General features: G+C 42.0%; 1 protein-coding gene and 1 long non-coding RNA gene across 2 annotated transcripts in view; both read left to right on the top strand.

Moving 5' to 3' along the window:
- The first annotated feature begins 23,587 nt into the window (after positions 1 to 23,587).
- On the top strand, positions 23,588 to 67,002 carry LOC142069792 (uncharacterized). Its single transcript, XR_012665769.1, has 3 exons — positions 23,588 to 23,742; positions 43,585 to 43,756; positions 66,494 to 67,002. It is a non-coding gene; the product is annotated as an uncharacterized LOC142069792 (long non-coding RNA).
- Positions 67,003 to 79,205: 12,203 nt separating this feature from the next.
- The window catches only part of TGDS (TDP-glucose 4,6-dehydratase), a 1,159,807-nt gene continuing 1,135,980 nt past the window's right edge, over positions 79,206 to 103,032 (top strand). The window contains exon 1 of the transcript XR_012668860.1: positions 79,206 to 80,222. The gene's annotated coding sequence lies outside the window, so the exon portion shown is untranslated. The remainder of the gene's footprint in view (positions 80,223 to 103,032) is intronic.

Below are 103,032 nucleotides of genomic sequence, written 5' to 3'. Positions count from 1 at the left end.
TTAGTCAGGCATGACTTGCCCATCCACCTTGTCTCTATATTAAAGTAAATGGCTGAATTTGCATTGACTTTAATGGGGAAGGATCAAGCCCTCAATGCAGATTCTTCCCCCTTACCCCGCCCCCAAAAATGATATGCAGGAATGTAATGCTCCTAAGGGCCTAACAGCACAGTCCAATGTAAGCAATAATACAAGCAGATATTGTTCAAGCTTCATCATTCAACAATCCCAAAGTATTTCAGTCCTGATCTTAGGAGAAATAGCAAAGGAGTTACACAAGACACTGCTAATTATGCCAGGGCATTTGCAGGTAGATAAATATCTGTTTGGGATAAAAATAAAACCACCATCATTTTTACTTGTCACCTAAATTGAATTTGAACTCAGCTTTCTAGAGAAACAATTAGAGTGCGTAAACTGACTGCAGCAATTAATATCATCCTTGATCCTATTTGCTGGCCAGAGTGTGTGTTCATGTGTTTGCAGACTGTTTTTACATCCAGGAGAGTCAAAATGTAAACATAAGGGGTCAGATTTTGTAATCTTCATCGGTATAAATCCACAATAACATCATTGTCAGAACTGCAGGTACTCTGGATTTACATCAGTGAGAATAAAAGATAGCAAAAATTGGCTCAAGAATGAAACGATGACATCAATCTCTTTTATTAGTCCTAGAATCTTATTTTACAGAGGTAAATACAAAAATGAATTGACTGTGTCATGTTAACTTAAATACATAAGGATTTCATTACATGAGAATGTTTAATGTAACCAATATATTGGTATGGTGTGGGTTTTCTAAGACGGGCTATGTAATTCAGAGGTAGCCATTGTCTGAAGTAATATGATAGTGGTAGCTTATGGGATGGCAGTAGATACCCCATAGTTAAAGATTAAATCAGCTCATTGCTATGACCCTAGTTTTCAACCCCCAATTCTTATATCCCTAAAATAAACTGATCTTCCTGAAATTTTGCATGCTGCATCTCATCCAGGAAAAATATTTTTCTAAGAAGTTTGGTTAAAAAATCAAAGACTTAAAGTTACAGGGTGAAGTCCTGTCTAAATTGAAACCACTGGCAAAACTCCCATTGACTTCAGCGGAGCCAGGATTTCACCCATCCATGGTGTTTTGAAAATTTAGTTGTATCTTATTTAAAAAATACTCTGGTATTTTGGCTCATCCTGTCTCTAAAGTGATTTGTCCTAGATGCTCATATTTGTTTTGTTTTGCTTATCCTGCAAGGCAGAAGTTCTTTTAGTATTTCTGAGAGTGTGTGTGTGTGTGTGTGTGTGGAGGGTGGTGGTGGGGGATAGGCTGAAAAATTACAAAAAGCTTTGTTTAAGACTATATAGATATATAGCATACATGTTTATACATATAAATTGGCATTCTTCTGGGCAGAGTCAGAGGTAAGTTGGGTAGGGGGACTGGGGCAAAGCAGGAGTCTAGGAATGGATCTAGAGGGGAACAACAAAAATGGGCAGGGGACCAGAAGGAACTTGGTTTGCAGGTAGGGCATTATGAGTGTGTATGGAGCATGGCATGGAGTTGTGCTTCCTGCTCTCAGACTGGTGTGGACACTCTTGGGGAGGAGGGTAAGGGGGCATAACACTGACAGGGCATGGAAGGATGTGGGTGAAGGAAAGTAGGGGGTCCCAGGAATACAGAGGAGTGGGGTATGTAGATATGAAATGGGGCAGAAGAGAGAAGTAAGGAACTGGGGGAGCCAACTGGGGTTTGTGTGCAGGGGTCTGGGGAGGCAAAAAGGGGACAGGGAAAAACAGTGCTGAAGGGATTCCATGTGGATATTCTCTTTCTCTTCCTTCATGCCCTCCCCCACTCACTACTCCCTTATGCCATAGAAGTATAATTCATGTCACCAAACACACCTCCAGTGGACTTGCTGACATCTGGATGACAGAAGCCCCAGTCTTCAAGGCCTCAGATGCTGTTGGAGCAGGACTCTACTCCTGCAGACTTTATTTGCCATCCCACTCTGGTGCTCATTAAAAAGAAAATCAGGGAAATTCATAAGCATAAACTTAATTAAAAAATGAAGTTGAAAGTGTGTTTGAAGGGAGCCCAGCTAACACTCAAAACCAACATGACACTTTCTTTACCAACCTTTAAAAAAAACCAAACACTTCAGCTTGAATTAGAAATTCTGGAAATCAATTGTTAAGGGATCCAGCCAATTCCCAGCTACCACATGGACCTCCCTCCATCACTGACCAAGCAAACATAATGTGGCCTCCTAATAAAATTTACAAAAATATACACAAATGTAAAATTATCAGATCACTAGATTATAAAATCCCTTTTCTTATTCAAGGGCTCAGTCTCCAATCATCTCCATGTAACTTACTGTTTTGACCTTTGCATGTATTTCTTTCAGTTTTATCACATGGCTACCATGTCCTCATCATATATAAAATTACATATTAAAAACTGTTAAAACAATATTAGAATTGCAAAGTCAAGCACTCAGAAGTTAGTAAATGCCAGAGTTAAAGATACCCGTGTGATCTTAATTCAGTTCCATTATTTATTTGCTTTATGATGTAGCCTTGCCCAACAACAAACCTGGGGCTGGCCAGGAATAGAACCCAACTTATTGGTCTGTGACCTTAAACACAAACAACCTCTTTTGTCTTGCACTTATCTGTCATTTTTGCTGTCTATCCTATGAACTGAATGAGGCAGGGGTCTTGTAGAATCATAGGATGTAGGACCGGAAGGGACCTCAAGAGGTCATCTAGTCCAGTCCCCTGCATTCAAGGCAGGACTACATAATAACTAGACCATTCCTGACAAGTGTTTGTCTAACCTGTTCTTAAAAACCTCCAATGATGGAGATTACACCACCTACCAGTGCTTAACCACCCTGACAGTTAGGTTTTTTCCTAATGTCCAATCTAAACCTTCCTTGCTGCAGTGTAAGCCCATTGCTTCTTGTCCTATCCTCAGAGGTTAACTAAAGCAAATTTCCTCCCTCCTCCTTGTGACAACCTTTTATGCACTTGAAAGCTGTTATCATGTCTCCCCTCAGTCTTCTCTTCTCCAGGTTAAACAAACCCATTTTTTTCAATCTTTCTTTATAGGTCATGTTTTCTAGAACTTTAATAATTTTTGTAGCTTTCCTCTGGACTTTCTCCAATTTGTCTACATCTTTCCTGAAATGTGGCACCTAGAACTAGACACAGCACTCCAGCTGAAGCCTTATCAGTGTGGAGTAGAGTGGAAGAATTACATCTCGTGTCTTGCTTACAATAGTGTTACACTGTTGAATCATATTCAGCTTGTGATCCACTATAACCCTCAGATCCTTTTCCACAGTACTCCTTCCTAGGCACTCATTTCCCATTTTGTATGTGTGCAACTGATAGTTCTTTTCTAAGTGAAGTGGAGTACTTTGCATCTGTTCTTATTTAATTTCATCCTATTTACTTCAGACCATTTCTCCAGTTTGTCCAGATCATTTTGAATTTTAATCCTATCCTCCAAAGCACTTGTAAACACTCCAAGCTTCGTATCATCTGCAAACTTTATAAGTGTACTCTCTATGCCCTTATCTAAACAGTGATGAAGATATTGAATAGAAGCACACAGTCAACCTGTGGAACTCCTTGCCAGAGGGTGTTGTGAAGGCCAAGACTATAACAGGGTTCAAAAAAGAACTAGATAAGTTCATGGAGGATAGGTCCATCAATGGCTATTAGCCAGAATGGACAGGGATGGTATCCCTCACCTCTGTTTGCCAGAAGCTGGGAATGCGTGAGAGAGGATGGATCACTTGATGATTACGTGTTCTGTTCATTCCCTCTGGGGCACCTGGCATTGGCCACTGTCGGAAGACAGGATGTTGGGCTAGATGGACCTTTGGTCTAACCTAGTATGGCCATTCTTATGTTCTTATATTCTTATGACCCAGGACTGATCCCTAAAGGACCCCACTCAATACACTCTTCTAGCTTGACTGTGAACGACTGATAACTACTCTCCAGGAACCGTTTTCCAACCAGTTATGCACCCACCTTATAGTAGCTCTATCTAGGTTGTATTTTCCTAGTTTGTTATGAGAAGGTCATGCGAGACGTATCAAAAGCCTTACTAAAGTCAAGATATACCACATGTACCACTTCCCACCATCCAGAAGGCTTGTTACCTTGTCAAACAAAGCTATTGGATTAGTTTGACACCATTTGTTCTTAACAAATCCATGCTGACTGTTACTTATCACCGTATTATCTTCTAGGTGTTTGCAAATTGATTGCTTGATTATTTGCTCCACTATCTTTCTGGATACTGAAGTTAAGCTGAGTGGCCTGTAATTTCCTGGGTTGTCCTTATTTCCCTTTTTATAGATTGGCACTATATTTGTCCTCTTTCAGTCCTCTAGAATATCTCCTGTCTTCCAAGAGTTTTCAAAGATAATTGCTAGTGGCTCATATCGCCTCAGTTAGTTCCTTGAGTATTCTAGCATGTATTTCAGCAGGCCCGGTGACTTGAAGACATCTAACGTGTCTAAAGTCAGTAACGTGCTCCTTCCCTATTTTAGCCTCAGATCCTACCTCAATTTTATTGGCGTTCGATATGTTAGCTGTCCAGTTGCTACTAAACTTTTTGGTAAAAACTGAAACAAAAAAGACATTTAGCATTTCTGTCATTTTTCACATTTTCTGTTATTGTTTCCCCACCACACTAAGTAACAGATCTACCCAGTCCTTGGTCTTCCTCTTGCTTCTAATGTATTTGTACAATGTTTTCTTGTTACAATAGTATATATTCATGTAATTAGAGTGTATCATAATGCATATGCACAAGGGGGTTCAAGGTGTGTAGATGCATTTGGAAATCACACTAGATAGCTATCAGCATCTTTAGGCACCTAAATACCCTTTTAAAATCTGCCCCCTGGCCCTCTGTATCCCATTACCAGTTTGCTGAGCCACCTAGCTCCTCTGCAACATTTAGCCCATTCAGCTTCCTTTTAAAAGCATTACAGAATGGTTCGCAGTCCACTGAATCCAAAGCTACAGCTCTTTGATGAACTGTTGACATTGCTAATGTGTATGGATAAGAAAATGTTACTTTCATGCAAATTAAACTTAATTACTGCTATAGGATAATAATTATTTTTCATTAATAGAGCCCTAAATCTTTAAAAGCCTTAAATACTGTATATCTCATTATGTTACACAGTACAAAAATGATGAAAACCTTTCATTAATGATTAGTTGGAAAAGCAATGTAACAGATTATTATACATGCTATCAAGTACTATTAGTATACTGAAATACACAGTTTAATTTAGAACTTTAATATTAGAGTTTTAGTTCTTTGACCATGGAAATTGAATAGAAAATAACTATGAAGATAAATGCTCATTTAATTTTTTCCCAACCCACATTTTCCACTGTGTACTCTCTTCCCCCCCAAATCAAAACAATAAGAAATACATTTTACAGAAAATCTTTAGTATTGAAATAAAAATGAAAATGAAAAAAATGAAGAAAAAGTGTGTAATATGGAGGATTGTGTGGTGTTTAAACTGTGTGGCTGCCCCGGAAGCTAATGGACTCACTTCAACAGTGACATACCATAAACATCAGGTGAAAGTAGTCAATTCATTAATTTGCATCACTGTCTACATCCCCGCTGAATCTGGCCCAGCGACATCTATATGAGTTGCACTCCCTGCCTTGGGTTTTCCCCCTTCTCTCCCTTGCCTGGTGTCTTGGTCTATATTAAATACAGAGCTCATCAAAACTTAGAATTTCCATTCCTTGGGAAATGCCAACATTTTGAAATGTCCCTTTGTCTCAAATCAGAATGAAAAGTCCAAATTTTGAAATTTGGTAAAATGAAATTTCTAAAAAAAATTGTTTGGGAAATATTGAAATGATCTTATGGAAACATTTAGTTTCAATAAGATGAAAGTGCATTGTTTTGATTTTGATCATTTAGACTATTATATTTTATGTAATTATATATAATAATGAATAGTCAGAAGAAAGCACTTTCACCTTAATGAAACTTTCTGATCATTTTCCACCAAAAATTTTGACAAAATCGATATACTATTGCAAAATGTTTCAGATTAGTTGACCCTCCATTTTCCCATAGAAAATGGTGGGTCAATTAAATTGAAACATTTTAGAAAATGGTTCAGTCAGAAAATTTTCAACAAGCTCTATGCATAAGGTTGTGTTGCACAGCCAATTTCACATGTTGTAGTGAGTTGCACGGAAAAAAATCACGTAAATGACAAAACGGCCTTTCTCCTAAGTGTGTGCAATTGTAGGCCCAACCACGATATGATGTAAAGTGTATTGCTTTAATTGCCTGAGTCTATTTTTTGAGGAACAGTAATATATGGTACAAAATTATAAGGGGTCTACACCAGTGTATGCGTGTGGAGGAAGGAAGAAATATGCACTCAAACCAGGAGTTGATATTACCACAGCTTGGGGAAACTAATCTTAGGCTCCAGTTAAGCACAATGGCAGAAAAGAGTGAGGACATCCTTGATAGATCAGCAAGGCTCTGGGGGTGGTTTTACTTGCACTGTACATCCTTAGAATACACAGAAGATGTCAGTTTCCTTGCCATTTTATAAAGCTTTCTCCACAGGGATATATTTAATACACTAAAATAAAATAAAATCCCTAGAAAGGAACCAGTTCCTGTCATCTGTGTTGATTTTTCACTTAGTAGACTTCTTTATGGATTAAAACAACTTTCTTCTTCTTCTTGTAAAGCACTGTTCATTGAACCTTGGCCAATAGATGGTATCATCCTTTCCAGAGTCTATGTTATGGGAGGCCTATGGAAGCATATCTGCTCAAGGCATTCATGCAAATTATTACTTACTGCCCTATATACTCATAAATTAATAGCTTCTCTGTGGATGAAAAACAGAAATTAGACAACCATTAAGGTTGAACAATGTATAAAGAATATTAAATATTAATATATGAAATGAAAAAATATTGCAAGAGATATGAATAGATATGCCAAGAGCATAACAAGCCAAACCCAAGAATGTAAATAATAAAAACATGTTTTGAGCTAGATATTCTGGATGGTTTATTATTCAAATTAAAGTTTGTTTTCCCCATTCAATAAAAACAAAACAAAAAGTATTTACTGTCATTGTCCTATTTGCATGAAAGTTCATTTTCATCCTGTGAACAAAAACATATTGAAGCTGGAGAAAATCAGAATGTCAAGGCCACTTTTTTGTTTGTGTTTTTAAAGAGTATTTCTGTGCAGTACCAGCTGCAGTAACTGTATATTTGAGAAAGAAAATACTTTTTACTAGTTTAAGTAATTGTCAGAATAAGTGTTCTTTGACTGAATAATTGTGTAGCGAGCTTGTGCATTTTAATTCCTTGTTTCGGCATTTGCTATAAAATTGAAATGGAAATTGGATGAAGAGTTTACTTAATAATAGGATAAAGTTGCTAATGCTACATCTATACTGGTTCACTGCATTTGGCACTCGCCTTTGCCAGTGATGAGTCTGGTTAGAACCCCTTCATAACGACAGGGCGTATAATTTCATATGGAACAGCAGCTGTAAACGACAAAGTTAAAAAGAGCTGGACCCAAGTCCACTTTACAAAACCATTGCACTCTGGTCCACTTCACCAGAGTGCAAAAATTTATATTAGCTCTGAATCGAGCACTATGGTTGAGAATTATTGTGAGGAATAGGTACTGTATAGTTTGACCTGGAACGTGGACTTTTTCAGACCAAAATAATGCTTGATGTAGTCAGATTCCCATTATATACATCAAGATAACATGTATGACGTATAAATACATTTAGGGACACGTTGTCCAAATCTGGCCTTCGTTTCTTTAGGCTCAACTTTATGCACTATCATTGAATGACAATTTAGTTATGCTTGCAAGGCTTTATGAACTGGATTGAAAACCCATTGAAATCATTTAATCTTTTGTGCATAGGAGGGTGAGCACAGTAAACAGAAACCTGCTACATTTGAAGGAAGCCAAAATTGTTTCTCAGGACCATGCAAAAGTACTATGGCCATCCCTGGTGTTTGGGGCGTTCAGAGCCAGGATTTTTGTTTCTCTCTCTATATTATATAATAATAATAATAATAATACCCAGCTCTTATAGAGCACTTTTCATCAGTGGAACTCCAGGCACTTTACAAAGGAGATAAGCATCAGTATCTCCCCTTTTACAGAAGTATGTATGTTCACACACATACACACACACACACACACAGAAGAAGGCCCCGCAGAGAGCAAAATATAGCCACAAGGTTGATTCATTAGTGATCACTGGATACCACAAGCAAAACCAAAACTACTCCTGAACAAGAAATGGTCCTGGCTGTATGTGCAATTTGAAAACATGCTTATTGTCTAAGATATACGCTCAGTATTCTCAAAATCAGAAATATAACTGGTGTGGGGAAAAAAACGAAGACCAAACTTAACCATGTAGCCATGACCACTGTATTTTTCCAGTGAATAATAACAAGCACCAAAACAAAATATTTATCCTCATGTACCAATATTAAAACAAAATCTAAGCTGTAAAAGTGGTCAGGTTTGTATCCAAAGCTGAGAATAGCCAAAGTGAAGTTGTGTGAATGTACTATCAGATATAGGATACATTAAGCTCAGATCCTTCATTTTAAGGAAGGTAGCATCTGGTACCTAACTCATGTTTTAGTAAGTAATCTGCCTTTAATATGACAAATGAAAACACAGATATGAATTAATGGAAGAAGAAAAGCCCCAATTGTCCATTTGTGTTGCATTGCAAACTGCTAAGTAAAAGCAGCCCAGCATGGTTTAATCATCCTGTTTTCCCTTTCCTTTTCCACTCATTACATTCATTATTGGTCACAAAAGACTGCTCACAAAACAGCTAGTGATTTTAATTTAATGCATCCTTTCTAAAACCTGCAGGGAAATTAAAGGAGGGAGCAACCTGGAGAGGGCTGGGAAATGGGAGGGGGAAAATGGGGCTTGGCACATCTGAGGCTTTATATGCTAATAGTCAAACATTTCCCAAATAGATCGGAGCTGACCCTAAACACATTGGGAGGGCTTTACTCATTAGTTTGCAAATTGAATCAAATTGACACAAGGAGTTTCCTAGCGCTGCCTTTAAATCTCACTGATCAAGGCTGGTGAGTGACCTCTCAATCTGACAGGCCTACAGTTGCCAAACCATTGAACTATAAGAAAAACCAATAAAACAAAAACATCCAGTGAGATCATGAGTGGCTGGTTTATTTCCTTATTTTGTAACATTTTACTGTCTCCACCTACATGTGCACTTGCTGGAATTAGTGGTTTATGACAGATAATTAACTAAGACTGTAGTAACCAAAAATCTAATCAGAATATGCTGTCGGATCTGGGAAACAAGATAAAATATGGTTAGGGTCAAGAAGATCACAGCAAAAGGGAAGCCCACATGGGCTGTTGGTCTAGCAAAAAGGCACACTTACACTGTTACAAGTTAACATAAACCCATCCTGCAGGCCTAGCACTTGATTCAAAGCTCCTTGAAATTAGTGTCAAGGCTCCCACTGGCCTCGGATCAGGCCTCTACTGGGGGCATAGAGAAATATGCTGCCATGAGGAAAACCCAGATTCAGTGTGGAGACAGGAGGATGGCTTGGGGTCTCTTGCTTCTTGGGGCAGCAAGGAGTGATGTGCATGATGAATGCTGAAGCAGAGGGGATGGGAATGGCTCTCAGTGCTTTGCTCAGCCGGCATCCCGATGGCAGCCATTTCCCTTAGCTCCATGGTGTTGAAAAGGTGCGGCTCTGGCAGGATCCTATGACTGATTGGATGCCAAGAGGCCATGCAGGGCAAAGAAAATGGTGCTCTCGAAATGAACACAGAGGGGGAAACTCCCTGGCTTTGTTAAGAACCGTCTGTGGGAAATGAGCAGCATTCAAATCTATTGTGTGCGTGGGGGGGGAGGGGGGCTTCCTACAATGACACATGTAGAGTGTATCACAACCAAAGTGATGTTGTATTAATTACATTTTAAAAAATTATAGAGTGAATTGGAAAAAAAATCAAATAGTAAACGTTTGAAAAGAATGTTTGAGCTTGTTTTCTTTTTAAATTAAAAATATAATAATGGCCAGCTTGTTTGAAATGTTGGGAGTACAATCACCTGAGAAACATAACAACACTGCAGGATCGAGGGAGGCCAGCTGAGTCAATCCATACAGTGTTTGTGCACTGGAGTGTACTTTTCCTTTTAGGGCCTGATCCAAAGCCCATTGAAATAAATGGAAAGACTCCCATTGAAGGCAGTGGGTTGGCTGTGACCCTTAGTGTTTGTCTTGCTCTTTTTTGTAACAAAGATGTGCTGCTGCTATTTCATCTAAGGGATCTCACAGAAGATTTCATCCTTAGCCTCTTATAACCCCCCTGGGCCAGAAATGCGTATGTAGCAGAGGGGCTGGGACAGACTGATCCGTCTAGTCAAATGTATCACATTTTGAGCAACAATAATGTTTTCTCATAACCATAATCAAGGAAAAAAACAAATACCATAGGAAGCCAATTTATATGTGCAATATGTTCAATCCCTGGTCTAAAATACAATCTGTTGCTGTCATGAAAATGCTCTTCAGAACTCAACCTCAAACACGTTTCTTAGCATCCAGCTTTTCTATACTGCTCAGAATGTTATACATTGTACACTCAACCTCTCTCTCTTAGTCTCCTCTTTTCTAACAAATTCAAAGCTAATTTTCCTAACCTCTCCATGTTGCTGTAACATCTGAGACCAGGTCTTATCCTTGCTGCTCTCGACTATCCCTTTTCTAATTCTCCAGTGTCGTTCATGTAAAATAGCACCTGGGATTATGCATAGTGTTTCAGGTGTGGTCTGTTGGGTTTCCAACTGCTCTCAGATAAAAACTTCATTTCCAAGTTCAAAGCTATTCAGTTGGTAGACGTGGACCAGGTGCTGCACTGTAGTGGACTCTCCTGGAGTCTCATCCTGGCCTACTGTGTGGCCTTACGGGTAAACTCAAGGGACAGTTTTCCAGTATCTGAGAACATGACCAATCACCACTTCACTTGCATGCTGTCCTCCTTCCACAGACTTTGTTTGTCTGTCTTTTTAGATCGTTAGGGCTTGACAATAGGAACTATGTATCCTGTATGTCTGTAACAGCATTGAGTGCATTATAGGGGCTGTTGTGATACACAATAATAATAATAATAAATAATATATCATCTGCTGAAGGCACGAGCTAGAAGAAGTGCCTTATTACTGTGGCTCAGAGAGACGCATTCTTAATACATCAAAACCCACCTCGCAGTACGAACCAAGTGGGAGCTGCACTAACAATATTTTGTATCAGCTTTTAAAATTTCAGACCTCTCCAGGGCCCAGTCCTGGTGTCCTTACTGAAGTAAAACTCCCATTGACTTTAGCTCTGTTTGGGCCTGGATCAGTGCCACACAACCAAACCCATATCCAGGTGTCAATCTGAGTTTACACTTTGAACATCCGTTTGTAATAGAATGAACCCAAACACTGAAGCTGACCACCCCAACCAGTAGGAACGATTTTATTTGGCTCCTGTTGTTGGAATCCTGAAGTTTGGGAGAATTCAGTTGCAGGATTTGATTTTTTGCCTATTAGAGAACTGAGAGCTTCACATTTACACCCAGAGGATGGATCAGGGGTTTTGGTTCATGCCCATCTTTAATTTAATTGAGTTACGCTTGAGTAAAGATTGCAGGATTGGGCTACATGTGGGTGCAGTTTTCTTTGTACTTGTTTAACAGCACTGTGTCTCAGAGAACAGAGCAGAGTGAAAATTGCTGACACAAAACAGAGGAGGAGGGGGTTCAATGTTTTGTGATTTTTGGCAGGTATTTAAAATTAAACATCATTTTAAAGAGTAACTACCTGTTTAACATCCTTTATCGCCTTTCTAATCCTGGAAATCCCTTAATTGAGTCCAATTGTTTAAATAGTTATCAATTTCTTTTGGGGGGGGGGGGGTGGCATTCATTTCAATCACAACTCTATGGCAAATATATGATAATACAGTATATATGTGGCATATTATCAAGAATAAAAACTCTAATACCAAAATAAAGATTTCAGATATGATTGCAGGGGCTAGGGGATTAGAAATTAGATTTAAATGGGACCAAGAGGCAAATTCAAAGACTTTAAACATCTTTTTAAAAACAGAGGCAGTTGTTATTGTTTTTTTTTTATTTAAAAAAAAATGAATTTGCAGTGAGCTCTCCTCCAGAAAAACTATCACTTCATCAGGCTTATTTATTTATTTAAACTGCCTTTGAAGCTTTTTTTATTAAAACAATTATTGATTTCAGTTGCATATATTACACGGGCAAAATAAACACATATGTTAAAGAACAAAATTTCTTCTTTATTGTATTAAAGATAGGCATTTCCCCAAAGCTGCATTTAAGTTTTGTATTAAAATGAACCCCGAGCTCAACCTTTTTACAAGGAATTAAGTGCTTGGTAGTGACACATTCTATTAATCTGGAGACAATACTGAGTAACTGTTTTATCCCTTGGGCCCCTTTAATGCTTACTTCCTTAGGCCGTGGATCAGCAAGGTGCTTAAGCATGTGTCTAGTCCCACTGAACTCAGAGGGACTTCTCATGTGCTTAAAATTAGACACATGCTTACAAGCACCAAGCTGAATCAGGGCCCAGCGGCGTGTTCCAAAACTCATGGAAATCAGCGGGAGTCTTTCTGTTGACTTCAGTGGCCTTTGAATCAGGCTGTAAAGCCCCAGTGCAGGATCTACTGCTTGAGAAATACTGGTGAACACAAATGGGCACACAATGTATCAGTCATCTATATAAGTTTTAACACACATTTAAATATAATTTAGAATTCTATTTTACAACAGCAAACCCAGTCTTTGCTGCAGTGTGCTGTGTTCTGAATGGAAAAAGACTGGAGTGTCATTGACTCTAAGGGTTCCTTTTTTAATATTTTGATTGACAGAAGACTTTAAAAAACTATAATAAGAAAAAGAGTTTATGGTTTTCATTCCTGCTCTGTGCATCTTCCTCTATCTAAAAATAAACTCAACAGAGGTGACTTGGGCACCTAAAAACTTCACAGGCAAAGTTTAAGCAGCAGTTGGATTCAAAAGAGTTCTGTGTTGTCATCTAGAAGAGTAAAAATGTTATCATCTATTTAAGCACTGCTGACTGATGTGTATGCAAAAGCAAATCAACACAGTCTCACCTACTCTTCAAGCATCAAGGAAACCAGATGAGACCAGTGTCTCAGAGATATGGTGTCAATAGATTTTTTTAGAAGGGGGATAGAAGGAGAGAATCACATTAAAATGTAATGTTTGTCAATGGCAGTGATAAAAAAAAAGAAAACTTCCCCGGCCATTGCAGGCTACGGCATCCAGCAATCTGAATATATTGGTAATGTGGGGGACTGATTAGTCCTGTAAGGCTGCCTACAGGTTAGCAGGCCTCATTTCAAATCTCTGACAGCAATATGTGTCGTTTCATGCTTCATCCTCATTCCCCATGTTCAACACAAACCGGGGTCACTCTATATATGGAAATCACTGTCTTCAGGGCAAAAAAATTAAAAAAGGTGAGATTGCCGCTTTAACCTCACTGGCCTCAGAAAATATGTTTTAGTCTGATACATTATACTAGTAGGAATTATTTATCAAGAGATACAAGCTTGATATTTCAGAAATAATGAGATGTTCTGGTTTTGCAGCTGAAATTTTATGGTCCAGAGAACATCAGCTATGAATCCAGAGGAATGAAGTAAACTTGCAATGAATGATATACACTCTGCAGCCAAAGTAGAATGGCTGTGCAAAGGGTAATATGAAAATTATAACACAGTACAAAGCTCTCTGGGGCTAAAGTGCCTTTGTTGCCAAAAATAAGAGCAAGGTAGTTTGAAGAAGGTCCAGTCTTGAGATGCTTGGAACACCTACTTATGGAGGTTTTGCTTGCGGAAGGTATTTCATGATGAGAAACCGTAGTCGCTAATCCTTACATGCCATTGTTTATGAAAAATATTCCCAAATTCATAGTAAATTAACTTGACAGCAGAAATATAACATTCACGTCTTAGTTGGGGAGAGATACTAGTCACTCTTCAGTGAAGGTTGAAGCTTCACTTCCACATGGTAGAATTTTGTCTAGAAAGTTTGAGGTGAATTGGATAAGATGTTTAAAGATATATTAGGGTTGAAATAACTCAGGTTTGAACATATTTATCAATTTTTTTGTTTTGGGTTGTCATAACTAGTTTGATCAAGGAACTCCAGTCTTCATTTGTTGGTCTTTTGTTCGCTTTTGGGTGGAGGTTGGCAGCATTATTTAGATAATAGAAGTGGCTGTGGTTTCTGGATTCATTATGCATTCCATGGTGTTTATGCATTGTGGATGGCCCTGTTGAGGAGTTTATAAACACATGCTCTTTTGAGCAGCAGCAAAGTGTGTCTCGTCATGCATCCACTAAGCCTACTCTCTTGAACCCGGTCCTACTTATCAGGATTCCTACGCCAAAGGGCACACAACAGTATCCCTGCTTTTCTTCATTACACAGACCAGGACAGTATCTGACTGTGATGCTGGCAGACCAGGTGCCAGCTCATGCCACAGTCACCATGCCTCAATTGAATACTGACAAATACTGAGCTAGAATCAGTCTGACTCACCTGTGTTTTAGTATTATTTACATTGATAATAAAAATGTGTTCAGGGTTTAGACTTTATGGAATGCTTGTGAGTTGCTGCATGCATTAATCTCACTTGTAATATCTTTATCTCACATTGTAAAGTAATATTTGAGCAGTTGTAGTGTGAGACACTGTGACTGTGTAAATCACCAGACAGGAGAGAGACATTAACTAGTGTGAAGTGCTGATCTCCAACAGAAGGTGTTACCATCCTGCCCAACAGGAAAGGTCCATCTACACCAGATGGACTACTGTGGGATGATAAAGAGGACAAAAAGATGTTTGTTGTTTTGCCCTCCCCCGCCTCCTCTGTGAAGATAAGTCATGCAAATGGATTCCTCCTGTCAGCTGAGCTTGCAGCTCAGAGCACAAGGGAGGGGAATAAACCTCCCTAATGAGAAAGAATTGTATCTTTATGCTGCTAGGACTATGGGAGGCAAGGATTACTAGGCATAAGCAAGAGATCCCCAGTGCTTAGCCTCGTTTAGCCCTTCAGGTCATATAGCGCTTGCTTATTATAGAAACTTCTATTACTTTTTGAAACTTGAGATTGTATCTTATTTGTGCATATGTTTACCTGCTTTAACCTTGTAAGTAACACTCTAGTTTCCTTTTCCAGCTTAATAAATCTTGATATAATTTATTATAGGATTGGCTACAAGCATTGTCTTTGGGGTAAGAGCTAAGATGCAATTGACCTGGGGTGAGACTGGTCCTTTGGGAATGGGAGTAACCTAAATATTGCTATGATTCTTGGTATAAGAGACCATCTATCACAAAGGTACGCTCACCTGGGTGGCAAGATAGATCGGAGTACCTAAGGGGACTTTCTGTGACTTCATGTTAAAGCTGTTATAATGCCTGAGGAGTTTATATCTGATAATTGGTTGGTGAAATCTAAGGATAGAACTCACAACCAGTTTGGAGTTTACGCCCTGGTTCCTAACAGTCTGTCCTGAGGTTAGAAATGCTATTGAATCACTGCAGACAGCTTTACACCTATATCAATATTATGGAACAGATCCATTGACTTCAATGGAGCTACATTAATTTACAGTAGCTGAGGATCTAGGTAACAGTTAATTTCAGAACTTAAAAAATGCCTAGAATGCATAATCATTTTTGAAACATGTCTAAGTGATGTGTTCAAATCAGCCTCCTTGCACACCTTCTGGTAGGCAGGAATTTTCCCATTGACAGCCATCAGGACGAAACAAGGGTTGCTGTAGTAGGGAAGAACTTCACCACAAAAATGTTTCTTTGGAGGCAAGGGATAGAGGAAGGAGACAAGAAGCCTGAAACACAAGTCTGCTGTCAGCCGTGGTGCAAATAGAATTAGTTTCTTACCGGTACATTGCCCTCATGGGAGGGACACAAGGGGGGGAGCACCAGTTAAAAGGGGGGCACGTGACCTCCCCACGTGACTCCGCCCCACCCCCAGCCCAGGGCCCCCACGCTCTCCCTGTCCCCTCCCCATGATCCATCCCACATTACCTGTAGGGGGAGGCCTCTGTCCTCCTCCTGCTGCCCCAGAGACTTCTGAACAGCAGGGCTCTCTAGAACCACAGCGGTGAAATGAGCAGAACGTGGGGCCATGGGGAGGTCCCACACTAGCAGCTCCTCTGGTGCAGCTGTACCACCCCCAGCCCCGCCCCCAGCCCTGTCCTCTGGCAGGGCTGCTGTACACACCCCAGAGAAGAGATGCAGCTGCTTGGAAGGGAAGCGGGCGGGGCTGGGGGAGGTACAGCCATGCCAGAGGAGCTGACAGCGTGGGGCTGCCTGGCAGCCCCACGTTCTGCTCCTCCTGTGTCTTTCTGGTATGGAGTACCGGCTATAAATATCTTACTGGTACGGCGTACTGGACCGTACAGCCATACTTGCATCACTGGCTGTCAGGTGACACAAGTTAAAGGGGCAAATTCATGCCCCATACAGCAGGACTCGGTGCTGGCTGCCAGTCACTGAGCAGTTCATGGCACTGCAGAGGAGGTTTGGGAGGGAAGAGCAGGGCCGTGATTATTGGGCTTATGAACTACATGGCTCCATTTGCCACAACCCCGATCTGCAGCCCCTCCCAGAACGTAAAGCTGTGCCTCAAAGGTTTCAATTGATTTTGAGCCACCACCATTTTCTGACATAAAATTCAAGGGTTTCATATCTGTTTAAAAGAAATAAAGCACAGCTCACTGAAACGGGAAGAAAAAAGGAATAAAAATAAAATCAGTATTTTTAAATTGACTTTGAAATTGTTTAAAAAGTAGTTTGAGCCCCAATGTGTCTCTTAAACAAGGGCAGAATAAACCCAAAGTAATATTTATGTATCTTCTGTCTGTCAATCTAATCTATTCACATCTAGGTATTTATAGTAGAGGGGAGAAACTGTCTCATTAGATCTCATCAAAACATTTTTTATTTTACAAAAAGGCTTTTTGTCCAAAATTAATTGTTTGTGTACATTTGGTGGGAATTTATTGCTTTTTTTTAATGAAAAAAAAATGAAAATTTTTCAGTACAGGTTTTAATTTTTTTGTTTGGTTACTGGTCAAAGTGTTCAGGTGTTTCTTTCCAAAACAAAAAACATGTACAGATACCTCAACATCTCTAGGGAATGTTTCTGAAAACTGAAAAACTGGGTGAGCTGGGCCAGTTGGTTTCATTTTTTTGATGAAAAAAAATATATATATTCACAGACAATTCAGTGTAAACCAGCAATTCCCTCCCCCCGCCCTAAAATATTTTTACCTGACAAATAATTAGCAGTTCAGCCTCTGATTTCCACAGATCACTGTATTCTGACAGCAGCTCTGGGGCTCCCTAGCCCAACCCAGCTCCATGGCAGCACTACTTTAGACCCAGGGTATCTCCATTTTGTTACCTCTGTGAATGTATTTCCAGTAAGCAGAAGTGGAAATCTTAGCTGACTGCTGGAATTTTAATTAAATCTCAGATAAGTGAAGGACTTGCTTTTGGATACAATTAAAAAAAAAGAACATTCACAAACGTAATATTCAATGGCTACAACTAGTATAAATTAATTAGCTGTATAAATGAATTAACTGAATAGTAGGCCAATAGTATTCAACATGGAGTAATTTGTCTTAGAGGACAAGCCAGTGCACACTGCTGATTCTGTACAATGTACAGACTTTTTCATCAGCTGTTCGAGCTGCAGTAAAAAGGTTGTGTTACGGCTCTGACTTTCGCACTAATGAGTCGTATGAGACTTGTTCATTCTGCTCAGAGAAGGGCTTACCTAAATATCAGGTACTGTCAGCTATTTAGTTAGGCCCGAAAGACCAAATGAAAAGTAGCCTATTGCAAGTCAGTGACTACACAGAAAATACTTTCAGGAACAAGCCCAATTTCTGACTTGTTATTAATAAAGTAAAAAGAACGAGGAGTACTTGTGGCACCTTAGAGACTAACAAATTTGTTAGTCTCTAAGGTGCCACAAGTACTCCTCGTTCTTTTTGCTGATACAGACTAACACGGCTACCACTCTGAAACCTATTAATAAAGTGTATCCCCAATGCAGAGATGGTTTTATTTCCTGATTCAACAGTCACTAGGTGCACTGGATACCCAATTCTGTCCTCCACTATCTCCCTGCTACTCCATTTCTGCCATCTGGTTTGCTGGAATGTAAATGAAGGGCAGGATTTGACATGGGTATTTAAAATAGATCTCTCTTTCTATGCTAACAATGGCCTTGACCCTGCATCATTAACTTAAATGGGAGAAGAGTCAGGCCCACTGTGGTTATCTTGCCTGAGTAGTCTATTCATTGTTCAACGTGAAAGGCACTTCTGTGAGCAGAGCCCCGGTACATATTTCCAACAGGAGATGAGTATAGCACTTCTCCTTTTATAAAAATAGGCTTTTTCCAATGGTAAAATCCCAGTCCTATTGAAATCAGTGGCAGCCCTCCTATTGACATCACTCTTTCACTCAGACAAGCAAAAGAAGTGTTGCAAAACCTGATGTAAAATTGAAATGTAAAATAAAGAAATGGCAAAAATGCAAGAAGAGAAGAGTTAATGTGAGGATGTGTTTGGATGCAGTTTCCGCGTGGCTCCCTGGCTCAGATCTGTGCTTTAGCATTATATGATTTTTTTGGCATTTTCTTCTCATTTTGCGCACTGAGTCTATGCAACGTTTCTGCAGGAAAAAAATGCATTTGTGATTACGGGCAACGTCTTTCTGATTTTTTCAGAATTTGTCCTTCACTCCAGAGCTTTTGAGACTCCCTTGAGCAGCAGTTCTGAGAGGAAAAAGAAAAGGGGGAAAAATCCTCACGCAACAAAAACAGTATTTTCAGAATTCTACTCTGCTGCTTTCAGAGTATTTCCATCAACCCTCTTATTCATTTTGATTTATTTCCATCCATAAGCAGAGCAGACTAACGCTTTTCTATGCTTTTATTGTTCTTCAAGAATAGGCCTTCTATTGGAGAAAAATAATGTCTCTATGACCACCACTTTGCTCAATGCAGATCTTCATTAATCTGCAGCCACAGTACAGGCTTTTAGCAGCAAGCACTTTTGATGGGAATTGAATTTGATACTGCATTATGGTTGTAGGGCTTCTCACAATAGACTGTGTTCTTTTCTGTGTCTGTGCACAATCAGAGAGACCCAATTAAATAATTTGGTGCAATAATGGAGAACAAAAGAGTATGAGGGCTTAAAGTGAGGGCTTCAGCATTTGTATTCTCCCTTTTCTGTATCATGTTAATTAATTTGCCTCAAAACCAAAAGAAAGAACATAATGTGAAACAGCATAGCTCATCTACAACACGGAGACACTTTAAATGCAGATACCATACCAAATCAACCTTGAACAAAAGGACAGTCTTTGCATTTCCATAAGGGGAAAAAAAGTTGCCAGTAATGTTAACGTTGAATGATCCTGGTACTGGTCATTGGGGATAGCTACTGTTGTTTGGAAGAAGGGTGGGTAGCATGGGAGAATATTTCACACCTGTGTGATAGCATCTCAAGATAAATAATGTAGTTTTGAAGCCAAATTGGTGACTATAAAACAACTAGGCTCAACAGCCCAAGAGATCACAGACTGCTCCTCCCCCCGCAGGCTGGATTGAGTGTAAAATAGCTCAAAGCATACACCCCTAGAGAGCTCCATCATCACTCCTCTGTTTGATTTGGAAACACCAACAGTATCTCACCGGGCAATAGGGTAATCTGTGCTCCACTATCCCTCAAGTTTGTGACTGTTTATCATGTGGAAATTATCAGTTTCCCCAAAAATGGCTGCTGTGGACTCTAGGAGCAGTCTGTGTACAGTCCTTACTCAGGGAAGTCTCTCACGGAAGCCAGGTGTTTCTGGAAGCTGAAGTCAGCCAGCTTATTTGCAGCCTGAACTATAGGAACTCTATTGCACGCTGCATGAGTTTTCTCCTGTAGTCTCCGTGTAAAGTGAGTGTTCTAAATGTAACCACCAAGTCCCATAGTCATTTTTTTCTGTAATAAACAATTTTAACCTTTAAGTGCTTGCATTCCTGAAAGATGCAAACCCAGTGGTTAGTCTGTTGCCTCTGGTATTAGCAAGTGGAAAATGAGCATTCATGGTGAAGGGGAATGGATACCTTCATTATAATTATTACCTGTTAAGTAGTATTTTAGGGTTATTATGGAGATCAATTTATCTAAAGGTTATAAATCTTATTTCATAACATATTAATAGAAGCACCCATGAAAATGTGGTCACAAATATTAACTTCCACATGTCTTAGAAAGTTATGCAATTACACTTTTAAAAAAAAAAAATAGCAGTAGATACATTTTATCTTCAAAGGCAGTTTCCCCTGCAAAGAAAACCAACAGTGCAGTCTTGTCTTTGAACTCTTCAGCAGCGTCATGACTGCAGTTTTCAGGCTACATGCATATCACATCACACTATATGTTCCTGAAATCATTCCCAAATCACCGCTCACCAAGGTATATTACATACCTTTATTGCTAAGTCTCCATACTTCCCAAGTAGATATGTCCATTTCTATCAGCATTCCTCTTAAAGGCATGTCCTCCTGAATCTTATTTGTGTTGACAAGTTTCTAGAATAAAACTAGGGTGGGAGGAACTATGAGTATCACATATGGCTGAGATATTTGTGGTTTTTAATTATTGAGATTATCTAGGATGAAGTTCCAGCCTGGAATCTGTTCCCCTGCCTCCCTTTACTCATTCCCTTTATTACTGCAATAGTCTGTTTTTGTTGATGCCAATGCATTCTTTGCTACATTGGTATATATTGGTAAACATCCCCACCAGCAACCTGCATTAACCACAGCATGGAAGATTGCAGCCACACTTATCAGCCCATTTGGTAGTGTTTGCAAGCTATCATGGTAGGTGGGGTCCATTTTGGTAGGTCTTCAGCCTATAATTGAAATAAATGAGGCATAGAATTGTTACATTTCTGCTTTTCTCATGGGGATATGAAAACAGAATGGCGTCCTTGGGACTTATATGTCTATACCCAGTTCTGATAAAAAAGAGAGAGCGAGAGAATATGTATATCTTCATATTCTCAGTTAATTCAGTCTAAAAGTATCACACTTATTCAGCAGCAGTTAAAATAGGCTGTGATGAGAGCATGACAATTTCCAGCTAAACTAGAGGATAATTAGAAATGCCCCATAGCAGGCAAGTCAGTGCTTCAATTTATTTGCTGTTTATTACCAAGTCTCTGCCCCTTGGGTGTAATGACTGTATAGCAGCACCTGCAGCTTCCCAGTGTTTGATTTAGTGCTGTAAATGGTGCTCAGAGAGTAGATTAAGCTGGAATGTGATCAAACCTTATTTGCAATCCGATTATACAAACTGCTCCTTGCACTGACCAGATTGAAGTAATTTCCCTATAGAAACGTTACACTCACTTTGGTGTAAAAATGATTAACATTTGCTGACTGTAGGTCAGCCTTTCACTTCCAGTGTAATTCTTTATCAGGCAATGTGCCCATCTTTTTCTTATGTTTGCCACATTTGTGTACTGTGCAGTATTTAACCAGTGGATATAATCAGCCCATTTTTTCCCCAGGTCTTGTTGATGAATGATTATAATAAATAAATACTCCAGCATAAGCAGATTAAACCATTTCCCCGTTTGATTGTTCAGCAGTATTGACATGCTTAATGATCTAACAGAGAACAGCTACAGAATGAGGGAATTTCCATATTTTACTGAAAAGGGCTACTGAGGTATTTATAAACAAGCAGTCAGTATACATGTGTTGCTTTACCTTCAGCATTTGTCATGATTTATGGGCACCAGCATCAATCACAGAGCTAACTAGCGTTTCTTTCAAAAAGTGCCTAAATACCCACTGCCACTACTAATCCTTTCACTCTGAAATAATCAGCAACATAAGGCTTCTAGGTTCCCAGTAGTCATTTTTTTGCACCATATCAGGAATTCTGGATGTGCAAACAGTTTCTCAGACAATTAGCCTGTGGTAATGAAATGCAACCAAATGTATTCTGAACACTGAAAGCAAACACTTGGCTCTCCACATATTTCTGTGACAATCAAAGAAATATTTTAGCCTGAACTTCATTATCAAGCCTGACTCAAATACCCGCAATAACATGTTTTATTGTATAACATTTTTAAGCTGATTTTCTGCAGACATTTTAGTTGTAACCCTTTAAAGACTGTGTGCACACGTGCACACACACACCCCCATTCAGCTACTCATTTTCCTCAGCAGCTTTACAGTCTGAAAAATACTACTGCTACATGGGTTAATAGTCTTTCGAAGAGATTTCTTAAACTGTTTGAAATATGTATGACACACTATAGAGCAAATGTCCTTTGAAGGTATCTTCCAAAATTCCTTGCATATTGATATTCCATACAGTCTTTTGTTGTAAAATAGCCATGTGTCCAAATGGTTAGTTACAGTGATCAACTGATTCATCACTCAGTCAAATCTCCTAGTGTTGTTCGTGAAGATTTTTGCCGCAGCACAGACGGCTGGTTTGGGCCCCAAAAGTCCACATGGAGATTTGTCTGACGTATTCCATTTGCAGATGTTTGTGTTATACTGACAGTTGCATTGGAATTAGTCAGTGTCATAAAAGAGCAGGGCAATAAAACCATTCCCTTTAACTTTAACATGTTTGTTTGAACTTGCAATGCAGTGATTGTTCAGTAAATGGACACCCAGTGGGCTGAATTCTGGTTTCATTTACATCCCTGCAATCTGACACCAGTTAACGGGGGTAAATGATGCAAATTTTGTTCTGCCATGTCTATTATCTGTATGGGCTCAAACCAAATCCCACTGAAGTCAGAGGGAATCCTTCCATTGACTTCGGGAAGCATTGGATCAGGCCTTATCACTGCAATCACAAGGCTTGCACTTCCTTTTGTTGTTTCCAAGAGAGCATCTTTTAGGTTTTATTAACAGATTAAATGAACAGCCAAGTAGCACAGCATTTAAGCGGAAAATCACATCTTTTCCACAAGAGCAGTTGGAGGGCTTATAGAGTATGTCAAAACAAATTCATTCTAAGAAAACTCCTAATTATTTTGCTTTATGGCAACAATTCATTTACATGTGGATAGAGCTAGGATGCTGCTGGCAGACATACAAAGAACCAGCAGTGAGCATTTAGTTCATAAAGGTAGCTCCGTATTATAAAGCCGGAGAGAGAGGCGGTTGAAAACAAATATGCAGCCGAACACTTCATGAATGAAACAAGTTCTGCCTGTGCCATGTTTGCAAAAGAAACTGTGATATTTGCTTTTGAATCTTTACAAAAAGAAAATCACCTGGAAGATTGCGACCGCAAATTTGTGTTACAACTACACCTAGATTCCCAAAGCTTTCTACCTAATGGGCGAACAAAGGCCTCTTTTGTTTCCTATAACGATATATTCTGCTTTGCAGTTAGGACTGGAGTACCAGATTGCTTTGTGAATCTAGTCCAGTGGCAAGAAGAAATGTATCTGAAAAGCAAAAGGTGAGTTTATAGAGCCACTCTCTTCCTGAGAATAATTTTAGGTTGGTTGGCCCCTGGCCATGCTTTTTGCTGGTTCCTTTATCGCAGTTCTTTCCCTGCTCTTTTTTGTTTGTTTATTTGTGCAGTAAAATTGGCTTACCTATATTGCTGTTATTTTTGATCACAGTTATTTCTTCGCCATTATATATGTACAGTACTGAGTTAATTCCACAGGTGCTGTGTGGCTAAATCTCTTGGTCAGCTTTGAAAATTTTAATCTGTGAACATGGCTTGTACTAATGGCAATGAGAATTATGTAATTGTGCAGGGGGAAGTGAGAAATCTCCAAAGGACCTATTCAACATATTCATAAATGATCTGGAGAAAGGGGTAAACAGTGAGGTGGCAAAGTTTGCAGATGATACTAAACTGCTCAAGGTAGTTAAGACCAACGCAGACTGTGAAGAACTTCAAAAAGATCTCAGAAACTAAGTGATTGGGCAACAAAATGGCAAATGAAATTTAATGTGGATAAATGTAAAGTAATGCACATTGGAAAAAATAACCCCAACTATACATACAATATGTTGGGGGCTAATTTAGCTACAACTAATCAGGAGAAAGATCTTGGAGTCGTCGTGGATAGTTCTATGAAGACGTCCATACAGTGTGCAGTGATAGTGAAAAAAGCAAACAGGATGTTAGGAATCATTAAAAAGGGATAGAGAATAAGACGGAGAATATCTTATTGCCCTTGTATAAATCCATGGTACGCCCACATCTTGAATACTGCGTACAGATCTCAAAAAAGATATACTGGCATTAAAAAAGGTTTAGAAAAGGGCAACTAAAATGATTAGGGGTTTGGAACGGATCCCATATGAGGAGAGATTAAAGAGGCTAGGACTTTTCAGCTTGGAAAAGAGGAGACTAAGGGGGTATATGATAGAGGTCTATAAAATCATGAGTGGTGTGGAGAAAGTGAATAAGGAAAAGTTATTTACTTGTTCCCATAATATAAGAACTAGGGGCCACCAAATAAAATTAATGGGCAGCAGGTTTAAAACAAATAAAAGGAAGTTCTTCTTCACTCAGCACAAAGTCAACTTGTGGAACTCCTTGCTTGAGGAGGTTGTGAAGGCTAGGACTATAACAGGGTTTAAAAGAGAACTGGATAAATTCATGGAGATTAAGTCCATTAATGGCTATTAGCCAGGATGGGTAAGGAATGGTGTCCCTAGCCTCTGTTTGTCAGAGGGTGGAGATGGATGGCAGGAGAGATCACTTGATCATTACCTGTTAGGTTCACTCCCTCTGGGGCACCTGGCATTGGCCACTGTCCGTAGACAGGATACTGGGCTGGATGGACCTTTGGTCTGCCCCAGTATGGCCATTCTTATGTTCTTATGTTCTTAAGACCTGATCTTGAAGACCTTACTCAGGCAAAATGGAATCCAATTTCAGTGGGAGCTTTCCCAGAAAAAGGACTTCAGAATCAGACCCTTACTCTGGGAAGTTATTAAACTTGGCTGTTTGGGTTGGATGGCTCTTATTTGGGAACAATAGTTTTTCTGTGTTTTAAATAAACATTTATTCTAAACAAAATCTTCTTTTGTATGGTGTAGCTTAGAAAGTCTGACTGCCATGGTGGATTTTTCCCAGATGAGGGGTTTTTTTTCTGTTCTGGAGGCAGGATTGTTTCTTGGCATTCTGCAATTGTGGATTCTGTGGGTGTGCTGCATCTTTCTTTTCACTTCGGCTTGTGAAGATGGTGTAGACAGGCTCTTTCAGGGTGAAAGGGTTTTTCTGGAAGTGGGACTTAACCAAAGAAAAAGACTGGCTCTACTTTGTACCCAAACATATAATTGGGATCTCCAAAGCCTATGAAACTTGTGTCCTTCAGAGGGTACTGCTTTACCCAGAACACATCCTCCTCCATTACTGTCTTGATGTGAGAACTAGATCTGAGTAAAAAAGTAATGGTCTGCCCCACCCCAAATTAGTGGCATGCTCCCCCTCTTGCTCAATTCCCCACTTCCCCTTTTCAGCCAACAGCACTAAGAAATGAAGGTACAGCGTAACAAGCTATGAATGGTTTGAAATGCAGTGTACAGTACATACAGTACTATTTATTTTGTAATATGCTGTAAACATATCTCTACTAGAATATTTACTTGTACAGTGGACACCATTAAAATTGCAAATGTTACTGCACCACTGCATTTACTTTACCCACAGTATTTGACGTTTACTTTGTACTTGGAGAGGTACTGGGTCCAGTGCTGGGCCTCACAATTTCGGAAGGCTGTGAGCAAACGGGAAAGGGTCCAGAGGAGAACAACAAACATGATAAAAGCTTTAGAGAACCTGACCTATGAGGAAACGCTGAAAAAAACTGGGCCGAACATGTTTAGCCTTGAAAAAGAAAGACTGGGGGGTGACCTGATCAGTCTTCCAATATGTTAGGCCGGGGCTGTTATAAAGAGGACGGGATCAATTGTTCTCCATGTCCACTGACAGTAGGACAAAAAATAATGGACTTACGTTAGCTATTAAGAAAAGCTTTCTAACTATAAGAGTAGTTAAGCACCTGAATAAGTTAAGCAGGATTGGAAGGAAGGTTGTGGAGTCCCCATAATTGGAAGCTTTTCAAAACAAGTTGAACAAACACCTTCTCAGGGATGTTCTAGGTTTACTTGGTCCTGCCACAGTGCAGAGAGCTGGACTTCATGACTTCTCGAGTTCCCTTCCAGCTCTACATTTTTATGATTCTATGAAATTTAAGGTTTCAGAGTAACAGCCATGTTAGTCTGTATTTGCAAAAAGAAAAGGAGTACTTGTGGCACCTTAGAGACTAACCAATTTATTTGAGCATAAGCTTTCGTGAGCTACAGCTCAAAATTAGTTAGTCTCTAAGGTGCCACAAGTACTCCTTTTCTTTATGAAATTTAACTACTGGAAGCATGGGCAGCAGGCAATGGAGGCTGGGGGAAGCTAAGCCTCCCCAAACCTCTGCTAATGCTCAGGGCTCAGCCTCGGATGGCTGGCCAGGACTTGGGGCTCCTCCAGGCTGCTGTGGGCACCAGTGGGCCAGCCAGGGTTTGGGGCTGCTCTGGGTGCCGGCAGGACAGCTGGGGTTCAGGGCTGTCTCAGGTGCCAGCTCGCGAGAGTGGGGGTGGTTGGAAAGGGAAGAGTGGGGGTGGGGCCACGGAAGGAAGGAGCAGGGCCTCGGGTGGAGGAGGTGGGGCAGTGAGCTAACCTCCTTGAGCAGGGGGTGCATGCACCACTCATGACTGGAAGCAAAAAATATCAGTGCCAAGGTTTTCAAAAGTGACTCGCAATTTCAGGTGCCTCGATTTTTGCATGAACTGAGACATCTAAAAGAGGCTTGATTTTCAGAAAGTACTAAGTTCCCCCCTCTGAAAGTCAGGTCTGATTAAGGCTTCTCAACTCAGACACCTGAAAATTTGACGCACACAAAATCACTAGTCACTTGGAGCGAGATTATAGCAGAACTTGGTGTAGGATTCTGCGGGTGGTGAATTACATTATTTTGTTTTTTCTCTCGTTATTTTTGTGCGTGACCCTGCTACTAATGGACACGATGAAATGATAGCCCTGACTTTTGTGAAGTATACAGGCAAAAAGTGTATTGCTTATACATATAGCTTGGTCAAGCCTGGCCTACTAAATCCATGCTATTTCAGTCGTGGGTAAGTAAGTAAAATCCATTTATTCATGGCTGAATCTAGGTGACACCATAGCAGAGTCTTTGGAAGCCTTCTTGATCCCTTGCCAGCTTTGAGCGCTGAGCAGTTCACCTCCCAGCACTCTGCCACACACAATCTCTCTATCACCTCATGATCATCTCTGGCTATGAAGACCTGCCACTATTCCTTCCATGAAAACTTTTTTTAGGTTATTTCCATCTCTGTGCCTGTTGTGACCAAATTACATAAGTTTGCGCCTGTTAATTTCTGACAGCAGGGTCTGCTTCTCTCCAATAGTATTTCTAACATAAGCATTCTTTTCAATCCAGGAGACATACAAGAGTCTTCAGCAACACCACATCTCAAACACTTCAGTTGTCTTCTCATCAGCAGCATTGATTCGCCATGATTCACATCTCTTAAATGGAGGGTGCCAGTTGCCAAAATGGGTGGTAGGTTTTTTTAGTAGTTCTTTGCGGTGAAAACACTAGGCCGACAGGGCCAGAGCCACAAAAGGGTTTAGGCATCTGGTTCCCAGTCTTAGGTACCTCTGTGTTCCCTAAATCCCCTGCTTGGCTGCTGCCTATCCCTGTAGGCACCTAAACTCACTCAGTGCCTAAATAGTCACTGTTAAAGTTCCCTATGTGCCTAAGTTATGGCCTCTGAGTATAGGCGCTGACATCCAGGGCTGGAGCACCCACAGAAAAAAAATAGTGGGTGCTTAGCACCCACTGGAGCCCCACGGATCAGCTCCTCCCCCACAGCGCCTCCCACCCTCCGGTGGACCCCCCGATCAGCTCCTCTCCCTCCCTCTCCCGCCTGCCAGAGATCAGCTGTTCAGCAGCGTGCAGAAGGTGCTGCTGGGGAAGGGGGAGAAGCAGGGGCAGGAAGAGGCGGGGAGTGGCGGAGCAGGGGTGGGAAGAGGCAGAGTGGGTGAGGCTTGGGGGAAGGGGTGGAATAGGGGCATGCACCTCCCCCCCCCCGGCCCCAGGAACTTAGGAAGTCGGCACCTCTGCCTCTGAGCATACATGCTGCTGCCTCACTCTAGGTATCCAGATGCCCATTTCACACCTAAGCCCTAGCATGATCCACAAACTGAGGGGAAGGTCTATCTTCCATGCTGGGCCTGATCTATTAGGCATGCTCGGAGCATTCCTAACTTAGCACAAAATGGCAGGAGGAGGAGGCAGCCTCCTTTATACCCTTTTGCCCGGTGGTTAGGGTACTCATTCAGAACGTGTGAGACCCTGGGTCAATTCCCCTCTCTACCTGATGAGGGAGAGGAATTTGAACAGGGGTCCCTCACATCTCAGGCCTTCTCCTGCTGCCACCATTATCATTGTTTTCTATTGAGTCAGGCTGCTGCCTAATTCATGTTCACAACAAATGGTTTAGACACCTAAGTCACCTGACTCTAAAAGAGGAATTCCCAGCTGTAGGTCCCAAGCAGAGATAGCGCCTCCCTCCACCCATTCCAGTGATTTTCTCGGTGCCTAAAAGTTGGTGTTGCAACACTGAGCACTGAACACCTAAATCCCTTTGTGGATCCAGGCCATGCTGCCTAATTCATTTTTGCTTTTCGCTTAAGACCCAGTTTGGATCCAGATTGTGACAGAATACACCCTTGTGTTCACACCCTACACATTATTGTACTAATCTTTGTGCAAGGTATGCCTTGTAAGGTATCATTTGAAATATGCATAATTAGTATTGTCCTACTAAAATATGTGTGGCAACATTGTCTATGAAGTTAATAAATTTCCCTGTCTGATGTTAAGAGTGCATATTCAAAACTCACGTGGCACCACACTGGTCAAAGAGAACTGTGTTGAACAAAGGAGTATATCTTTGCCTTAATTTGTATTTAAGCAGTAAACAGAGTCATCAAGCAACAAAGGAAAACGAGGGTAGCTCAAACAGGTGAAAAAGAAACAGCAGGGAGCATCCTTCCACACAGATGTCTCCTAGTTCCCAGCTGGAAATGTTTTTTTCAAGAGGGAGATTGAAACTATAAAAAGAATGGGCAAATGCTGGAAGACACCCCCTCTCTCTCCCACTGTCTGTTTCTGGTATCATATTTAAAGGAAAACAGCTCTTGGACTTTGGGGGAAAAGGTCCTAGCCTGAAGAATTTTGTCAGTAACCTTGTTGGAAGCATATGGTGAGAAATTTTGCTTGAATCTAATATAGTTTGTCAGATTAGGCACTAGTCAGTGTTTTATCTTTGGTTTATTTTTCTTGTAACCATTTCTGACTTTGATGCCTCATTACCTGTACTCACTTAAAGTCTCTCTTTTTGTAGTTAATAAATGTGTTTTACTGTTTTATCTAATCCAGTGCATTTAAACTGAAGTGTCTGGGTAACTTGATTTAAGGTAATAAACTGGCATATTATTCCCTTAAAGGAATAACGTGCTTAATATGTTTGGCCTGTGCAGGAGAGGGCTGGGCCGTATAGAATATACATTTCTGGGGGGTAATCTGGGACTAAGGTGTGTTGGGGACGCCCTGCAGTATAACCAAAGCTGGTGAGAACCAGGGTGTAACTGGCAGGCTGCAGTTACACTCAGGGTGTGGCTTGCATGCTGGAAGGCTGCTTATGAGCAGCCCAGGTGGGAGCTACTTCAGCAAAGCATTGTAAGTTACCCAACGTTACAAGACAGGTGTGAGAGAGCCCCTCACTGCTCTGGATTGCGCCCTGGTATGTCACACAGATTTCAAGAGCTTTTTACAAAAATAAAAATGCATATGTATATACAGACTATGCAATATATGGGTATGAAAGTATTACACTGTCCAGGGGGCAAAGTCCATTGGCTGAGAGGGTCACTTGCTATAGATTAACACTAGTGATTCACCTACTAACTGGCCGATAGTTTTGGGTGCCAAAAAACTGCTGAATGGATAGCCATGGCAGGCATATAGTCACATGACCTGGTGACAAAATGAGACACTCTTAGCACAGCGTGGCTTGATGTTAATCCTTTAGAACAGAAATACTCTGGGTCAGATTCTGACCCTTGCACTGTCCCTTTGTGTCACTTTGGTGACAGTTTTGTACCAGCGCTCTTCATAGCCCCTAGTGTAAGCGGGGGAGGCACATGCAAAGGGGTTGTGGCTGGAGTGCTGCAGTGTTTTGGTGATCATCAGTTGGTGGTAAAGACCCTACTCTGTGGATGCTGGTGATCTGCAGCAAAGAGAAGCTCCAGTCTGTGGAGGCAGCCATGTTTTCATGGAAGGTCAGTGCTCAACACCGCTCTTCCTGTGCTGATTCCCTTCTCCCTACCAGTGAACTGTGGGTCACCCATGCTGTGCAGTGACTGAGCAAAGTTAAGGCTGCATCAGAGTCTCATGGAAGAAGAATTATCTCAAGTTTGGTTAACCCCATGGATAGCTGCTGCTTTTTGGAGGAGAACGTGCTGCAAAGAGTGGGTGCTTCACAGGTTGTTTCTTTCCTTCCCGTGTTCCCCAAAACATGCAAAGCCCCAATGTATAATCGCAGGAGTCTGAAGGTCCCTCTTATTGTAAGGTAGTATCCTAAGGTGTTCCACTTCCGGGCAGCACAGCAGCTGATCCCTTGCCGAGGACAGATGAAATATAATAATCCCCACTTGTCACTTGTTCCCCTGTTAAATAAAGCAATCAATCCTCCTTTTGCAGAAGGAGCCTGGCATGCCCTACACACAGGAAGGGACATGATGGCACAACACTGCAACAAATGCCAGCAGCAGTGAAGTGAGAGCTCTGGGCAGCAGATGCACTTGGCCAGAAAACGAGGTAGGCATAGTGTGGTCCTGGCCACTTCGTTACACAGACACTGCTGTGGACACTGGGTGACAACTATGAGGCAGGCATCGCAACAGCAAAAGCACACCAGCGTAAGCACAGACATCGAGAAGACATAGTGCAGACCATCAGGCACCTGGGATGAAATATCCCCCATTTAACACGGTGTCACACAAAGCAACATCCAGGCCTGATACTGCAGGTAGGCTGGCTGGCCAAGCACACAGCAGTATCATCACAGAAGCAGGCAAAAACAGAGAACTGAGTTGCCTTTTCTTTTGTCTTGTATTATTAAGGGTCTCCAGTCGGGTAGTTGCTGAGGGCAGTGACTGAAAGAGGTAGGCAGGGGTGATATGGGAATAATAGTTACAGACTGAACAGCAACAGAATTAATATTTGATATCTTACAAATTACTGGGGAGATCCTTAAACCAAGGCAGACACTTATAAACTCTGAGCTTTATTGATGTCTGTGTTATAGGGATAGTCACACAGTACTAACTCCCAAACTCCTGTCCCAGAATGCACTGGGCTACACACCAATGTTGGAAAGATTGTCTGGGAACAGTCATTTCTTTAGTGGTTCCAAAGTCCTGTTGAGCTGTCGGGGTGCAGTGCCAAGGCCATTACAATATTTAAAGTAGGGCTGTCATATGATTTGAACAAGGGAATGAAGTGCTGTGCTCACCAAGTAAGAGAGATTACTGTAATAGCTGCATTTTGGAGGGCCTGGAAGGGGGTCAGGGGGATTGTTGTGTACAGGAGGAGGTTACTGTAATCAGCCTGAGATATGGCTAAGTTGTGGACAAGTATTGTAGTTGCTTGTCCAGAAAAAAGGATTGAATCTTCAATGTGTTGTGGAGGAAGAAGTAGTAAGACTTGGTGACAGCCTGGATATGTTGGGAGATGGAGAAGTCAAGGATGACTCCATGGTGGTGGGCCTGCATAATAAGGCAGAGATAGTGGTATTGTCAACAATCATGGAGGAAAAGTTTTACGTCAAAAAATAAGAAGCGCAGTTTTGGCCATATTAATTATGAGCTGTTGGTGAGCAATATACAATGATATATCAATGAGATAATGAGCTGGGTGGGACTGAACTGAGGGAGACATCTTTGTTGGAGAGGTAGATTTCTGTATTATTGCTAATAGCTGAATGTGACGGAGTGTGTACTCCATACAGAATGTGAATGTGGCCTGAGAGAAATGCACATTCAAAATTTGTGCAGAAAAAATCAGAGTCCAAATTGAGACTGGCTGAGTTGTGCATTTCTATCTCTAACCCATATGATTTTGTTATATAAAATCAATTGTAATTTATGTCTTTCAAATTTTGAAATTCATAACAGAATTTAATATAATTATAAGTAAGGCTGTCAATTAATCACAGTTAACTCACATGGTTAACTCAAAAAAATTAAGCACAATTTAAAAAATTAAAGGCAATCTCACGTATAACAATAGAATACCAATTGAAATTTATTAAATATTTTGGATGTTTTTCTACATTTTCACTATTGATTTCAATTACAACACAGAATACAAAGTGCACAGTGCTCAGTTTACATTATTATTTCTGATTACAGATATATGCACTGTAAAAATGATAAACAAAAGAAATAGTATTTTTCAGTTCACCTCATACAAGTACTGTAGTGCAATCTCTTTATCGTGAAAATGTAACTTACAAATGCAGATTTATTTTGCTTACATAACTGCACTCAAAAACAAACAGTGTAAAATTTTGGAGCCTACAAGTCCACTCTGTCCTACTACTTATTCTGCCAATCGCTAAGACAAGTTTGTTTACATTGATGGGAGATACTGCTGTTTGCTTCTTATTTACAATGTCACCTGAAAGTGAAAACAGGCATTCGCATGGCACTTTTGTAGCTGGCATTGCAAGGTATTTACATGCCAGATATGCTAAACATTTGTGTGCCCCTTCCATGTTTCAGCCACCATTCCAGAGGACATGCATCCATGCTGATGATGCTCGTTCAAAAATAATGTGTTAATTAAATTTATGACTGTACTCTTTGGGAGGAGAATTGTATGTCTCCTGCTCTGTTTGACCTGCATTCTGCATATGTTTTGTGTTATAGCAGTCTCAGATGATGACCCAGCACATGTTCGTTTTAAGAACATTTTCACAGCAGATTTGACAAAATGCAAAGAAGGTACAGATGTGAGATTTCTAAAAATAGCTACAGCACTCGACCCAAGGTTTAAGAATCTGAAGTGCTGTCCAAAATCTGAGAGGGACGAGGTGTGGAGCATGGTTTCAAAAGTCTGATGCGGAAACTACAGAACCCAAATCACCAAAAAAGAAAATCAACCTTCTGTTGGTGGCATCAGACTCAGATGATGAAAATGAACATGCGTCCGTTCGCACTGCTTTGGATCATTATCAAGCAGAAGCAGAACCCATCATCAGCACGGAAGCATGTCCTCTGGAATGGTAGTTGAAGCATGAAGGGACATATGAATCTTTACGTAAGTATCTTGCAACGTCAGCAGAACAGTGCCATGTGAACTCCTGGTGACATTGTAAACAAGAAGCAGTCAAATGATAACCAAACTTGTTTGTCTGAATGATTGGCTGACCAAGAAGTAGCACTGAGTGGACTTGTAGGCTCTAAAGTTTTACATTTGTTTTATTTTTGAATGCAGTTTTTTGTACATAATTCTATATTTGCAAATTCAACTTTCATGATAAAGAGACTGCACTACAGTACTTGTACGCTGCAGATATTTGTAATAAAAAATAAAGTGAGCAATGTATACTTTGTATTCTATATTGTAATTGAAATTACTATATTTTCAAATATATTAAACATCCAAAAATATTTAAAATAAACGGTATTCTATTGTTTAACAGCACGATTAATCGTGATTAATTTTTTTAATCGCTTGACAGCCCTAATTATAAGACCTTTGACATGTATACATAGCGGCGATGTTACGTGTTGCTGTCTGATTGTTCTTTGGAGACCTGTACAGAAAGACTTAGATCAACAATTCAAACTTCTAGTGGATGGGTGTCCTCATCTGAAAACCATCATCTCAACAGACTTTAGCTGGCAACCTTATCGGTAGAGTGGACAACTTTTTCACCTCTTAATCCCTTCTTGTGCGAGTATTCAGGCTAACTGATTAGACCTCCCAGTCGCAGACTTCCGTTCAGTCACTTGCCCTCACATATCACAGAGGCCTCAGCATCAGAGACGGGCCTTCCATCCCCTAATCCTACGTAACAGCACAGAGGTACCAGAGCTCCTGAGTTGCCTATTTGTCTCCCTGTCACAGACAACAGAAGAAAGAAGTCCCTGCAATGCCCTGCACTGATTGAACAGCTATTATAAAGCAGGGGAACGACTGGAAGAGCAAAACAGAGCAACCAATATTACTCCAACAAAAACACACTGAATAACTCGTCAACTCTCGGCCTAACTAATAAGCTAGCTCTGCTGGAGCTCTGGGTCATAGTCAGTGGTGAGAGACACGACAGATGTGAGAGAAGGAAATGTGACCTAACAGGAAAAATGTGCAGGTTGTAGCATAAATAATACTGAGCTCCTTATGCGAGGCTTTTCATCAGTAGATCTCAAAGTACTTCTCAAAAGAGGTCACTAGCACTGTCCTCATTTTATGAATGTGGCACAGAGGCTGGCCTATTGAAGTCAAGGGCAAAATTTCCGCTGTGTGTTCTAACACAATATTCCCTAGTGTAAATAAGGCCATTGACCTCAGAGCAAGCTGTATTGGGCTGGTTTTGAGATGGCATCATGGACACTTTCAGGTTCTAACACCAAGAATAGAGAATTGAACATAGGACGGGCACACAAAATTAGTGGCCTTCCTTCCAACCCTCCTGCATCTGGGGTTTGCACAGTCATAATCAGATTTCATAATTTCCGAAGTGGCTGGAAGAAAAGGAGACATTGGTTTCTGGCACGCACACAAACTCTGCTCTGTTAGCATAAGGTATGAGTGTTTTTTAATGCTTTTTTTTTTTTTTTGGTTAGTTTTTGTAGTTGGTTAGTTTTTATAGTCGATTTCCCTTTACATGTAGTGTCACAGACCCCGTGCAAAGGGGCATTATGCTAAGGTTGGAGTCTTTATGGTTTGGCTTTATGACTCCTTTGTGGCTCTTTTTTTTTTTTTTTGGTGGTTTACTTTTTGTCGCCTTTCTTCCTCCTGTGTGCCTTCATTACTCAAGGTCAGATGGAGGGCTCACAATAAGTAGAAAGAAGGTGCAGTGCGAACCAGCAGGCCCCATTGAAATGAGGGGTAGCCTATTAGTGCAGCAGAAAAATATTTTGAAATGTATAAGCCACGCCTACTCTATGTTCTGTTCATAAAACTATACAGTTCACTGGGTTACTTTGTGGATGTAAAAATAACGAAAGAAAAGGCAGTATCTTATTTAATATCTTTAAAAGGTCAGAAAATATCTATATTCTGCATGTACTATAAAGGTTTTTTCTCACACTGTATTTTGAGTTCAGATTATTAAATATAAAAGAATTGGTGCCAGCACTTAAACTGGTATAAATCAGCATAGCCCCACCAACATTAATGGCGCAACATCAAAGTAACCAGCTAAAGGCCGAGCTACCCCTTCATGTAAACTTGAAAATGTTGACTACTCATAGCCAGAAAATGGATATCTGGTCCACTCAAAGCAGCCAATAAAGAACACGATTATGCCAGGATATGCTATATGTATGTCATCTTACTACTTCTCAGTAGCAGCATGTTGAATGTGAGAGAGATAAATAACTCTGATAAAAGACAAAGTATTAACAGCTCAGCAAAAAAGAGTGGTACAACTGTTTTAATAAGAAACACACCATATAGCTATTGAGCTTTCAAAATTTAAAAAGGATTGGATGGGTTATGTGTGAGGACCCCTTCATGCCAAATGGCAGAGGGCACAGGGGGTGTATAGGGATCTACAGGGATCCCCTGGATCAGATATCTGCATAATAATTCACCAAAGGGCAGTGCTGAGCTGCCAAAATCTTAACTGGTTCCCTCCTCACCCCACAAGTGGGTCGTTGTCCACCCCCGCCCCCCGGGACCCCTGCCCCATCCAACCCCCCGCGTTCCTTGATGCTCCCTCCCCCAGGACCCCTGCCCCATCCACCCCACTCCCCTGTCCCCTGACTGCCCCCAGAACCGGGCAGCAGGGTCTTGTGGGCCACTGTAGTGGGTGCCCACCCCACCCCTAAGGGCCAGAGGGACCTGCCGGAGGGCGAGGTGGGGAGTCCCGGAGGTGCTTACCTGGAGCAGCTCCCAGGAAGCATCCAGCAGGTCTCTCTGGCTCCTAGGGGCGGGGGAGCGTAGCTAGTGGGGGACCAGGGGGAGCGGCCGCTCCTGACACTGATCACATCAAAAGTGTCACCTTAGGTGCCGACTCCGTGGGTGCTCCGGGGCTGGAGCACCCAAGGGGAAAATTTGGTGGGTGCAGAGCACCCACCGGCAGCTCCCCGCCCCACCCCACCCCCAGCCCCAGCTCACCTCTTCTCCGCCTCCTCCCCTGAATGCGCCGCCCCGCTCTGCTTCTCCACCCCGCCCCAGGCTTCCCGTGAATCAGCTGTTCGCGTGGGAGGCCCGGGCGGGCTGAGAAGCAGGTGGCGGCTTCGCACTCAGGCCCAGGGAGGCGGAGGTGAGCTGGGGCGAGGGAGCGTGAGGAGGGCCGCCCGCACCGCAGCAGGTAACCTGGGGGAGGGGGCGTGCAGGGGAACCGCTCCTCACCACAGCTCACCTCCGCCTCCCTGGGCCTGAGCGGGAAGCTGCCGCCTGCTTCTCAGCCCTCCCAGGCTTCCCGCCAAACAGCTGATTCATGGGAAGCCGGGCGGGGAGGGCACAGAGAAGCAGAGTGGGGCGGTGCGTTCAGGGGCGGATGTGGAGGCAGAGCGGAGGTGAGCTGGGGCCGGGCGCAGGGCAGGGAGCTGCCGGTGGGTGCTCTGCACGGAGTTGGCGCCTAAGGTGCCACTTTTGATGTGATCAGTGTCGGGAGCGGCCGCTCCCCCTGCTTCCCCACTAGCTACTCTCCCCCGCCCCTAGGAGCCAGAGGGACCTGCCGGATGCTTCCTGGGAGCTGCCCCAGGTAAGCACGTCCGGGACTCCCCACCTTGCCCCCCGGCAGGTCCCTCTGGCTCTTAGGGGTGGGGTGGGCACACACTACGGTGGCCCACGAGACCCTCCTGCCCGATTCTGGGGGCAGTCAGCCCTGGAGCACCCATGGAGTCGGCGCCTAAGGCGCCACTTTTGGTCAGTTAAATTTAGAAGCCCTCTTAGAACCGGTTGTCCCTCGCGAAACAACCAGTTCTAAAAGGGCTTCTAAATTTAACAACTGGTTCTAGCGAACCGGTGGGAACCGGCTCCAGCTCACCACTGCCAAAGGGTAACATGTAAGCTCTCTACCAAGAGCCAGTAGCCCATTCATTGACATCATCGTTATGAAATGTGTGTGCAGATAGTATTTAAGGAATTAAGTATCTGCACTGAAAATTATATTCTTAAGGTCTTGGAGTTAAGGCAGATCACCAGGAGGTGACGTTCCTCAGAGATGTTCCTTTCAGGCAGGAGGTAACAGACACCTATCTCCCTGTCTGACTATTTGTGTGTTGTACGCCTCTTTGCATACTGAGCCACAGGCAACAGAAGAGATTCTTTCATCTTGTAGATTTCACAGACAGCAGCGGGTGACCTGTTCATGAATAAAGACAAAGGTTGGAACTGGTATATCTTGGAGGGGAGAAGGAGGTGGGGGGCAAGAAACACATGCAGTCCTTCACCTAGAAGGCAGGCAGACACTGTCTCTGTCTCATGAAAGGAGGAAAATGCTGCAAGAGTTTTGGGTGAGCAATATTCTACAGGACATGAGAGTATCTTGTTAACTAAATCTAGGCTCTAGAATGCGAGTTGTAATTTTGTTTTTTATGTAACCATTTGTTTCCAGTACTTCTACTTGCTGCTACTTGAATCTCTAGGCTTTGTTAAATAACCCTATACCTGATTTCACTACAAACATATTTAAAAGCTGTGTGTTAAGTGAAATGGCGATCTGAGGTGGAACTGGTAAGCTAGAGTGTACTGCTTCTTTGGAAGCAGCGAATCTGTGAATACTGCCAGTGCCCCGTAGACTTGGGGCTGGACAGTCCAGGGGTTGGAGTATGCCTATCACTAACTTGTGGCATAACAGCAGGGCCTATGAGGCCTAGCAGGGAAACTAACTTCCCAGAACTGCATGTGTTTCTGATGAAGAATAAAAAATTGGCAAAGAAACTGATTGTAATAGCCTGCTGGAAGCTTAAAACTAAAAACAGTGAGTAATTATTTTTTAAAAATGTAGTAAGAACACCTTGACTTTGTCCTTCTAATAGTATTAATAACTTTCTCTTCCTAAATTTTGCCATCACGTATAACCTCAGGAATGTAGGAAATCTGGGTAAAGATAGGAATTGCTAGACTGGATCAGATTCAAAAAGCTATGGAAGTATCCTGTCTCTTATAGTTGCAGCATCAGATGAAGGTGTAAAAACCCTACAGTTGACGGGGAGGGAGGAGATTGTCTCACACATTAAGTCTCATCCTGGTCTGTAAGCATGCTGTTTAATACCTTCTCCATGTTTTTATTGTAATTATGATAATTATGGATATTTTTTATGTCCGTTTTATAAATGTCCAACCAAAGCCCATCAAAGAGTCTCTCCATTGCCTTTAGTGGGCTTTGGATAAAGCTGCATGTCATTGTACATACAGAGAACAGGCCAAGAATATGTCCAGAATGGAAATGAGAGATAACTGTCATATACAATCTGTGTGCATGTGCGTCTGTGAGAGAGGGGAAAATATGTGTTTCTTAATTGATAACTAACTTTTTTAGGATGCATAAATGATAGAAAAGGGGAAATGCCCAAACTTGCACATCTACAAAATCCTTCCTTCAATTACATGCATAACCAAATGAGACTGGAGAATGCATACAGTATCATGCATGTATGCAAGGCATATACTCTGTATTTACGGGAGCCATTTATAGTTATAAGCTTTTTTTCTTTGAAAAACTTTCATTTAATAACACACAATATCCTTAGTAACCTTCATACCCACTGTTCTTATTGAACTAAAGCCTTCTATTTCTTTCTGAATAGAAACCACTACTGCCCAGACCTTGTGCAGCTAGGGATTTGAGTGCAATAGACAATTTCAAAGGCTGCTCTTTCTATTTAACAATCAGTGTATTAGGCTAAAATATTCACACAAATGTGCTAGCATTTGAAAGGATTTGCGGTGTATTGACAAGGTCCTTCTTTTACCTGGAACTATAGAATGATGAATGAACATTAGTGGAATATTCTTTTGGCCTTTAGGTTTACCCTGATCTTCTCACAGAATGCAAATTGACATTATACCCACATTTCTATAGTATTTATTACTGTGGTCATGATGTGAGGGCTTTTTTCAATATGAATAGTGTAAAAGAGGAAACATATTACTGCAAAGAGGCATTATTGTGCTGGGAATGTATAAACAGCTGAGAAGAATAGAGCGACATGCTCATAATGGAAACTGAAAGCTCTTCATTTTGTCCTGATTGTCTCCCCTTCCTTTTTAAACAACCTTCCTTTTTTCTAGCTATCAATACAAAGTTCTTTTTCGTAAAATGAAGTGCATTCATGCTGCCTGAAAGAAGCTTTTAAAGTTGATCTGTGCCCACACAAAAGGGAGGCAGAGCTGAAGCACATCAAGTTGAGGAAGGAAACTTGGACAATGTTCATTACTAAATGATATGGAGGTTCAGAGTGTCGAGCCATGAGTAAAGGATCAGATAAACTTTCCTCCTGATAAACAACTGAAATAATTTTTCTTAGCTGTCAGGTCCTTTTCTCCCATTTCTAGCCTGTTCTCACACTCTTCCCAGCTCGTAAAAGCAACTGAGCACAGCTCTTTGGACTGATAAATGGGCTCCTTTCAATTGGTGGCAGGCTTCAGGAAAAAGAGATAATCCTGGATAATGTGGACACAGTTTTCATTTCATGTCACCCAATTAAACTGCAATTATCCGGAGTGCAACAGCAGAAAAACTGGAAAGAATGGCTGGAGAATGAGGAGCTGTGGCTCCCTGGGACTCTTTATACTACACACATTAGCCTAGACTTGTTCTATTCTGATAATAAAGTGCCAGTCTAAGCACTTAGCAGCACACAGCAAGAGACAGACCAGCTGCAACCTGTAACTTAGACAGAAATACCATTACATGTACTATGGCAAATATCTGCTTGATCCACAGTAACTTTTCATAGATCATTTGCATCAGGAATCCAGGATCTGTGCTGCAGTTAACTAAATCCATAGCAATATGGTCATGCTGTGTTCTGATAAATCTTCTAAGATTCAGATGGCAGGTAAAATAAAGCCAAAGAACTTTTTTAGCATGACCACAGTGACACTGAATGCCTGAATAAAGCAGGAACCAACAATTTTCTTATAAAGGCAACCTGCAATACTGTATCTTATTTATTTGCATTTTGGCTGAGATCTGCAATAGGATCAATGTAATATCTTACATGGCCTATTGAGCTACTGCTCTTGCTGTGGAATACTCTGGATGATCTAATACGTCTTTTCTATCTCTGTCATAATCTTGCTAAATTGCAGTTCAACAGATAGTTTTTAAATCTTGGACTTCATAAAACCTGACTGATGCATAAGGATCATTTTAGTCATGTAAAGGCTTTAATTTGCGTTTATTCTTTCATTTTATTTACAGAGTGTTGTAACTGTGTTCAGCTCTATCTGACATGTAAAATGTGTCATACAAATAAAATTTAGCTTCCGTATTTTCTATTAGCAAATTATAAAACTATCAGAGGCAAGTAGAAAGGTCACAGGGCTGTGGGAAAGACCCTCCCCCCCCCAAAAATAGGAAACTCAATGGTGATGGACAGCAGGGTAAGAAATATGAGTCTCACTACTTTAATGTAGGTGATATGCATTTTCATGTTGGTACTTTCGTGGTTCCAGAATACCCAAATCTTCATTTTATCTGAAATTTGTATCTGGTTCTGTGTACAAATTGTGTACCACAACTGAACAGTGCTTTTACAAAATCCTGGCTGCACAAAGGTGATAGATCTCCCAGAGGTGTCAGTAAAATTAGAATTTACCTGTTTTCAAAACAGTAATTTTTCCCCAGCCCCTTTGTTAATTTGATTCTTCCCATTGTACTGTAGATTCTCACGGGCAGGGCGCTACTTTGAAAATTGCTTTTCTGTTTAAAAGGTTAAATCAGAAGCTATCACATTCTTGATTTAGCCTTTTTAACACCAAAATACTCATAGAATATCAGGGTTGGAAGGGACTTCAGGAGGTCATCTAGTCTAACCTCCTGCTCAAAGCAGGACCAATCCCCAATTTTTGCCCCACATCCCTAAATGGCCCCCTCAAGGATTGAACTCACAACCCTGGGTTTAGGAGGCCAATGCTCAAACCACTGAGCTATCCCTCCCCCACAGTTGCTTTCAGGGACTAAAGGATATGGCAAAAAAGGAAGCTGATCTTTGGACAGGAGATGAACAGCCAGATTCATAGCTGATGTAAATTGGGGTCGCTCCATTAAAGTCTATGGAGCTATGCCAGTTTACCCCATCTGAGGAGTGGGCCCTTTGAATGGCTACTTCTTCCTGCCCACTTCTACAATAGGACTTCCTGGGAGTCTTTTTAAATGGCTCCTAAGCAGCTATTCTAAGAGAAAGGAAAAGTTAAAATGTAGCCTTGGCTTACAAAGAGATAGCAGTGGGATGTGACATCAAAAACTGCAAACTAACATTCCCTTTTGAAACTCTCCCCCAGTTGCTGCACTTTTTGGTGTCTAGGTAACTTTCATTAGTGACTTACTGTTATAAGAAGCTGAACTGAGAGCTGTTGTGCTTTTTCCGAATAAACCTTAATATTTCAAAGGTGACAGCAACTGGGGAAGAGGAAAGAATCTACAGCATTTAGCTGCAAATATTACCAAAGCTTGCAATGTATGTGAACATATATGATTAAGTGAAAAGATTTTTACTTTTCCATTTTATATGTGCGCATAGCTCGGCATTGTGTAAATTAAATGATGTGATGGTAAATGAAATCATTTCGTAAGCGCATAAGAACGGCCATACTGGGTCAGACCAATGGTCTATCTAGCTCAGCATCCTGGCTTCTGATAGTGGCCAGTGCCAGATGCTTCAGAGGGAATGAACACAACAGGGCAGTTATTCAGTGATCCATCCTTTGTCATCAGTCCCAGCTTCTGGCAGTCAGATGTTTAGGGACACCCAAAGCACAGGTTGCATCCCTGATCATCTTGGCAAATAGCCATTGATGAACCTATTGTCCATGCACTTATCTAATTCTTTTTTTAACCAAATTATATTTTTGGCCTTCACAACATCATCTGCCAACAAATTCCGCAGGTTGACTGTGCATTGTGTGAAGAAGTACTTCCTTTTGTTGGCTTTAAACCTGCTGCCTACCAATTTCACTGGGTGAGTCCTGGGTCATGTGTTATGTTAATGGGTAAATAACTCTTCTCTATTCACTCTTTACACACCAGTCATGATGTTATAGACCTCTCTCATATTCCCCATCAGTCGTCTCTTTTCTAAACTGAACAGTCCCAGACTTTTTAGTCTCCTCATATGGAAGCTGTTCCATATGCCTAAGCATTTTTGTAGCCCGTCTATGTACTTTTTCCAGTTTGAATGCATCTTTTTCTGAGATGGGGTGACCAGAACGACTGCATGCAGCATTCAAGATGTGGGCGTACCATGGATGTATATAGAGGCAATATGATATTTTCTGTCTTATTATCTATCCCTTTCTTAATGATTCCCAACATTCTGGTTGCTTTTTTGACTGCCGCTGCACACTGAGTGGAAGTTTTCAGAGAACTATCCACAATGACTCCAAGATCTCTTTCTTGAGAGTTAACAGCTAATTTAGATCCCATCAATTTATATGTACAGTTAGGATTATGTTTTCCAATGTGCATTACTTTGCATTTATCAACATTGAATTTCATCTGCCATTTTGTTGTCCAGTCACCCAGTTTTGTGAGATCCCTTTGTAACTCTTGAGAGTCAACTTTGGACTTTACTACCTTGAGTAATTTGTGAAAATTAAATGTAAAGTAATTTGGTATTGTCTGCAAATTTTGCCACCTCGCTGTTTACCTCTTTTTCCACATCATTTATGAATATGTTGAACATCACTGGTCCCAGTAAAGATCCTTGGGGAACCCTGCTATTTGCTTCTCTCCATTGTGAAAACTGACCATTTTTTCCTACCCTTTGTTTCCTATCTTTTAGCCAGTTACTGATCCGTGAGAGGACCTGCCCTCTTATCCCATCACATTTTACTTTGCTTCAGAGTCTTTGGTGAGGAACCTTGTGAAGGCTTTCTGAAAGTCCAAGTACACTATATCCACTGGATCACGCTTGTGCATGTTTGATGAAATCCTCAAAGAATTCTTAAAGATTGGTGAGGCATGATTTCCTTTTCCTTTTATAAAAGCCATGTTGATTCTTCCCCAACATATCATGTTCATCTATGTGTCTGATAATTCTGTTCTTTATTATAGTTTCAACCAGTTTGCCCGGTACTGAAGTTAGGCTTACTGGTAATTGCCAGGATCACCTCTGGAGCTTTTTTAAAAAACCGGTGTTACATTAGCTGTCCCCAAGTCATCTGGTACAGAGGCTGATTTCCATATGTATGCCTCTGACATCATTTAAAATGCCCAACTGATGAGTCTGAATATGGCTTTGGGCAATCGGTGTCCAGCACCATATTATAATTAGGCAATAAAACTAGACAGACAAGGGGTTTCTGCGTTAATCTCATACAGTATTGCAAGGGAGAGGGCCACGTGCTTGAGTGGTTTTAACCACCTGAGATGTACAATAGTTGTAGTGAAATGCGCTGTGTCCTTGCTCTTATTAAATGACATTTCCTTCTTTAAAAAATAGGAAAAACGTAATGCAATAAAGAATTCTTTATTAGTTATTTGTATTACAGTAACATCTAGAAACATCAAAATGAGTGCCCCATTGTGCCAGGCACTGTACACATAGTAAGAGATGGTCTCTGCCCCCAAAGAACTTACAATATAAATAGACAAAGAATGGGAAGGGAAAGAAAAGCACAAGCAGTTTAGTGACTTTCCCAAAGCTACATAACAGCCAGCATTTGAGCCAGATGTAGAACCCAGGTCTCCTGATTCCATGCCCTGTCTGTTGGACCACACACTGCATTAACTAGACATATCTTTCACAACATTAACAGTCAATCTGAAAATTCTATTTGATTATCAGTTTTATTATCTTAAAAATATAGAAATAATTGAGGTAGATTTAGCCAGACTCTGATCTCATTTGCACTGGGATAAAGTCAGTGTCAGCCCTTTGTAATGCTTCTGTTTCTCCATTTGTTCAATGAATATACAGCTACTTACTGGCCTTAAAGAGATATCACTAGATAATATTTGTAAATCTCTATGAAGACTGAATATTATGCAACTGTTAACATTACTATTATTTAATCTTCTAATAAATGTACCGGGCTGGCTTCTAATTTAGTTTACACTGAAGTAAAGCCAGAATCACTCTACTGTAGAAAGTGGGATTTTTAAAGAGTCCCAATTTTAACTTTCTTGTGACCTTCACTCCACATCTACTTGTCCTGAACTTGTCTGGAAGAGAAGGAAATAACTCAGGGAAGTTTTCAATTTACATCATAGCTCTACCAATCCCTGTTTAATTTGATGGGGGAGGAGAGCTAATAACCTATGAATGTCCAGATTTACCATCAGCACCAAATGTATCTGTACCTTTACCAGTTAGCTAAAGCCAGACTAGGGTGAGTTTCATCAGCTGGAGGTTTTCACATGGCTACTAATAGTCATAATTTCTCATCGGAAGAGAGCAATGTTACACAACACCGTTCCTTGCTTTTTATTTGGTTGCAAAGTATCCCGGAGCAGGAATTAGAGACAAGCTGAGGCCAGCCACACTGAGTGGAGCAGCTCTATCTGTATCTTATGCTAATGAGATCAGGAGAGGAAGAAATGATAAACTCCAACCCTTCCCTGCCAGCTTGTCTGCATGTCTGCAAACTTGAATAAGTATAACACACTTGTCTAAGCAATTGCACAGGTGCTTTCTCCTTCTCTGGATAATGTCTTATGTTTCCAAGAATGCAGGAAAGAACTGGAGAAAATAATTCTGACAAAGTGGTAGCTGTACACTTTGGCGACATGCTGAAGCTCTTTTAGTGATTTATATACTGTCCCATAGGTGGGTCTGACATTAGCCCATAGGGGACCTGTCAATCATTGTTCCTTTGGAATAACTTCTATCCTGCACCATTTGTTACTTTAAGTAACACATTTGTTTTTATAATATTTTTCTCCTACCAGGGAGTCAATGTGACCTAAACAGATACTCAATAGTTTGGGGAATGTCTCAGTAGATAGACAGAAAGATCATTTCATTAATTTACTTCATTCTGAGATGTAATAAGGAAAGTAAACAATATAGTGAGCTCGCTCTTCAGCTGGTATAAATGGTGTAGCACCATATTAATGCAGCCAGACTGATCTACATCTGAGAATCTGGCCATAGATTCTTTTGTGTTGAAATGAAGGTTGTCTTCTATTCAGTCTTCTTCTTGCTCTGGCAGTGGAGACATAACTTGCTCGAGCCAGCAAGGTGAGTGATAAGATTTCAGAACACTACACATGGATAATGAAAAGAGTATGCAGACAACACACTCTTCTTCATAAAATTCTATCAGTTAGCCGGATGTACAAAAGCTGAAAAGCTTTTTGGTTATCAGACAAATAAAAGCAAATTTGAAGCCTTTGTCTAAGAATGAAGAGAGAGTTGTGAAATACATGCAAGACATTTACCTCCTTAGATAGGCTAACATCATATTAGATATTTGTGGATCAACAGTATTAGGAACCCGCAGGAACATATAACTGTTTTAGTTACAGGCCAACCATTGCTGCAATAAATGAGGGACTGAACAGTCTTTGAGCCAAATTCTGCCCTCGTATACCTACGTATTCCATTATGAGATCATAGAATATTAGGGTTGGAAGGGACCTCAGGAGGTCATCTAGTCCAACCCCCTGCTCAAAGCAGGACCAATCCCCAACTAAATCATCCCAGCCAGGGCTTTGTCAAGCCTGACCTTAAAAACCTCTAAGGAAGGAGATTCCACCACCTCCCTAGGTAACCCATTCCAGTGTTTCGCCACCCTCCTAGTGAAAAAGTTTTTCCTAATATCCAACCTAAACCTCCCCCACTGCAACTTGAGACCATTACTCCTTGTTCTGTCATCTGGTACCACTGAGAACAGTCTAGATCCATTCTCTTTGGAACCCCTCTTCAGGTAATTGAAAGCAGCTATCAAATCCCCCCTCATTCTTCTCTTCTGCAGACTAAATAAGCCCAGTTTCCTCAGCCTCTCCTCATAACTCATGTGCTCCAGACCCCTAATCATTTTTATTGCCCTCCACTGAACTCTTTCCAATTTTTCCACATCCTTCTTGTAGTGTGGGGCCCAAAACTGGACACAGTACTCCAGATGAGACCTCACCAATGCCGAATAGAGGGGAACGATCACATCCCTAGATCTGCTGGCAATACAGCCCCAAATGCCATCAGCCTTCTTGGCAACAAGGGCACACTGTTGACTCATATCCAGCTTCTTGTCCACTGTAACCCCTAGATCCTTTTCTGCCAGAGGTGAAAGTAAGCCGGTATGCCCCAGTATGGCGTACTGGCAAGAGCCGGTGCACCGTACTGGGGCAGCCCAGCTTCCCCAGGGGGCAATTTAAAGGGCCTGGGGCTCCCAGCAATGGTTGGAGCCCCAGGTCCTTTAAATTGCCTCCAGAGCCCTGCAGGAGCCCATTACAGTGGGCCAAAGAAGGTTGGGTCCGGATTGTCTAGTACACCGCAGGAGGAAAGGAAATAAGGAAAGGATGATCATAGGTCCATTCCAGTATGCTCTCTGTCCCAAGGAACGATTATTTTTGGCAACAAAAATGATTAGGGGTCTGGAACACATGACTTATGAGGAGACGCTGAGGGAACTGGGATTGTTTAGTCTGCAGAAGAGAAGAATGAGGGGGGATTTGATAGCTGCTTTCAACTACCTGAGAGGTGGTTCCAGAGAGGATGGTTCTAGGCTATTCTCAGTGGTGGAAGAGGACAGGACAAGGAGTAATGGTCTCAAGTTGTAGTGGGGGAGGTTTAGGTTGGATATTAGGAAAAACCTTTTCACTAGGAGGGTGGTGAAACACTGGAATGCGTTGCCTAGGGAGGTGGTGGAATCTCCTTCCTTAGAAGTTTTTAAGGTCAGGCTTGACAAAGCCCTGGCTGGGATGATTTAATTGGGGATTGGTCCTGCTTTTGAGCAGGGGGTTGGACTAGATGACCTCCTGAGGTCCCTTCCAACCCTGATATTCTATGATTCTATGATCCCCATGTTTGATATTATTATCTGATATGAACTACGCATCTTTTCTTTCATTTATTTCGTTAAATTGCACTGCTGTATATCCATAAAACAGAGCACTGAGAAAGTCAATATTTCTGTTCTGAAGAATTTTTCATGAAAATGTTACCATTTCATTACACACAATTTCACTCCAAGTTTTTTCCTGTAAAATTTCAATGAAATGACTATTTTCACATTTTAAAAAAAAATATGCAAATGTCCCTGAGTCCAATGCAAAAACTACCATTGCATTGCTTAAAAAATTCATTTGCCAAAGCAAATTTATTTGCCAAAATGGGCTCACATTTGTATTTGTAACAAAAACTAAACACAAATAAACAAAAACCCCAAACCAACAACAACAAAAAAAAAAACAACCACCACAAAACCCAACAATATTCAAACGGTTTTGCATTTTGTTATGAATATTTTGAACCACCTATCAATGTAAATGCATAGAAACTGAACTGGTGGCCAGAGTGTAGCTAGAATATTTATTGTTCTGAGCCTATTAAGAATAAGTAGAATGGGCAGTAATTGGCATACTCCACCTGCTGATTAGCATTTAGTTCATAATCTTGCAGTCAAAAGTGTCCAAACTGTTTATCATATGCATGAGGCCGTGGCACCTCCACTGATTTCCTCTACCAAAGTGTTATTTTAGCAATTCATTATAGGCCTTTGGGAGGCTAGTCATTGCTTTTCAGCTTGGCCTCTTGTGTAGTCATGGAGGCTGGGGGAAGTTTGCCTGTTTGGGGAAATTTTGGGGGAATACAGCAATTTATGGCTTTGTCCAGACCAAATGATGGTATTTTAGGCTGTTGCAGGCTTTGTCCATTTGGCGCTGGAAAAGGAAAGTGTTTCAAGGTGGATAGACGGCAGTGCCCCATATCCTTTCCCTTTAAGAAATGGAGACAGCATAAATCTGGCTGCAGATGTGCCTAGTGTAAGGGAACTCACTGCTGGGTGCAAGTGTGCCAGCTCTACTTCACTTCTGCCTGCCTCCAATCCCAGTGCAGGGGATGCGTTCGTGGAGGGAGGGGGCATGTCAAACGTAGAAAGGGGACGTAGCAAAGCCCTGTTCCACCGCACCTATCCTTTGCTGGCATAGGGTCCATTAAGGACCCTGTATCATTGGCAGATCTTAGAACTGACTGTCAGCAGCTTTATGGTTTCACTGGGGCCACTCCTGGCCCTGACAATCAAGGAACCATGCTGCCCTCCCCTCTCTCCTGTCCCCAGCAGAGTTCTGGCACAGAAAAGAGTCTTGTCCATTATCTGTACCTGGTGAGTCTGAGGAACAGCACTGTCTAAGGATATGTTGGCATGTTTGTGGTATCTATGGAAATGAATGGTGAATATAGGTTTTGCTATTTATTTATTTGGGCTAGGTGGCAGACTTTTTGCTGGTCTTTTCGTTTCCTGAATTAGATTGATGTAATACTAAGCTTGGAAGGTTTGTTTGGAAGGATCATTCAAGTACAGCTGTGTGTGAAACCCCTCTTACTCCTTTCCCTCAGTTTCAGCTCTCTTGATTTCAACAAAACCAAACCAGAGATTATGTTTTCTGATCCTGATTTTCTCTTGGATTTTCAGGGTCTTCCAAAAACTGAAATTTCAAACAACTCCGTTAAACCCTGAAAACGATGCTTGTTTTACAGTAAAACTGATGAGTTTTCTCCTACTTCCCAAAAGCCCTCAATCTCACTCCCTATCACAGTGACCTCCATCTTAGACTCCTCCAGATGTCTTCAGGGACTTGTCCCAGGCAGCTGGCTAGCCCATTCCTCCTCCTATCTGAGGAGCTGTCATGAGATAAGAGGGAAGGTCCTCTCATGGATTGCTAACTGGTTAAAGACAGGAAACAAAGGGTAGGAATAAATGGTCAGTTTTCAAATTGGAAAGTGGTAAATAGTGGTGTCCCCCAGGGGTCTATACTGGGCCCAGTCCTATTCAACAGATTCATAAATTATCTAGAAAAGGGGGTAAATGATGAGGTAGCAAAACTTGCAGATGATACAAAACTACTGAAGATAGTTAATCATAGAATAGAACCATAGAATATCAGGGTTGGAAGGGACCTCAGGAGGTCATCTAGTCCAACCCCCTGCTCAAAGCAGAACCAATCCCCAATTATATCATCCCAGCCAGGGCTTTGTCAAGCCTGACCTTAAAAACTTCTAAGGAAGGAGATTCCACCACCTCCCTACTTAACGCATTCCAGTGTTTCACCACCCTCCTAGTGAAAAAGTTCTTCCTAATATCCAACCTAAATCTCCCCCACTGCAACTTGAGATCGTTACTCCTTGTTCTGTCATCTGCTACCACTGAGAATAGTCTAGATCCATCCTCTTTGGAACCACCTTTCAGGTAATTGAAAGCAGCTATCAAATCTCCCCTCATTCTTCTCTTCTGTAGACTAAACAATCCCAGTTCCCTCAGCCTCTCCTCATAAGTCATGTGTTCCAGTCCCCTAATCATTTTTGTTGCCCTCCACTGGACTCGCTCCAATTTTTCCACATCCTTCTTGTAGTGTGGGGCCCAAAACTGGACACAGTACTCCAGATGAGGCCTCACCAATGTCGAATAGAGGGGAACGATCACGTCCCTCGATCTGCTGGCAATGCCCCTACTTATACATCCCAAAATGCCATTGGCCTTCTTGGCTACAAGGGCACACTGTTGACTCATATTCAGCTTCTCGTCCACTGTCACCCCTAGGTCCTTTTCTGCAGAACTGCTGCCTAGCCATTCGGTCCCTAGTCTGTAGCGGTGCATGGGATTCTTTCGTCCTAAGTGCAGGACTCTGCACTTGTCCTTGTTGAACCTCATCAGATTTCTTTTGGCCCAATCCTCCAATTTGTCTAAGTCCCTCTGTATCCTATCCCTACCCTCCAGTGTATCTACCGCTCCTCCCAGTTTAGTGTTGTCTGCAAACTTGCTGAGGGTGCAATCCACACCATCCTCCAGATCATTAATGAAGATATTGAACAAGACCGGCCCCACGACCGACCCTTGGGGCACTTCGCTTGATACTGGCTGCCAACTAGACATGGAACCATTTATCACTACCCGTTGATCCCGACAATCTAGCCAATTTTCTATCCACCTTATAGTGCGTTCATCCAGCCCATACTTCTTTAACTTGCTGGCAAGAATACTGTGGGAGACAGTGTCAAAAGCTTTGCTAAAGTCAAGGAACACCATGTCCACTGCTTTCCCTTCATCCACAGAACCAGTTATCTCGTCATAGAAGGCAATTAGATTAGTCAGGCATGACTTGCCCTTGGTGTATCCATGCTGACTGTTCCTGATCACTTTCCTCTCGTCTAAGTGCTTCAGAATTGATTCCTTGAGGACCTGCTCCATGATTTTTCCAGGGACTGAGGTGAGGCTGACTGGCCTGTAGTTCCCAGGATCCTCCTTCTTCCTTTTTTTAAAGATGGGCACTACATTAGTCTTTTTCCAGTCGTCCAGGACTTCCCCGGATCGCCATGAATTTTCAAAGATAATGGACAATGGCTCTGCAATCACAGCCGCCAACTCCTTTAGCACTCTCGGATGCAACGCATCCGGCCCCATGGACTTGTGCACGTCCAGCTTTTGTAAATAGTCCCAAACCACTTCTTTCTCCACAGAGGACTGGTCACCTCCTCCCCATGCTGCGCTGCCCAGTGCAGTCTGGGAGCTGACCTTGTTCATGAAGACAGAGGCAAAAAAAAAGCATTGAGTACATTAGCTTTTTTCCACATCTTCTGTCACTAGGTTGCCTCCCTCATTCAGTAAGGGGCCCACACTTTCCTTGACTTTCTTCTTGTTGCCAACATACCTGAAGAAACCCTTCTTGTTACTCTTAACATCTCTTGCTAGCTACAACTCCAGGTGTGATTTGGCCTTCCTGATTTCACTCCTGCATGCCCGAGCAATATTTTTATACTCATCCCTGGTCATTTGTCCAATCTTCCACTTCTTGTAAGCTTCTTTTTTGTGTTCAAGATCAGCAAGGATTTTACTGTTAAGCCAAGCTGGCCACCTGCCATATTTACTATTCTTTCTACACATCGGGATGGTTTGCCCCTGTAACGTCAATAAGGATTCTTTAAAATACAGCCAGCTCTCCTGGATTCCTTTCCCCCTCGTGTTATTCTCCCAGGGGATCTTGCCCATCAGTTCCCTGAGGGAGTCAAAGTCTGCTTTTCTGAAGTCCAGGAATCGTATTCTGCTGCTTTCCTTTCCTCCTTGTGTCAGGATCCTGAACTCGACCATCTCATGGTCACTGCCTCCCAGATTCCCATCCACTTTTGCTTCCCCTACTAATTCTTCCTGGTTTGTGAGCAGCAGGTCAAGAAGAGCTCTGCCCCTAGTTGGTTCCTCCAGCACTTGCACCAGGAAATTGTCCCCTGCAGTTTCCAAAAACTTCCTGGATTGTCTGTGCACTGCTGTATTGCTCTCCCAGCAGATATCAGGGTGATTGAAGTCTCCCATGAGAACCAGGGTGTGCGATGTGGTAGCTTCTGCGAGTTGCCGGAAGAAAGCCTCGTCCACCTCATCCCCCTGGTCCAGTGGTCTATAGCAGACTCCCACCACGACATCACCCTTGGTGCTCACACTTCTAAACTTAATCCAGAGACTCTTAGGTTTTTCTGCAGTTTCATACCGGAGCTCTGAGCAGTCATACTGCTCCCTTACATACAGTGCAACTCCCCCACCGTTTCTGCCCCGTCTGTCCTTCCTGAACAGCTTATATCCATCCATGACAGTACTCCAGTCATGGGAGTTATCCCACCAAGTCTCTGTTATTCCAATCACATCATAATTCCTTGACTTTGCCAGGACTTCCAGTTCTCCCTGCTTGTTTCCCAGGTTTTGTGCATTTGTGTATAGGCACTTGAGATAACCCGCTGATCGCCCCTCTTTCTCAGTATGAGGCAGGAGCCCTCCCCTCTCACACGCTCCTGCTCGTGCTTCCTCCCGGTATCCCACTTCTCCACTTACCTCAGGGCTTTGGTCCTTCCCCTGGTGAACCTAGTTTAAAGCCCTCCTCACTAGGTTAGCCAGCCTGCTTGCGAAGATGCTCTTCCCTCTCTTTGTTAGGTGGAGACCGTCTCTGCCTGGCACTCCTCCTTCTTGGAGCACCACCCCGTGGTCAAAAAATCCAAAGCCTTCTCTCCAACACCACCTGCATAGCCATTTGTTGACTTCCACGATTTGACGATCTCTACCCTGGCCTTTTCCTTCCACGGGGAGGATGGACGAGAACACCACTTGTGCCTCAAACTCCTTTATTCTTCTTCCCAGAGCCACGTAGTCTGCAGTGATCCGTTCAAGGTCATTCTTGGCAGTATCATTGGTGCCCACGTGGAGAAGCAGAAAGGGGTAGCGATCCAAGGGCTTGATGAGTCTCGGCAGTCTCTCTGTCACATCGCGAATCTTAGCTCCTGGCAAGCAGCAGACTTCTCGGTTTTCCCGGTTGGGGTGGCAGATAGATGACTCAGTCCCCCTGAGGAGAGAGTCCCCGACCACCACCACCCGCCTCCTTCTCTTGGGAGTGGTGGTCGTGGAACCCCCAACCCTAGGAGAGTGCATCTCATGCCTTCCAACTGGCAGAGTCTCCTTCTGCTCCCTTCCCTCAGACGTATCATCTGGTCCACTCTCCGCACTGGTACCTGTGGAGACAACATGAAAACGGTTACTTACCTGTATCTGCGTCGCTGGTACATGGACGTTCCCCTTTCTTCTTCTGGAGGTCACATGATGCCAAATTTCTTCGCTGGCCTCCTGTCCCCACTGTGCAGCCTGCTCTGAATCTGCAGAATGTTGTGTCCGTAGAAGCATATCCTGACGTCTGTCCAGGAAATCTTCAGTTTCTCTTATGCAATGCAGAGTCGATACCTGTTGCTCCAGACCTTGAACCTTCTCTTCCAACATGGAGACCAGTTCGCACTTTGTACAGACAAAGTCGCTTCTGTCCTGTGGAAGAAAGACAAACATAGCTCATCCAGTGCAGGTCACAACAGCTGAACACCCCCCATCCATAATCTTCCTTCTACTAGCTTCCTCAGGAGATGCAGTAACTACTCAGAGAAGCCAGCAAGATGTAAGCCTCAGTGGGCTCTCCCCAGGCGAACTCCCAGGCAAACTCCTGCTGTTAGCTGGTTCCCTGCCGACTGGCTTTTTATACAGTCAGGCTCACCTGGAACAAAGCACTCCCAATTCCTGCCCTTTTCAACCAACCAATCAAACACCTTGTCAAACTGTCCTCACAACAAACACTCAGATCCAACACTCAGATCCTCACAACAAACACACACTCAGATACTCACCAACACAGATCCCAGGCAATAAGTCCCAATCAGACTACAAAGAGCTACAAAAGGATCTCACAAAACTTGGTGACTGGGCAACAAAATGGCAGATGAAGGGATAAATGCAAATTAATGCCCATTGGAAACATAATCCCAACTATACATATAAAATGATGGGGTCTACATTAGCTGTTACCACTCAAGAAAGAGATCTTGGAGTCATTATGGATAGTTCTCTGAAAACATCGACTCAATGGGCAGTGGCAGTCAAAAAAGCTACCAGAATGTTGGGAATCATTAAGAAAGGGATAGATAATAAGACAGAAAATATCATATTGCCTCTATATAAATCCATGGTACACCCACATCTTGAATACTGCGTGCAGATGGGGTTGCCCCATCTCAAAAAAGATATATTGGAATTGGAAAAGGTTCAGAAAAGGGAAACACAAATGATATGGGGTATGGAACAGCGAGGAGAGATTAATAAGACTGGGACATTTCAGTTTGGAAAAGAGACTACTAAGGCGGGGATATGACAGAGGTCTATAAAATCATGACTGGTGTGGAGAAAGTAAATAAGGAAGTGTTATTTTACTCCTTCTGATAACACAAGAACTAGGGGTCACCAAATGAAATTAATAGGCAGGAGGTTTAAAACAAACAAAAGGAAGTATTTTTGCACACAACACAGTCAACCTGTGGAACTCCTTGCCAGAGGATGTTGTGAAGGCCAAGACTATAACACGGTTCAAGAAAGAACTAGATAAGTTCATGGAAGATAGGTCCATCAATGGCTATTAACCATGATGGGCAGGGATGTCCTCTGCCAGAAGCTGGGAATGGGTGACAGGGGATGGATCACTGATGATTACCTGTTCTGTTCATTCCCCTTCTCTCGTATGGGCATACCACACCTATTCCAATTTGTGTTCCAGACTTCCCATTACAGTGGGCCCGAGAATGTTGGGTCCAGGTTGTCTAGTACACTGCAGGGGGGGATGGGTCCTACTACATTACTTATAGGTTATCTCCATATGCAACACAACACAAGTACAGTTAACAATACAAAATCCACAGCAACACCGAGTCCTGACCACTGCAGTATGGTCCAACATCCGAGACACCCCCAAAACACTGCCTCTCTTCCTTCAACAGGGTCACGATCTTATGTGTCCAGTTGCTGGCAGTTGCAACAAGCTGCCTCTGCAGGTTTTGCATGCTTTGTCCCTATCATAAGTCCATTGAATGTTCACAGAGAAAAGGGTTATTGTCCAGACCAGCTTAACTACTTGGTATGGAATCAGGCAGTATGCCCTGGTTTGATTATTCACAGCAATAAGATTCACAGATCCATTTGTGCACCAAAGTCCAGATAGCAGCGTATAGATGGGTGTAGTTTGGTTATGGGCTGGTGTAATTGTGCCCCCAGTAATATGTACATTCCCAGCAAAACACCTTATACACAGTACACCCAATTGTCTACACCTTGCATAGGTCATTGATTCTGCTCCTCCATAGTCATAGGAGGAGGGCACATCCAAACATCTTCTGTTGATTTACACTATTTTACACACCCCTCCATTGATTCCCAGTGAGCTCCTCCCCTTCTCATTATTTCCATAGGGCTTGTGGGGAACCACCTTAGTTGCCATTCCATTTCCAGGTACCATGGTAGCTATTACACAGGTGCTAGCCTCCTTGTTGAACATTTTGTATTCTCATACACATCTCCCCCCAAGGTCAGTCTTTTGAAGCCATCCCCCACCCACATCATGAGATTTTCTGTTCATTAAAACACAACAATGCTAGCAACAAGACAAACACCACAAACAAACACAAAACACAGATCCATGGTATTGTGGGTTATTTTTCCACTGGCGCCAGCTTGCTTGTAGAGTGTCTGAAAAACAAAAGAAACAATTTCCACCCACCTGGTGGGGACAGATTACTGCTTATTAATAATAATAATAATAATACCACTTTATTTTACAAATTTCCTTGCTAATTGCAGGAAAAACAGAAGAATTACCTCCAGACTGTCCTTATTTTGTTCTATAGTCAGGCTAGTGAATTACCCCACTCACTGGTCATTTATGAAATTCATGAGGTGGTGTACCTCAGTTTCCCCTCTTGTACAACAGACCACGTTTGCAATAGTTTCTCTGCTGTACCAAGCTTTAAGTTTATTCTCAGGTAATAGCTGAGACACAGCTTCAGATTTTAGCACTGTACACACACACACACACACACACACACACACCCACCCACCCCTTAAGGTTAACCTGTCCCCCTTATTTTCAGGCTTGACTTGTTTTTTTCACCTCCCTTTTCTGGAGGGCCATAATCTGAGTCTTCTAGTAGCTTGTTTGCTGACCAGATGTATTCGTTATTTGCAGCTCCTTTGTGCCCATCAGCTAGGTAATTTGCATTTACACAGAGGTTACTAGCTTGCTTTTAGAGTCGCAGCCCTGTTAGTCTGTATTGGCAAAAAGAAAAGGAGTACTAGTGGCACAGTCTTCTAAGTGCCACTAGTACTCCTTTTCTTTTAGCTTGCTTTTGGATCCAAAGCTGTTAGCAGCTCAGAGACTGTCTTAAAAAGGAAACATTTTACTTCCACCAGAGTTCTGATTACTTTCCAGTTTCATCTCCTGCTCCAAATCACACAGAGATCTGAAAAAGAAAGCACAACCTATTGTGGCCCCTTTTGGAACCCTAAGAGGATTTTAATTCAGTACCATGTTTTGTTTGCATTTCTTTTACCCCTTCTCCAATATACACTGCACACGTCCTGTGAAAATGCACATTCCTTCCATATAGTTTAACCTCCATATATTATATTAGCCATATTAATTTTACACAAGGTGTAACTGCCTCCCCCATGCCCACAGAGTTTTCATGCACACCCACCAAAGCAACAATCTGATCCCCCAGAGCCACCCCAAGGCTCAGTGTTCCAATCATTCCTTGCCTTTTCTTTTTCCTGTGCACACACACAAAATTCTCTTTTGCCTAACATCCCTTGCACTGTGATTACTCTTTTTTACACAACTGTACCCCAATTACACTTTCATCTTGTACAACTAGACACAATCGGGGCAGCCAAGTTAAGTTCCAATAGAAACCCCTTACATCCTTTAGTGATTTTGATTACATTACCCAATAGTCAAATAATTTTGATCAGATTCTCTCTCCGCCTGCAGCAGTCCCTTATAGACCATTTCTGTGGGAAAACAGCCCATTTTCCCTCAGAATAGCTGTAAAGTCTTCTGGGGACAGAAGCTTAGTGGTGGTAGTAGCCACTCGACCTGACCCCCTTGGATAATTTAATTACCAAGCTTCCATCCAATGTGACTGCACAGAGTTGCACATACAGTTACATTTATATAACCGGGTTTTATCATTAAACAAAAACTTCCTTCTCGTAACACCACAACTGTTACTCTTTTAACATCTTCACAACAGTTACCTTTTACCATTTCCACAACTCCCAAATGTTTACTTTCCTGCAAACCCTGTATTATCAATTTTTGCAAAAGCTAGTTGTAACTTTTCACTCCCTTCTTTAAATCACTTACTCCTACATTTAGTTCTCTAAGGTAGTTCAATTTGTCTGTAACAACTTAGCCACCAAGTACAATTATTGCCACACAACTGCCTTAACTTGTGTTGTCTTTACCTTGAGACTGTTCAAAGAGGCAGTAAAACATTTGTCTCCATGGATGCCCATGGATCTTTTACTCCAAAAATTCTAGTCGAATACAGCAGACCTCCATCATACTTTGTCCAAAATAACCAAAAACATCTCACATAAGTCTCCAAAGTATCCTCCATTAAAACTTCAGAAAAACAAAAGTGTGGAAAGGCAGGGGGAGAGGTGGAAAGAAACCAATTAAGCCTGTCAGGTCAGTTTAAAGTATAGGCTACCAGCAGCAAATTAAGTAAACCAAGAAAAAGAAGAAGGAAAAGAAGAAAAGGACATAGTTAGCTCTGAGCCAAGAGTAGGCTCCCTGGGTTGAAACAGCTGGGAACCCTTATCCCTAGGTTCTCAGTCTGGCTCTGGGAGAAGAGTGGGGGGTTGTTACCTGCTCCTGCAAACCCTGCCATTTTGCACTTTGAAACCTTTTTTTTCCCCCTTCCTTTCTCTCTCTCCACTCCCCCGTCCCAGCTCCAGGCTCTAAACGTAGTCTGTTAATGCTGCTTTTGACTTTAAACCCTGTTGTGCCAAATCATCTTTAACTACCCCTAACTAATTTACAACCCTTGCAGCCCTTGCTGAAGCAGCACCAAACTTGAAAGATTACTGGCAGCTTCCCATAATGCTGCCCTTACTTCAAACCTCTCACAAGCAGACTGAAGTGCCTCCTTTCCCTGGAAGGCATTCAGTCCCCATGGGCAGGGACCTTCTTCTACTACCCATATACCAAGGACCTCAGCCACCCGCCATCCCTCTGGGTCCCCTAACACTTCCTCCATTTCCTTTTTAATCTCATCCCAGGTTGACCCCTGCACCTGGCATGGGCCCTGGTTCTTCCTTATCCAAAAAATCCTTTACCCTGGCTTGCCAGAACCCGCAACTACCATCACGAGAGTTCACTATACCCCCTCCAAGCAGCTGCACGGACTGTTGGCGAAGGGAACTTACAGGCTGCCACTCACCTATCCGATGTGATGCATCCGAGTCACAGCACCAAGATGTTAGGGGGCTTATTCCTTCACCCACTTACTTCCCTGGTCCTTCTCACATGAACAGAGAGCAACAATAGCCAAAGTCCAAAGGTGCAAACAATTCGATGTTTATTGGGGTGAACTTCCAGCAAGCCTGATTCCAGTTTCCTTCCTTAGTGTCCCCCTTCCCAACTCTGACACCACAGAGCCTTACACCTGTGTCCCTGTTCCCATTCCTGCCCTTAGCCAAACATGATTCCAATTTCCCCATCCCCATTCCCTGTTCCCATTTCCACCCCCCTTCCTGATTGACTGCAGACTATACAGTAAAACTTGAGTTCTGCTTAGCTATACCTTAACCAATCTTTTTCCTGAAATTTAACTAACCAATCCTAACATATTGTAACATGATTATTTAACCAATTATATCACACCACCTTAATTAGTTTACACCCAGCAAAATTAATTATATAGCAGACAGGAACAATCACAGAACCAGACAGAGATTATACAGACAAACAATAAGGAAAGGGGGACTACAGTGATAGAACAACACAGAAATGAGGATTTCACATCCCAGCTATTGATAAGTGAGTTCTTGCCAGACAGGATGCTATCAAACTAAGTTTCCTTTTACATTTTCTAGGCACTTCCCTTTCTCTGGAGGTTATAGGCATTATCAGGACAGGATTGTATTCCTAACAGCCCAATAGCACCTTATTTCAATGTGACTAGTTTGGAATGTGAGGATGTGACCGTTCGCTTCCCAGCTTATGGCTGCCTCTGCTGCTTAGCCAAAGGCCTTAGCCTAAGAACAGGGCCTCAGACTGTCACAGTAAGAGAAGACCCTTACATCAGCAGACAGTGATTTTGATTCTTTCTTTTATACCTCTATAACTAGCTAAGTGATAAGAATTCACCTAAATTTTTAGAGTATAGGCTTTTATAGACAGGCCTGAATATCTATATCCTAACAGCTGCTGTTGGCCTAGCAAGATTAAAAGGATTCCTTGCCTCGTCATTAACCCACCATGATGCTGAGCTAGGTGGCCCTTCTGTGAGAGCCTTTAATTAAAGTTCTCTGCTTTAATAAAATATTTGCACATGTATAAGTGGAACTCTGACTGGGGCCGGTTCTAGGATTTTTGCCTCCCCAAGCAAAAAAATTTTTGGCAGCCCCCACTTTTTTTCGTGCCCCCCCACCCCTGGCTCCGCCCCAACTCCACTCCTTCCCAACCCCTTCCGCAAATCCCCGGCCCCGCCTCTTGCCCTGGGCATGCCACATTCCCCCCCCCCACACATTGCTTCCTGCGGCTCCCCCCCGCAGCCCCCTGCCCTAGCTTATCTCTGCTCCGCCTGCTCCCCTGACAGGCGGCGATGGTGAAGCGGAGGTGAGCGAGGGGGGAGGGGGGAGCGCAGGAAGTTACGGGGGGCGGGGGAGAGGAACTGCTCCCCGCCCCAGCTCACCTCCGCTCCACCACCGCTGCCTCCCCCGAGCGCACTGCCGCTCAGCTTCTCCTGCCTCCCTCCCAGGCTTTCCGTGTGCCAAACAGCTGTTTGGTGTGCAGCAAGCCTGGGAGGGAGGGGGGAGAAGCCGAGCGGCAGCGGTGCGCTCAGGGGAGCAGGCGGAGGTGGAGCGGAGGCGAGTTGGGGCGGTGGGGGCACATTTCTAGGGGCGGCATGGCCGGCGCTGGAATGCCGCCCCTAGAAATGTGCCGCCCTAAGCACCTGCTTGTTTTGCTGGTACCTAGAGCCGGCCCTGACTCTGACCCTTAGGGCAAGTCTACATTGCAATAAAACACCTGCAGCTGGCCTGGTCAGCTGACTTGGGCTTGTGGAGCTTGGACTGAGGGGCTGTAAAACTGCAGTGTGAACATCTGAGCACAAGCTGGAGCTGGGGTCTGGGACCCTCCCCGCTTGCAGGATCCCAGGGCCTTGGCTCCAGTCTATCCTGAACACCTCCATTGCAATTTTATAGCCCTGCAGCCTGATCCCCGTGAGCTGAAGTCAGCTAACCCAGGCCAAATACAGGTGTTTTATTGCAGTGTAGACATACCCTTAGCGAACTTATGCATTCAGGGTGCCACGGTTTTCAGTATTTGTGGTAAGAGCAAACAAAGTAGTATGCTATGGTATTTCCTTTGGAGCTTCAAGTGCTTTTTCAGTTTAAAAAACAAACAAAAAAAAACCTATTGTGCTTTATCTGCACTAAAAGTGGCTATATTTGCTGTAGAATGCCCTTCACAGAAACTCAAAAATCATTGGTATAAGTAATGGAGTGTACTGGCCCTTTAAGCCTAAGGGCCAGAAGACCCCTTTCCAGGGATGTTGACGTGAACACAGGCTTACAAACCAGCCAAAGCCAGAAGCGAAGAGCTAGTCCCAGGAATTAGCAGTGGGATGGGGAGATGCTGGTATCAGGAGCTTTGTGGTGTATGGTGAGGCAGGGCTTCCCTCTCTCCCAGCCAATCTGGGGAAGCTTTCAGAAGTAAGGTAGTATATATGCCACCTTCCCTCTCAGAACAGAGAGCATGTCAATTGAGGATGGAAGTCTGAGCCAGAAGGCTAGGCTTCTGCTGTGCAGAATAAGGTCTTCATGGATGATAAGAACTTTGGAGAGGCGCTGAACTTTGGGGTTACTGTGGTGGACCTAGTGTTTGTGGCATGGGACTATTTTGAGTTACTTTGGGCTGCTGGACCAGTTTCAAGGTAGGGCTGGTGACAGACCTGAGAGAGACTATGCAGGGCTCCCCAGGGTCCCTACAGAGATGGAGCAGATGGAGGACTCTGTGAAAAGACCTCTTGCTTCTGCGGGTGCCCATCAAATGGGAACTTTGCTATAGCATACTTCAGTATATCTTTAGAAACTATCATTTTGGGAAGCTAAAATGGTGCTAAGTGTTGCTGCCTGCCAGACACAATACAAGCCTTACCAGCCATCCAATTTCTAAATCTGTCTTAATTTTAGATTAACAGTAAAATTTTCAAAAGCACCCAAGTCCTATTTCCAAAAGTTATCTGGCACTTATGCCCAGATCCTTGAAGGTATTTAGGCTCCTAACTTCCATTGAAATCAGTGGAAGTTAGCAGCCTAAAAACCTTTGAGGTTTTTGGGCCAAAGGCCCAGTTTTTTCAAGATATTTAGGTGTCGCTGAGCTGTTGCAACACCTAACTGTTTTAGGAGTCTAAATATAATTTTCAAATGGGATTTAGGCACCTAGAAGTCTAGAGCCCATTGACTGTCAATGGGATTTAGAGTTAGACTCGTGTCTAAATCCCTTTTGAAAATGAGATGTCAGCTCCTAAATCAGTTAGGTGTTGCACCACTGAACACAGCAATGCTTAAATAGCTTTAAAAATCTGGTACAGAGTGCCTGAATCACTTTTGAACTTTGGATCCTAAGTCGATTTAGCACTTTCTAAAATTTTGCCCAAATAACTAATTTAGGACCAAATCCAATGCCCCTTGAAGTCAGTGAAAGTCTTAGTAGCCACACTGATACATGAAACAAAAATGAATGTATCTCCCTAAGTTCAGAGATACTTGTAGCATACTTCTGAATATGAATTGAATTATGCTGCATCTTACCACAAAGTATCGTTTAAACCATCATTATCTAAACAAAAGTGAGACTGCTCAATTTTACATGATCTGGTCCTACAGTTTTCTAATATAACACCACCAAATATCAGCACAGATCTGCCATTGTTTGTTCTGTGTGTGTGCTCTGTATGGGGTGTGCTTTGCAGATGGAGTTTCTCTGGGAGATTAATGATGTGTTGAACAGAGTGTTGTAGTTGATACCCTCCTGAACTCGGACACCCGACACTGGACACCTTTACACTGTAAAATCAAGCATTAAGCAAGTAAGTGAATTTTTTATAGATGCTGAAGCTCCAGGAATATTTGTAAATATTACAGTTCTGTTATATATAATGGTTCCTGTTATAAGTGGATTTGTTTTCTCCACTTTTCCACATAAATACAAGTGAAACAGCAACTTATACAATGATGCAGTTCTTACAGAAGGAATTTTGGAAAGAGACAATCTATGTGTCTGGACAATTTCTGTTAGCGATATGAAGAGAGCCAGATGGTTAAATGGTTTGTATAAGTGTTGCAAAATAGTTTGACAATAGATAGACAAAGGCACCAGTGCCAGTTTATCTTTTTAGCCAGGGCTACAGCCATCAAAGTGTCAACTGTCCTGTCTAAAGACATGCTGTTAAAGTGACGAGCAGTCAGTTGGCACCTTAAAGACTAACACTTATTTGGGCATAAGCTTGCATGGGTAAAAACCCCACTTCTTCAGATGGGTTTTTTACCCACGAAAGCTTGTGCTCAAATAAATCTGTTAGTCTTAAAGGTGCCACCAGGCTCCTCGTTGTTTTTCTGGATACGGACTAACACGGCTACCCCTGTGATGCTGTTAAAGTGGTTATCAACTCCCCAAGGCAGAGAGACCCTGTTCAAGTGGCATCATGTGCTTTCACTCTCTCTACCCCGCACCCTATTTGTCAGCCTGTTGCCCTTTTGTGACACAAACCCTGCGGTTTGCAAGGCAGTGGGTATTGTTAGTGCTACTCCATACAGTAGATTGGCAGCAAGGAGCACTGAAGAATGACAGGTTCTATAATACACCCTCATCTTGAAGATGGAGAGCGTCACCTCTAACATTTCCAGCTTTCATTAGCTTCAATGCAATTGTCTAGGTTTAATATTTGGAGTGTTTGCAGTTTTTCCAGCAAATCACAGTGTCCCCATTATATCACCATAGTCAAAGAGAGGAAAGATAAAGGCATTGTGCAAAGTTTCTGTGGCTTTGCTGACAAGGTTTTATGTACTGGAGAACTCTCGTCTGGCAGTCAATTTACCTTTGTCTTTCAAAGCGGTGGAAATATCAAGGGAGTATGCCCAAGAGTTCTGTTTGCCATTTGCCAGATTACTGAAGGCATCTTTAGACCTGTGGCAAACAAAAAGGGTTTCAGAAATGATTCTGAAAGTTCTGCTTAGGGGACAAAATCCTTAAAATGTTGCACTTGGAACAGCTAGAGGGATGTGCAGATGAGGAGGAGGAGGACTTGAGACTGGGATTTCATAAGCTTTCCTTGTGTCCATCATCATACATACATACATACATCAGGCATACATCAGGTCACTACAGCTATCTATGCTACAGGTTCAACCATGCTAGCTGGAACAGTTCTTGCTGAAAAGTGGTAGTCCCTGGCTAAAATATATAGGTGTGAATTGGGCAAATAAATAAGAGACCCATAACTAGACTCATTCATAGTTCTGGTAAACTCAACTAGCAAGGAATAGTCTAGCTAATACAGTTTGTTCGGTCTAGCATTCTTCCCTCACCCCTAATATATGATTCTGGCTAGCTGGGCTAAAATTCTAGTGAAGGCACAGCCTGACAGAATGGTTTTTATTGTCTAAAAGCAGGACTAAATGGTGTTCATCCAATGTTCCTGAAGAAGCATAAGAATGGAGTGACTGAGCTGCTTACAAAAATATGTAATTTAGCATTAAAATCAGCTACCATACCAGAGGGCTGGAAGGTATCCAATGTTATAAGTATCTTTAATAAAGGTTCTGTGGATGATCCTGGGATTTACAGAGCAGTGAACATTACTGCCAAGTAAATTAGTTGAAATGACAGAATTATGAAACATATCGCTTAATATGCTATGGCAGGGACAAATCAGCATTGAATCAGTAAAGGAAAATTGTGCCTCCCCAATCTAATAGGACTCTTGGAGGGAGTCAGACAAGAGGGGACAAAGACAACTAGTTGATATAATTTTTTTGCAAGTTCTAAAAGTCTTTGAAAGAATCCTTCCCAAGAGGGAATTAAGGAAATAAATAGGCATAGAGCAAGAAGTAAAGGTGTGTTTTGAATTCAAGGTAGAAAACAAAGAATAGGGCTTAATGGCCAATTTTCAGCAGGGAAGAATGTTAGTTGTGGAGAACACCAAGGATGCAAACTAGGTGCAGAGTTGTTTGAACCAATTTAGTTATTCAGATTTACAAAAACTGAGGCCTTGGCCCTGTAGTATTTCTACTGAATCAGGTGAGAGGCTTATCAAAAGAGACTGGCAAATATGCTCAGATTATGAACTGTCTGGAAACCTTGCCAGTGCCTGAAATGAGTCTTTTTGAAGTTCCAAAAAGTTTGGTTGGTTTTTTTTTTCCATCTATCATGTGCCCGTGTACATTCTGATTTCAAACAAGTGTCAGGGAGTAGCCATGTTAGTCTGTATCCACAAAAACAACGAGGAGTCCGGTGGCACCTTAAAGATCAGTGGTTCCCAAACTTTAACTGCCCATGAACCCCTTTCACTAACTTGTAAAATCTCGTGAACCCCCTCCTAAAAACGAATATTTCCAGGGATTTAAGTTTACTTTTCCTCCGCACTCCGTGGGGCTCCTGCTGCTGGACCCCATTGACCGCCCCAGTCAACTGAGCTCCTCTGAGCTTGGGCTGCATGTCCCACTGACTGCCAGGGCTCTGGCTGCCAGCCCCAACTGCCTGGCCCTGCTTTCCCTGGGGCTTCGGCTGCCAGCCCCGCACGGAGTGCTGGGGTTCAGGCGGCCGGCTCCCCGGCTCACGGGGGCAGGGCTTGGGCTGCCAGCCCCAACTTCTCTGCCCCACTCTCCCTGGGGCTCAGGTTGTCTGCCCTGCAACTGGGTCTCATCTGCTGCCTCCAATGCCCAGGGTCCTCTGGCCGCCATTAGTGAAATTTTTCTGGCGAACCCCCTGTAATGTTCTGTGAACTCCCAGGGGTTTGTGAACCCCAGTTTGGGAACCACTGTTAAAGACTAACAGATTTATTTGGGCATAAGCTTTTGTGGGTAAAAACCCCACTTCTTCAGAAGCATGGAGTGAAAATTACAGATACAGGCATACATATACTGGCACATGGCTCTTGTCAACACTGGTTCTCCACTTGTAAGGTAACTCCCTTCTCTTCATGTGCCAGTATGTCTATGCCTGTATCTGTAATTTTCACTCCATGCATCTGAAGTGGGTTTTTTACCCACAAAAGCTTATGCCCAGATAACTCTGTTAGTCTTTAAGATGCCACCGGATTCCTCGTTGGTTTCAGACAAAATACTCTGAGCACGGCCATTCCTACAGTATTTCTAACCTTGCCAAAATCAGGGGTTGCTGGATATCTCCCAAGAAATCTTATTTCTCATGGAATTCTGAGCCTAATTTTCTGCTGTATTTTCAGCCTCTCATTTCAGGGAAAGGCTGAAGGGTTTATTTTCCGGATGTTGGTAGGTGGTATTTAGGCTGCCAAGTTAGTGTCTGCCCGAACTGCTTAGGTAGCCTAAGGCCCCATTTCATTGTATATTAAACTATGATAACTGAATCTGTTCTAAATAAAATTTTAAACAGTTTCCCATGGGCCAAATTCACCTTCCCTTAGTGCAGGGAATGCACATTGTACCTTCCTGTACCAGCAGGGCCTGAGGTGCCCTCTTTAAGAAATTCAACGCGGAGGAGGGCAGCCAATGCTTCTGCAGCTGTCCTCTTTTAGAAGTTACATCAAGGGAGGCCGGCTTTAAAATCCACTGATGGTCTCCATGTGAGTCATACAGGCAGAAGTTATAATGACAATATACTGAAGTACACAGTCCTCCATTCCTTGTAGGCATTCTCTCCCTGGTTGGCATTGCCCACTTTACAAGCTGTCCTGTCTTCTTATCACCCTTTTTCCCTTGTAGGAAAGGCTTCTCACCACCAGGGACGCTCCCCCTTGATCATTCAGCTATGGTACTTCAGCTGGATCAGTACGAGAATCACTGCGACTGTTACCCCAACGAGTGTAATATGAGCAGGAGCTTCAGGAGAGAAAAGCCGGGGGGTTGGGAGGGACAAAGAAAGGAAGGTCTTATGCACAAAGGACTGGACTGGAACTCAGAAGATCTGGGATCAATCTGTGATAGATGTCCTGGATTAAATTCTAACATGTGAAGTTGGTCAAATAAGGAACAAGGATGAACCGATATATTTGTAACCAAATCATTCTCACTCAATTTGCTGTTATTCATGGGGTCATGTTCATGGAAACACTTGCAAGTCCCAAGAGTTTCAAAAATCTTCATTATAAGTGTGTTATTTTTTTCTTAGTTATTTGCTAAATGTTTAGATTGTAAACTCTTTAGGGCAGGCACTCTCTTTTAATTACTATTTATGTTTATGGTGTCTAGCCTAATGAGGCCGTGTTCCCTGATTGGGGCCCCATGGTGTTACTGACAAACAAATAATAAATAATACTTTGCTATTATTTGCTTTTCATTATTCTCCTGATAAGAAATGACAGGAGGTTGAACCTCCAAAACTGGCTCTTCCTATGAGATCTGTGTAGATTTTTGGGGAGTCACTGAAGACTTGGGTCATCTGGGCTGAGACCCTGCCCTTGCACCCCTATTAGTTCCTTGGCAGCATAGCTGGCTCCCCCAGCTGCTATGGTTCAACTACCCTTGAGGTATGATGGAAATTTACACTGCATAATGGGAACCCCTGCATATTAATGCTGGCTCAGTCAGCATTAGTTGTGCTGGTTTGCCCCATGGGTTTCAAACAGAGCACAGGCTGGATTATGGCTAACTCCCAGCAGGCCGTAACTGCTCCTCCCTGTGGGGCATCCACAGCAGGAAGGGGTAGCATGCTGCGGAGCTGGCAATCCCAACTTCAACACCCAGCAGCTGGGATCTGCAGTTTCTCGCTGCACTCTGATTGCATAAGTGGAAGGGAGCACAGGGCTCTATACAAACAGGACTCACTCCAAAGAGGTGTTGCCACCTCTGGGGTAGAAATGGGCAGCTGTTCAAAAGCTCACAGCATATTAATCTCCTCTACATGGAGACCTCTGTAATGAGTGGCAAAGGGCCAGAATTCACAGTGGTCATATTTTTGCCATGAAGTTCTACAGTTGAAAATGATGTATGTTTTGGGTTGGTTTGTAACTTCACAATGTGCTGTGAGTAAAGATCGGTGCATAGCTGCACGATCCCAGGACCAGAGAACAAATTGTGGCTCAGAGAGTGATCATTCCTCCCCTGTTCTGGATGGGGCAGGGCAGTAAATTACTTCTTCTTTTTTCATGCACCAGTTTACTCTCCCCATGCACCTAGCCAGGTGGCGGGTGCATAGAGGGTGGAGCCACAGCTCCTTCCACTCTCCCATAGCTCTCTGCCCCCACCCTTGCATGCAAGGGAGAGCATTGGGTATGCACCTCCTTCCGCTGGAGAAACAGCCCTTACTCACTGAAAGGGGAACAAGGGGCAATGACCTTTTCTCTCCTGTGATTTCTTTCCACCAATAAATGTGCAGTAGCAGCAGGGCCACCCTTAACAACATCCCAGTTTTCCCTTTGCGGTGCTCACCAGGCAAAAACGGAAGAACGAGCAGCTGCCCAAACCCCTAAAAGTTCTGCCTTCGAGGAGAACGAAGAAGAAAGTGCTACCACCTGGCCTCTTCTTCCTCGGCGGGAAATACGGGGCTGTTAGCCAGACTGGAAAGTTCAGGGACTGGTTTGGGCTCATTTCAGAAAACCAGTAATTGGATCAGTTGTTCTTCAGATGCGGACTTTGCTCTAATATAATACATAATTTATATCCAGCATATTAGCAATAACGTGGTGAGAAGAGTGCTATACCTGCAGTAAAGGACTGTTCAGTGCTGGCGAACCGCTCAGCTTTGCCGTTGGCATTTACCCTACTTTGCACCCAGCCATTTACTGCGTGGCAGACTATTTCAACCATGCTTTGACTTCTTAATTAAAAGCACTCCTTTTAAAAGAGCAGTAGGTTCAGTTTTAGTAACTGCCATAATAATCTCTACACTTCAATATGAAGTGCTAAGAGGTGGTAAAAATTTATGACACCCATTCAGACTCAGTAAAATATTAGTTAAAAATGCGTGACACAGCATGTCATTTTGTGGCAGGATGCACGTAATACCATTCAGAGCTTTTGGGGAAAAAAAAACCCACCAGACTTTATGAGCCAATATTCCATGCCAATTCAAACTAATTATCTGGCACGCTTTTTTTTTTTTTTTTTTTTTTTCAAGTGGGTGGGAGGACTGTGAAACCTTTTCATGCTGCTCCTGAACTGGTGAACACTCTAAGTTTCATGCTATCTGAATTTCTCCTAAGGGTGTGGTAAACATGAAATGTTTGGAAACCGAATAACAGGCCCAATGAATTCTCACATTTGTCTCACAAAGGATATCTCAGGTAATCACCTCAAGACAATCTTCTCAAACCTCATTTGTTGCCAAAGTTAACATAAATGTTCACAATAATAACAAGCAATTAACACTTCTACCAGGTAGCTCTTTGCATACATAGATCTTTCAGCACTTTCCAAAAGCGAGAAAGGGTTACAATCTTGCAGTTTACAAATGGGGAAACTAAGGCACATAAAGTCAAACCTAAAAATTTCAAACATGGGTTTTTAAAGTTAGGTACCCAAATGTTTATTCAGGCCCCCGATTATCAGACAGGCCGAGTACCTGCAGCTTCCATTGGCTTCTGTCAGTGATTGTGGGTTATGGGTAATTCTGAAAACCAGGATATTTTTATTCTGGTGCTTAAGTATAGATTTAGATGACTAATTTAGGCAGCAACACTTATAAATATTACCCTAAGTGACTTGCCCAAGGTTGCACTGCAAATCTGTGGCATAGCTGAGAAGATAGCCCAAGTATTCTGACTCAGAGCCCAGGAAATAAATATGGGGAGAGTGTATTAAAGATTTTTTTAAATGACAGCACCTTTACTCGAGCAGTTTTAAATGCAAGGCCTGCCTGGCTTCTCCCCTAATCAATACCTCTTTCTCAGGTAAAGCAACAAAAGCAGTTCAACAGAGAGCAGCTATGGGGGGTTTGCAAACATATTTCCCCCACAGAATGCCCTCTATGAATAATGGGGTGAGCAGACAGCTCTGGACCCGTCTCTCTACAATAGTGGTGGTAATAATACTTGAAACATTTTGTCTCCAAAGCACTTTACAAACATTAACTAATGCAGCAGACAATTAGGAAGCTATACATGGCCCATGCTACCAGAATCCCATTGCTTCTGTCAGCTTTCCTTTCACTGCTGACTCCTGAATTAGCAATGAAGTACTAGTCATGATAAATTATGCTAACATGTATTAGCAAAGAAGAATGTAATCTTTTCAACCATGCATTTATAGCTTTGGCAAGGAAAGATGTGGTCTTGTGGCTAAGCACTGAGCTGGAACTCAGGAGATCTCTGTTTAAATCTTTGGCTCTACCTGTGTGACTTTTGGTAAGTCAGTTTTTGTGCCTCAGATCCCAACCTATCAAACTAGCCTAATCATCTTCCTTTCTCCCATCATTTATTGTTCAGATACCACAACAGTGTTGGACATGGCACAAGAGTTACAAAGGGCAGGTAGGGCTTTGACTTTCAGTGAGAGATTTTTAGATACACTGTTAAAAATCTCCCACTTAGATTGTAAATTCCTTGGGGCAGGATATGCGTTTGTACAGAATTTAGCACAGTAGAGACCTCTACATGTTACTGTATGTGACTGAGGAACTCCTGGGTGCCAATGGCACGCATAGGGTTTTACCTGGATCCCCTGGGTTGGATAACTGCATAATAGTTCACTGAAATGTGGCATGAGAGATCTCTACTGAGAGGCAGGAGCCCACTGGTCGACATAGTCATTTCACAATGTATGTATGTATGGGTAATATTTAAGGAGATATGTAACTATCCTGAAAATTATGTTCTTAAGTTCTTGGAGTTAAGGCAGGTCACCAGTAGGTGACATACGTCAGAAATGTACCTTTCACACAGGAGGTATCAGACACCTATCTCCCATTTGTGTATTGTATGCACTGTCCATTTGTGTATTGTATGCCTCACACTGTATGCCTAGCTGCATACTGAGCCAGGTGTGAAATGAGAGTGTGAAATCTCCAACAAAAGAAATCTATAAAATGGAACAAACAGCAGGGAATGTCCTCTTTATGAATAAAGACAAAGGATGGAGGTGGTATATTTTGGGGGGTATGGGGGGCAGCAAAGAAACACATATGGAATCCTTCACCTATGGGGCAAGTGTAAGCCCACTCAAAGGTTACACGAGCAGACTGTACATCTGTCTCATGAAAGGAGGGTCACATCCAACCTGGCTGTAAAGCATTACAAGGATTTTGGGTGAGCAATACTTTACAAGGTGTGAGAGTATCTAATTTTGTCTAGGCTTTGGAATGCGTGTTTTGGTTTTATTTCATTTCTAACTATTTGTTTCCAGTACTTTTACTTGTTACTGCTTGAAAGTCTAGGCTTTGTTAAACCAGCTTATACTTGATTTTACTATAAACCTACCTAAGTGCTGTGTATTAAGGTGACCTGAGGTAGAACTAGCAAGCTGAGGGATAGTGCTTCTTTGGAAGCAGCAAATCCGTGACTACTGCCAGTGCCCAGTGGACCACAGTCTAGACACTCCACCGAGATGCTTGGAGGGCTCGAGGGCTGGGGTTTGTCAATTGCTAACCTGCAGAGTGACACCAGGGTCTGTGTAGGCCTAGAGGGGAGTGCTGGTGTTGCTCGTGGCCGGTGGTGTTCAGGAGCTGACCCATGGCAGGCACAGAGAAGGTTTCCTCATGCAAAGGGCAGGAGCTAGTGAGGTGTCTCACAACCCTGGGTACCCCCAGTAAACATCACACCATAATACAAACAATTTAAAATAGAGCTGTCGATTAATCACAGTTAACTCATGCGATTAACTAAAAACCCTTAACTGTGATTTAAAAAATTAATGGCGATTAATTGCACTATTAAACAATAGAATACCAATTGAAATTTATTAAATATTTTGGATGTTTTTCTACATTTTCAAATATATTGATTTCTATTTCAACAAAGAATACAAAGTGCACAGTGCTCACTTTATATTATTTTTTATTACAAATATTTGCACTGTAAAAATGATAAACAAAAGAAATAGTATTTTTCAGTGCCCCTCATACAAGACTGTAGTGCAGTCTCTTTATCGTGAAAGTGCAATTTACAAATGTAGATTTTTTTTTTGGTTACATAACTGCAGTCAAAAACAAACAGTGTAAAACTTCAGCACCTACAAGTGCATTCAGGCCTACTTCTTGTTCAGCCAATCGCTAAGACAAACACATTTGTTTACATTTATGGGAAATACTGCTCCCTGTTTCTTATTTACAATGTCACCTGAAAGTGAGAACAGGTGTTCGCATGGCACTTTTGTTGCCGGTGTTGCCGGTATTTACATCCCAGATATGCTAAACATTCATATGCCCCTCCATGCTTTGGCCACCATTCCAGAGGACATACTTCCATGCTGATGATGTATGTTAAAAAAATAATGTGTTAATTAAATTTGTGACTGAACTCCTTGGGGAGAATTGTATGTCCCCTGCTCTGTTTAACCTGCATTCTGCTATATATTTCATGTTATGGCAGTCTCGGATGATGACCCAGCACATGTTGTTTGATTTACAAACACTTTCACTGCAGATTTGACAAAATGCAAAGAAGGTACCAATGTGAGATTTCTAAAAATAGCTACAGCACTTGACCCAAGGTTTAAGAATCTGAAGTGCCTTCCAAAATCTGAGAGGGATGAGGTGTGGGGCATGCTTTCTGAAGTCTTAGAAGAGCAACACTCAGATGCAGAAACTACAGAACCCGAACCACCAAAAAAGAAAATCAACCTTCTGCTGGTGGCGTCTGACTCAGATGATGAAAATGAACATGCATCGGTTCGCACTGCTTTGGATCATTATCGAGCAGAACCCGTCATCAGCATGGACGCATGTCCTCTGGAATGGTGGTTGAAGGGACATATGAATCTTCAGTGCATCTGGCACATAAATATCTTATGACGCTGGTTACAACAGTGCCATGCAAATGCCTGTTCTCACTTTCAGGTGACATTGCAAACAAGAAGCGGGCAGCATTAGCTCCGGCAAATGTAACCAAACATGTTTGTCTAAGCGATTGCCTGAAGTAGGCCTGATTGGACTTGTAGGATCTAAAGTTTTACATTGTTTTATTTTTTAATACAGTTTTTTTTTATACATAATTCGACATTTGTAAATTCAACTTTCATGATACAGAGATTGCACTACAGTACTTGTATGAGGTGAATTGAAAATACTATTTCTTTTGTTTTTTTACAGTGCAGATATTTCTAATAAAAATAAATATAAAGTGAGCACTGTGCACTTTGTATTCCGTGTTGTAATTGAAATCAATATATTTGAAAATGTAGAAAACATCCAAAAATATTTAACTAAATGGTAATCTATTATTGTTTAACAGTGCAATTAATCGTGCTATTAATTGCAATTCATTTTTTAAATCACTTGACAGCCCTAATTTCAAACCAAGAACTACATCTCATATTACTATAATCTACTCTGTATTTTCCTTTTTCCTGGGAGTTTTAATACATAATTTTTATTTATCTTTTGAAAAAATATTTTTCTGAGCGCAAGCTAAAAATGACATCAATCCTAAAGCAAAATAATCAATTTAAAACATCAAGGGATCAGTCAAAAGGGTCAGAGCCAATAATGAGTGTTTGCACAGTCATATGTTTAATATAGCATACTCATGTTTTCCCATTCATTTTGTACATTCATCAGCAGGGGAATTATTTCTCAAATGTGCATCTTGATTTTCTGGTATTTTGACACACTGGGCCTGAGAGTCATTGCACAGCACATGAAATTTATGTCAGAATGCTTAAATTGAATGATCCAAATGTTAGCATCACAGAGCAATATAAGCAAGAATGTCACACAAATGCAAGTCCCTCACTTTAGGCTTCTAGTGAATGTGGATATGTGGTTTTATCAAGGTGTCTCTTGGCAGTCTTGTTTCTGGACGTTTTGAAATTTTTCTGTTTCATCTCAGTGCCCAACAGTGACCTCAGTGTTTTCAAGAAGAACAGAACAAATAGCTGATAGAAAAGGGAGTTAAAGTAGCCACACTGAACAAATAAATTGGCAAGTGTATCTAATAATTGCATGGGTTCAGCATTTTTCTGCGATAAATGAGTAAACTTTAAATGTATCTCTGAGATGTACTATCACAGGCATTGCCACGGGCAAGTTTTATCCAATGATGAAACAGCAAGGCCTAGTGAGATAAAGATGATAGAAGGGGTACTATCAGGTGGCAGCTGGGTAATTACAACTCTCTATTTGGGTTCTGTAGTGATGCTGCATGTGATAAGTGGAGAATAATGAAGAAAAAGGAGTAGTGATAACGCAGGAGCTAAATGGTAGAAAATAGCCTATCAGTCCACAGTCCTCTGAGTGCCTATGGGGACTTTGAACTATCTTCTTCAGTTTTCAGCCATAGAAAAAATACTCTCTCTCTTTCTTCTTCTTTTGCTAAATTTATGTCTGGTGGGACAAAAGGAAAAACTGAAAGGAAATCAAGGGTATGTGAAGAGAATATGACCTTTTCAAATAACTCTGAAGGTCACTGTGTAATTATTCTAAAATAAAAGTATCCTGTAATCTTTTCTGTACCCACAAAAGATGCACATACATTTTTTAATACAATTCTGCACAATGTTGTTGGGGATCATATTCTATGAAAGGTCAACTAAAGTATTTGTAATTATATCTTGTTGAGTTCTTCCTCAGAAGAACACAAATGTCATGTGTTACTACACAGCCAGACTGTGATTAAAGCGAAAGACAGGCCAAAGACAAATTCATTGCATGTAAACAAAAATATTGTTTTCTCACCAAGGATTTCATTTTGCAGCTGCTGAGCAAAATATAGGAGGGGAAAAAACCAGAACTTGTTATTGCAACTTTAACCCTGGTTCTTTTTCTACAAATAGTGGTATGCTTTACAACTTACAATTAGTGTGGGGCCAAGCAGTGTTTGCATATTTCCTTAGAGCTCAGCTGCCCCACTCCAATTAATAACACAAATAAAAGGATAATGCTGATATACTACTTCCAATTAGGAGTGCTGACTTGTGAGTGTCAGAGACATTGGATGAGGCTATCATGTGTGTGTGAGAGAGAGAGAGCGCTATAACTGCCACTTAAAGATGAGTTGAAAAGAATTTTGACAATTTCCCCTCAAAGTTAGCTGAATAGTCAGCCTAAAAGTGACACTACACACTCTATTCCTTTAAAGTTCATTTTTATTTTTCTCCTTAGGACCTTTAACATCCAGCCTTGCTCAGATTGCTGTGCACCAACCTAATGGAATGCCCTGGTTCACAGTATGTGTGTGATGTCACATCAATGGCAGTACCCTGCTGGGGCATGGAGCCAGTCTACTGGGAACAGAAAGATTCCATCAGGGATAATAGTTGATATATTTCCATTGGGGTAGACATCACTAGTCCAAGGATGAGAAAAGGGAATTTTATATAATGCCTGGGTTTTGGAGACTTAAATGCTGAAATTGCTCATACTGCTATGTTGAGGGAAAACTGACAAAAGCATTTCCTAGCCAATTGTAGGCAGAGAATTTTTAACTGATCTGCTTCAGTGCCCAAAGTGACATGATGTCATAAATATAAAGGGAAGGGTAAACCCCTTTGAAATCCCTCCTGGCCAAGGGAAAGCTCCTCTCACCTGTAAAGGGTTAAGAAGCTAAAGGTAACCTCGCTGGCACCTGACCAAAATGACCAATGAGGAGACAAGATACTTTCAAAAGCTGGGAGGAGGGAGAGAAACAAAGGGTCTGTGTTTCTGTCTATATGCTGGTCTTTGTCGGGGATAGACCAGGAATGGAGTCTTAGAACTTTTAGTAAGTAATCTAGCTAGGTATGTGTTAGATTATGATTTCTTTAAATGGCTGAGAAAAGAATTGTGCTGAATAGAATAACTATTTCTGTCTGTGTATCTTTTTTGTAACTTAAGGTTTTGCCTAGAGGGGTTCTCTATGTTTTTGAAGCTAATTACCCTGTAAGATATCTACCATCCTGATTTTACAGGGGGGATTTCTTAATTACTATTTACTTCTACTTTTATTAAAAGTCTTCTTGTAAGAAACTGAATGCTGGGAATTTTAACTGGGAATTGGTCCTGCTTTGAGCAGGGGGTTGGACTAGATGACCTTCTGGGGTCCCTTCCAACCCTTATATTCTATGATTCTATGATTCTATGCTTTTTCATTGTTCTTAGATCCAAGGGTTTGGGTCTGTGGTCACCTATGCAAATTGGTGAGGCTTTTTATCCAACATTTCCCAGGAAAGGGGGGGTGCAAGTGTTGGGAGGATTGTTCCTTGTTCTTAAGATCCAAGGGTATGGTTCTGTAGTCACCTAGGCAAATTGGTGAGGCTTTTTACCAAACCTTGTCCAGGAAGTGGGGTGCAAGGTTTTGGGAAGTATTTTGGAGGGAAGGACGCGTCCAAACAGCTCTTCCCCAGTAACCAGTATTAGTTTGGTGGTGGTAGCGGCCAGTCCAAGGACAACGGGTGTAATATTTTGTACCTTGGGGAAGTTTTGACCTAAGCTGGTAAAGATAAGCTTAGGAGGTTTTTCATGCAGGTCCCCACATCTGTACCCTAGAGTTCAGAGTAGGGGAGGAACCTTGACATGGTGGCAGTGGTGGGATTAACCTGAAATCATTTTGAGATCCAGTTGAAATTTTCTGAACTAGAAATACAGATTTTAAAAAGGAATTTTTTTTTTCCTTTGGAAAGGAAGTCCAGAAAGCAGCTGAAACTAAAAGCAGCTTGTTTTTTCTCTGCTTTGTGGCCAAGCAGAGACAAAAGGGGATTATCCTTGTGAATTGCAGGTTTTCTTTGCCTGGAGGCAGGGTACATAACTCCTGCAGGGAAATTCACAGTCTTCCAACCCAGAGGTTTTTTTTTTTCTTCCTAAAAGTAAATAGGGGGGGGGTGTTCTATCCATTTGCTTTTTCTTTGGGCTGGGTAAGCAGGTTTCCAAGTAGTTGGAGGTTTTTTGCTTTAATTTGGGCCCAGAGCAGAGACAAGGGAATTGTCTTTTTCTGTAGGCTGACAATCACTATCAGAGAATAGGTATTCTATTCCAGCACAGCAAAATTTTACAGCCAAGTTTTGTTTGTTTATTTCTAAACCTCGGGTGTAAAGTTAGTTAAAAACAGAGAGGTTAGAATGGCAAAATCCGTGGCTCGACTACAGCTCGATATAGCCAAATTTCAGGCTGAGGAAAGACAAAGGGAACATGAAAGACAGATAGAACTCATGCGGCTGAAGAAGGAACAAGAAAGGGAGGCAGCGAGAGAAGCAGAACAACACCAAGCGGCTGCTCACAGGAGAGCTATGGAAGCAAGGGACAAAGAACTGGAGGAGAAGGAAAAAGAGAGGAAGTATGTGGAGGAGATGGAGAAGATAAAGGCTCAGCAGAATATCCCAACAAACCCTAGTAATCCTTCTCCAAGTACCACTTCCCATCCCAGAAAGTTCCCCACCTACAAGGCAGGTGATGATACTGAGGCCTTCTTAGAAAACTTCGAAAGGGCCTGCCTTGGGTACAACATCTCTACTGACCAATACATGGTAGAGCTGAGGCCGCAGCTCAGTGGACCCTTAGCTGAGGTGGCAGCTGAAATGCCTAAAGAACACATGAACAAGTATGAACTGTTTAAATCCAAGGCGAGAGTCAGAATGGGGATAACACCCAAGCAGTCTCGTCGGAGGTTCAGAGCCCTAAGGTGGAAACCAGACGTGTCATTTACCCGACATGCCTACCACATTGTGAAACATTGGGATGCCTGGATATCAGGAGCAAGTGTTGAATCTCCAGAAAATTTGCCCTTCCTAATGCAAATGGAACAATTCTTAGACGGTGTTCCTGAGGAAATGGAAAGATACATCCTAGATGGGAAACCCAAAACTGTAATCGAGGCAGGAGAGATTGGAGCCAGATGGGTGGAGGTGGCAGAGAAGAAGAAAACTGGTCGCAGTTGGAGCGGAGACCAGAAGGGACCACCCCAGACCACACCCTATTACTGGGGGCCGCCCAAGGCCCCACCTACTTCCCAAAGAACCCTCCAGACCCCTTATCATCCCACCACCCCATTCTCCAGCAACCCACCTCGCCCCAGTGACCCGTCAGCTGGATGATGTTTTAAATGTAACGAGCTGGGGCATGTAAAGGCCAACTGCCCCAAGAACCCCAACAGATTACAGTTCATTGCACCGGAATCACCCCAGAGGTCTGCAGGCCCAGATACCTCCCAGATACCCTTGGAGCGGAGGGAAACTGTGAATGTGGGTGGGAAGAAGGTCACCGCGTGGAGGGACACCAGAGCACAAGTGTCAGCTATCCATGCTTCCTTAGTGGACCCCAATTTAATCAACCCAGAGATCCAAGTGACGATTCAACCCTTCAAGTCCAACTCTTTCAATTTGCCTACAGCCAAGTTGCCTGTCCAGTACAAGGGCTGGTCAGGAACATGGACTTTTGCAGTCTATGATGATTATCCCATCCCCATGCTGTTGGGGGAAGACTTGGCCAATCATGTGAAGCAGGCCAAGAGGGTGGGAACGGTCACCCGCAGCCAGGCTAAACAAGCCGTGAGGCCTAGCTCTGTTCCGGAAACTTCTATCAGGACCCGGTCAGAGGTGATGGACCCGGACCCCAGGCCAATGTCTGCAACAGCAGTAGTGGATCCAGTTCCAGAGACCCAGACGGAACCAGTCCCAGAACCGGAACCAGCCGAACAACCAACACCAGACCCAGTGTCAGCACTGAATCCAATACTTGCAACCTCAACACCAGAGGGCCCCACCGACCCTGAACTGGCAGCAGCCGATAACCCTGCACAAGAGGCTCAGCCGGAGCCTGAATCCCAACATAGTGCACCAGCGGAGAGCGGTTCACAGTCAACAGAAACAGCTCCATCCCCTATATCGCTTCCAGAGGGACCAAGCCTCGGTCCACAATCCAATGAGGAACTGATATCTCCAGCATCAAGGGAACAGTTCCAGACCGAACAGGAAGCAGATGAAAGCCTCCAGAGAGCTTGGACGGCGGCACGGAGCAACCCACCGCCTCTCAGCTCTTCTAATCGATCCAGGTTTGTTGTAGAAAGAGGACTTTTATACAAGGAAACTCTTTCTGGGGGACACCAGGAAGACTGGCATCCTCAGAGACAGTTGGTAGTTCCAACTAAATACCGGGCCAAGCTCTTGAGCTTAGCCCATGATCACCCTAGTGGCCATGCTGGGGTGAACAGGACCAAAGACCGTTTGGGGGGGTCATTCCACTGGGAGGGAATGGGCAAGGATGTTTCTACCTATGTCCAGTCTTGTGAGGTGTGCCAAAGAGTGGGAAAACCCCAAGACCAGGTCAAAGCCCCTCTCCAGCCACTCCCCATCATTGAAGTTCCATTTCAGCGAGTAGTTGTGGATATTCTGGGTCCTTTTCCGAAAAAGACAGCCAGAGGAAAGCAGTACATACTGACTTTCATGGATTTTGCCACCCGATGGCCGGAAGCAGTAGCTCTAAGCAACACCAGGGCTAAAAGTGTATGCCAGGCACTAGCAGACATTTTTGCCAGGGTAGGTTGGCCCTCCGACATCCTCACAGATGCAGGGACTAATTTCCTGGCAGGAACTATGAAAAAACTTTGGGAAGCTCATGGGGTAAATCACTTGGTTGCCACTCCTTACCACCATCAAACAAATGGCATGGTGGAGAAGTTTAATGGAACTTTGGGGGCCATGATACGTAAATTCGTAAATGAGCACTCCAATGATTGGGACCTAGTGTTGCAGCAGTTGCTCTTTGCCTACAGAGCTGTACCACATCCCAGTTTAGGGTTTTCCCCATTTGAACTTGTATATGGCCGTGAGGTTAAGGGGCCATTGCAGTTGGTGAAGCAGCAATGGGAGGGATTTACACCGTCTCCAGGAACTAACATTCTGGACTTTGTAACCAACCTACAAAACACCCTCCGAACCTCTTTAGCCCTTGCTAGAGAAAACTTACAGGATGCTCAAAAAGAGCAAAAAGCCTGGTATGATAAACATGCCAGAGAGCATTCCTTCAAAGTAGGAGACCAGGTCATGGTCTTAAAGGCGCTCCAGGCCCATAAAATGGAAGCATCGTGGGAAGGGCCATTCACGGTCCAGGAGCGTCTGGGAGCTGTTAATTATCTCATAGCATTCCCCACCTCCAACCGAAAGCCTAAGGTGTACCATATTAATTCTCTAAAGCCCTTTTATTCCAGAGAATTAAAGGTTTGTCAGTTTACAGCCCACGGAGGAGACGACGCTGAGTGGCCTGAAGGTGTCTACTACGAAGGGAAATGTGGTGGTGGTGTGGAAGAGGTGAACCTCTCCATGACCCTTGGGCGTATGCAGCGACAGCAGATCCAGGAGCTGTGCACTAGCTATGCGCCAACGTTCTCAGCCACCCCAGGACTGACTGAACGGGCCTACCACTCCATTGACACAGGTAATGCTCACCCAATTAGGGTCCAACCTTACCGGGTGTCTCCTCAAGCTAAAACTGCTATAGAACGGGAGATCCAGGATATGTTACAGATGGGTGTAATCCGCCCCTCTGAAAGTGCATGGGCATCTCCAGTGGTTCTAGTTCCCAAACCAGATGGGGAAATACGTTTTTGTGTGGACTATCGTAAGCTAAATGCTGTAACTCGCCCAGACAACTATCCAATGCCACGCACAGATGAACTATTAGAGAAACTGGGATGGGTCCAGTTCACCTCTACCTTGGACTTAACCAAGGGGTACTGGCAGGTACCGCTAGATGAATCTGCCAAGGAAAGGTCAGCCTTCACCACACATCTCGGGCTGTATGAATTTAATGTACTCCCTTTCGGGCTGCGAAATGCACCCGCCACTTTCCAAAGATTTGTAGATGGTCTCCTAGCGGGATTAGGAGAATATGCAGTCGCCTACCTTGACGATGTGGCCATATTTTCGGATTCCTGGGCAGACCACCTGGAACATCTACAAAAAGTCCTTGAGCGCATAAGGGAAGCAGGACTAACTGTTAAGGCTAAGAAGTGTCAAATAGGCCTAAACAGAGTGACTTACCTTGGACACCAGGTGGGTCAAGGAACTATCAGCCCCTTACAGGCCAAAGTGGATGCTATCCAAAAGTGGCCTGTCCCAAAGTCAAAGAAACAGGTTCAATCCTTCTTAGGCTTGGCCGGTTATTACAGACGATTTGTACCGCACTACAGCCAAATCGCTGCCCCACTGACAGACCTAACCAAAAAGAAACAGCCAAATGCTGTTCAGTGGACCGAAAAGTGTCAGAAGGCCTTTAACAAGCTTAAAGCGACACTCATGTCTGACCCTGTATTAAGGGCCCCAGACTTTGACAAACCATTCCTAGTAACCACAGATGCGTCCGAGCGTGGTGTGGGAGCAGTTTTAATGCAGAAAGGACCTGATCAAGAATTCCACCCTGTAGTGTTTCTCAGCAAAAAACTGTCTGAGAGGGAAAGCAACTGGTCAGTCACTGAAAAAGAATGTTACGCCATTGTCTACGCTCTGGAAAAGCTACACCCATATGTTTGGGGACGGCGTTTCCACCTGCAAACCAACCATGCTGCACTGAAGTGGCTTCACACCGTCAAGGAAACTAACAAAAAACTTCTTCGGTGGAGTTTAGCTCTCCAAGATTTTGATTTCGACATCCAACACATCTCAGGAGCTTCTAACAAAGTGGCTGATGCACTCTCCCATGAAAGTTTCCCAGAATCAACTGGTTAAAATCGTCCTTGAGATGTGGAAAATATTGTTAGTCTTTATGTACTTGGTATTATATTTAGAGATGCATGTGTCTTATTAACTCTGTTTTTCCTAGAGCTCCAGGAAGAAATCCCAGCCAGTGTTTCACCCTAGCTGAGATTTGGGGGGCGTGTCATAAATATAAAGGGAAGGGTAAACCCCTTTGAAATCCCTCCTGGCCAGGGGAAGCTCCTCTCACCTGTAAAGGGTTAAGAAGCTAAAGGTAACCTCGCTGGCACCTGACCAAAATGACCAATGAGGAGACAAGATACTTTCAAAAGCTGGGAGGAGGGAGAGAAACAAAGGGTCTGTGTGTCTGTCTATATGCTGGTCTTTGTCGGGGATAGACCAGGAATGGAGTCTTAGAACTTTTAGTAAGTAATCTAGCTAGGTATGTGTTAGATTATGATTTCTTTAAATGGCTGAGAAAAGAATTGTGCTGAATAGAATAACTATTTCTGTCTGTGTATCTTTTTTGTAACTTAAGGTTTTGCCTAGAGGGGTTCTCTATGTTTTTGAAGCTAATTACCCTGTAAGATATCTACCATCCTGATTTTACAGGGGGGATTTCTTAATTTCTATTTACTTCTATTTTTATTAAAAGTCTTCTTGTAAGAAACTGAATGCTTTTTCATTGTTCTTAGATCCAAGGGTTTGGGTCTGTGGTCACCTATGCAAATTGGTGAGGCTTTTTATCCAACATTTCCCAGGAAAGGGGGGGTGCAAGTGTTGGGAGGATTGTTCCTTGTTCTTAAGATCCAAGGGTATGGTTCTGTAGTCACCTAGGCAAATTGGTGAGGCTTTTTACCAAACCTTGTCTAGGAAGTGGGGTGCAAGGTTTTGGGAAGTATTTTGGGGGGAAAGACGTTTCCAAACAGCTCTTCCCCAGTAACCAGTATTAGTTTGGTGGTGGTAGCGGCCAGTCCAAGGACAACGGGTGTAATATTTTGTACCTTGGGGAAGTTTTGACCTAAGCTGGTAAAGATAAGCTTAAGAGGTTTTTCATGCAGGTCCCCACATCTGTACCCTAGAGTTCAGAGTGGGGGAGGAACCTTGACACATGACCTGAAGGAAAATTGGGCTAAAGCACTCACATACTACAGTGATGAGGGCAGTGTATGAAATAGATTCTACATAGAATTGAATAGTTGTTTATAGGCTGAAAATCTCATAACTAAAAATGTAAGGAAATTCCCAGGGCAGAGAGTTTGCATTCAAAGCATCTACTTGCTTGTTGTCATTACTATTCACTACTATCTTGTTCAAAAATGCTAAATATGCTATGCTAATTGTCATGTTTTTGCAGCATAGACCATTTTCCAGAGGGTATTTAAGATGAATCTCACCAACTGTAAGTTTAGGCTAATCTGCTTTGTTTCATTTAAAATACGGGTCCCAAAAGGAGATAGATAAATATCATAGAATCAGATGTTCGTGGTGGAAAAGAACTATCAGGTCATCCTAGTCAGCTAGTGTAGTTGCACTACCTTGGCCAGTGCCTTCTCCCATTGAAGTAATGGAGTTTTGCCCAATAGCCTGATTCTTATTTATGCTAATAACATTTTACACTGCTCTACTTGTGTAATGGAAATATAATTTACTCCCACTTTAAGGCCCCTTTGCAGTGCCAGAGTGGTATAAAGTATCCTTCGAATAAATGAGAATCAGGCCCAATGGGAGCAAGATGGGGCCATGATAGACATTTCTCCCACTTTAAACCATGCAAAGTGAACCTCTGTACCACAGTGATGAGTGACCTTATACAAACCTAGACAGAAAGACAGACTGGAATAATAATGACTAATAAACACACCACTATTCTTCCTGTCACTCAGGCCTGTAACCTGGGAGTTATCTTTGACTTATCTCATGCACTCATGTATGTTCATGCCAGTTCTTCCTATTCCACATTTCTAAGAGCCTTTCTCCATACAGCTAAAACTTCTTCAGATTCCATCATATCCAGTCGTGATCACTGTAACCTCCACCTCACTGGCCTCTCCGACATGCACATCACCCTTCCATCGCCTGCCCATACAAACCCACAGTCACTAAAGATCTTATTCTTTGCCTATCAGTCTGACCACCTCATTCTCTCTTGAAAGTCCTCCAGTAACAGGGAAAAACAGACAAGAAAGAGTTAAGGACTGTCTACATGACCAAACAGGATTTAAGGGAAAGGACTATCTATCTCCTCTTTTCAAAGGCTGAGAGACAAAGGAAAAACTGCTACAGACTGCAGCCTACATTGGTCAGAATTGCTTTGTCTTGTGATTGAACAACAAATTGTGCCCTTAGGCAAGGGCCTGAAGCAGACTTGAACATGGCACTGGTTCTTTCCTGAGCTGGTAAGAAGGAGCCAACCAGTTTATACTTCTCCTGCCTCAATTTCTTGTGATGTCAACTTTATATAACTCCATTTGTCCACTTAGCCAACAATCATTTCTGCACTCATTCCCATGCTGCTCCCTATGCTTGGAACACTATCCTGAGCTGGTCTGCAAAGCTTCAACACTATCCTCATTTACATCTCTCTCTTGAAGATCCACTTCTTCCGGAATGCCTACAAGAAGATTGCTGTCTAATTCATCTACTTCTTTATTATCATTGATCAGCATTCATGAATGAACTACTTATTTATTGTATATAGAGGTAGGGGGGTATATGGACACTGTAACTGAAGCTGGGAATTGGTGTGAGAGAAAGATGAGAGAGCTGAATTCTGGACAGAGGACTGAGGGAAGAGAATTTACTTTATTTCACTTAAAAGTGAAAACACAGCTGTGTAATTAATGACAAGTCTATTATCACTGATCACATTTTCTTTAGCATTCTGAATACTTTTTTCTTCTTCAGCATGTTTTTCTTGATCCAATAAATTATCTCCTGCCACTGAAAACAATCCCACTTCTTTTTTTTTCATATGAAACACTTGAAGTTAGAAACCCACCATGGTTTCTACAACTAAATTAAAATCCAAAACCATCTTCTAATTCAGATGGCTAAAACGCACAAACCAGTGAATTTTTCATCACTGTGAACATGATATACTTGCCACCTAACTCAATGGGAATTTTTACTTCATTAATAAGCCTGAGCCCTTTTTCTACTCCTACTCTTTGATTATCTAGTGTCTCAACCCTAAAATGCATTCTCCTTGTGTACCTCCTTACAGCAATTTATTGAAACTGAGTCTTTGGACCACAGACCTCCAGCACTTTCCAGTCTTTTTTCCCCTTACCAATCTCCTTTTTACTCCTTAGATTGCTAGGCATATACAAGGAAACTGCATAGAAATGTATAATTTTCACATTCATTCATTCATTCATTCATTCATTCATTCATTCCCTTGCTCAAATAGTTTGCCTACCACTTCTCTCTATCAGTATCTATCTATCTATGTATCTCTCTATCTATCTCCGTAGTTATAGTACAGGGTTTTAGACAGAAACAGGCTTTTGACACAAGTTCATAATCATATGAGACCACAAGTCTGTTTATTGATATGATTTCCCATTTACCAATTGCAGTTTGAAGACAATAGTACAGTTCTATATATTGACTCAGCAGAGTTACAATAAATCAGATCTTATCAAATTCTGGATACTCCTTTTAAAAAGTAACTAGTTTTTGTAATCTGAGATACAGTATTTCAATTTTTTTGACTGTATTTCAAACAGTAATGGTGAAAAACTACTGGTAGCAAAATGTAGAATAACTAGCCCATTAAGACCACCGAATGTTTCATTTCTTCATACATTTTATGCAAATTGGTAGTGAGTAGACTTAATCTGATTAGTTTCCTCCCTTTACTAATAAGGTGATCACTCTAAAGTTGATGGAAGTGAAGTATTAAAACATTTCCCCATTAAATACTTATATATATTTGGAGATCTGATAGGCTGCACACTCAAGGAAGTGGTACTCATATTACAATGCAGACAATCTTTTTCAGTAACTTTGCCTAGAACTTTGTCAAATTGGAGAGCCACTCCCCCACTAAATGGTATCCACACAATAATCACTTTTGGGCTCTGATGTTGTGTTGTGATCACTCTCTTCTCATTATTTTCTGGCTGCTGATAGGGAAGAGAATATTTCCCTCATCTCTCTTTCCCTCATCTCTCACTCTTTCCCCTCACTTTCTGGGTTCATGAGGAGACAAGGAGCAGTCCTGGTGTCTCTTGTTTATTTGTTCAGTGTTATCTGACAGGTATGAACTCACATACAAATGAACTGCACAATAACCTATGGGGCTCTGAAGAGCTGCATCTGGTTTCAGAGCCACACAGTGGGAATACAGCCAACAACTGGAATAATGTAACTATGTGAACCCAAAGAGCTTTTGTCCAGTACAGCATTAAGAGAAGGGTGTTGACCAAAAGCTACTGTCCTGTTGTTCTAATTGGCTTTGAAAACTGGCTGCATTCAAAGGTTTCATCTAAGTGAGTGATTCTACACTACAGTGATAGGATAGGACTCAATGAGAAGAGCTGCTCTCCACATCTCTGAATGATATCTCATATCTTGTGTGAAAGCTGATATACCCTCCAACTCCACTGAAGCTATTTTAGTTAAGCTACAACAATTCAGTTGGCGAAATCCTTACTAGTGATATGTGGTTAGAGATCACCCAGAGCTGATACTGGGTCTGTGGATCTTGCCCTTAAGAAACGTTAAGATCCTTATTATTTTCTCAGTGATTTCAGTGGAAGTCTTAACAATAATTAAGGATGGACAAAGACGACATTGTCCGTAAGGACATTAATTCAAACGTGCATCAAACCGCATGACAGAGATTAATGACAAAAAACAGCTCTCCCACAAAAATTCTTATTCTAGCCACACAACCTGTGATTAGTTCACTTAATCAAATTCCCAATTAAGCTGAAGACTATGTCAGGAAGGCACAAGTCATCTGATGGACAGTAGTAAGCATGGGCGAGTAGAGGGACAATTTAGGGCTGGTGTTTGATGGCTGAAGTTATCCTGCCGTGAATTCCCTTGTGAGGGAAATTCTCAAATAGAGAGGGTGTTTTGCCAAGAAAATTTAGTTGGTTTTAATAATTACTATAATGTTATTGTTTTTTCAAGAGCTGATATCTTCAACTGAAATCAGCATGACTCTGGTTTCACCATGAACACTTAGAATCTGTAATATTCAAGGTTCAAAGCGGTGTAGTTGTGGCTGCAGCATTGGGAGAGAGCTCCCCCAGCGCAGTAATAAAACCACCTCCGGGAGGGGCTTAGCTATCAGTGCTGGAAGTCTGGCTCCCGGCACTGGTGCACTGTCTACCCTACCACTTTATAGCGCTGAAACTTGCAGCGCTCGGGGGGGGGGTGTTTTTTCACACCCCTGAGTGAAGAAAGTTTCAGCGCTGTAAGTGGCAGTGTAGACAAGGCTTTAGTCTCATAGCTAAGGCCCTAGACTGCGACTCAAGACATCTGGGTTCAAATCCCCACCCCTGCCACAGACTTTCTGTGTGACTTTGAACAAGTTACTTAATTGCTGTGTACCTCAGTTTCCCAGCTGTAAAATGAGGATAATAGAAAGATAGAAAAGTAGGGCTGGACAGGTCATTTAGTTCAGCCCTCTGTGCTGAGGCAGGACCAAGTAAACCTAGACCATCCCTGACAAGTGTTTGTCCAACCTGTTCTTAAAAAAACTCTAGTGATGGGGATTACACAACCTCCCTTGGAAGCCTATTCCAGTATTTAAATACCCTTATGGTTAGAAAGTTTTTCCTAATATTTAGCTTAGATCTCCCTTGCTGCAAATTAAGCCCATTACTTTTTGTCCTACCTTCACTGGACATGGAGGACAATTGATCACTGTCCTTCTTATAACAGCCCTTAGTATCGTTGAGCTCAGGTGCCCCCTCAGTCTTCTTTTCTCCAGACTAACCATGCCCAGGTTTTTAACCTTTCCTCACAGATCAGGTTTTCTAAACTGTTTCTAAATCATTTTTGTTGCTCTTCTCTGGACTCTCTTCAATTTATCCACATCTTTCCTAAAGTGTGGCATCTAGAACTGGACACAATGCTCCAGCTGAGGCCTCACCAGTGCTGAGAAGTGAGGGACAGTTGCTTCCCATGTCTTACATATGACAATCCTGTTAATACACCTCAGAATAACATTAGCCTTTTCACAACTGCTTCATATTGACTCATATTCAATTTGTGAGCCACGATAACCCCCAGATCCTTTCCGGTAGTACTACCACCTAGCCACTTATTCCCCATTTTGTAGTTGTGTGCTTGATTGATTTTTCCTTCCTAAATGTATTACTTTGCACTTGTCTTTACTGAATTTCATCTTGTTGAATTCAAACCAATTTGTCAAAGTAGTTTTGAATGCTAATCCTGCCCTCCAAAGTGCTTGCAATCCCTCCCAGCTTGTCCTATGCAAAAGAGAGCATATTCTGCACTCCATTAGTCAAGTCATTAAAGAAAATACTGAATAGTACCAGATTCAGGACTGATCCCTGCAGGACCCCACTAGATATGGCCTCCCAGTTTGATAGCAAACCATTTGTAACTCCTCTATGAGCATGGTATTACAACAAGTTATGCACCCACCTTATAGTAATTTCACCTAAATCACATTTCCCTTGCTTATGAGAATGTCATGTGGCACTGTGTCAAAAGTTTTACTAAAATCTAACTATACCATGTCTACTGCTTCCCCCCATCTAGTAGGCCAGCAGTCCTATCACAGGAAATTAGGTCAGTTTGGCATGATTTGTTCTTGACAAATCCATGCTGCCTATTCCTTATAACTCTATTATCCTCTAGGTGCTTACAGATTGAATGATTAATAATTTGCTCCAGTATCTTTCCATGTATCAAAGTTGGCTGACTGGTCTGTAATTCCGCAGGTCCTCTTTGTTCTCCTTCTTAAAGATAGGTACTATGTTTGCCCTTCTCCAGTCCTCTAGCATCTCGCCTATCCTCCAGGAGTTCTCAAAAATAATCACTAATGATTCTGAGATTGCTACAGCTAGTTTCTTAAGTATCATGAGGGTATTTCATCAGGTGAATTATCCCTTATCTGCCAACTGCAGGGGTCTTGCAACTTTCACTGAAGCATCTGTGTGATCTAGTAGGGCAATTCCTATGTTCTGGTGTCTTGTCTGTTCAGATTGTAAACTCTTTGGGGCAAGGACTGTCTCTTATTATGTATTTACACAGTACCAACTGCAAGGGGAGGCCTGATCTCATCTGGGGCCTCTAAGCATGATTAATAGAAATAAGTAACCACACATTTATTTATTGTTCACAAGCACATTAATTATATGTCTATTCATTTGTGTATAATAGCTCTACTTTACCAATGATATAAGGCCTTTCTCCTCTGTATATCAAGACCAGTCTGAAACTCTGTACCAGGGTCACATATTCCTGTATTAAAATAAACTTGAAAAAAGTACATTTATACTTTTAAATAAGTGGCAAGCTCCTTGCACATCTACGGGTGTTGGCCAATTCTTTAGCTTAAGACTTCTTTTTTTGTCTTGTTTAATTTGCTCCCTAATCATCACCTCTCTGCTCAGAATGACTGAGAGCACAGCCCACTTTTTCAGATGGAAGCTGGAGTCTGCAGCCTGTTTGGAGGCCACTTTAAATACCCCTGCAACAGGAACATGTTCAATGGATAACTTATCTTCACCAAATTATTTTCCAAGGTATTTGTTCAAGAAGGCTCCGCACTTCAATGATACATGTATTCTTTTGATATCAAGAAAATGTAGTCATCTTCTGGTTCTCTTATTCCACTGTGTTGGATTTCTAATGAATTTTACCTTTTGCTGCACCGGGAATTTATTCTTTAAACAAAAGTATTACTTTAACAGGTCCTCAATTTAAAATGGCTTCATGGTATTTCTGAACATGCTTTCTATCCAGTTTCCTTCCATTAAATACTTCTGTTCCTTGGCTGTGTTTCCCTCATGTAGAATACAACAGGTAAGAAGAGCTACAGAAGCAGGATACCTCACACTATCCATCCTGAAACACTCAGCTAAACCTCCACAGGCTCTTGGCAAGAAAGTCCATATGGTTCGAAAGCTGAGTGGCTCCAAAACATGGTTACTTGCTTCTTCCCAAGCCAGTTGGTGTCTAGTAGACCAAGTACAGGCTTTACAAATCAAAAGAGGTGGCTTCTATTCCCAATCCCAAGTCACATAAAACCAGATTTGATGCCCAACAAAAGCAGTCCTTCAATCTCTTTGTCCTTCATTTACTTGCCAGGAAAATGGGGAATCAGTTCCACCCTTTGTGCAGTAGCTTCAAAATTTCAACCCTAGAATTTGGGAGTCTGGAGCTGCTGCTGAGTAGGTTTGCTCCTTTATAATGCTAGCTGTGCACTGGGGGCATGGAGTTCTGGGTGGGCTTTGTGCTGCAGAAGGAGCAAAGCCACAAATGGACCTCAATAAATAATAGGGATTATTATAGGGAATTTTATCTGAAAGCCCTGTATTACTGCAGCAATATCATATTACAAAAGCCACTTTCGCCCCAACATTATGATGCAACATGCTATGAAAAGAGAAGAAATGAAAAACAATGTCTCAATGGCTTCATTTCTTTTAATACCTAATTTTCAAAGAGATCCTGGAACTTAATGTAAGAGAATTCCAAGGTACAGAGGAAAAGGCACTCTCTCCTCAGCTCCCGCAAGTACGCATTTTAGCAGTCAGTATGCTAATTCTGGCCTGAAGTCCCTGTAAATGGTTGGATAGCCACTTACCTCAGTTGTCTTGAACTCTGTATAAGCAGCCTGAAACAGGAGAAAATTAATTATGCTCACAATATATTACTAGTTGTCAGTGACGAGTGATGTCGATAAAGCTGGTAATCATTTTGTAGATTTGCCTTAAATGCAAGGTAGTGTGATATACCTCGTTCATTTTGCTTGAAAGTTATCCTTTGTGCGGACAAGTACCATTGTTACTCTATCACATAAAGAATGACGTATGTTTAAAATAAGTAATTATTAATCTAACTTATTTAACTACTTAATGAAAATTTTTATTTCCACACAACATGCTTAATAGGATGATGATTGATGATTATTACAGCATGCATTTCTAAGGTGTCCATCACTGAAGCACTGGAAAGCACATTTTTTAAAAAATGCTAAATACGGAATCCTATAAAAGAACCCCAATGCTCCCCTCCTCCTCCTCCTGAGTGGGGAACGGATTCATGGGGAGATCATCAAAAGTATATTGCTAAAGAGCCTCCAGAACTTCATCAGCTGCAGGATTGGAAGAGAGTGAGGTCTTGAAGCTCTATCCTATAGATAGCTCTGGTTGACTTAGCTGGATCTCCTGTGAAAGTGAGGTCCACAGATAATTTTTGCCATTATTCACCCTGCTCCTTATTGAAGACAGACAGTTTTGAATTATACGATCTAAAATCTGGCAGTTACATATAACTAAAAATGCTACACAGTTACATAATTAACTGAGAACTGTTTACAGCTTATATGGGAAAATTTAAAGCTATTGACTGATAAGCCATATGACAATCTGCAAAAAATGCTGGTTCCCAACCAAATCTTCCAATTCAGAAGTAGTGATCCACCAAACACTAACTGGGAATCACTTCAAAAGAGGTTTCCTGAATCACAGAAGTCCAAAATTTTATTTTTGTCAGTTGATGAAAGTTTTTAAAAGAGTTAAGGGTCCCAAACTTAGAGTCCAACAGAGCTATGCTCAGTGAATGAGCTAGGTGAGGAAGGGGTTAGGAGGGCAAGGGAGGGAAAGCTAAGCCCATGAAATTCAGCTTTGATAAATGTAAGTTAATTCATACTGGCAAAAAGAATCTAAACTACTAACAATAGCTAGACATGGGCCTTATTCAAACCCCTGCATCCAAACACCCCTGCACATTGATGTTCAAAATCTGAATATTTCTGTGCCTCAGTTTCTTTCTCTATCTATAAAATGGGGATAATACTTATCTACCTCATAGAAATGTTGTGTGGAGTACTTGGTAAATGTTTTTGTAGTGATCTGAAGGCATAACATTCTAAATGTTGTGAACCTGGGGAGAACTAAGGTGTGGGCAGATATCCCTTAGATATGGGCCAGTGTTGGAGGCAAGATACAGGATCTGATGGGCCAAAGCTATGATCTAGCACAGCAAATTCTATGTTCTTAAATAAATGTTAATTCAAAGGAAATTGTAAACTGCGGCCGAAACCTTTCTAACATGTGTTCCAAAAATTAAGCACTTGAATCCACATTTAGGTACCTAGATTCATGGACTCATGGAGTTAAAGGCCGGAAGAGACCATTACATCATCTAATCTGGCTACTTTATCTCACAGGCCACTCAATTTCACACAGTTGCTCCAGTGTTGAATCCAGTAACTTGTGTTGGGGTAAAGTATGTCTTCCAGAATGGCATCTAGTTTTGATTTGAAGACACCAAGAGATGGGGAATCCACCACTTCCATTGATAGTTTGTTCCAGTGGCTAATCAACCTCACTGTTAAAAATGTGTGTCTAATTTCTAATTTGAATTTGTCTGCTTTTAATTTCCAGACACTGATTCTTGTTATGCCTTTCTCTGGTTGATTATGGAGCCCATTAGTACCTGGTATTTTCTCCCCATGAAGGTACTTAAACAGTGTAATCAAGTCATCTCTCAATCCTCTTTTGGATAAACTAAAGAGATTGAGCTGTTTAAATTTCTCACTACAAGGCATTTTCTCAATCCCTCAAATCATTTGTGGCTCTTTGTTGCACCTTTCCCAATTTTTCAACATCTTTTTAAAACGTGGACACAAAACCTGTAGGCAGTATCCCAGTATCAATCTTATCAATGCTGCTAACTGAGGTAAAATCATCTTTCTACTCCAACTCATTTCTTTCCTGTTCATACATCCTGTGATCACAATAGCTTTTTGTCAGTTGTCACACTGGGAGCTCATGTCGAGCTGCTTGTCCACTATGACTCCTAAATCCTTTCTGGAGTCACTTCTTTCCAGAATACTGAAAATATATTGACAAACAATATATAGGGAACCTATAATGATTTGGAGGCAGGGTACCTGTCTAGCTGTAAAGCACCACACCCTCCAATTGTACTCTATCAATAATAAACAGTATTAATAATTAAAATATACAAGAATTATGTTGTTTCAAACAGCCTCTCTGTAACAAAAATCTGCACATTCTTCTTATTTACATATCATGACAAGTGGCCCGCCAAGCACACAGTCACTGAGGTTATCAATAAAAGCAAAAGCAAAAAACGGCAAAAGCAAAAATACAAATAGTACCCCAACTAATACAGCAGTCTGGGTTTCCTAGTGCCACCCCCAACTTCTCTCTAGATATATATATAAAATGAATAGATATGTATTGCACAGGAACAATAAATAATAATAAATGTAAGTGAAGAAATTTATAGGTGTATCTCAATCACTAAACTAAATAGATATTGTTTGTAATTAGCATTACATCATTTATGAGTTACTAGTTTTTCGTATTCAACAAAAAGAAGAAAAGTGAAATGATTCTCAGTTTATTAATACATTTGGAAATGAAAGACAAATGTATCTTTTATTTAATCAAATCCTATACAAAGAGCAGAAACAGCCTATGATTTCATCCTACTTTATATGGTACCAGATAGGAAACACAAATTTCCCTCAAGAAACAATGCAAAACATGCAGCAGTCAATGAAGCAGGAGTTATGGTCAAAAGAAACAGCTTAAAGAATGGGACTCAACCACGAGTTTAAAGTTAAGTACATGGTTATGTGCTTTGCTGCACTGAGGCTAATAATTTAAAATTTGCAAATTCTTTCCTGATAAATTACGATTAATCTAAAAAATGAACATATAAAATGGCATCGTGTTTTCAATGCTTATTAACCCATCTATTATTTTTAATCTATATAAATGGTTTCTTAATGTATTATATTGCATATATTGTTACGACAGTGGTTTCTTCAATTTTGCTGAATGGAGAGTAGTCAAAACACAAATATGTTCTCTTTTCTTAAATTCTTAGCTCAGCTACATACTACCTTCCTTTGACTCTCTGAGAATATACAATATTTGTACAATAATTTTGGAAAAACAAAGTAGTATGGGAAATCATCTGTTTGATGACAATTCGTGAATAGAAAAAAAGCATACATCTGATGAATAATTGTTCACTGCAAATAATTCACACAGCACTAGTTAGTTCTTTAGTCTGAGCATACATTACATGCACCATGCAATACAGTAGCAGTTTGTCATTTTACTGCTGACTATAGTTATCCATATGAGGCAGTCACTGCTCATGTAAAAGTGGGGGAGGTGTGTCAGTAATGGTGTGGGAGGGGGCTCCGGGCTGGGGTGGGAGGAAGTGCGGGAGGGAGTGTCAGGGCATGGCGGGGGGTGCAGGCTCTGGGGTGGGGCTGCAGATGAGGGATTTGGGGTAAAGAAGGGGCTCCGGGCTGGGACTGAGGGGTTCGGAAGGCAGAAGGGGGATCAGGGCTAGGGCAGAGGGTTGGGGTGTGTGTGTGTGTAGCTCAAGGGTGCAGGCTCTGGGCAGCACTTACCTGAAGCAGCTCCCGGAAGCAGCAGCATGTCCCCCCTCTGGCTCCTATGCAGAGGTGCAGCCAGGTGGCTCTGATGCCCGCTGCCCCATCTGCAGGCGCTTCCCCTGCAGCTCCCATTGGCCACAGTTCCCAGCCAAGGGGAGCTGTGGGGGTGACACTTGGGCCAGGGGCAGCGTGCGGAGTCCCCTAGCTGCTCCTATGCATAGGAGCTGGAAGGGGGATATGCCGCTGCTTCCCGAAGCCACGCAGAGCAGCCCCTGACCCTGCTTCCCAGCTGGAGCGCCGGAGCTGGGCAAGCCCCAAACCACGCTCCCCAGTCGGAGCTTGAGGGCCAGATTAAAATGGCTGGCAGGCCAGATGCGGCCAGCGGGCCACAGTTTGCCCACCCCTGGGCTATGACATGGACCAGCAGCAGTGCCACATAAAAGCCATGGAGGTGCAGCAGTCATACCAGAAGGCCAAGGAGGCCAACAATCAATCCAGTGCCGAGCTTTTACAAATTTCTGCACGCCATCCTCGATGGAGACCTCCCCCTTCCCACTAGCACCATGGATACTTCTTAGGAACCCAACTCACAGGCCCCTGCTGTGAACAGTGAAGAGGAGGAACTGGAAGAGGGAGAGGAGATGGAGTATGGGGGACAGGTGACTGGGGGATCCAGCTGTGCAGCGAGCCAGGACCTGTTTTTTTACTCCACTGCAGTCCAGCCCACCCCACCAGTCGAGCACAGATGAGCCAGATGCAGGGGAAGGAAACTCTGGTAAGTATGCAGTTTGCTTTGAAATGGCACCCCCAAAGTAGCAGGATACAACTTTTGAATTACTCATTTTTACTTGTGCTAGAAGAGGTAGTGGAACAACCAAGAGAAGCAGAGTTGCTCTCTGCTTTTCATTCCCCTCTAGAGTTAGGCAGTGGGGACCACGCGGAGCAATTCATTTACGTGCACTGCCCGTTTACGTGTCCCATGACTCCTCCATAGAGATCTCAATGAAAAATTTCATGGAGGTTCTCTGCAATCCTCTGCCGAAGGTTTCTGGGGAGGACTGCCTTATTTCTTCTGCCACAGTAGGACACTTTCCCACGCCACTCAGTGATTACTTCAGCAGCACCATTGCTAGCAGCATACAGGCCCGGATAGCATTGGGTCGCCAGTAGCCGCTGTGCTCCCTCTGCCTTTGTCAGGAGTGAGGTGCCAGCTAAAATCGCCTCACCTGTGGAAAACAGTGCCACTCTTCAGTTCCATGGCTCTATGCATTTAGAATCATGCACAGCAATCTAGTCTCCAAGGGATCATCATGACCCCCATGGCTCCTCTTGTGGCTCTGCAAGTACTGCAGGGTTGTGTCCCAGTGCTTGCAATGCTCATGACAATAGGACAGAGTTGTCCAGGCTCCATGCACAGGTTTGTGGGATTTTGAAGAAAAGGTGTGAAAATTATGGCAGGCATATGGAATTATGGGATGGAGAATGCTGCATTACAGGAAGTTGACCCCGCGTTACCAGTCACTGCTGTGTGACTCGTTTCAGCCCCATCAGGCATTGCAAAATTATGGCAGGCATATGGAATTATGGGATGGAGAATGCTGCATTACAGGAAGTTGACCCCGCGTTACCAGTCACTGCTGTGTGACTCGTTTCAGCCCCATCAGGCATTGCAAAAAAATTCCCACAAGACCCTGTGCTGGATGGTGGCCAGATGCACAGCGTGATACCTATCTATGATGCGCTGCGCTCTGCATTGGTGTAAGCACTACTGGTGAGGACGTGCGTTGTCGATACAAGAAGCCAAGCGTAACCGTGCAAGCGATGTAATAACTGTGACAGCTGTATGCCGATGTTACTTAGGTCTATATTCATTTGTAGTGTAGTCATGGCCCCTCTCACCAGCAGAAGTTGGTCCAATAAAAGACACCCACCTTGTCTTTCTAACAAGTGCTGCTAGATATTTAAATAACTAAGAAAACGAGGGGCTAGATTCTGCTTCAGCTTACATCCCATGCTACAAATTGAAGCCTCTGGGTTAGGTAAGATGTAAATCTGACTCAATATCCTGTTACTATACTCTTAGCATCAAATCTAAGCAGGTGCAATACAAGCTCCTTACAATACAAGCAGGTGCAATGCAAGGTGCAGCTAAGGCTCAAGGATGACAGCAGGACCAAACAAAAGCAGTGTAAATCTCAGCCACGGAGGGCTAAGTGAAAGATGTGAGCTTTATGGAGGGATTTGTGGAGGTGGTGAAGACAGCATGCCACACAGAAAGATGGCAGACGTTCCAAGTTTAGGATTTGGCACCCCATCCCACTGATTTTCTTCACTATGTCACGTTCCAGTGCTGTCTGATGCTGTAATACCCTGCTCCAGGAAAAGGACAGTCTTTAAAAATTACTGCAGAACCTGGTGTGATAAGTCAGTTTAAGATTCTGGGTTTTTCATTAATTGGTTTGTTTTTAACTTTCCCCCTCCAGGACAGGGCAGAACAAAAAGTAATCTGCTGCAAGGAAAATCTAGGTTAAACATTAGGAGAGAGTTAACTATAAGAAGATTTTGGCAACAAAAGAAGCTGCTAGAGAGATGTTTAAAGGTAGTTACTCATCTATTACAGATGGTTCTAAGTTCTTGCAAAAACTTAAACTTAGATTTTAACAGTATTATAAATATATTTGCACAACCTATCAAAACCCCCTTTGAAACTGTTTTCAACTGCAACAGATGGTTTCTGGTCAGTAGACTACTGGCCTCCATCCACACAGCATGATGGCAAAAGTGTAAGCAGAAGTCTCATTTTAATTGAGAAGTAAAATTATTTAAAATTATAATGCATTTTGCAGAATAAATTGCTGTAGTGTTATCTAATTATTTAATTGGACTGGTGCTCGTTACAATTTCCGACTTACCTCAGGGTTGCATAATGTAATATATTGTAGGGTCCAATCCACATCTCTTATGTATGTGATTCTCCATTAAGATAAAAGGGAGTTTCACAGACACAAGAAATGAAGGATGGAGGCAATAAATAAAAGGAACCATAAAAAGAGAATTTCTGGTGAGCAAAGCTTTTCCCATAAAATTTAAAGAAATTCAATAAAGGTTGGTAGACCTAAGTTTGACCTGGCATTTTTAATATGATAATTTTTCAGTCCATATGATTTTTACATGTGTCATATTGTTTCCAGATTTGATGCTTTCACACTTTTCTTCATCTTAAATAAAATTACAAGCTAATGCAGGCATCCTGAGGGTTGGAGGAGGACAATTTTGACATGGAACAACATTTCAGGTTTCATTTTTCTCTTTTACAGCTTGGATTATACAGTTTCTAGATGTACAGGTAGAATAAGAATAGAGCAGGAAATGGCAACAGGCAAAATGTTACAGTTACCTTTCAAGTGAAATCAACAAATTTCCCCTTTAACTTTCTGAATATTATATACTGCACATATATAATACAATTTTGTTCAGTGTAACATTTTTCATCCTGATTGTATCTTAAACTGTTTTATAGAGTTAATGTAAGCAATAAAATAAAGTAATAAATTTTAAAAAACCTATTGGCCCCAGTCTTCCCCACACAGGAATAAATATGTAGGGAAACTCTTAAAGGGTCAAACGATGAAGTTTCTTCTAAATTCTCCCATCAGGCTGACAAAGTTTGCACATCCCTCATGGGAGCCTCCTGAGACAAAGGGCATCCATGTGAGATCCCTTGCCTCCATATTTTGACCCGCTTACCAGCTCCCACTAACAACGATAGGAGACAGATTTCAGAGTGGTAGCCATGCTAGTCTGAATCAGCAGAAAGAACGAGGAGGACTTGTGGCACCTTAGAGACTAACAAATTTATTTGAGCATAAGCTTTCGTGGGCTGAAGCCCACTTCATCAGATGCATGCAGTGGAAAATACAGTAGGAAGATAGATAGATAGATAGATAGATATACAGAGAACATGAAAAAATGGGGGTTCCCATACCAACTCTTAACGAGACCAATCGATTAAGGTGGGCTATTATCAGCAGGAGAAAAAAAACTTTTGTAGTGATAAACTATAGGAGATGTACTGACAGGGGCGCCCTCACCACCAACCTCCTCCAGAATCCACTCCAAGGAATGCTTCAACCCACTGAGAGGGAGCAGTCTACATCACTGCAGACTCCATCAGCAGCAAAGTGAACTGATTTGAGCTGCTGATTGGCTATGGGGATAGAAACTAGCATAGTTTGGGCATCCCCTCTTCTCCTTCCCATCGTGCCCTTTCCAAGGGCCTGGTGCAATGACCACTGAAGTAAAAGGGAGCCTTTTGATTGACTTCAATGAGCATTGGATCACATTCCAAATCTGTGGAACTGAGACTGTGATGAACTCCCCAGGAGGGGATCTCTATGGGGTTTGCAGAGCACAGAGCTACTGGAAGGCTGTTTCAGACAGCAGGATCCGCAGAGAAGAAAGCTCTTGCACAAATGGATGGACAATAGTGAGTGCAAAGGATCATTTTAAAAATCATATACTGTAACCCTGACAGTGCCATTTTAAATAAGAACATAGCAAGAATCCCCCTTTCTAACCATAGATATTTGTATATACAATAGGTGCACAAGCAACTGCATATATTCTTAATATCATGAAGAAGATTAGCACAAAAACAATGAGTAAGAATGAGTCACAGGACTAAATGGCAGACATGAAAGATGTGGTCAGCATCCAGTAGAATGGTTTTTTCTCACAAATCACCCACCAACATCCTGACACACAAATACCACTTTTATTTGTATCTCTGCCAATTGCCATATATGTCAGTTTAGTGATGGCTTCTATCCTTAACTGACACCAGCCTGGATCTCAGAACATTTCTGCTCTTCAGAGATGAAAGAGGAGCGAAATGTGTGATGTGCCAAGGAGACGTAACAGAATGCAGGATAAATGTCAACAAAAGTCTCTTAGCACTAAAATACAGTCATGATATGTGAAACCATATGCAGAGGTCAGATACCCATATTGAAATGCATCATTTATGAAGATAAGGGTTGCAGTTAGAACTTTTTCGTTCCTTTATGGGTGAATTTATAAAATGGTTGTTATAATTTTAACTATTACTTCTTATGGGACCTTAAAATTGAACTAGTGTATTATTAATATTTTAATAGACACCTGATTTTTCTGCTCTTCTTCCTTCATTGAGTTGATGACCACAATACATGTGTGACATGAACTCTGTGACTATGTATAGTAAGAGGCAGTCTGTGCCCTGAAGAACTTACAATCTAAATAGACCCACAGAGTGGAAGCAAAAGGAAGTATTATGACCCCCTTTTACAGATAAGTAACTGACAGACTTGATTGGGAATTTTCCAACAAAATTGTTTTGTCAGAAAATGCTGAAATGGTTGGTTTTGACAAATCTCCCAGTTAAAAAAATGTTACAACATCCCTTTCTGACATTTTCAAAATGAAAAAGTTTCATGATCCAGTTTGAAATTGAAATGTTAGTTTATTTACACTAAAAAGGGTTAATTTTTTAAAGGCCAAAATAAAAATGAAAGATTTTAAAATTATTGAAACAAAACATTTTGATTGACTCAATCTGAAATTCTTTCGGGTTATCGGTTGGTAAACATTTTTGAGATTTTGCATTTTTGCCAGAATTTGGGATGAGAAAAAACGTTTGAAATCTGGAAAACTCACTGGATAGGAAATCAATACAATAGATTCTAAGGCCAGAAGGAACCACTGTGATTATCTGGTCTGACCTCCTATATAGCACAGGCCATAGAACTTCCCCAAAATAATTCCCAGCCTTAGTGACTAAGATGCAGAGTATTGAAGTGACTTGCCCAAGGTCACATAGGAAGTCTGTGGCAGAGCTGGGAATTAATCCGAGAGCTCCAGAGTCTCAGTCCTGTACCTTTAACTATAAGACCCTCTCCGAAGATCATAAAAAGAATTTAGAAAATTAAATTATATTAAAATTTTGCTCCTTAGGGCTAATCTTCAGTAACACAATAAATCAAAAACCATAATCTGGAACAGAGTTTACTTACACCTCTTAGAGACAGGCAGCATCTAGCTCATCCAGCCAGACAGACCACCTATATATTGGTAGGCAGAAATAATCCTGTTTGGCAGAAGTGCACTGAAAAACGAAATATTGCAAGAAAAGAATATCCTGTCTATAACCCACCATTTGGTTCACAACAATATAAAAATGCAAAACCTAAATCTAAACAAAAAATGTTCATAAGAGTGAGGCTTGAGAATGAACAGATTTCTTTATGGACTAGAAGTCATCAGCAATAAATGGAAACTTAGACCAGTGGATTGATAAGTGTGGGTCTTGGTATTCTCTGAATATAACTGAATAATAAGGCTTTATAATTGTTAACCATTTAGGAAATTAGTGTAGGGGTCTGTTTTCCCCACAAAGAAAATTTATAGCTCCTATTAAAAATAAGGCCTTACACTGATATAGTGTCTTTTATCCTAAAGAGTTTTACTAACTATATCCATATTACAGCTGAAGTAAGAATAGAAAAAAAATACCTGATATTGACAAGGAATTTCAATTTGAATATATCTTCAACACTTCCATGTCTGCCTTCCACGAATATCAATCTCTCAAGTTTTACTGAGAAAAATACTTCTTGAAATGTGAATGGTAAGCTCAAATGTTCTTATAGTCACTGGAAGCAAATTCTGAACTGTACAATCACTTGTTATATTTGAAACCTGAAATCTGCACTGTGTTGGCAAGTTATCCACCCAGGGAACAGAAACAATATCACCTGACTTAGGTAATTAACAACAGGAATTTTGAAGATCAAATGTTAAATATTCACAATCAACTGTGTGTGAGATATTAATACAGAAAAAAATGGGAAAAACTTTAATTTTGAATGATGAATAAATCTGAGAATTTTGGAATCTGTTTGTGGACATTTTCCAAACAGAAAAAAGGAGAAATCAACACTTATATTAATTAATACACATTTTAGCTCTAGTAATATCTAAGGAATCATTTACCCCATTACTGAAATATAGGCATCTGTGGGTTGCAAGACAGAAGATAAGCATTCAGTACAATGTGCAATGCTAGGAGCCAGGAGGCAAAGGTATGGCCAAAGACATTAAGGCAAACCTTCACTCTTATGAAAAGTGCCCTAGGATTTTTAATATCCATGCCGAGTAGACAGGTTCTCTCTGTGTAAACTTGGATCCAAAAAAGCCCTACACAGTTGGTTCCATAGAAATATAGTTATCTATAAGAGTAATACATAGCACTTAACGTTTTCAAAGTGCTTTATAAATATTAACTAATTCATCCTTATGGCACCCATGTGAGGGAGCTAAATAAGTGTTATTGTCTCAGTCATACGGATAGGAAACTACATCAGAAAGGAATAAACAACTTTCCCCTGGTGAAAGAGGGAGCAGTGTAAGAGCCAGGATTAGAATTCAAGAAATCTTAGTTCTCAAACCACAGCTCTCTGTCCCTGAATGACCAATGGATGAGTCGACTGCCAGCATTCAAGCCTGTGGTTCCAGTGAGCCTAGAAATTTCAAATCTGATTCTTAGGGCCGATCTACTACACTGAGGGAGAGCTTCTCTCATCAGCATAGTTAATCCTCCTCCATGAGAGGCGTAGCCTATGTCGATGGGAGAAGCTCTCCTGTCGACAGAGCTCTGTTTACACCAGGGGTTAGGTCACTATAACTGCATTGCTGAGAGGTGTGGATTTTTCACATCCCTGAGCAACATAGTTATACCAATGTAAGTTTATAATGTAGACCTGGCCCTAGACCACTGACTTATCTCCTCCATGAAAGTGACCCATGTACTGGAGCGGTGCAAAGGAACTGGAAAGCAGTTGGACCTAGCCAGCTGACAATTTCCCAGGCATGGAAGAGCTCTTAGCATGAGGCGATTTACCTGGCCTCTGAGCCACTCCTTTTATCCCTGGCACAGAGTGGGATACTCTGTTCAGCTGGCATACTGTCCCTTAAGGACCGTAGCCAGCTGGTATAAAATTAGAGCAGCCTCCAAGATGCTCTAACCCATGCAGGATGTTAGCAGAGTACAGCTCTGCCCTGTGAATCAGAGAGCCAGACAGCCCCCTGTCCTTCTGGTACAACAGAATATGGGCCTTCAACTATTATGAGCCACCAAAAGAAAGAGGCTTTTTGTGGTATGTCTGTTTTTTGTGTGGATAGTTTCCAATGAATGCCATTATTTTATCTCTGTTAAATATACACCATGACGGTATAGATCAGGTCTTGGCTTGGTTTGGGTTTTTTGGAGGACCAACAGAGTGCATAGAAGGTATTGGTTGGGGGACTCTATTGCTTCTCTAGTGTCTTGCCACTACTTGGCAGATGCAACAAAAAGCAAAGCCTGTTGAGTGTCATTAGGAAGAAGTGTACAGCAAAGTGTGTCAAAGTTAATACAAAGCATTTTTTTCTGTACATTAGCAAACATTTTTCCGACAGTTAAAGAAAACTTATCATTTGAACGAGGTATTTTCTGCACCAGTGTTCCATCAGGTTTGTAATTAGAAGTGTTTGTATTTGAATGGAAAAATATGCAAGATGCTCATATGTCCTCGTTAAATTTATTCATGAATGTGAACATTCTTGTACTGCAAACTAGAGGGGATGGCGGCTCCTTGACCAATTAATATTACTGCTAATGTATATCAAAGATAAAAATAAGTCACATAAAAATATCTTACATGTTGTACAGTCAGAGCCACCCAGAAGAGTACATTTAAATATCCATACAGGAAAATAAATGAAAGACAAAGAATTCTAATACATTTGAAACATACAACTAAATAGTCAACTAATTATGGGTAGAACAAGAATAGTCTTGGTTTATTTGTATTTTAATATATATTTTAAAACATTTAATAATATATACAATTTTTAAAATATAAATAAACCAAGA

The sequence above is a fragment of the Caretta caretta genome, chromosome 1, assembly GCF_965140235.1.
Source record: "Caretta caretta isolate rCarCar2 chromosome 1, rCarCar1.hap1, whole genome shotgun sequence".
Classification (NCBI taxonomy): domain Eukaryota; kingdom Metazoa; phylum Chordata; order Testudines; family Cheloniidae; genus Caretta; species Caretta caretta.
The sequence above is the reverse complement of the archived record's forward strand: the minus strand, read 5'-3'. Positions and strand labels throughout refer to the sequence as shown.